Source organism: Gymnodraco acuticeps, unplaced genomic scaffold, assembly GCF_902827175.1.
Source record: "Gymnodraco acuticeps unplaced genomic scaffold, fGymAcu1.1, whole genome shotgun sequence".
NCBI lineage: Eukaryota > Metazoa > Chordata > Actinopteri > Perciformes > Bathydraconidae > Gymnodraco > Gymnodraco acuticeps.
The window spans coordinates 41,301-185,479 of NW_022990268.1; the positions used below are offsets into that span (position 1 = coordinate 41,301).

General features: G+C 40.4%; 7 protein-coding genes across 8 annotated transcripts; 4 read left to right on the top strand and 3 right to left on the bottom strand.

Moving 5' to 3' along the window:
- Positions 1 to 25,784: 25,784 nt before the first annotated feature.
- LOC117549134 (tripartite motif-containing protein 16-like) lies at positions 25,785 to 28,431 on the bottom strand. The gene has a single exon (XM_034220761.1). It carries the CDS (start codon positions 28,380 to 28,382, stop codon positions 26,745 to 26,747), a length of 1,638 nt encoding a protein of 545 aa, XP_034076652.1. The 5' UTR covers positions 28,383 to 28,431; the 3' UTR covers positions 25,785 to 26,744.
- A 1,920-nt stretch (positions 28,432 to 30,351) lies between these two features.
- atp8b1 (ATPase phospholipid transporting 8B1) lies at positions 30,352 to 66,797 on the bottom strand. Its single transcript, XM_034220755.1, has 30 exons — positions 66,510 to 66,797; positions 54,569 to 54,742; positions 53,249 to 53,346; positions 51,256 to 51,369; positions 51,070 to 51,168; positions 50,707 to 50,768; positions 50,163 to 50,235; positions 49,590 to 49,660; positions 47,187 to 47,269; positions 46,202 to 46,360; positions 45,978 to 46,066; positions 45,546 to 45,736; positions 44,937 to 45,021; positions 44,151 to 44,274; positions 43,343 to 43,386; positions 42,642 to 42,798; positions 40,172 to 40,360; positions 39,107 to 39,219; positions 38,844 to 39,008; positions 38,407 to 38,518; positions 38,201 to 38,276; positions 37,793 to 37,925; positions 37,229 to 37,357; positions 36,104 to 36,260; positions 34,581 to 34,804; positions 33,994 to 34,077; positions 33,652 to 33,897; positions 33,331 to 33,469; positions 33,019 to 33,149; positions 30,352 to 31,943 (listed from the first exon to the last, which is right to left on the bottom strand). Exons 2-30 carry the CDS (start codon positions 54,723 to 54,725, stop codon positions 31,713 to 31,715), a joined length of 3,735 nt encoding a protein of 1,244 aa, XP_034076646.1. The 5' UTR covers positions 54,726 to 54,742; positions 66,510 to 66,797; the 3' UTR covers positions 30,352 to 31,712.
- Positions 66,798 to 71,133: 4,336 nt separating this feature from the next.
- Positions 71,134 to 78,379, top strand: txnl1 (thioredoxin-like 1). The gene is made up of 8 exons (XM_034220752.1): positions 71,134 to 71,429; positions 72,650 to 72,746; positions 74,195 to 74,368; positions 75,285 to 75,407; positions 75,535 to 75,604; positions 75,771 to 75,943; positions 77,948 to 78,052; positions 78,146 to 78,379. The coding sequence occupies exons 1-8, from the start codon at positions 71,332 to 71,334 to the stop codon at positions 78,173 to 78,175; spliced, it is 870 nt and encodes a 289-aa protein (XP_034076643.1). The 5' UTR covers positions 71,134 to 71,331; the 3' UTR covers positions 78,176 to 78,379.
- A 3,319-nt stretch (positions 78,380 to 81,698) lies between these two features.
- LOC117549131 (C-C chemokine receptor type 8-like) lies at positions 81,699 to 87,015 on the bottom strand. Its single transcript, XM_034220756.1, has 2 exons — positions 86,965 to 87,015; positions 81,699 to 83,707 (listed from the first exon to the last, which is right to left on the bottom strand). The coding sequence occupies exon 2, from the start codon at positions 83,691 to 83,693 to the stop codon at positions 82,617 to 82,619; it is 1,077 nt and encodes a 358-aa protein (XP_034076647.1). The 5' UTR covers positions 83,694 to 83,707; positions 86,965 to 87,015; the 3' UTR covers positions 81,699 to 82,616.
- Positions 87,016 to 91,012: 3,997 nt separating this feature from the next.
- Positions 91,013 to 92,170, top strand: LOC117549133 (tripartite motif-containing protein 16-like). The gene is made up of 2 exons (XM_034220760.1): positions 91,013 to 91,115; positions 91,284 to 92,170. The coding sequence occupies exons 1-2, from the start codon at positions 91,013 to 91,015 to the stop codon at positions 92,168 to 92,170; spliced, it is 990 nt and encodes a 329-aa protein (XP_034076651.1).
- Positions 92,171 to 101,656: 9,486 nt separating this feature from the next.
- On the top strand, positions 101,657 to 118,046 carry nars1 (asparaginyl-tRNA synthetase 1). Of its 2 annotated transcripts, none has more exons than XM_034220759.1 (15): positions 101,657 to 101,998; positions 104,329 to 104,411; positions 104,854 to 104,919; positions 105,859 to 105,951; positions 106,043 to 106,132; positions 106,973 to 107,051; positions 108,146 to 108,216; positions 108,517 to 108,603; positions 109,821 to 110,042; positions 111,200 to 111,399; positions 112,059 to 112,194; positions 112,453 to 112,566; positions 113,263 to 113,394; positions 116,639 to 116,770; positions 117,163 to 118,046. In XM_034220759.1, the coding sequence occupies exons 1-15, from the start codon at positions 101,977 to 101,979 to the stop codon at positions 117,292 to 117,294; spliced, it is 1,659 nt and encodes a 552-aa protein (XP_034076650.1). In that variant the 5' UTR covers positions 101,657 to 101,976; the 3' UTR covers positions 117,295 to 118,046. The 2 variants fall into 2 exon arrangements, with proteins under 2 accessions (XP_034076650.1, XP_034076648.1); XM_034220757.1 differs by having other exon boundaries at positions 101,658 to 102,019.
- Positions 118,047 to 120,773: 2,727 nt separating this feature from the next.
- fech (ferrochelatase) lies at positions 120,774 to 136,947 on the top strand. The gene is made up of 11 exons (XM_034220754.1): positions 120,774 to 120,986; positions 122,520 to 122,604; positions 123,227 to 123,346; positions 124,017 to 124,165; positions 126,240 to 126,374; positions 128,106 to 128,212; positions 129,505 to 129,603; positions 129,866 to 129,973; positions 132,968 to 133,132; positions 134,563 to 134,622; positions 136,543 to 136,947. Exons 1-11 carry the CDS (start codon positions 120,947 to 120,949, stop codon positions 136,678 to 136,680), a joined length of 1,206 nt encoding a protein of 401 aa, XP_034076645.1. The 5' UTR covers positions 120,774 to 120,946; the 3' UTR covers positions 136,681 to 136,947.
- The last annotated feature ends 7,232 nt before the right edge of the window (positions 136,948 to 144,179 follow it).

The window sequence follows — 144,179 nt, forward strand, 5'->3', positions numbered from 1 at the left end:
AGTCGTATCATTAGCTAGAACTAGCTAGATCTGATCGATATGGACATACACGCGAGTATAACCGGACGCGAGAGAGAGAGAGATCAGAGAGCAGATCAGCTGCTGCTGCTGACGTAGACACGCAGCTCTGCATGATCACAGCTCCCCCGCTGTGACGGACCGGTGAGCCGAGCAAAAACACACACTTCAAGTTATACCTAACACTTAGCTAGTTTATCTACCTCTGGAACATGGTGAATACAGTCGCTGTTATATCTGTGTCTGTATTGATTGATTGATTGATTGATTGATTGATTGATTGATTGATTGATTGATTGATTGATACATATTTATTATTCCCGTGTGATTATCCAAAGTTACTGTACACTTTTGAATAATGTAGTATCTACTATATAATTAGTGTGTTTAATATAGAGTCGTTATGAACAAAGAAGACCATTGACCGGCACTTTTCTAATTTTGTCCGGAAGATTTCAACTTTAACGGACATGTTGACCGGCAAAACAAATTCTAACAGAAACTCTGGCGCTAGGGCCCCCTTCTTGCCGTCACCTGCAAAATATGACTCAAAGAGACAAATCGCGACTGCAAAGAGAAGCAAAAGAGCCGCAGAGATACTCAAAGACTGACTTTGAACAGGCAAAATGACTAAAAATGGCAACAAAAACACACAAAATTGTACAAAAAGACACCATGACTACAGAAAGACAAGAAAATGGCTACAATGAAACGGAAACGGACACAATGACCAAAAGAGAGGAAAAATGACTACAAAAAAAATATTGTAATTATTATTTTGTTACATAAAATATAACTTGATATATTTATGTCAATAGGTTTATATATTATTAAAGTCATTTTCTTTCACAAAACACCTAGCTAAGAAAATATGCTCTAATATGTAGGCTATTATTGTTTAAATTTGCCTTTGAATTTGTCTTATTTCAACGTAAAGCAGCTGTTAGTTTGTGCTGAAGAAAACTTCATAAATAAAGTTTGTTCTCCACTTTGAACTCTGAAAACTTATTTCAAAGGTTTGTTAGAAAATAAAATATGTAAGTGTTCTACCTATTCTTTAATGTATGCATTTGATCTGCTCCACATGTTAACGGTCAGCAGTTCAGCTCTGCCAATAGCTGAACACACACATCACGGCGTCACCCTGCTAAACCATCAGGGCACACAACCCATTGACCACTGACACACACACACACACACACACACACTGTCCAACATGATATCTTCCTGTGTGTGAGTGTATAGTCCACAGGTAGGGGTTGTGGTTGCCAGTATGTGTGTGTGTGTGTGTGTGTGTGTGTGTGTGTGTGTGTGTGTGTGTGTGTGTGTGTGTGTGTGTGTGTGTGTGTGTGTGTGTGTGTGTGTGTGTGTGTGTGTGTGTGTGTGTGTGTGTGTGTGGACATTAAAGGTCCCACTGGGAATTTAGGATCCAGCTGCTGATTTCAGAACAAATGACATCTGCTTCTCCACACACACCCACACACCACCACCACCAAGAGTATATAGAAACACACATGCACGTGCTAACTGGTGCTGTGACACACACACACACACACACACACACACACACACACACACACACACACACACACACACGTTGGAGCAGATGTAGTGTGGGCCTGAGACACATGCTCGCCCTCCTCCACTCAGGTGCTGAGAGAGCAGAGGATGTCACACAGAGAGGAAACGTATCCCCGAAATAAAAGATGTCTTTACTGACTGAACACTATTTATCAGCGACGTGCAGTCAGGGGAGGCAGGGGAGGCAGAGCCTCACCTGTCATACTCATAGACTGGCCATACTACAATGTAACGGAAAAACAACTAAAGAAAAACTAAATAGTAATAATAAAATGTCTCCACTGATCTGTGTTGTAAGTGTGATTTCTGTATGATTCCAATCGCTTTTTATAGTCAAAATCAGCAAATTTGCCGAGCTCCGCTACAAGCCTACAACTACATGGGAGCGATGAGGAGTGAGGCAGGGACGAGCTCTGCCTCTCGTAAGCCCACAGTAACTGGCTGGAGCGCGGGCACTAATTTAGCGCGGGCACTTATTTTGTGAGCGCGCTCAAGCCAGTTACTGTGTGGTAAGGTGAGGCACAGATGAGCTCTGCCTCACCTCAAAATGCGTCACCTCACAGAAACTGGCTGGAAAGCGGGCACTAAGCGCATGCCTGTTACCATCTCACTGTAGGTCACCAATGTAATGTTTGTAGATCCCTTTATTACATTTATCCTCGCCATCCATAGTCTCTAAATAACTTATTTCACGTATATATGATATTTAGGCTCGCCGTACAACGGCAATGAAAAAAGCACCAGGGGAGGCAGCCATAACCTCTGCCGCACTGAAGGGGGCGCACGTGAGCCCACAGGTCCTTGTTGCTACTGTTATTCTACGCAGAGACGGTATAGACGCGAACAACAAGCTAGACCAGTGGTTCTCAAACTTTTTCTGTCAGGCCCCCCCTTTGGAGAAAAAAAAAAAGTCGGGCCCCCCCAACACAAATAGTCAGGCTCAGTGGCGGCGCCAGAGACTTCTTTTGGGGGTGCTGTGGGGTAGCTTGACGTTTCATAGAGGGTGCTCAAACATTTAGGGTTTCCCATTAATGTACCGGGCGCTACAGAGGAATGTTCTACTACAACACTCTCCACACGCACATACACAGTGTTCCCGCAATTGTTACAACGAAGGCTCGATAATCAGCTCACGGCATATAGGTGTAAGCAGGGGTAAAGTGCTATTTTTATAGGTGGTGTGTGGACACATTGAGAGCAAAATGAAGAGATCTATGGATACCTCTCAACACCCAGATGAAACGGAACTGTAAACAGATTTACTTTTTCTTTATGGATATTTTACAAATCACCCTTTTAAACTTTATTCTTTTTTTAATGTCATATAGTATTTCATACCTGTTTTTCATTTATTCTCTTATTTTTGTATAACTATAATGATCATATAAATGTGTGCCTCGGAAATAATTGTTTACATTAATGGTGACCAAAACGTTTGAGATCCACTGAGAGAGTCCTTTAGCTCACTGAGTCTCTCAGTCTGACAGGAGAGGACTCTCCTCCACTTTGTTGTTGAAAAAACTCCTTATATCCGTTAGCGTAGCTCGCTAGCACCAGAAGCTAAGAACAACGATCTCCAGTACCGGTGCGCTCTCTCTCTCTCTCGCGCGCACACAAAATGGCTCGTTCCACACACACAGAGACCCAGACGTAATAGTACTGTACTGTATCATATTATTTTCGAATCAATAATTTTTCAAATTATGATTTTTTTTTTTTTTTAATCTTTTTTTTTTTTTATATAACCATTTTTCCTCCTGGTCTTTCGCGCCCCCCCTGGCATGCCTCTGCGCCCCCCAGGGGGGGCGCGCCCCACACTTTGAGAACCACTGAGCTAGACTTTTGAAACTAGAGGAAGTAAGGAGGACTTTTACAAAAAAGTAATAGAGATTGTTGTCCAGAAGGATAGCATGGACTTCATCCTCAAGTCAAGGTAAGACCACAATTGTAATGAACATGGGATCTTACTAAGAAAGAACAATCCAATATTTAGATTTTGGGTATCCTTTTGTTGAACGGTCTGTTTAAAATGAATCGAAACATCAGACCAAAAAAGCTTTTGAAAATAACAGAATATTTCGATTAAGGTCAGAATATAATATTTGTAAATCTGACTCTGAAAGAGTCAGTGCCTCACCAGCCATGAACCTCACCGCACGTCACTGCTATTTATGTTCTTTGAGAAGTTCTGATGAATTATGAGGACAAATGCAGGGAGGATAAATCATTTAAGTTAGATGATTTAACTACATATAGCCAAATATTAGGTATAACTTAGAGAGGAGAGTTACATTGTGTGTTGTACATTGTGACAGCTGATTTGAAGCCTTGTTACAGATAAACAAACGTAATGAAATTGATGGAATATTTTTACTAAAAAACGGCCAAACTCAAAAGGACGGTTAAAATAAATTACACATGAATTTGTTTCTGTGGCTGTAAAACACAACTAGGCCCAAAACTCAACCAACAACAGATACACTTTGAAAATATGTATTGCTAATATTAACTTGAGCAACCAAATGGTTTCCGTGTTCTCAAGTAATTAAGGATTTTGGATCTTCAGACAGAAATAACTTCAAACATCCCTTTTAAACAAAAGGTTATCTAAATGTGATTATTAGGTGTTTTAGGAATATTATAGGGTTGCTATTGTCTGAATGTTCTCCCAGAATTCCTGCACCATGCATTATCGTTGTGTCTAGTGTTACGGTGAGTGAAGCAGGCAGGACCCAAATGCAGAAAAAACTGAAAATACCTTTATTTCAAGGATATGGCACACGGACAATCAGAACACTCCCCGGTGAACACAGTCACAGACAAACGACGAACCAACACTGAACACAGGAAGAGACAAGACTAAATACAGGGAGGGGTAATCACAAGACGAGAAACAGCCGGGCAGGGGAGGAGAAACACAAGGGCCAAAGGTGAACACAATCAGACAACTAGACACACCAGGGAAACTAACGACAGGAGGAAAAACACAGGGAGAAGGACCAGACAATAACCCAGAGGAAAACAGCAAAAACACCCAAAACAAGACATAGAAAACGTGACATAACACAATAATTGTAACAGAACCCCCCCCTCAAGGGACGGATTCCAGACGTCCCTAAAATACCAAAACAGTCCAATAAACGTAAAAAAAAAAACAATGTCCAGCAGGGTGGGTGGAGGGGGACCGGAGGAGGGACACAAAACTAGGGCCACCAGGGTGGGTGGAGGGGGTCAGGAGGACGGGACTGAGCTGACCACCCAGGGGCACAGCAGAGGACCAGGAAGGGATCTCGGGCGGACGGCCCGGGGGCAAGGCAGAAGCCGAGAAGGGGGACTCAGGCGGACGGTCCGGGGGCAAAACAGAGTCCAAGGTGGGGGTTATGGAGGGGCGAAGGCCACCGCGAGCGAACTCAGGGGGCCGAGTATGAGGGCGAGGACAGCGGCAGGAAGAGTCAGGGGGCCGGGCCCGAGGGCGAGGACCATGGCAGGAAGAGTCAGGGGGCCGGGCTTGAGGGCGAAGACCGCGGCTCTCAGGGGGCCGGGCTCGAGGGCAAAGACCACGGCTCTCAGGGGGCCGGGCTCGAGGGCGAAGACCAGACAGCTCCGGAGGCCGGGCAGGACCCGGTGTCGGCCGAACAGGAACCGGAGCCGGCGGGACAGGTGATGGCGGGGTCTCCAACGGAACAGGACAAGGGGTTGGCAGGACCCCCGGCAGAAGAGTTGTCAGCGGGACCCCCAGCAGGACTGGACATGGAGCTGGCATGACCCCCAGCGGAACCTCCAACGGGACAGGACACAGGGTTGGCAGGAACCCCGGCAGGAGAGTAGTCGGCGGGGCCTCCAACGGCACAGGACATAGGATTAGCAGGACCCCCGGCAGGAGAGTAGACGGCGGGACCTCCAACGGGACAGGACAAAGGGTTGGCAGGAGAGTAGACGGCAGGACCTCCAACGGGACAGGACATAGGGTTGTCAGGACCCCCGGCAGGAGAGTAGTCGGCGGGGCCTCCAACGAGACAGGACAAGGAGCTGGCAGGACCCCCGGCAGGAGAGTAGACAGCGGGACCTCCAACGGGACAGGACAAAGGGTTGGCAGGACCCCCGGCAGGAGAGTAGTCGGCGGGACCTCCAACGGGACTGGACATAGGATTGGCAGGACCCCCGGCAGGAGAGTAGTCGGCGGGACCCCCAACGGGACAGAACATGGAGTTGGCAGGACCCCCAGCGGAACCTCCAACGGCACTTCAGTAGGGACTTGAATTGGGACTTGAGTTGGGACTTAAGTTGGGACTGGAGAGGGGACTCGAGAGGGGACTCGAGAGGGGACTCGAGAGGGAACTCGAGAGGTGACTCGCGAGGGAACTCGAGAGGTGACTCGCGAGGGAACTCGAGAGGTGACTCGAGAGGGAACTAGAGAGGTGACTCGAGATGGGACTTGAGATGGGACTAGAGATGGGACTTGAGAAAGGACTTGAGAAAGGAATAGAGAAGTGACCTGAGGAGGGACTAGGGAAGGGACTAGAGAAGGGACTAGAGGGGTTACTCGAGAAGAGACTAGAGAGGGGACCAGAGAAGGGACTTGAGATGGGACTATGGCAGCTGGGGCAAGAGCTGGGTCTGGAAACATGGCTGAATGGGCCGGCTCTGGAGCCGGCATTAAAGCCAGAATCATGGCTGTAAGGTCCGGTTCTGAAGCCGGAAACATGGCTGTAAGGTCCGGTTCTGGAGCCGGAAACATGGCTGTAAGGTCCGGTTCTGGAGCCGGAAACATGGCTGTAAGGTCCGGTTCTGGAGCCGGAAACATGGCTGTAAGTTCTGGAGCCGGAAACATGGCTGTATGGGCCGGCTCTGGAGCCGAATCCATGGCTGCCGGGACCGGTTCTGGAGCAAGGACCATGGCTGCTGGGGCCAGAACTGGGTCTGTAACCATGGCTGCTGGGGGCTGAACTGGTTCTGGAACCATGGCCTTTTGGGCTCGTGCTGCTAACCTGGCCTTGCGACTCCTCTTAGGAGCCGTTTGGAGGCTCCGTGGACCTCCAAAAGCCAGACGAGTACCAGCGAATGGCTCCTGGACTGTAGCAAACACTGGGTGAGAAGCAGGGGCTGACGCCAGACGGACCACACCGATGCGTGTGGTATCAAAAAGGGAATCTGGAGACCTGGGTCTATCAGGATCGGGAAAACAAACCGTGAGGTAATCCAAAAGCCAGGCCGGTAAGAATTTAACCAAATCTTGATTCCTCAGCGTAAGATGGACTGCATCTGCCAGAGCAGCATCTCGCTGCTGAACCCTGACCGCTCCTATCCATCGATGAGCACAGTCAGACAAAGAAAAGGTATAATCCACTAGTTCCTGCTCAAACGGATCTGCTGGGTCCATCCTGGTTGGTTGGTTCTGTTACGGTGAGTGAAGCAGGCAGGATCCAAATGCAGAAAAAACTGAAAACACCTTTATTTCAAGGATATGGCACACGGAAAATCAGAACACTCCCCGGTGAACACAGTCACAGCCTAACGACGAACCAACACTGAACACAGGAAGAGACAAGACTAAATACAGGGAGGGGTAATCACAAGACGAGAAACAGCCGGGCAGGGGAGGAGAAACACAAGGGCAACAGGTGAACACAATCAGACAACTAGACACACCAGGGAAACTAACGACGGGAGGAAAAACACAGGGAGAAGGACCAGACAATATACCCAGAGGAAAACATGACAGGGAGAACAGCAAAACACCCAAAACAAGACATACAAAACGTGACATAACACAATAATCGTAACATCTAGTTGCAGGAGCGGGTTATTTTATTTCTATATATCCTTTTTCTTAAATCTTCAGACAGGTACGATTGGTTTGAATGTGTTTTAATGTGTTTGTTTATTTTTATTTAAAGGACAGTGCACATTAATCCACATTGCTGTAAATGAGCCAGTATTAGCCAGCAGGCTAATTTTCAACTGTTGTCCTTGGCAAGATGTTAAATGACCACAACAAGACTAGAAAATAAAAACATAATTAAATAGAGTACAGCAGACAACAGCAGTACACCAATAAATAGGAACAGCAGTACACCAATAGAGAGGAACAAACACACATGCAAACTGATGAAATATAATCATACCTTGATACAGTTAAAAGTGTTCAAATGTTTGATTGTTTAAAAGCCAGTTCTTATGATTGTGGTTAAATGTATGATAGGAGGTGTTATTCCTTATCTGTATTGGTGTTGTGTTCCAGAGTGTTGATGCCCTCACAGAGAAACAGTGTTTACCAAAGGAACTGGACCTAAGAGGGGCTACACAGTCCCCTCTTAGGGCAGACCTTGTGGTTCTGCTGTTTGAATGGTTCTGCTGTATAAAAGTGCAGAGTGGGGGGGGGTGCCTTGCCGTTTAGAATTTTAAAAATGAGACATGCATCAGTGTGTTTTAAAATATTTCCCCAGCTGAGCAGGTTATGTTTGTCCAGGATTTTGCAATGGTGGTATAGCTTTGGTTTTCTGTCCAACACTTTGAGAGCTTGTTTGTGAAGTGATAGCATAGGCCTTAATGTTGTGCTATTCGCCTGGGTCCAGCTGGTCATACAGTATGTTAGGTGGGGAAGGATCATGGCAGTCATATAGAGTTTTGCTACAGGTGTTGTCAAACAGTTCCTTATATATCTAAAGTTTGCTAGATTGTATTTAGTTATTTGCGTTACCTTTCTCACTTGTTTTTTGAAGGATAAAGTAGTGTCAAGGATAATGCCTAGATATTTGAAATGTGTAACCATTTGAATGACCCATAGACACATAGACCTTGGGTTCAGTGTGATACAGTGTTGGTCTTGCTAAAAAACATACAGACTGTCTTCTTAACATTCAGATATAGCTGTGAGTCAGTAAGCCATTGATTTACATGAACCATTGCATCATTTAATTTGGCCGCAGCTTGGGCCTTGGTTTTTGCATGGACATAAATGACAGAATGTTTTCATTCATCCATGTGAATTTGGTCTGCATTATGAAGCTGCGTATTCTGTATATTCATGTTTCATTCATGGTAAATTCTTGCATATCCTGTTTATTTTTCCATTTATCTGTGATTTTCTGTGTGTGAAAGAATGTGTGTGTGTGTGTGTGTGTGTGTGTGTGTGTGTGTGTGTGTGTGTGTGTGTGTGTGTGTGTGTGTGTGTGTGTGTGTGTGTGTGTGTGTGTGTGTGTGGTGTGTGTGTGTGTGTGTGTGTGTGAGGCGGGGGTCAGTGGATCAGAGTGGCAGGTGCAGGGATCGCGGCAAACCCCCCGGGCCGACTGCGGGGCTCGAACGCTCGCTGCGGCGATTAATCACCCGGCAAAATGCTTCTGACGTGCGGAAGAGGGAACGAGAGGAGCTTCATGTCTCTGCACCCTTCACTGATCGTGTGTGTGTGTGTGTGTGTGTGTGTGTGTGTGTGTGTGTGTGTGTGTGTGTGTGTGTGTGTGTGTGTGTGTGTGTGTGTGTGTGTGTGTGTGTGTGTGTGACACAGCACTGAATATCTGAGATGGGAATGATTATGGTCTTCATGAAAACAGCTAAGTAGATTGTCCAAAAATCCAGTTTCACACAACTTCTCTCATCGTAATTTCGTACGCGTTATTTGGACACAGGGTCTAAGGTGATTACAATACTTCCTACGAAGGAGAATTATGTGTGAACTATATTTCTTGGCAACCGATCAAATCGTTTTTGAGACATTCCCATCTAAACCCAATATGTCAACCCACTGTTTGCGCTAAAGGAAAGGTCACAGGATTACCAGGTCTGTAGCAAATGTCTGTAAATCCATCCAATGCTTCAGTCGAAGAGGACTTCTCAATGGACTTGGCGATCCAAAAGGTCACAAAGTAATGTTGTATTTGGCAACCAGACACTTTTAATACCCCAGACATTAGGATTCTCTCCAGAGAACGATGGAGAGGAAACAAATGAAGGAATGCAGAGAAAACACGCTGCTAACTGAATCTGTATTTGTATCATTCTGTCAGCCTGATGAGTTTATACAGAAATATTACTGTTGATGAGAACCATCAGTCTTTGCATATTATTTGTCCTTTATTAGGTTACAGCAATATCCCCCCTCTCTCCCTGTCTCTCTTCTGTCAAAAGCATCCAATGAGCCCAAAAACATCCACAGAGAAAACAATATATAAGAAGATGTATCCAAACATGGCAACATAAACAGATTAGACAAATGAGCCTAGACTGCAAAATATACAAAATATATTCTATTGACAGCAAAAATCTAAAAAATGATTTAGCCATTACAGATCCTTATAACCGGGTCCAGCCTGTGAATATCAGTCGAAGTTGGTTGTTTTCCTTCCTTTGAAAAGTAGTTAGCTTGAATTGGTTTACAGATTTAAAGTTTGAAAGCAGCACAATGATTAGCTTTTGGAGTTTGTGGAAAAATGTACCTAAAAAGCACACAATAGAGTGCCGCAGTGACGCATCCGGTTCCTTCGACAAAAACGCAATGCAATTTCTCCATAGGATTTTGGAATATAGCTGGAAATAAGGTCTGTGGTTGAGACACGTTGAAGAGACGGATCACGTTTTGTTCAGCCGGATAATATCCACATGTCTACCCTACTTTTATAATTTTGAAATCATAAATCTAGTCGCCAGAAGCTAAATGCTAACGTTATGCTATAAAGGAACTACAGCAGGGTCGCTGCTTCAACGTCACGCCAACTTAAGATCCATATTCAAACTACAGATTCTAAATGGCAAGGCAAGGCAAGTTTATTTATATAGCACTTTTCAACACAAGGCAATTCAAAGTGCTTTACAACAAATGAAAGACATTAAGAAAATGGCATTTCAAATCAGTCATTAAAAAGAAAAGATAATAAAAGAAACATTAAAAGAAAAAATACATGGATAAAAGTTACAGTGCAGGTTAAGATGTGAATAGTTCAATTAAAAGCAGCGACAAAAAAAAAAAAAAAAAAGTACAAGTTGAAGCGTTTGTTTGAACAGCTTGCAGGAGGCAGGGACTCGCTTTCAAGCAGAACAGGGCAAACTAACTTAGAGGAGTGTTACGTGTTCGGTGTAATGACGGCCTGGACAACTTCTGTAGTCCTATTCAGCCACTTGGTAACAACCATCGTTTTTCAGACACGTCAACTCTTCAGAAATCACTGCTGATGTATTTAATGTCGTAGAACAAAACGTGATCCGTCTCTTCAATGTGTTTCAACCACAGACCTTATTTCCAGCTGTTTTCCAAAACCCTATGGAGAGATCCCATTGCTTTTTGTCGAAGGAACCGGAAGTGCTAAAATGCTAACTGACTTCCGGGTTTTAGGACGCGTCACTGTGGCACTCTATTAGGGGATTTAAAGCAGCTGAGCTTCATTGATATTGCTGCGTGTTGCTTTAAGTTGTGGTTTTATAAAACAATATTCAGGGATATACTGCATATGAGTACAACATAAGGAAAGATATTAACGCTTTTAAAACGTGAAACTAACATATGAAACACATGCGCATTTGTAAATGTTGATATTGGGCATTACTAAAGAAATGTGACTGACTGATTGACCAAGTCCTGAAACACATTGTTAGAGACCTGTCAATCATAAGAGCCACCCTTAATTGATCTGCTATTTGACTCTGAATAGAGCATGATTTACTAAATTAATGTAAAGCTCTAAAGAATGAGTTTTGAAGCCATAGCGATTGAGACCATAAACTCATCAGCAAAATGTTTACTGTGGTTATGAATCAAGGAAAACGTAGAGACTTGTCTTCATAGACTTCTGCTTCTTCTAGTAATCTGTGGATATTCACGATATATATGTAAACCACTTTTGCCATTGACCTTATTTTTCACAGAGGTTGCCGCTTGATAGTGTCAGAAAGAGAGATGTCAAGCAAAAAAACACTTGTATTGTATTGTTTGGTATTTGAGTCGTAGTCTATGGTCGTAGTAAAGACAGTAAGAAAGAGGGATTGTCTGCTGGAGGGATAAGGGAGAGGAAGAATAGTTTTGTTTGGGTCTCAGCTGGCAGAGTACAATGTGTGTGTGTGTCTGTGTGTGCGTGTGTGTGTCTGTGTGTGTGTGTGTGTGTGTGTGTGTGTGTGTGTGTGTGTGTGTGTGTGTGTGTGTGTGTGTGTGTGTGTGTGTGTGTGTGTGTGTGTGTGTGTGTGTGTGTGTGTGTGTGTATGTGTGTGTGTGTGTGTGTGTGTGTGTGTGTGTGTGTGTGAGATAGAGAACAATACACACACCTATATCAGTACTAAGTGAAACTGCCCTCCGGTTAGCATTTACATAACGATCCTCTATAGGTTTGATTTATCGCTTCAAATTCGCATTTCCACAGTTTTTTGGTTGTTGGTTTTTTTCTTTAATCCCCGAGGAGTAGCAGTTTACTTATCCGCTGTCCTTAATAGAGGGAGCAAGGCACCAACACAGCCCGGGTGAGAGTTCGATTCCCTGTGGGACCACACATTCTGAAAATGAGCGTTAACTGTCCAGCTAAATGGGACAAAATATTATAAATGTTTAATAATACATTTATAGGGACCCTCAGGGGATGAAGGGTGCAGAGGGAGTTGGAAACTTATGAAGAATTAGGTTAAAGAAGAAAGCATTTAAATAAAAAGTCTTCAGAGCATCGTTGATAGCATATCCTGTGTACAATACTGAAAGCATTAATGTTGTATATGTAGAATATAATGTATCAATAACATGTGTTGATGCATACAGTGCAAGTACAAATGGTCTTAATATAAAAACATCTGGAAGGAAAAGTCATTGGTATATATTTTTGATTTTCATACACCGCTGCTCAAGAATTTGAATATAAGAAAAACATTTGAATGATTTCAAAATCAGAGCAACTGCTTCATGCTGTAAATCCATATGGGCACAGTCCTCATGTGAAGCTAATGGCAGATGAAAGGAAGCAGTTGGAGATACCTGCATCCCAATTCCATTTGACATACTAATACTATAGATTATGTACACACCAATCATCAAATATTCTTAAGAAGTTGTCATTCAAAAGACTTATGGTGGAATTATGTACATCAACATCACACTCAAAAATAAAATGTAGAGTAAAGGAATGAGTCATAAAAGCCGGAAATGAGTTACGCTTCTATGTTAAAAGCGACGGTAGCCAACCAATTCACGTCATCTCGCCGAACGATGTTGTTGCTTCCCAAAAAAAGGTAGCACAACTTTATTTCCCAGGCATTCTGCTCGGTTCCAACCTCAGGACTTTGTTATTTTTCAGTGCCATACATAACGGTTATTTGGAACAAGCTCTTAAAAGTATACACTATGGTTAACATTTGGTGAGGTCATGGGAAAGATGATGATTTGGGGTTTCTTAGTTAAGGTCAGCGAAACAGGAAGCGAACTTGTGTAAGGCTGTTTGGGGACTGTTGGACAGTTTGTGTAAGTGCAGTTGGTAGCAACAGGTCTAATTTGATTTTTTTTAAAGTAGCACCCTGGTCCAGAAAACACAAATGTGTCTATAAAACCACCAAAATATCCCACACAGACTTTTATTTTGAAAGTCTGAGTAAAAGAGCATAGTAATACAGCAAGTCTGGTGCCGGTTAGACAATTAGATTCAGCCTAAAGTCATAATTGATCATGGCAATGACTTGACTGAAAGACATGACGGACTACATGCTGGTCCCCGACCACCCATCTTCCAGGCATGATGTCATCGGGAAGGCGGCGCTATGAACAGACTTGTCTCAGATCATTTTTACTTTGAGGCTGATCAATTAAACAACATTCACTTTCTTCATTCCCTTACTCATTCATGTGACATCTACTAACTCATTCACTCTCATTTGTTCATCCATTCATTCATTACCTTTCTCTCTCATTGCATTTATTCATGTTAATGTTGTTTTTCTTTAATATGCATGTTGGGTGCATTCGGTGTGGTTTACTTCAATCAAACATTTTAATTAAACGCCTTTGATCAGCAGTTTAATGAATTCATCTGCACGTTCGTACGCTCGTCGATTCCATACTCTCCCAGTCATTGCCATTTAAATCTTTCAGCCGTGATCTGTGCAGGTGTCTGACATAACTCTCAAACTCACCTCAAAGAGAATATCACACACACACACACACACACACACACACACACACACACACACGAACAATGTCAATCTATGATACGATGGAGTCCAATCCAATCACGCTAATTTGAGACGAACTAAAAATAAGAAAATAACTTGTGGCGCCAATCGAATTATGATTAATCACAAGTTTAAAATACAAAAATGAACTTGATGTAATGTGTCTTTCTGTATGGTGTATAAAGAAATTCATGAAAAACTATATTAAAAAAATCTGGTATAAAAATTGGTAAGAGAAATCTGAGGTATTTATTTTACTTTATTATTACATTTTAGCAAGGTTTTGATGATTTCTGAAATATTAGCATAAAATCCAGCCATTTTCCGACACTTAACTTAGGCATTGGAGAGCCGCTAGGATCACCCTATGTATAATAATAATAATAATAAATATCATACTGCAAGCACTATCTTCCTACCATGGGTGTTTCTCAATGTCGAGGACGCTTCCTTGGTAGGACATGTCTTTCGAGTCAGGTCCATCAGAGGCTAGGCAAGAATCCGAGGCTAGGCAAGAATCCTTCCTGGCATTCGGAGTGTAGAATTCCAAGGATCCTGGACATTGGAACAGTCCTTCGGCGGTATTCGATGACGTAGCATCCTTGAAATTGTGGCTCTGGAGCAGCCTTCCTCGACATTGAGAAACACCCCGTGTCTACTATCTCCTACTCCTGTGACACTTTAAGAAACTGGAACATGGTTATTTAAATGCCCTTTCTCAGTTCTGGGGGGGGGGGTGCTAGTGAAATTGTCCGACTGGCCCACTTCGGTATTCCCAATGGCCAGTTCGCCCCTGCCTGTATGGATAAGGTGCCGAATCACACGGTAGTAATTTTTACTTGAAGAGGCCGTATTTTGCTTTTTGGAATCAAATAGGTTTTAGTGCATGTAAATGGTCTGCAAAGGCTCAAATCCCAAAGTTCCCTCCAGCTGCTGCCTTCAGGGAACAATTCATTCAAAAAGGACAAACAATGATTTAAACGACCAATCAGTGCGATGCAGCTTGAGAAAATCACTTTTAATCTATGTTAAGATTTTCTACAAACTGCTTGATTGCTTAAATTACACCTTAGATGTTTACCTTTTATCACATTTTTAAATATCTGTGTTTTTACGGGACTCAATAAGTGTGTTTTCCATTAGCAGGAGCAGGCCTTTCTAGGTTTCTGCACTTCTCCCTCTGTGTGTTTCTATAGTAACCTTGGCTAAAGTCCAAACAGCCGGTAGGGCTCTCTGAAGGGCACTACACAGACAAGATGAAAGATTTCACCAGGCGACTGCAGCTTCCAGGGAACAGATCAATGGGATTTTTTAAAAGAGGACATGCTTCTACTGAGCAGAGGAGTGACAGCCAATATCGGGGAGACAGTGGCGCGTCCAACATTTTGATGTGAACTAGTAATAAAGCCTATGTTTTTTAGCCATATTTACCGTCGAGACTTTAGAAGACTACGAATGGAAGTGCTCAGAGTCACGGTGACACCACACATTGGTCTTGGACTACGGTTTTGAAGCCTCAACATTGGTGTTTTGGCCGTCGTAAGTCTTGGTTTATTGTAACCGGAAGTTACACCATAAGATGAGGGTGTTGGGTGTTAATATTACTTTTGTCGGTAACGGAGAAGCGCTACTTTTATAATTCAGTAATCACACTACAGTTGCTAACATTGCCCCGACACGCGTTACTTCGTTACTTACTCAAATCAGTCATAATCACACTGACAGACTAGAGGGGTTTCCGCCGCAGGTTTATATGTACGTAATCTGCGCGACTTGCGCGTCCACATCTCCACGTGCAGTGCTGCATAAACATGGCTGAGTCAGCGATAACTCTCGAGGGGTGGAGGTATGCCCATTATTTTTGAGTTCGTCCGAAGAATAGACAGGAATGTGACGGTGAGGTGCAAACTGTGTCCAGGCCAGAAGCTGTTATCCACTGCTGTAAACACCACGTGGTCAAACCTCAACAAACACCTGCAAAGAACACATGCTAAGGTGAAGCTAACGCACACGCTATTTGTTTGTTTGTTGTTCTTCTTCTCTGTCTTCCGGTTGTTGCCTGTTTTGAATGACGAATACACACTACCGCCGCCTGCTGGTAAGGAGAGTTATTGCCACTCACGCATGCGCAGTTCGTACGTGCTCGGCGAGTAAAGTAACGAGTAAAGTAACGAGTAAAGGGTTACTAACGAGTTACTTTATGTAGAGAGTAACGAAGTAGTGTCATATATTACTTTTTTTTAAGTAATATGTAATATATTTTAAAAAATGATTAACGACCCCATCTCTGAAGATGAAGCTAGGAACATCATCTAGTTCAGGGGTTCCCAACCTTTTTTCCCAAGAGCCCCCCCCCCACACACACACACTAGGGGGGGAGGGGCGCAACAGCGGTAATTAAAGTTTCAAAGTCTCAAAAATGCTACAACTACTGTCACAAACTGGATGAATGTGAAGTATTTTTTTAAAGGAGGATGAAGGCGTAATTAAGGAGCACTATTGGAGTGACTTTGATGGTTATTGGACTCAGGATTAATTCATTTGGATTCCCGCTGAATGAAGAAATTAAAGGACGGCGCGGAAGTGGAAACAATTCACAAAGGGATTAAACTGTTTAAAACACATGCTCAAAGTAAGCCGGATTTTGCCGATGTGTTTATGTGGATTCAAAAGTCGTAAATAATCTACAAAATGGAGGAGACCGATCTGATCGGAGCAACTGTGACAAATAATCCAACTGAAACCGGCATGGACAATGACTATGTTTTAAAAATGCGCTTATCCAGAAAAGCCTGATTTGGACACTTTACGGGCAGAAGAAACATTTATATTTATATTAAAGAAAGATCATGTATTGCGTTACAATTATATGTACAAAAATAAATAAATTTAAAAAATATTGATATTTGGCCTCAAATCATCTGAGGCCTGGCGCCCCCCCTGCGATCTTTGGCGCCCCCCCAAGGGGGGCGCGCCCCCCAGGTTGGGAACCACTGGTCTAGTTTGTCTATTTACTGGAATGATATAAGCTTTACTATGGTGTTTTTTTAATAGAGTTCTATACAACCAGACTTCTTTTTGCAACCACTTCATTTTGCCCCTGCAAGTGGTGCATGTAATGCCTCAATGCAAAGAAAGAAAGTAGCTCTGTACAAAGAAGTCACAGCACAGGACTGATTTTTTTGGCACAACCCTAAACTAAACCACATTAATAAATTGGGGAAATCATTCCAACTTCAGTTTCCCAATTACTCAGTTGAAGGTTTTGAGAGGAACCAGTAAAAAATGAATTATTATGGATGATGTAAATGTTTGAGAACAGGGGCACGATTACATTTACTACAATAGGACTCAAAAATAAAAGTTTGTGACATGCAGCTCATTTTATTTTAGTGATGCGTAAATCTCTACTTGATAGCTCCTTAGCTTATATCGGTCAAAACAGGATACAAACTTCACCTCTACCAAATAATGTCTGCAAATCATTGGTCATCTGAAAAAAGTGAACACTTAGAACAGTTGCCAAAAAAAACGACTCCATCCAATCTCCATCAGTGGTGAGCACTGTTTACACAGCTTTGTATTGCTCAATGTGTGGGTCAAAAAAGCAAAAAAAGACCCATTGGAATGAATTCATGTTGCAACAAAATGTCACCATGAACAGGTCCTATGCTTTGTTCAATCTACAAGCAACACTTTGACGGGTTGGCCTCAACTTTGTTCAGCTCACTAACCGACTATACACGAACAAGAAGTCCAGGTAAACTCAAAAAGTGTCACAGTCTGCTTTCTCACTCACCTATTTTCTGCATTAACCTTCCTTAGTCACCTGGTAGTCACACCCTGTCTCTCTCTCACTCTGTTACACCCATCAGCTCCATTAGTATTTAGGCCCACTTCACTTTCACCTCAGTGCCAGATCGTACTTTGCAGCATGCCAGTCTTTCCCGCATTACCCTCCAGATTGCTCTCCCGGTTTCGACCATGCCTGTCCCTGACCAGCCTGCCTCGCCTGCTCCCTGACCCGGTCTGTACCTGCGACTCCCGTCTTGCTTTCTCCTGGAACCCTCGCCTGTCCCCGACCAGCCCTTTGCCTACTATCTGCCGTTTTGTCTCCTACCAGCCTTTAATAAAGCTGGTTACAGACTATTCCTGGATTCCCGTGTGTTGCATTTTGGTTCTCAGCTCGTTTGTGACAAAAAGGTTTCAAATGGTAAGTCACAACAAAATATGCTTGCTTTCATGCTAATTCTTTTTATATTCCCAAAGGAGCAGAACCTCGTAGCGACTGCTCAGGGTTTGGGATGTCAGAACGGAGAACAAATAACCCTAACCCATTTTCACATGTAGCCATTGGAACTCTAAGAAACCTAAATTAAAGAACTTCACAAAAGTCAAAAGTCGGGGTATTACGCGCTCTCTTTTCAACCCGTTCCCGTGGCACTGGGTCTGGCTGCTGATACCGGTGAAGGAGTTTAATGCTGTGAGCATCAGTGTTTCTGTTTGTTCCCTGAAAGATTCATAAGCGCCACATCCACATGAATCATTCACTACAGAAATGATTGTCGTAAACATGAAGTGCCATCTCTGCCACTGTGCGCTGAAAAATTCATGCTTTTTAAGGCATAAATTATGACATGGCGCCTTCTCTCTCTCTCTGCTGGGGGGGAGGCTGTGACTTCCTCCTCCTCCTCCTCCTCTTCTATCTTCCTCCTACTGACGAGCTTCACTGTCTCATGCACACACACACACACACACACACACACACACACACACACACACACACACACACACACACACACACACACACACACACACACACACAATAACAAACCAGAGTGAGACATGTTGAATTTAGAAAACCAAGTAGAAATAGTTTCTATAACAAGGTTTGTTGTAAGTAAAATAAGCAAACAAAATTATTTTCATTCAAAAATCTCTAGGAAAAAGGTCTGTTTTATATATTTTGTAATCAATGTATAGTATGTTAAGCATTCATCTGTTTGCATTTCACATATTTATTATTATTATGATTATAATAAACGATATCTTATTCCTGTAAATTCTATTTTACATGCATATAGTTTACTTCTTACACATTTACTTTGGTCACTTGCAACATTCTATTTCACTATTTTATTTCTATGCCTTTTCTTTTTGCACTATTTTTAGTGTTGTATTGTTTTATGTCTGATATATATTTATGTTGCATTGTTGAAGGAGGTCAGGTCTTACGTTTGTCGTTGCTACAACTAAACGGTAGCTACTGCGCACATGACAATTAAACCTTTGCATCTTGAATCTTTGAATGTACGTTGGTGTTTGATCTCTTTAAAATAGGACATACTAACCTATCTTCAGGAGAGTGCAACAGATTACAGTCTCTCTCACACACAAACACTGATAATGATGGTAAATGTCTTCTTGGTTTTAGTTCTTCGTTTTGAAGTGTGTGTGAGTGTGTGTTCCTCCCTCTATCTCTTTCCGGCTGTCCCTGCCAGCTCCTGATTTTTTCTGGGGAGTGTGTGGTCCTATCTGAGCGAGCACGTTCCCGTTGTGTGTGTTTCTCTCTCCCTCTCTCCGTATATTGGGCCCTAACCTCGAGGCGAGTCGATCCTCTTACAGTAATACCATTGCCTAATCTGAGAGGCGTATCAGAGGGAGCTCAGAGCGCTCAGCACTAATAGGTTCACACAAATGGGATCTAGTCAAAAACCTCCCAATCCTCCTGCCACTGTAAATATGGAGAGCATTATCTGAGTCCGCCCGCAGGCCTCCGATGTGGAACCGATGCAGATTTGACAGAGAGACTGAGAGATAGCGGCCAAAAAAAAAGTGATTTAACATGCTGTTAGCAGTGTTACACCAGTCAGTTATTGGCTGTTGGGAGGAATCCAATATCTTTTTTATTTTCTTTGAAAACCCCGATGGAGTCTGATGCCTTTCGTAGAGGACTGCTCTAAGGGACAGTAACCATTTAATACAGACAAATGTTTCTTCACTCCAAATTCCCTTAAAGGTTTTTTTTTTTTTTTTTTTTTCGGTTCGGAGCTGGAGCTTGAAAAGCACCGGATTTTCCTGTTCACACCGCAGTGGAGCAGCCTCTTAGCTCCGGAATCCGGTTCGCTTCAAGCACCAAAAAATTGTCCGGCTAGAGCAAAAGCACCGTATACGTCACGCTAACGTCGAGGCGGGGGCAGGGGCAGGGGCGGGATCAACTCCTGAACAACAACAAAAAGCCTGCGTTGTATCCAGTTTGTACACAACGATGGAGAAACTTAACAAGCAGCAGTGGTCCACTGAAGAGACCAGCTACCTATTGGGAATCTGGTCTTCCGAAGAGGTACAGAGGAAGCTGGAGCACAATCGGCCATTGTTGTTGTTGTCGGTGTGGCACGCAAACGCTTACGTCATGACGCAAACGATGACGCAATGACGCAGCACCAGTCGGACTCTGGGCGGTGTGATAAGAGCGGGAGCTGAACCGAAGAACCGGTTCTGAACCTGAAAAGCTCTAGCACAGAGCTTGAACCGGAGTTGTGTTGGTGTGAATGAGGTGTTAGAGCATTGGGGTGCTATGACCACGACATTTTCCGAAAAAAACTTTTTCTATTTTACGAGAGATTTCCATGTTTTTGTTCGTCACTCAAAATCAAGTAAGCCCACACAAAAACTAATTTAAAATGTGTGATATTGGGCTATATCAATAAACTTTGATTGATTGATTGATTGATTGATTGGAATATCATCTCAAATCAGAAGCTTTACAGTGAGTGTCACGGCTACCTTCATATAAGCCACTATTAGGGCTTTCACACCAACGCGATTCCCGTTCTAGCTCCGTGCTAGAGCTTTTCTGGTTCGGAACCGGTTTTTCTTTTCAGCCCCGTCTTGTTCACACTGCCCAGAGCCCGACCGGTGCCGCGTCATGACGTCACCATTTACGTCGCTGAGTTTCTCCCCAACGGCGTTACGGCGCTCACTACAACAACAACAATAATGGGGGACTGCGTCGGGTCAATGATCGTGTTGCTTTTAGCCAGATTCAATTAAATAACGACTTCTCCAAGCTTATACTTTTCTCCAGATTCCGGAGCTTAGAGGCGGCTCCGCTGCGGTGTGAACAGGAAAAAACGGTGCTTTTCAGGCTCTAGCTCCAAACCGGCCCTGGAACCGCGTTGGTGTGAAAGCCCCATATGGAGCCTTTTAAAGCAGACTTTAGAGTTTTACTCACGGTTGTGATGACCTGTCTGGCCTGTGAGGCTGGCTTGTGTGGTTTATTAAAATAACACAATATGATTTCCACACACATTTAAACAAGGAACATAGCAAACGTATATTGTATTATGTATAAGTCTTTTATATCTGTGTCTCTTTCTAGGCTGCTATGGGAATTCTACAGAGACTAATAAGTAGACATTTTCTCTGAACATAAACTGGCTCTAACAGTGAGTTTCAGCTGTTTAACTTTCAGACTCAAAATGAGTGATAAAGCTCAGTAACAGCAGGAAGTGTAAATAAGCAAAGTTGTGTATAAGCACAAAAGCAATGTTGTGTTCACGACTTGTTTCCGTTGGCCCCAAAGTGGCCAAAAAAATGAAAATACACAAAGATTTGTTTCCTAAACTTCAACTTTGATTGTTCCTTATTTATCTTTTATGTTTATTTGTAATAATATAAATAAGCACACGTTAGAATATGCAACAGCTTGTACATATTGAATGAATATCAATTAAGAGATGGTCATAAAGAGTCATGTCATTTGTCCAGCTCCGGCACAAAAACAAAACTTCTTATTCTGTCAAATTAATAAAAAAGGTATCTGTTATGGAAATGAGGTGAGCCCTTTCAAGTCATAGGCAGGTAGAGATTCATGGTATATGTGAAGAAATATTAGTGATGTTTCCGTGCCATTCTCTGTATCTGCAGCTGAGCGACACACAGGTTTTTCACTGGAGATGCAAACCAATCAGAGCAGAGCTGGAGAGACAGACAGTCCTGCAGCGACACCCAGAGGCTGCAGGTAGTACTGCATCATTAAAATACACAGTAGGACTACCACGTTGACGTAGCCACTGGCACTAAATGGTATATTACCAACTAAAACGGAGCCATAATTGATTTGTGTGGATATAAACCATTAAGAATAAATAAAACCAACAGTTGACCGATTACAAATATTAGACAAGTGATTTAAAACCCATAAAGAAGTATGAATACAATGTATTAAAATAATCACTAAGGGTATGGATACACTATGATAATACGATTAAACAGGGATGGAAAGAGTACTAGAAATAGTAATTATGTACTGAGGTAAAAGTGATGTTCCTATTGAGTTCCTACTATCAACACATTTACTGGATAAAAGTGAAAGAGGGTCCTTTAAAATGAACTCTGACTAAACATCACAACGTTACTTTTTTAAAAGGTAACTTAAAAAATGTATTTAGGCCACAATATACAGTGCATATAAATGTTGTTGGATATGCTTCTACTCAATGATATACTATTCATCTTCTATGGATGCTACTTGATGGACTGTTGGTGCAACAATTACATTATTAAGCTACACAAAACATAAATAACCCAGAATGTATTGTGGCCATGTATAAATAGGTATTATATAAACAATATAAACACAGCTGCTGCAACTACACACACACATTAAAGCAAAGGAGAGACCAGTGTTTCCCACAGATCTGAAATATACTTGGGGGGGGCGGAAGGGTGAGGTGACATGCAACAGCAACATTAACATTAACCTTTCTGTTGGTCGCTTGTTAGCAGACCCTTAACGCGATGGCAGAGCGAACAGGTACAGCCAGGGCCGGACCGAGACAATAAGTCAGGCCGGAAATTATACACCCAGCCAGGCCACTACCAGTTGTTTTTTGTGCCATTTTGCTGGATTTATTTGTCAATATTTACAGCATTGCTGCCCATAGTGATAGCCCTATAGTTCTAATCTACTAATAATAAACATATGGACAGGGGTTACTATTTAAATACAATTGTAAATGTATTTAGGAACCTATCCATATGATTTTAAGTGGGGGTGGACATCAAAGCCTCTAGGGGGGTCCGGGGGCACGAGATTTGTTTTTAAAAACAATTTGGAGTTAAATGCATCAATCTGGTGCACTTTGAGGGGGAAATAAGGAGACTAAATCTACAGAAACGCCCATATGAAACAGAACTGTATACGCATATGGTCAAAACAGGAAGTGGAACATAAACTAAACTAACATGAAACATGAACATGACAATCACAAACATGAGAAAACTAACATATTTGACGGGACACACCAAAAACGATGGTTGTTACCAAGTGGCTGAATAGGATTACAGAAGTTGTGGAGGACGTTTTACGTCATTACGCCGAACACGTAAACACTCCCGCTAAGTTGGTTTTCCCTGTTCTGCTTGAAAGCAAGTCCCTGCCTCCTGCAGACTGTTCAAACACACGCTTCAACTTGTTCAATTTAGAATCTGTATTTAAAAGTGGCCTGTGTTCGTTGTCCATAACATACGCCTGCCCATACCATAACGCCACCACCACCATGGGCCACTCGATTCACAACATTACCCTAACCCTACCCCTAAACCTCACACCAGATACTGACTGGTTTTCGGACCCCCCCAATAAAGCAAAACTGCACGTTTCAGAGTGGCCTTTTATTGTGGCCAGCCTAAGGCACACCTGTGCAATAATCATGCTGTCTAATCAGCATCTTGATATGCCACACCTGTGAGGTGGGATGGATTATCTCGGCAAAGGAGAAGTGCTCACTATCACAGATTTTTTCAGATTTGTGAACAATATTTGAGAGAAATGGTTATTTTGTGTATAAAGAAAATGTTTTAGATCTTTGAGTTCATCTCATGAAAAATGGGAGCAAAAACAAAAGTGTTGCGTTTATATTTTTGTTCAGTGTATATTATGATTCTATAAATCCTCTATTTAATAAAAAAATGTTATGGAAAATTCAGTTTAATTTTTCAATAGCTTCACGTTCATGTGACCGAATGTCTTCAAATCACTTTCTGGATTGAATATAGTCTGTACACAATAGACACACCTCTTTATATTGGATTCTAGTACTTCCTCTATTAGGCTATATGTTAATATTTTTCTGGAATATTCAGTTTATTTTTTCAATGGCTTCACGTTCATGTGACCTAATGTCACACTGAATGTTGTTTTAACAGCTTCTCTGTCATTAGACATAGAAGCCATTTTTGAAACCAGATCACATAGTTTGATCCAGTGGCGGTTCTAGGGGAGGGCCAGGGGGGGGCCAGTGCCCCCCTAACACTGACCCCCTGTGGCCCCCCTAACAATGAAAAGTTTTTTTTTAGTTTTTTTTTTTAAATGTATATTTTCTGGTACTCGGTTTGCCAAAAACCGCAGGATTTTGTTGCTGCAATGTGAGATTGTGCAGACACCCTTATGTAAAGTAGAGATGTAACTGTTCATTGCGTTTATTTTTATGTAAATATGGTGTTAGTGCAAACATTGCACTATAACTTAAGCTGAAGCTAACAGTAATAACTATAAGATCTATCTGAAATAAATAAGTGTACTGAAACAAATACCAATAACTGTATTGCATTGTTTTCTTATGCGCAATTACTTCATACTGTCTAGTTCTCTTTTTCGTCCTGCATTTATTGAGCCCCCCTCAGAAAATAACTGGCCCCCCAGTGGCCCCCCCAGTCAAATTGGTCTAGAACCGCCACTGGTTTGATCTAAAAACGGTGCGCTTCAAAAAAGGCAAGAAGAATAAAGCTTTAGACCTCTGGCAAGAAGCAGGAGGTAGAGATTTCATCACCAGGTCTTTCATTTCTCATGGTGTTACACCTGAGCGGTAATCCTCAGTTACACTTATGGTGTTTAAAGGTAATAACAAAGATCATTTTAAGTGGTAATCAGGGTCATCTGGGGTGAAGACCGACGCGGAGTCCGGACTGTTACTGAGGTGCTTCAAGCAGTTACTGTTCAAAAATAACTTTGATGAGCCCCAGAGCAGAGTCCTGCACCGGGTCGGGTTTCCTCGGATACCCGGCGGATAACCCGCAAAAGAGTTGTGTAACGGGCGAAACATACATGTAGGCCTCTATTGAAGCAATATGCTAATTTCCCCATCAAAATATTAATATAAACTTATTTAAAGTATTAAAATACAATAAAAATAGGTGTTTCCTATGCAGCCAGTGTAGTTATTTGACCTACATTTGAGTGATTAGGTCACATGACACGGAGGCGTGTGGTGCAGTGGGTTGTGGGTTGGTGTACAGGTTCAAACCCCACTGCAGTCAGCATGTCGTTGTGTCCCTGAAGACACTTCACCCCAAATTGCTCCTGTGGGGATTGCCCACAGTATTGAATATGTAAGTCACTTTAGATAAAAGCGTCTAACAAGTGATATGTAATAAAGTATTGACCTGAAAGTTATTGAAATCCTCTTGGCCTTATCGAACATAAGGTATAGTACTACACGCTACCAATCGCAGCTGTGGAGACATTGGTATAGTTGTCTCTTTGTAGGACACTGATTCAAATTATTCTTAAACTATGAATTCTTTTATGCTGTGTATGTAATTTATTATATGTAATGTCTTTTATCTGGACCCTGAGTCTGTAATAAAGTTTTCATTCATTGAAGAAAACAATTGTAGTTACGTGAACACTGTTGCTAGGCAACTGACAACAAAATGTGTTTTTTCTTTTATTTCATTGTTTAGGAATAGGGAAATATACAGTTTCCTTCATGTAAATCTTTTTTTTTTTCATTGTTAAAAAATTGATTTACGGTGCCTTCTCCTTCTTCCTGGTTTTAATGGCGGACCACAAACCAACACTGAAGCAGCACTTACTGTGTAACATCATGACTTCAAGACAACTTCTCATATGAATACAAATATTCACAGAAGAGGTGATCCTAGTTAAACATGTTTTTATTCAATCTAACAACAATCATGACTTCAAGACAACTTTCACACGTGACCTTTTGAGCAGAAATTTAAAAAAAACATTGGAGTTAAAGAGGTGGTTCCTGGCTCGACATGTTTATTTGTATTATTATACAAAAGTACAGCGTGAATCAGGGATGTGGGGGCTAATAATCTTAAATACAGTTGATCAAATAGGAAATAGTTTTTGTTTTAGGGAACTTGGGAAATGATATCAGTGTTAAAAAATACCCCACAATATTGATTGATACAGAAAGCATTTTATTATTGATTTAATGTTTGATTTAAACGTTGTGATACAAAGAGGATTTAGGTCTGCATTAGGCACGAGCAGAAGAACAGAAAGAGATGACAATATTACAGCAACAATAAATCCTCAATAAAATGAACATTCAACAGAAGGACTTTACAAATCAAAATAACACGTTACAGTTTCAATAATCAATCTATTAGGAAACTGGATTTATTCAGATCAGTTATTTATTACCAAAGATATCCCACAGTGCTGATCTTCTATTCACATATCAGGTCTCACACCACCTCTGACAACAACAGTTATTTACAGACAATAACAAAACACTTTCATAATATAATCCTAGTACATGAAGAACAAGAAATATCCCAAATCATGTTTTCATCATCCCTCGCCAAACTATCAGGGTTATTATTTGGTCTTTCAGACATTTATTTACTCTTTAAAATATGTGTTCATAATATTTTCAATATTTCCTTTTTTGCAATTGTTTGGTTAGTAATCTAACATTTGACCTTAGAGAATAATAAAGTTAATGTAAAATAAAAGGAAAAGGAAAACTCCCTTCTTGTGAGCAGTGAGACTCACCATGGCTGCAAAGATAACACACACTTAACTCTAAATAAAGTTGTCATGTGTGGGTGACCCGAGTCCTTAAGCAGCGACCGGGGTTCTGCTGCTGCATCCTTCCCTTCATCTTTTCTGGTGTTTTCCAGCTTTCATCAAACTAAAGACCCAGAATATAAATCTGAGAAAATGGAAAGTTGTCGTGTGGTGTTTCCTCGTTCTATGGGTTTGAGTCTTCTGTGTTTAAATCTTTACAGATTTCAACAGAGGCTCCATTAGTATGCAGACCAAACCCAGGACAGAGCGGCTCAGTGAATGTGGTGTGGACTCTGTGGAGGAGAGTCATGGTTCCAGAGACGCTGTAGAAGGAGAGAACGCCTGCACTGTGATCCAGGTACACTCCTATTCTGGAGGGCCAAGGACCTGAGAGTGATGTTCTGATTGTGTTATGTCTGAATTCATAACCGTCACCTAAACACTGCAAAGCCCAAGACTTGACACTGTTTCCAAATAAACTTTCATTTCCTTTTCTGCTAATACTCTTGTATGCAACTGCTACAAAAACACTACATTTTACCTCCACCTCCCAGTAACAACATCCAGTCAGACTCTCTCTACACAAAACCTGAGCCCAGTCAGTGAAACTGTCTGGGTGAGCATACCATTCATTTTTATTCAAGTAGAATTGTGCATGTAGCTCAGAATTAAACCAGATATGTTTGTGCTTTGTGTTCTGATCCAGTCTGATATCACACACATTTTTGAGGAATTCAGTCCTGTTCTTGGGCTCTGACTCTGGAGTCTCTGTTATTGACATCGTGGCCCGTTCCTCACTAACAATATCCTGTAGTTTATCTCTGACCTCTGACACAGCTGCAGTCACGTCCTCAGTGTACTTCAGGGAACGAGCCGTGATGCTGGAGGAGTCTGTAGCTTCACTCAGACGTGATAACCTGCTGTAACTCTGTAGGAACTGGGTGTGGTCCTCTGTGTGTGAAAGTCGGTCCAGCTCGGTGTCCTTCCTGCTGAGCTCAGCGATCTCCTCCTGCAGCGTCTCCTGAAGATTGTTGACGTGAGCCACTTCAGATTCCTGACGAGATCTGATCTGCTGCTTCACATCTGTGAAGATCTTCTCGCTGTCAATCACTGCTTTATCAGCAGAGAGATTGATGGCCTCCACCTCCTGCTGAAGCAGCTTCACATCTTTCTCTCTCTTCTGGATTCTCTGCTGGATGTTTTGACGACTCACCCCGAGCTCTTTCTGCTTCTTACTGATTTCTGCTGCAGCTGAAACTGTGTCGTGGCCTTTATGTTCATCCATGGAGCAGAGAAAGCAGATACACTGCTGATCGGTGCGGCAGAAAATCTTCATCTCCTCATTGTGACGAGTACAGATGATCTCCTGCATCTTGTTGGAGGGGTCGACCAGCTTGTGTTTTCCAAAGGCAGGGGATTCATAGTGAGGCTGGAGGTGCTGCTCACAGTAAGAGACCAGACACTGCAGACAGGACTTCAGAGCTTTCTGTTTTCTCCCAGTGCAGAAATCACATCCCACATCTCCAGGTCCAGCATAGCAGTGATCAGCTGGAGACGCTTTGACGTCTGTCTTCTTGTTCTTCACTTCCTCCACTAACTCTGCCAACACGGTGCTTTTCATCAGGACAGGCCTCGGTTCAAAGGTCTGTCTGCACTGAGGACAGCTGTACACATGTTTGTGATTCTCTTCATCCCAGTGGCTGTTAATACAGCTCAAACAGTAGCTGTGTCCACAGGGAATAGTCACCGGACCCTTCAGTAGATCCAGACAGATGGAACAGCAGAGTTTGTCCTTGTCCCGCTGACTTCCTTGCTGCGCCATTCTCCCTCAGAGACACGTTGTTTGAGAGCAGGAAGAAGAAGGAGGGTCTGGTAATGTTTGACTCGCTCCAGGAAGAGGCGGGATTTCAAGGTGTGTTCAGGCTCTGTTTCTAAATGCAGTGAATAATGTGAAACAAACAAGGTCGTGTTGTCAGCCCAGTCAGAAATGTAGTTTTCAGTCTGTTGTGAAGGAGACAGTGTTTATGTTCTTCATAATGACAATCCAAACACATCTGTTCCACTCACTCCTTTACTATCAACTGTTTACTATCTTGTCTCCGCTTCTTGGTGACCAACTTGCATGTCAAATATAACATTTAAAATAGGGATTTTATTTACTTGTTTTGGTATTATTCTATTGATGTCTCTTGTAATGGTAAAATCAATTTGTTAAATCATAAACATATTTTAAATAACAGTAATTTTGCACAGAAGGTGTGTCCCTCAACATGCGTTCAACCCTGTTACCCAAACCTTTTTAGATTGGCACAGTGCCATGGGTAGACCAAAACTAAGTTCTCTCTTTTTATTTTTACAATCTTTTCAGTCTTAAAAGAGTGTGGCACTCTGACCCTGTTACTGATATTATCAGAATAAAGTAGATATCCAAGTTTGTCCTTGACATCTAGCAATAATTCCTGAAGTTAAAGCTCTAATAGCATTGATTTCCAACCCTGTTACTATAATTAGAGTAACAGGGGTAATTCTTCATTGGAAAATATACATTTCATGCCTTGGCTGGGCAAATCACTTTTTTTGATGGTTTATCTGTTTTTCCTAAATACATCAAATAAAAGGTTCATTTTTCAAAAATGTTGGTGTCTAAATTGTCCTCCAATTCTGGAATGACCCTTAAATGTTCAGTTTCCCTTTATAATCTCCTTTAGTTCACTGGATCATCCTTTACTAAAGGAAAGGAGATAATGCTGTGCCACAACGCTTGTTCACAGAAACAACCGATCATGACGGACAAAGATCATACAGTGTTTTTTTATGCAGTTTACAACTTATGCCGGTGTATACAGGGTGTAATATGAACGAAGTGCTGAAAAAGAATCAAATCACCATTTCAAAGTGTTAACTGAGTTGTGGGGTTTCTTAAACTTGTTGTGTACATGTTTTAATGTTGATAAGCACAGTGATAGATGCGAAAGCCTATCAGTTATGCATTTATTGTATAAAGTTGTATTTATCTGAAATATTTTTCACAAAATCATCCTAATGGGATTCATTGAGTACAAGACTTGAGTACTTTCCCTACCTCTGGTTTTTACTATTTTAATTGTAATAGTATGCAGTGTATGGTGATCCAAAACATTTTTAGGAAAGGGTCAGCCTTCTATGGCCTACTGTACTCCCCTAGAGCTACTATTCATTCATCAAAATGAAGTTATTTTTTTCTCACTGATATTCTGAACAATCTGTGTTGTTGTATTTGCTGTAAAGTGTCTCTACTGTGGTCTATTTTTATTTTATGTACAGCACTTTGGCTCGACCAAAAATCATTTATAAAAGTGTTATATAAATAAAACTTGATTGTTACAAGTAATTTTGTGTAGCTCACATTCATTCTGATGTATCCATGTACGGTTTTTATTATCGTTTATGATTATTCATACGTTTGCATTTGTATTATTCACAGGCATTTATGTACCTTTTTCTTTTTTAATCAAGCTTCATGTTAACCGATTCAGCTTTTACTAGATTAGGAACAACTATAGAAAATAAATGCACAAACCATTTCTTTCTACCTTTCTCTAGTTTTGATAAAAATAAATAATGTAACTCACAATGAACTAAACTAAACTAGTAATAACTTTATTATAATACAAATCCTTTGCACCAGTCTGTAAAAACGTTGGTACTGCTGTTGAGTTAAGCACGTGGAATATGGAGATTGACTTTAATAAATCACCACATTGATACAAGAGGCGACACAATAAAATAAACACAGATAAAGAAAGAACTCCGATTGTTAAATGTGCACTTGGCTTTTATTTACAACCACATGATAAAATACCATCATATGAAAGACCAAACTGTTGCTGGTTCAGTCACCAGCTTCCATTCATTCAGAAATAAAAATACCTCCTACATATATCTGCACACAGTAACACTCGCATGAAGGGAAACGCTAACAGTCAGAGTAGGAATGTAGCAGTTTTGGCTTAGCACGGTTAAGCAAATATACTAAAACTGTTTATGGGATTGCAAAAAACTAAAATCTTCTTTGGGTTTGTTGTAACCAACCAGTGAGACACCAACATCCTCATCTTTTGACCACCTTATAAATGTGTGACTTGAGTTCAACGTAGTAGAGAACAAATAAATGAACAAACTACTGAGACATGTTAAAAGAAGAAAGCTAAATCTTGAAGTTATTCTGCAAAGACTGCCGTTTAAAGGAAGACACGTTGCAGTTTCCCCACAGAGTATGTTGAGGTAAAGTTGAGGTATAGAAAAAGATGAACAGGATTCCGGTCTGGAAGAGAAGTTTTAAGGCTGAAACTAAGTTGAATTTTCCTAAATTTAGTGACGAAAATATATGTATATAAGGGATATTTGATGCAGCAGGATAACAGATCACTATTTACAAGTACTTTTTAAATTAAGACACTTCATCACATCCAACCACCCTGCATAGTCTCACATGTACATCCCATCATTATTTATAATAAAACATTAAAAAAGGGATACCTTGACATGTTTAGCTGCAGCCCTTTCTTTATGAAGGACAACGGATGATAATAAAACCAAACTTAAAGATGTTGCGGTGTAATTTCAAGAAGCTAACGGACAAATTGACGGGAACATACATTTCGGATTTGAATAAAACCCTTACATATCAAGTGCTCCGCAGGGATCAGGCTAAAAACGTTAATATCAAAAAAGTATCATTAGATAAAGCTACGGCTCCACATCCAGTCAGAGTATTGGTGAGCAGACAAACCCACTATGATAAGGCTATTCATTTTAAAATCCTGAGTTAAACAACATTGTCAGTCACGCTAGATAAAGTTAAACGGCTGCAGTCTCTTTGGTGGCCTTCATTTGTCTTTCAACAAAGAGAGCCTGTGCACAGAGGAAGAACGAGAGGCAGTGGAGTCACACACTGGACACAAGACACATTCAGTAAAGCTTCATTTAACTTGATGGAGGACTTTTATTTTCTCCCTCTAAGAGACTTAAATAACCCAGAAGAAAAAACTGGCCCTTTAAAGTTGACCATATCAGCAGCGACTCAACAAATAAAAACGGAAGACAAACCAAGCGCTCCACAAACTCTTAAATATTTACAATCCACCTGGCTATAACTTTGACGTCTGTCGGCTCAGATGTTCTCCGCCTCTCTCTGAGGAACCTCCCTGATGCTCTCCTGGGGGTTGCGGCGGGTCGCAGGGCGTCGGATGCTCCGCCCGGACGAGATGAGGTCGGCGTAGCCCCGGGAGTGAGAGAAGGCGTAGGCCGAGCGGCGGGACCCGCGGCCACGCTGGAAGGCAGACGGCTTTTTCCTCTCCTCCTCTTGGAGCTCCATCTCGTACTTCTTCCTGTTTCTCTGGACCTAAGGGGTGATGGGAATAAGCAGTCAACATCGGACAAACTACAAGATTACCTCATTTTAACGTCCTTTTTTAAAAGAAGCCCAAGTGTAACACTACATTTACATTTTCCTGATAAATGGTTATTAAAGGTCCCTATTATACTGTTTTTCATCAATATATTACAGGTCTCAGATAGATACAAACATGTCTCTGAAGTGATTGGCTGAAACACCAAACAGATCATTGCAGCATTACCCATAATCCCCTCTGTTTCAAACCTGTTTCCAAAGTGCTGATTCTCTGTCTGTTACTTTAGATGAAAATAAGGAGCCCCTCCCCACGCCCCTCTGAGAGAGATTTGGTTAAAAAGAACTCAATGGTGCTCTAGGAGGAGATTCAGGTGATAAGGGGGGGGGTTACCTTGGTTGCTGATTGGCTAATGGTTACACAAGACAAAAAAAACATGACATCATAAAGTGGCCAAAATCTGATCAGCTCATTTTCAGACAGGTTTTTATAGAAATGGATCAGGACAAAAAGAGAGAGAATCTTTGTTCCTGAAACTTTCAGAATCTCTTTACACAGAGGGGACACATGTTGATGGAGAAGAGACATGAAGAAGAGAGGACACATGTTGATGTAGAAGAGACATGAAGAAGAGAGGACACATGTTGATGTAGAAGAGACATGAAGAAGAGGGGACACATGTTGATGTAGAAGAGACATGAAGAAGAGAGGACACATGTTGATGTAGAAGAGACATGAAGAAGAGGGGACACATGTTGATGAAGAAGAGACTTGAAGAAGAGGGGACACATGTTGATGTAGAAGAGACATGAAGAAGAGGGGACACATGTTGATGAAGAAGAGACTTGAAGAAGAGGGGACACATGTTGATGTAGAAGAGACATGAAGAAGAGGGGACACATGTTGATGTAGAATTGACATGAAGAAGAGGGGACACATGTTGATGTAGAAGAGACATGGAGAAGAGGGGACACATGTTGATGTAGAAGAGACATGAAGAAGTGGACTTTGCATAATAGGTGACCTTTAAGACAGGCCAAGCATCAGGTTGAGTCATGGAGGTCTCACCTTATCTCCTATCGAGGGCCAGATGGTTTTATGGAGGAACTGGATGCAGATAACGGGCAGCAGGCTGACGCCCACAGTCAGGATGATGGTTAACCACAGGTAGGGCTGCCGCAGAGCATTTGACGCCGCACCTACGAACACAAAATATACATATACACAGTTAGCTACTACTCTGCTAACATCCACTTCTTATACTTCTGCTCTTTTGTTAAATGTACTCTTTTGTTATTAGTTTGTGCTGCAGCAGTTTCAAAGTGTTTTGGAGTGACTATACTAAATATGTCACAGTGGGTGGTTTTGTTTGTGACTGACCAGTGAAGGTGAACGGTGCGGGGAAGATGACGTGGATCCCAGCACTGTGGATGTCGAACATGATGCCGAAGTAAATAGCTATACTGCCCAAAACGGCAAAGCAGTTAACAAAGGTCCAATAGGAAGTCTCCAAGGAGATCTGACACATGAGAGGGGAAGCAGAGGACAAAGGTGAGCAGGTCATTCATTTTAAATACACTCATTACATGCACATCTGCTTTACAGCATTTCTTCACAGAGTCATGAAGATAAGTTTGTGTTTAATACAATTAAAATCTTCCGAGTTTTTAACTTCAACGCATTAAACTGAACACGACTAACCTGCAGGTTGACGACAAAAATGAGCGAGGAGGCGGTGACGACGGCGAAGGACTGGTAGTCGGAGGGGGCTTCTCCGTCCTGCCCCATGGTCTGAAGGAAGGCTCCGTAGGGGATGAAGAAGATGATGAGCGAGACAAAGATACCGTGGAACAAGCTGAGGAAGAAGTTCTTGTAGTTGAACAACGATCCCAGCTGTCCGGGTAAATAGAGTTGTGGGAATTTCAGGCTAATTTTGTCGTTAACGTCCTGCAGCGAGAAAAGAAAGAAGCAGATTTAGCGAGTATTACATCTTTAAAATCAGCTTGTATCAATGACTTTTAACAAAAGAGAAGCCTGTTTTACCTGGTCAAGAAGTCCAACTAGTAGAACAGGTAAGCTGCTGTAACAGAGATTGTAGAGAGTGATGAACCAGTCTTCATAGGTGACCTGCAGAAAGGGAAACAAGGATCAGAATAATGTTATTATGACAACAAAAAAACTGCTATTGGATTTAAAGCTTGCAGCAGATATACAAAAAGAGACTTTATAAAATAATATAATCTGACAGAGTGACCATTTCAAAGAAAACAATATTGTATAATCTGGACAAAGCAAACATATTATGTAATAAAAAGTCTACTAAGTGTTAAATGGAGTCAGTGATCACAATTACACATAACTGCCATTTTTAGCATGTGTGTTTTGGCAGGATTATGGTATAACCAAGTCGGACGTAGCTGAGCGCGACGTTAGAGTTAAGACCTACTTTTTTACGCCCAGCTGGTGCACTCCACTGCAGGTTACCATTACATGTGCTGACCAAAGTTAATTAGAATTGTGTCAAAGTAAGTCCACTTATTCCCACCAGGATAATGCTTCAAAATTAAAATATGCTATTAAATTGCGACGTCAAATGCACTTGATAATGAAAATAACTCCGTGCTGCTGACCATTGCAGAGTATCCGTTGAAGAAGGAGTACCAGAAGTGAACCAGTGTGAAGGCGAAGTTCTTGAAGAAGAAGTAACGCAGGAACTTGCACATTCGGATGTAGGACCAGCGCCCGTGCACCAGCAGGAGGCGCTCCAGGTAACGGAACTGAGCGAAGGCGTAGTCGCTGGACATCACGGCCTGCATCCCCTCCTGACCGCTGATACCCACACCGATGTCTGCAGCTGGAGGGACAGAGGAGGGGGGGGGGAGGTTAGAGAAGAGGCACTGGAGTTTGGGATAGCTTGGATGTTTAAAATGGGTTTGGTAAGGCAAGGCAAGTTTATTTATATCGCTCCTTTCAACACAAGGCAATTCAGAGTTCTTTAAAAAAAATGAAAGAGATTAAGAAAATGGCATTTAAAATCAGTCATTAAAAAGCAAAGATAATACAATAAACATTAAAAGACAAATACATGAATACAAGTTACAGTGCAGTCTAAGATATGAATAGTTCAATTAAAAGCAGCGGCAAAAAGAAAAGTCTTCAGCCTGGATTTAAAAGTAGTCAGAGTTGCAGCGGACCTGCAGGTTTCTGGGAGTTTGTTCCAGATATTTGGAGCATAAGAACTGAACTAATAACTGGTACCATAATCAGTGTTACCTACGGTCAGCCCTTTAATGAAAACCACTGAAGCAGTCATCTATACCCTCTTTAAAGCTATCACACTAGCAGGTCTACCATTGCCTCGATCAGTTAGTTTGTTTTGTGTTAGAGAGTCTTCCAGGAAGTTAGCAATCGCAAGGCGGTGACAAAAGCCATGAGATTTTTCCACTAGATTTCGGAATATTGCGGATATAAGATCTGTGGCAAACATGTTTACGATACTTACAGGTTTCGTTCGGCAGGATAATCTCCACTTTATGTGTAAATGCAATCTCCAGGAGTAAAAAGCGCTATATATGCAAGAGGGGGTAGGACCAGAAAAGTTTTTTTTAAACTTCTTCTTGCCCCTGTTGAACATGACAGACTATTTGAGAATTATTTTATTTTTTTGTATTTTGTTATAATTATTAATTTGAGTGAGAAAAAAAGGAAAAAAGAGAATATATATATATATATTATTGTTGTATGTTTTTGTTTCTGACATGTTCAATAAATTGACTAATAATAATAAACAGATACATCAAAGTTGCATGACTTCACGTCACCACCGCTAAGCTAAGGGCATATGGACAGTTGTGCAACTTCTAGATTAAATAAGTGTTTTTAAAAAGTAGTCGGGGATTTGAAAAAAGTTACATAACGGCTTCAGTTGTCATTTCAAAAGGATAACAAGAGCAAGAACTAACTCACTAACTCACCTTTGATAAAGTGGTTGAAATATGTTATGCTATTGCTTGCCAACAGGAATACATTGCTTAGCTTCTAATCTGGCACTGCAGTACGTTTCTCTAAATTGATGGCATGCAGGCAACATATAACCCAACTTCACACAATCCTTTTCTTAATAAACCTGAGCAGAGTTCATTCGTGCCCTTACTCTTGATCATGTTGACGTCGTTGGCTCCGTCTCCGATGGACAGCGTCACGGCTTTCTTGTACTTCTTCACCAAACTCACCACGTTACCCTTCTGCTTGGGAGTGACGCGGCAGCAGATGACCGCCTCGCACTCACAGGCCATGTCCACAAAGTCGATCTGCGGAGACACGCCACCATATTCGTTATCATGTCAACCATGGATGATGCGCTGGTCTGTCTATACTTTTTTGTATTTTAAGAAAATATTCACAAAGCATACACAACCAAATAAACACATCTAGGTACATAGATTAACTACATAACAGATGACAAGTACGAAAATAAATAATAAAATAGTAATATTACAAATAAAATAATGGATACACTGTTAATACTAGTGTAAATATTAATTATATTGTTCTATACTTGACCAATTTTTCCTCAAAGATATGCATTTGGTTTTGAATTCTCATAGTTCCTCCATTACATTCATATCGACTGATTACCTTGCTTTTTCATTTAGTTTTTTCCTATACGAGGCATAGGATATTATTTCACCCCTTAGAACAACCTTTGCTACTTCCCATAAAATGAGGATTTCTGTCTCGTGTACACATACTTAATGTGGAGGAAACTTCTGTGTAGCAATGCAGTGGGAGTCACCGACTCATGAAGGAGACACGGGACGAGCAGGAGTTCTGATGTCAAACACTGAGATTTAATACAAGTATCGGCCGGAGAAATTCACATCACAAGTCACACAGTCAAAGGTTCTGACTGCACGGGTGGGTTGCCATGTCAAATCTGATCAGCCTCGCATCTTGGTAGACCTTTTAACTAGTTTACAGAGAGTCAAATCCACATATTGGGGATGGGCGTAAATATCTGCAGACACAGGAGTTGTCTCTAACATGTGTGGAGCTTAGAAAGCCAGCGTTCTCACAGTCGTAAAACCCCCCATGTGCCCACCAGGTCAGGCCATAAAACCTGCATTAACACATTCCTTACGGGAGATTAGAAGCAGGGATGGTCGTAAATGTCAACACACAGAATAGGTTAAATGTCTAGGAGTAAAGACAAAATTATTCCCCAACACTTGACCTGTATCTATACTTGAATCCATTCATCTATTGAGTTATACTGTACCTGTCTCATTTCCTTTTCCAAGTCATCCATTGGCTCTCCGTCAGTAGGGACGGTGGGAGGCGCTTTCCTTCCCAGACGCCGCAGACGCAGGCGACGGCGTTTCTTCTTCTTTTCGTACAGAATTTCGTTCTGAGAAATAAAAACAGAATTAATTATTTTTTTGTTATATATTATTCTACTCAATGTGAATGTTGTTGTATTCCAGTTTCCTGTGACTTTGATGTGAGTTATTTATTTTATTGTATTTATTATTTCATGTATTTGTATTATTTATTTTTTTCTGTGCCCATGACGTAATGGGGTAGGGGTGGGGATTGGGTATTTGTCTTTCCTTTAACAGACAAATTGTCCTGTACTTTATATCATGTGCTGAAATTGCCATGTCTGCAAAAAAATAAATAAAAAGATTTTGAAAAAATAAATAAAACTGAATCAAATCAGAACTGTCCATCATGCGGAGTGGTGGGATATTATGATGTAGGATAACATTTCACATATACACTTGTTAAATTCTATTAAAATGAATAGCTTCTTAAAACAGTGTTAATCTCGAGATGAACTCACCAGCCATCCTCCGGTGATGACGAGAGCGTTTTTCCCCGGCTGGGTGAAGAACGGTTCGGCGGGTTTCTTTTTCCCTCTACGGGAGGTTGGAAGCTCGTTCCTCCTGTTGTCTTGACGGACACTCAGCTTCTCACTGGAGACACGGAAACAACAGACAAACTGTTACACAAGTCAACAAGGCAGACTGACATCATACATTTTAAACTGAGACGGGATTCAGTAAAGAAATTAGGGAGAGAGAGGCGGGTTGATTTGACCAATTTCAAATAAGATGCTATACAGTGGTCATTTTGCCAGCAATTCTTTTTTTTAAATTATTTTAGACATCAAAAACAAATGACTTCTTCTGTTGTCTAACATAAATACTAGTCGACTATAAATTATTGCAGCATTGACATTTCTACTCACTTGATGTCTTCTCCGTAGTGGATCTGCATGTCGTCTGTCAGAAGGGAACAAGAATATCCAATATTCTCAGCCGTTTCTATGGAGAAAGATAAAACACATTAAACTAAGAGGAGAACTCATGGCATTTCAGTTGTAGCCGATTCATCTGAAGGACGTTCTGATCTGCATTAGGAGAGTTTGACTCATCTCTGTAGAGCTGATGGTACCTTTCTTATCTCCAGTCAGGACCCAGATCTTGATGTCGGCTTTGGCCAGTTTGGCGATGGTCTCTGGGACTCCATCCTGCAGTTTGTCCTCGATGGCTGTCGCACCAATTAGCTTGACAGAGGAACAAACACGGCTGGTTAGATATGGCTGAGAATAAGAGTTTTACTTTTACAGATAACTCAAAAAAACACTATTAGAAATGAATGGATTCCAAAAACCTTTATTGCAAAAAAAAAACATAATTATTTGGTACAGATTCTGAAAAATAAAAGGTTAGATAAAAAAAACACCATTATCGTTTTAATTATCCAATTATGTGAATAATATTGTAATCCAGGTCAAAAACGTCTTTGGGTTCAAGAAAAGCGCTATAGAAATAAAATGTATTATTATTATTAAAATGATATAGTTTTATGTATATTGGTTTTCCACTCACCATCAGGTTGCTCTCGATCTGCTCGTACACGATGTCCAGGGCGGCGTCTCTGTCCGACATGGAGACCTGCGCAGCTTTGTGTCTCCTGGACCAGGCTTCGTAATCTGCCGTGCTGATGTCTTTGTAAGACAAGCACAGCGTCCGCAGGGTGGCGTTGGCAAAGACCTGAAGCACAAACGACGCAATCAGAAATCAGGGCTTCTTCCACAGAAACAGCTTCATGGAGGAATGTAACAGTGCGAATGAGAATAAAGCAAACTCACATCCAGATCAGACTGGGTAGTTTCTTTGTGTTTGGACTGAGGGGAAAGTCGCTCGTAGATGACGGTGTCAGCTCCTTTGCAGTAGAGGCGGATACGACCATCAGGAAACTTCACTGAGAGAGAGGAGACAGAGGATCAGAGGTGGACAGAGTCAATGTTCGAGTCTTTAGCTTTGGATAGGAAGAGAGTGTCAAGTTATGATTTGGTTTGCTAGATTGACTCCTGCCTAAAACTGAAAATGGCTTGATTCACTCCAAAAGGACACACGGGACAACTCAAATTTGAATCTTTCCTCTTTATTTGAGTTATTATAGATTTATTTTTGCTTCATTTAGCTTCCTGTTGCATCATTTAGGTTGAAAACCTTTAACACAAACACACTTTCATTCACTTTAGGCAAATAAACATTTCAATGAAAAACATGCCATACTTAAACAAGCACTTTCATTTCTGCTCTATGGTTTTAAATGTAATCAAGTTACAATTAAACTTAACATTTAATCAAAAGTAAATTCATCTCAACAAAGCAAATTATATTCCAGCTTCTTATATTTTAGCTTAATACCTCAAGACTAGAAATAATAATTCATTTAATCAAACATGTCTTCAAACAGATAAATACATTTACAAATCTATTACTAGCAGCGTCTTTGGTCGAATCCTTGAGTCTCCTCTCCTCTGGTGCAGGAATTATGACATTCATCTCCCTAACTTGTCGTACATATTACAATTTGGTCAAAATGGTACCCAGCAGGTTTTCAGCAGCTGGCATGTCACTACTTATACTCCACCAGATGTTATGTTTTTCAGTTTTTGGGGGTTATAGAAAAATAAAAAACTGGCCCTAGTTTTTATGTAACTTGGTGGGAATGTTTAGCAACGGCCAAGATAGCACTTGGGTGAAAATAAAGTGTTTATATACTCAATGTTCACTTTCATTAACATTGGGAGATTTGGACTTTGGAGTGCACTTCTACTTATGTCTGCTATAATAGCTACTGTACTGAAACATAACCTAGAATAACATGTGTTTGTTTGTGAGGTAGCATGTGTGTGTGCACTTACAGATGATAGACATGCGCTTGCGGTCGGAGTTGAAGTCGAGCAGCGCCAACATCTCGTAGGTGGTCTCCCGATCCATCTCCCTGATGGTGATGGTGTCCTGCGTACGGGACAGAAACACGAAGCCAAAGTTCCTGGCTGCCGTCACCAGGGCGCCCTCATCGGGAGACGCCGCCTGGTACACCAGGTCGCCTGAGAGAGACATTCGAGATTCATGATTTATAGTCATGTGCACAATTTCTACAGTTGATGGTAGTGAAAATCTGTTACTAGTGAGGCAAACAAATATAATGCTAATTTTCAGGTTTATAAATGAGAAACTCGCTCTGAGGGAACTTTGGGATTAAAGCCATTGCATCAGAATCAGATTACCTGTATCAGTCCCACAGAGGGGAAATTGACATTGTTACAGCAGAAAAGAACCAAAGACATCTTAATGTTACTTATGCATGCATACAAAAAAGATTTAAAAAAAAGAAATTGTAATAAAAAAAGTTACACATTTAACAAAAATACACACCCTGCAACAGTTCTGAGCATTTAACAGCTAGGTATATATATATATATATATATATATATATATATATATATATATATATATATATATATATATATATATATATATATATATATATATATATATCGCACAGTTTCTACATGCACCATTTACATGCACTAAAACCTATAACCAGGGGTGCACATAACTTTGTTGCCCTGGTTCTCAAAGGAGCACCTGGAGATGTTGCTTGGTGCTCATCCATAAAATGAAATAAACCGTAACTTTTGAGGGGGTCTTGACTTTATTTGCCAGACACACGACACTGAAAACACATGCAGAGGTGAACACAGAACACACATGCAGAGGTGAACACAGAACACACATGCAGAGGTGAACACAAGACAACATTAGCACGACCAGTAATCCTACAAGCTGTCATCACTTCCCTCCTGACTGTTGTCCTCACTGTCTTCCTCTCTGTCAGACATGGTAGCTGATGATGTAGGCCTACTTCTTTCTCTCTGGTTGAGTCTGTGATTAGCTTCTTGCATCCACAAGTCAACAGCTGGGTTTGGGTCGAAAGTCTCTGTTGTCATCTTAGACAAGTGGATGTAATCAAATAAGTATGTGAACATAACCAATAACCTACCATAGCCAATAACAAATGAATGTAACTTATTTTATTTGTGTTGTTCATTCATATCTTATTTTACCTTAACATTTATTTATTTATGCATTTTTTTTTTATCTCTCCAGTTTTAAAGGATTTTTTGGTTACTGTCCTATAGTATACATTGGAATGATTTCAAACCTGTTTATCCCAATAATTATAAAGGAGTGCCTTGGAAATATCTGTTTACATAAATTGTGACCAAACCGATTGAACTTAGACTAAAGTGAACTATCTAAACACTCAGAGTCCTTACCTCACTGAGCTGTAGTTATCAGTCTGACTGGAGAGGACTCTCCCTCCACATCATTGTAGAAACATCTTCTTATATCCGGTAGAGCAGCTAGCACCAGATTCTAATAACAACAGCGCCGGTACCGGGCGGTGCGCCCTTCTCTCTCTCCCTCACACTTTGGCTGTGAGCTGCGGGCGCCAGATAAGCCAACATCCCCCATTTCCATCACTTACAGTGCCCATCTTACAGGGCAAATGAAATGTGTAACCGGGGTGAAAAGGGTGTTACATTTACTTAATTATGAATGTTGTTACATCAAGGCCGAAAATTAGGATGAGCGCCAACGGTCAAAAATGTTTTTTTCCCTCCCAGAACTGCCAGCGCAGCGCCTCCCCAGATCTGGCGCCCTAGGCGAACATCTAGCCAGTGCTACGGGCCGACCCTGAGTTCATATGCAACTCGCAAATATCTCTCTCTCTCCCTCCCTCTCTCAATGTTGGTGCGCAAATGCGCCTTTTTTCAAATTACCCGGTGCTCTTTTTTTGGCGCAGGTGCGCATGCGCACCTGCGCACCAGTTATGTGCAGCCCTGCCTATAACACACTACAGTAAAGGGGAAAAGCCCAAAAAGCATCATAGGGCCTCTTTAAGACAAAATAGTACACAATGGTGCAAGTAGAGTTGCAGGAATAAGGACTAAGTCAACTTTGCACAAGTAAAATAGAATAAGATGAAACGGAATGCAAAATGAAATTTGACTGGTTGTTGTAATAATATATAAATATGTAGATTGTAGATATATCTGCTTTAAACAAATGGAGGTGAAGACACTTTAGAGAACTCAGGAATAACAAACAATAAAACTGTCCCTGAGTCTCGTGGTTTGTGATTGGAGTAAATATATATCATCTGGAGGTGAAGACACAAACCCAGACATGAAGAGGGTGTCGGTTCAAATGCAATGCCTGCGCTTTACTTCGATTTTAATGGCACTATATGACTTCCTGTTAAGGGTGTGGTGTGGTTGATTGACAGGTGTTGCAGCCATCATGTTTACAGACTGGGCTTACCTTCTTTGTGCTCCACCATGACGGTGTGGCAAAGGGAGAGAAGTTTGAAGAACTCAGTCGCATCTTTATCTTTCCCGGATCGGACACAGGCCACCAGGGAGTTATCCATGAACTCAAACGTTCTGTCCGCCTCCCGGTTCCAGCCCCAGTCCACCGGCTGGCGGGAAAACAGGAAGATGTTGAGAAAACTACGGCAGAAATACTCAGACATTGTTCTGGTGATGTGGGTCGTTAAACTGATCTGGAGTTTCCATTCCGTTGTGTATAATAGCTTTAGTAAAGCAGTTAAGTCGTTAAAATAGGTACTGCTGTCATTGTTGTCATGAATTTTAGTATATAAAATCTATTTCTTCTACAAAAGAAACACATACTGCATCTTAAAATAACATTTTGTCACATGAATGAGTTGTGTTTAACTGTAAACAACTGTTTTTGTATACTGTAAACGTAGGAGATCAGGGCCGCAAAATGTCAGCTCTTTTAAGTCACTGACTTTATTTGTTGTTTCATTTATCTTTCTATTTATTCTTGTTTTATTATTTTCCATCTAGTGTACTCTGTGTTTTTATGCTTGCTGTTAAGTTCACTTGCTTCCGTGTGTATCTTTACTTGTGTTTGATGTGAAAGCACGTTGTATCTTTTGAAAGGGGCTATATAAATAAAGAAGATTATTATAATATATTGTATTCTTAATATCTCACTCTTCCACGGTCCAGCACCACTCCCTCAGCTGTGGTCGGGTCACCTGTAGAACAGAAAGCAAAACACATTAAATAAAACTGCAGATATGCAAAGCAGAGAACAGGAAATGATGACTATAAAGAACGACTAAAGTACAGGATAAAGAATATCGTCCATTCATGCGTTTTATGTTAATTTGTGGCCTCTGCAAATTCAGATCTGGTTATAGAAGTTTCTTTATTCCTGCCGCCCCCAACATACATCAGCTCTTCGTTCTGCAATTCAGTTGAAGCGATGTAATGGACTCTAACACTGTTGTGCAATAACCACTGCCTATAACTATACAAACTGTTGTGCAATAAAGCTTCTGCTACTGTATACGTTCACACACTTTTATAATGTTGCTACTTAATAGACTTTATTAACATGTGCTTACCTCTTTATATTTAATATGTCATTCTACTTATATTATCTGCACTGTCCCCATGCTGTAACAAAGTCAATGTACCCACTATGGGCAGATAAAGGATTTCTGATTCAGAGAGCAGAAAGAGATTTGCATTAGCTGTTTCTCAACCTACTGTTTGCTCTGCTCTTATCTACATCCAACGTCTTCTTGCAGCAGTTGCCTAAATCAATAAATGGAGGCTAATTATTCGTCTTCCTGATATCACAGTGTTGTCGAGAAGGAAATGCATGTATGTTATTTCAGTAATAGTAAAGGGGTTGTATTCCTTCAAGAAAGGCTGTGGTGAGAGTTTGAATATACATCGGGGTGAAAATGTGAACTTTATTGTTGTGTTTGTGTGAATTGAAGCAGGTCAGTACCGTAGCTGCGTCCGGCGATGGTGCACTTCTTGAACGCCATGATGTTCTGTGTGAGAGTTCCCGTCTTGTCGGAGAAGATGTAGCTGATCTGACCCAGCTGCTCGTTCAGGGTGGTGGTTCGAGCCTGCACGCAGGAAACAAAAGTTACGTTTGACCAAATAACTTCAAATCAAAGTCCTCTTACAAGCTTTACTGAACATGTCTAACTACATCTCATGCTTTTTAGCAGCGAATGCAGTTCAGAATCTTGGATGTTACATCAATATTGAACCTTGAAAACCGAAACCGTTGAAACCGTTAATCTGTGACAAATCATGTTCCCCGAATGGCATCTGGAAGACTCCAGTGCACCCACATAGAGTTGGAGTCTTTTAGCAATATGTGTCAATCACTGTATACCTGTTGTGTTTAAACTGCCAAAATGAACTGCCGCTAATCATCATTAAATTGGATTCTGATCATGTATTGGCTATTTTAGTTGTTGGTAACGATAATGTATTTTTGTGTATTGATGAGCTGAACAATAACAATGAGTTTGACCCAGACGCAGTCGTTCCAAAACCAAGTACCGCCCAAACCTTCTCATTCTACAGCCGTTTTGTTGTCAGTGTATAATAGTAATAATACAAATAAAAAATCTGCAGGATATGGTGCAATAGCCTGCGGGTGATCTGCAGCAAACCGAGAAGTTTAGAGCACGTCAGTAACACATCCATATTAATAAAGATTGGGTAAATTCAGAGTTAAGCCTTAAATAGAAATCATTCGACAGCAGCAGATATGTACCTTAGCTGGCGTGTCTTTCTCCGAGTAATACATCTGCAGGTCCCAGTTGATGAACTTACTCTGGCCGAGGCGAATCACCTCCACACTGAACACAAAACACACAGGAGAGAACACTTAGAAGTTGGATTTTGACACAGTTGTTCCTTCTAACATCAGGTAGAGAGGAGGAAACTAATATTATAAAGCCTCTCGGTTGCTAACTTATGAACTTGGTTAACAAGCTAGCTAGTGTGGCGACAGTTGCAGTTGGTGTATGTTTAAAGTCTACTGAATTGTGTCTTTTTTTATTTCATTTGCTTTAGAAAATGATATACAACTCAGCCTGGAGCCAGCTAGCCTAGCTTTGTAAGTGAAAGTAGTAGCAGATATTTTGGAGACAAAACAAGAAATACACTTTCTAGAATGAGGTAATCTATTGGATGTAAGAAATAAAACATTAAACCACATTTCCCAGAGAGTCGTGACAATGCCATTCCACCTACAGTAGATCTTATAGCAGTCAAATGATAAGTCTATAGAACTAGTGGTATATTCCCATTGAGTGTAGACATTATCTATGCAAAAGCCGATTGTACCAAGACCGAAATGTATGTGTGTGTTTTAACTGACCTGACGTATAGTGAGATGGGCACCATGGTGTTGAGGACGATGATGTAGCCCCAGAAGCTGAGGAAGCCTCGGTGGTTGGCGTCCTGGTTTTTACCGTCGTACAGATACCAGGCCTTGGAGCCGATCTCAGCGTACCAGAAGGCGTGACCGATGGCCAGCCCGGCCGCCACCAGGATCAGCAGCGCGAAGATCTACAGGAGACAACAAGCCGTTACACACCGGGCGACTGATGAAAAAAAGTCATCATATTAATATAAATATTTCATTCTAAAATGAAACCCAATTTCCCCCGTGGAGTAAGGGGCCTCGAATGTTTGCCTTTGCAGACCATTGACATGCATAAACCTAGATAACAGTTCAGGAAAGGGAAAACCCCCAAAAAGCAAAATAGAATAATAAAGTATTCCGAATCTTTTTTGTTTTTAAACTCACCGAGTAAACCATGTAGTTCATCAGCTCGTCAATCTTGGTCCTTTTGAATCTCGTCTTCCCGCTGTTCCTCATGATTTTGGTGTCGGCTCCTACAACGACAAGTACGGAAATGGTGAATACAAGCCATTGCTATTCGTCAGTTATCATTCAAAAATATTACAAATCTGTGTAGTTATAAAACAAAGGTCAGTAACAATTCTCTTTTCACATGTTTGGAGTCAAACCTGCGAAGATGACGAGGCCGTGAGACTCCTCTGTGTTTCGGATGGTGCAGCCTCGGAGCAGCATGTTGTCGAGGTCCAGAGGTAACCGCTCCCTCTCCCACGTCATCGTCCCGATGAACTTATCCAGGCGGTTGTTCGGCTCCTCGCACTCGATCAGAGCTGAAGGAGACACACAAAGACGAGAGGGTGGCTTTAACTCAACTCAAACTATTAAAATCAGAAGAGTTCATCTCCGGGCTGCATCAGGTTAGTAACTCATGACAGTACAGATATTTACTCTGGATAAATGGCATCAGCGTTAACCGTAAAGGATAGTTGGGATGTAAAGATGGGGTATGAGGATGTTCTACAGTAGATGGTGAAAAGCCACCAGACTCCACTGACAACCAGTTATTTTACCTGGGATTGCTGGACTACCACCGCCATGATTTGTCATTTATGTTTGCATTACTACATGTTCTGTGAGGTACAATTACAATTATTGTCACCTTAACTTCCCTTCAGCGGCTTAATCATATTTAATGTTTCTATTTGATGAATAACACAGTGGGGAAACAGTGTATATGTAAAAGTTAACAAAGAATGTATGGCAGACTACCTGTAAATAACATCTGTTATACCCTTATAACACATACTTGAAACTACATTTTTATTTTAAAAGAACCGAATATAACAAAACAAAATTCATGAAGACATGCAACATTGTAGAAGTATAGTAGGTTACCAATTAATGATTTTTTTTCAATCTTTCATAACATATACACATTGCATAAATAACATTCTCACGATTATTATTTATTAATTGGCGCTTGATGGAAATTGGTGCGTTTCAAAACGTTTTTCAATACTATGATACCTACTCTACTGAATACACCAAGAATTTTGTTTTTCAAATATACGTTTTTAATTATTTTGCATGCGACGCGTTGTTTTAAGTTATTAAACCGATTATATAAATAAACTGGGCTTGTAGTTATGAACTCACCATTGAAGTCGACCAGCTGCCGCTCGCTCTGCAGCCGCTCGTCCGTCTCTCGACGTCCCAGCTTAAACTTCAGGTTGGTCTCTCTGCAGGGGGGGGGGGGGGGGGGGGGGGGGGATATGAATTACACTCAACATTAAAGTTCATAAAACTTTAATTAGGATACAAAGGTTTAAGTGAAACGTATCTGCAAGTTTCCTAAGGACAACTTTATCCATCTTCATAACAAAAGTTGATAATACAAATAATTAAAATCATAATTCATTCTGTAAAGCAGGTTACACCCCACACAGAAAGCACTACGTAAATCCTTAAGGATCCTCAGAAGAAATCAATGAATGTTGTTAGTGATTTATAAGAAACGCCACTTAATTGTGACGTCTGTAGTCAACGCACTATAAAGGACTACAATTCCCACGGCGCCTGCGCTAACGCCACAGTGATGGGCAACCTGTTTGAGAGACGCCGTCGAGGAACAGTTTTTAACCGTACATGTACATACAAATCGTACAAGTACCCTTTAAGTTATGAAGTTATAAGCATTATTAAGAAAGAAAGAATACCTAAGTTGTTTATTATTTTATTTGAGTTTTGCTTATTTCTGTTGAATATTGTAAAGGCCTATTTTCTGTGTTGCATGTGCAAAAGTTTGTTATTTTATTTTGAGCTAACACATCGTAACATCGTCTAAACCATCGGAGGCCAAGCAACACTTCAAACTGTGAGTAATTTAAAGGAAAGAAACGAGTTAGAAATGTCTGTTTAAGACGTCTAGTGGCTTGGTGGAAAGACAAGGAAGGAAGCCATGACACAATTCTCTAACCTAAACTCCTATGTTTAGATTTATTTAATGTCTCTTTTATTTAGAATATACAACTTCATTTTTGCTCTGTCAATTTAAATTAATATATTATTTAAACATATTTTTAACTAGTTGTCGTTACTGTGAAAATCTTAAAATACATTCCTAATAATCTGTTTTATATCTTTGAATGAACATAAATACAATTTTACGATCATTTCACATAAATTGAGTTATTATTAGTTATGCAACTTGTAAAGGAATATTTTAGACTGATGCTTAGCTGACCTGAGAAACTTCACATGAGTGACTACTCTTTCTCTGTGTGGGTGAGGGGTTTGGGGCACTTAAGGAGGGGCAATATATGCAGTCTTTGTCCTTGGTGTCTGGTAATGATTAGGGGAAAGGGCGGGCTGTTTAGACCCCTCCTTTGAAAGATATATAGAGATGTTTCTGTCTTTTGTGTTTAGAGTTAATTTTGGCAGCTTGCATTAAACAGTGCGAGTTGCTTTGTTAATCCTCCGGCCGTTTTGTCTCTCAATAAATATCAGTGTATTGACTAAGGCGAATCCAGTTTCCCTCATTTCATGATTGGCTCAACATTGCTGCAAAGAAGTTTTTACTTCACACAACTAAACAAATAATAGTATTTATTTTTAGTTTAAATATTTCAATTAAAGGTAGGGTAGGTAAGAATGGAGAAACCAGCTCGAGTGCGCTAGAATTTGAAAGTACGCAGCCGAAAAAAATCTGCCTCTTTCTTCAGACTTCCTTACAGAGCCCCTCCTCCAACACACATGGACGCACACATGACCAATGAGGGCACGAGATAAGTCTGTGCACGAGTACGGCTTCCAGAGATACATTTTTGTATGTATTTATTGTCAAAGCATTTAATATATTCATTGCTATCGGGATGTTAAGAGCATTCCATGGGATATAACAAAAGTGCTTCTGAAGTGAATTACCTACCCCACCTCTAATGTTATGGTAAGTATTCCTCTAAATATACCGTGTAATGTTAGTTTGCAGTCCTTAAACTGAATAAACCTTATTTATGAAAGTGATTAAAATCATCATTTATATGGTGATGTACGTTACATGCCATACAAAACAGTGATACAAGTGTTAGTTTCAGGTAAGTAGACATTTACTTTAACATGGTTCCATTGTGCGGGCCTGTGTTTGACTAAAAGGCGTTTCTTCTCACTTAATCGCAGGATTTTGGCAGAGGTTGTTTAGCTCTTAGCAGAAGCTTTTTACATATTTGCTTTTCTTTTATCTGAGTAATTTGTTGACTAAACCCTTGAGAAAATGTCAGGTCACGCAAACAGCGCTGCTCCAGAAGTCACAATGTACACAATATATGATTCATTTGAATATGCAGTAGAAATAAATATCTTTAAATATCTAATGGGCAAAGTAGTAGTAGAGGAAGATTGGTCTATTATAGAGTATTCTAATTTATTCACTTTTTTAACATAATGTGTATAATCTGTATTTTATTCCTTGCGTATAATACCTTTCCGAATTTGGGATGAAGAAAGTGTATCTAATCTAAAAACATGAATTATATTTGGTCAACTTAGTAGGCGGAGTCTTACCCGTCGAGCTCAGCAGTTTCCACATAGCACAGACTGTTTGGGTTGGAGCTGGATAACAGCAAGATGTCCGCCTGAAGAGGCAAATAAACGTGAAAAAAGGGAATTAATCAAGAATTGTGAACCCTGAAATAAATAATAATAATCCTTATATTTATTATAGCGCTATATCAATGACTCAAAGCGCTTTACAAATACACATTACACATACAGATCATACATGTAATGGTAATCTACTGTGGACAATACCCACAGGAGCAAATTCGGGTGAAGTGTCTTGCCCAAGGACACAACGGCCTGACGCAGTGGGGCGGGAGCGGGTTTCGAACTGGAGTTCCCCAACGCCCCCTTAATCTGATGATCAAACGCACAGACCACTGCGCCACCCGTCCCCAAAATCCCAAAAGTCCCCCGAAATCTGCCTCTTGTGTTACTCTGCTTCAAGTCAAAATTAATATTCCATTGTAGCAACAACTTCATTCAAATGATCTTTCAGGCATTTTTTGAAGGCGTATTGTATATGTATTTATTAAATCACTCTCACACAGTCCAGGTAAAAAGACTCAATTATCTTACCGGAATAAAGTCGTTCTTCTTCATGCGAACCACATCTCCAACCTGCATGTTACTCCACTTTATCTCTTGAAACCTGAAGCAGAAACAGATCTCAGTTTTTATATTCGTTGTAGTCCTTTTTCATGATATAAAAAAAGACAAAGGAGATGTGCAGCAACCACACACATTAAACAGAAACAAACCTCAGATACAAAACATGTTCTTTGATATGCACCAGCTGTTAAAGTAGTTATATTTAAACAATGCTGTATATCGTTAGCCTCATGTCATTATTGCCTCAGTCGTATTTTAAGGTTTTCAGAAAAAGAAAAAAAAGAAATTCTTCAGCAAACACTTTTTATTTATACTGTAATAGTAAGCTATGACTTTGGCAGTTATGCTATGAGGCTAGCGATATGATGCTAATAATATTTCATAACTTAATTTTACTGTCAGTAAGGACTCGATGGAAATAAACTAGAATTACTCAAAATGTGTCAGTTTTTAAAAGATGGTGGACATATTGTTTTATGAATTAAGTCAAATGAAAAAGCTTTGTTCTGACCGGCCGTCCAGCAGGACTTCAGACTTCCTGTTGTTGATCTCCTTGTCCATCCTGTGGCGCGCCTGAGGGAATACAAAATTAAGAGGTCAGGGCAAAGCAGATTTTAGAATATTCTTACAAACATATGATCATTTGTAATCCTCTTGGTTTGCAATAACCATTAAAAAGAATATCCGTCTCAAAAGTTCTAGCATTGGCTCCACAAAGGATCATACTTGTGTACAACAGCTACATATCGAAACTGACAGCTATAAAATAAAATGTTTTCAAGTTATTGACTGCAAACCAGTATTCTTTCAAAGTTATTGGACAGAAGAAGACATTTCTAATTGTCTATCTGTCTTTCCAAAGGAGAAGCCTCACCAGATCGTCCGCCAGGTCTTTGATGGCGGTGATTGACAGCACCACCACCAGAGGAATCAGTGTGGTGTACCAGGGCAGAGTAGTGATATCTGGAATAATCTAAAGAAACAAACATTTGATGGTGTTTATTGTTCCTTGTTTTGTGGAGCATCAGAAGACCGAGGTTTCATCTCTTTTTAGACGTACCTGTAAGATGAGCAGCGCCAGGAAGTAGAGGTTGGCAACTCTCTTGAACTGCTCGTACAGGTTCAGAGGGAGGAAGGTGAGGACGTTGTACTTGTACGTCTTGATGGCGTTTCCCTGCAGAGAAGAAAACAACAAAATAATAATGAGAGCAAAGTGGGATAGGGTTTCGTCATGCGCTGGTAAACTGCCAAAAGTGTTATCGATTGTACACACGAAGAAAGGTTTAAAAACAATGTATTGTCCCGTGTTCCTGGAGGTTTGATTTCACAGAATAAGCTCAACTGTAAGGTCTGAAGGTTAGTCGTTGATCGAATTGAGCCCAAAAGGAGTGCTCTGTATCACACCAAAACGTATTTAAGGACCAGACATTGTCACAGGGGGGATTAGCATGTTGGAAAGGGTCAAAGACAAAATGTGGCCATACAATTGCGAACACCCTTTTGTCTTAAATATGTACCTCTCAATGCTAACATCTCCCTTCCTTCTAACTAGGTGCCTTGCCTAAACAAGGACAAAACAGACTCATTTGAAAGTAAGTCTAAAAGATTAATGACAAAGGGGGATTCCAACACAGCAGTCAGTGTCCTGGTTTGTTGGGATGTCAGTTATTAGATTTCATGAAACCTGACCAGTTACAGCCGGATTCTGCAGCAGGTCAAAAACACACATCTCTCTTGACCAGCTTTGTGTAAGATCAAGGACTCTTAGGTGTTGAGATGACTACTGTTGATTACAAATATGTTATCGCTCTCGTCCACCTCGTTTTGCTGCATCTATAAGTGAGGTACAGGTCTGCTGAGCCGGACGATCGGGTATCAGCTTCGACAAAAGCCGATGATACAACACGTTTTTTGTTTTCACTGGCTGCTAAAAAGAACAAGTCCTGGCAGCTGGTCTTGGCATTTGACCAAGCAGCTAGAGCAACATGACATTTATACTTGTTTTCTTCTGTGTACAGTCGAGTAACTGATCAAAATAGTGAAGTATGTCAATTGTGGATATGAAAGCCCTGGCTCTCATAGATAAAAACACATCGCCCAGCTGTCTTTCAATCACATACTTCATCAAGTACCATACAGGATAATAGAACTGCTCAAGCATGTTAAGCTCTTGACATATTTCAAGCATGACCTTTCAACAGCTTAGGGAACTCTGATGAACTCAGGAATGACTAACAGGAAAGATACATGACATGAGAAGGAAGCATAGTCAGTGAAACTATCAAATCACCACAGCAGGCTTCCTTGTTCAAATATTAACCTGGGACAAATGTTGTACAGTCATTGTCTTCAGGAATTATACTAAATATTGCACTACATCTGGCTCAAATCCCTCAAGTTGGGTCAGTTAACACATCCTGATGTCCATCTAGAGTTTGTTTGTTCAGTTAAAGACTTCTTCCTATGACCTTAAGATATATAACAAACGAAGGGTTAAATAGTGAAGAAATTGCTAAGAGATCGATAATTCAAATTACATGTTGGTACCCAGTTGTTTTTAATGCAAATCTTGAAACTCTGCATGTAGGAACTCAATCACATCGATAGACACGCTACTTACCTTAATCAAAGCTACAGTATCATCATGTAATAATGTATTTAAAAGTCAAGTTTGTGTATTTTTTAACTCTAGATGGCACATTAAAGTGTCAGGATCAGACTGTCTTAAAGAAGCTTCATATCTGCTCGCTCACTCTACATTTGTATCAGCATGACTCATGAATGCAGTGCCCTTCTCCACTTTCCTCAGACTTATACAACCTTGCATCACATGCAACAGATATCATGGGGGAAAAACAACAATGCCAGCCTTGAAGAAAGAAAATCAAAACATCACTGATGTCTAATTTGAAAAGTAGTCAGCATGATAAATGGCTAATGTGAAAACAGGGCGTGGCAGCCATTGTTGGCTCTAAACACTCCGCATTAGTTTCCAGCAGGACCAACAGGGAGAGGATAGATGGGTATGTGGTATGTAAACTGACGGCACTTACAGAGTATCTGCTCTTCTTTATACACAAGAAGACTTTTTTCTCAAACTCCGGCAAGTGGTGATAAGGTCGGTCGTTGGCTTTCACCTTCCATCCCATCTCTGGAAAAGAAAACAAATCAAAAAATTTAGTTGCAAAGGTTGATTTTAGGGAATGTACCTTCAAGGGGAATTGGAAAAGACAAGATGTATATGCTTAGAACTCTGGTATTAATAGCCCATACAATTATTACTATAAACTGGCTTAAACCCATGGATGTATAATAAGAACTGGATACAGCGTCGGAGGCGGGGTCTCGTTCTTTCCTATGAGAGCTGCTCATTGGCGCATGAGGACAAAATGGCCCAACTTTTGAGAGAGCGAAACATCACAGATTACCCCGTCATGCCTGGCTGTCAGAGCAGAAGTACCCGTATGTGCGCTCAGAGCATGTGCAGTTGAGTTGCCCCTTAAGCCCCGCCCCCGAGCTCCCACTCTCAGATGCGCGTTCATAATGCCGAGGAAAATAACTCGTAAAATGTGCTAATAACGTTATTCTAACTTGAGGACCGAATGTTTTTAATAAGGGCTATACAAACGTTGATACTGGGTAGTTTATTTAGTTTACAAAAATGATCCAACGATTTACAGACCACTCTTTCCCCAATGTAAGTCAATGGGAAAAAGTGTTTCCGGGCCCAACAACCCATACAGAAGTCTAGTACCACCGTTAACGATGGCCACAACGAATATATTCCTCAGAGTCCGGCACACTTCCTGGGGGCTTGCTTAAACCTCAGTCACCCCCCTACTTTGGACCAATGGACACAAAGACTTACGGTTGCAAATTGTATGGAAAATGTAACAGGGAAACTACAACTCAAAATGGAAGTGTATTTAGAAATGGTCACCTGTTGAAAGGTATTTGGCAAAGTGAATATATTGTAAACCTCTAATTGGATTTTTTATATTTATTGTGCTTTGTTGATAATTACTATTATAAATTGTACTTTCTGGTTAAATGTTTTGGTTGTGTATAACAGTATGATATTGTATATGTACCATGTTGTGTGGGACTCACTGTCAAGGAACTTGTTCTAATAAATGTTCAAAATAAAAAAAGTCAGTTGCCAAGTTTGCTTTTAAAAAAAAGAAATGATAGTGACAGCTATGCACCTGCCTCCAACTTGTATGCTAAGCTAGGCTAAAGCAATCTTGATCCACACAAAAGAATTACTGATATGAATCATATTATAGGTCTCTAAAAAAGATGGCTGACAAAATTGATTTCCCCAAACAAATGTAATTCATAATGTCATCCTAAGTATGCCTTTAGTGACTCACCGCTAGGTTTAGCTTCCACTTGGGGTGGAGTGATTCCTGGAGGAACATCTGGTTCCTCTTCAGAGCTGACTTCCAGTTCGTCATCCGTCTCATCGTCACTGTACGGCATGACCTCATCGTCAGGTGGGACCTGGGTATCTGGCCACCGCCGACTCATCTTTGCACCTCAGATGTCTGAGAGAAAAAAAAGTTTCAGTTGATTAATAATGACAGGCTTCATTAAAAGTTCTAAAGCATTCCCGTGACAAACGAGAGAAAGAAAGGATTGCATCCAACATGTTTTTCGACTTTTCAAAATTAACGATCACACCCACTTTAGCATTTTGGCTCAGGTTGGTTATGTTCTCTTGGTTGGCCTGAACTGAAATATCTCATTGGATCAAAGGACACACAATCTGATGCAGACATTTATGACGCATCCAAATGACTACGGACATCTCTCAACTGTCCCTCAAGAGTAAAATTGCCTTGCTATAAAATTTGGTGAAGACAATCAAAACCCACCCAGTATTTTTGATTGTCTTTTGATTGATTGAAGAGGGACAGCCTCAACAATGTAGTGCAAATCAGCATGAGGTTAAAATGCAGATACACTCGACTAAGTTGGAGACCATGGGGCAAACCATGAGCTTCTTAGCTAATGTAGATAGATGATAGCAGTCATTTACCCACATTGTGCCTGAGGGTATAACTACAGAGAAACACCAGCATGGTAGAAGACTCCTATTCTTGTTCAATATTTAAACTTGTCGAGACCACAAAGACAACATTTTCTTGGGATGAAAATCAGGGAGAAATTGGGTTGCGACCAGAGTGATACTATGACAGCTGGCTTTTTTGGCCCTGACGAGTTAACCTTTAAAAACACGTCATACAATCTAGTTCATTTGAAAAGGAAATACTGAGGTCATTAGGAGTTTGTGGTTTCACTTCAGTTTTGTTGAGCATTCAGTAAAACCTGTATTCTACTAATGCTGCTTTGTCAACAACAAGTCAGTGTATCAAGGTGCTTTATCTGTTCACTAACTAAGCGTATTGAGGCGGGAAAAAAATAACAGATTCATAATTCAAATACTTTTGATCCGTTAAACATTCAAACAAAAAACACTTTTCAAACATTACAAAAAAAGTATTTGTTAAAGTACAGGATTTATAGTTTTGTTCTTTACTGTGGTATAAAATAAGTATTGAGATTAGTTGAATTTCACTGGTATCGTTATCGAATACGACGTTTTCTGGTATCTACTCTCCATCCTGACACCACCCTAACAAAACCGCTCTGCATGGGAAAACCCTGCATCCGCCTTAAAGCTCCTGGTTAGGGCAGGTGCCAAGTTTGGATTGCCATCGGCTTAATGTTTAATGATGCGGAGGAGTCCATTAGCACAGCTGATGAGGTTCTTAAGTCCTGTTAAAAAACTAAATGCATCTTAACAGTGAACAAACAAAGGCAATGGCAGGACTCGGACTACTCAATTGTAATCGTTTAGAGGGGGTATATTGTAGTTCAGAGAAAATATGTTTACCCCCCCTGATCTGTCAATTTTCTTTTTCATTAATGCACATTTTTTTGCTTCTTTGGCATAAAATATATATTTTATAATGAAAGATGCCAGATTATTAGTTTAGTTTTTAGGTACAGGAGCATGAGAAGCACACGAGTGAAGGAAGCCAATTGAGCATATTGTTAGACCTTTTCTATAATCTATTTCATGATACCGTTTGTTTGGCAGTGTGTTGTGCTCTTATTTCTGCAGTTATCCTTGTTTTAATGCAACACATTTGTTTGACCGAACAGAAATGTCGGCAAACTCACCAAGTAGTATGTGGAACTCTCAATTAATGACAGCTATTGAGCAAAGCCAAACATGTTTTTCCAGGAACTCTGAAACAGGGGAAAAGTAAATAACGCACAAGACAGCTTCTACATATTACACAGTTTGGTTGTTCCTGGTGAGGTAGAGATGTCAGTATGATGGTAACCCAAATATCAGTTTCAATTATGTCTTAACACAAAGCAGCTGTAGAAATAATTAGTATCTAACCTATAAGCTATATTTATTGTATATTGAATTGTATGGAACAAGCTGTAATAATCTGCACTGAACACAAATTCCACCAGCTTGGCTGTGTTGTCATTACAGATTCTAATCTAATCTAAATAAAGGCAAGACACCCAATCTGACCAAGCATGTGATGCCACATTTCGAAACTAGACCATTCCACAATAGATTGACACAATTAGGTCAGTTCTCATAAGACGCTCAATTGCAATCATAGATGTCAATGTTTAAGAAACCTGTAGTCATGATTAAACACCATTTCACTACAGATTCAGCTAACTCTGCTCTAACCAAGCACTGTATTCTTCATTTCATATCAAATGTGAGCAGGACAAATACTGTCAGCCCTGTGGATACACACTGAAACAGTACCTTAACCTTATTTAAAGAAACAGTATTTATATTGAAAGAGCTTGGGCTGATCACACAAGTCTGCACATGAATACTGGCTGGGGGGGGGGGGGGGGGGAATCAAAGAATTTGTCAGAAACTACAAGAGGAGGAGGGAAAGCAGGGTATATGCAGGAATCCTGAAGTCACATGTAAAACCTTTCAAGACCTTTTTTAAGACCCTTTCCATACATTTTAAGACCTCATCGCCACTTGGAGTTTTAACCGGTTACCTTGGCGACACTTTACCTCACATTGACTATATACAGTATTGATTGTCCTTCCTCCTTATCTTCCAACCATTTTGACGCAAACTTTCATTTCCCCATAACGATGTTGTTTAACAACCGGCGTAAACGGACCTCCGCGCGCTATCAAGCAGTGAGCGTGCGATGTCCTGTTCAGATGACGTCAAATCCAACGGGATGCCATAAATAAACTACACAGAATCACACTACACACCTACGCCATGATTACATTCAGGCAGACTGTAGAATACAACCTCTTTGGACCATTTATATACTTATTGAAAACAAGCTACAAAATGTAAAACCTTGGAAAATGCCGTTTAATACTTTTTAATAGCCTTCATTTTCGCTAAATTGATTGATCAACTTTTAATACTTTTTAAGACTCCGCGGACACCCTGGAAAGTAAATAAGATCACAGCCCAACTCTCAACATGTAATTTATACAACTTTAGTTTTTAAGCTTGACAGTATAGTTGAGATGTTGAAAGCACAAAATTGTCCAACTTCAAAAAAGGACCACTAGTTGTCCTGACACGAGTCTAAAATCAGTTTGAATCAAGATGGCGTTAAGAACCCATAAGAAGATTCCATCTGTAGATAGATGTCTTTTTACCCCTTTAAGATCCAGTCAAACAACGTGCCACACCAAAGGAATACACAACCTTAAATACAGCCCTGCGTCACGGCTGCATTCATCAACACACGTCATTACGGATGGCGCTCATGCTACTCTAAATAAAGCGCTCCGTGATTGTGAAACAGGTGGAATAATCAGTCTTATATAATTCCACTGCCCCTGGCTTGAAGGGTAAAAATGTTGTCTCGAGGAATGCTTTAACCCTCCTGTTGTCTTCGGGTCAAATCTGACCGATTTACTACTTTCATCAATCATAACTTTTTTGTTTTACATTCAATTGCATCAAGGCTTTATGATATCCTTCACAGACAATTGAACATATACAATTGCTGATCATCACTTTCATTGGATTCTGGATGATTTAGTCAACTTTGTAACACCCATGGTGTTCCCGGTCAAAAATGACCGCCATAAAGAAAAGGAATTAGTAACCATCCGGATCAGATAAAACACACACACTAGATGTGTCCCCCCCCTGCACCCAATCCCCCATGTGAATCACACCTGGCACACACAGAACAATTTGACACATTTCCCGCTCTTATGTGCCCATCCCCCCACATGGATCAAACCTGGCACACGCAATACATGTTCAGTGTCTATTCTTTGTATATTCACTGCAGTGTTTCATGTATACCAGTAGTCTGATATAATATCTACATTTTGAAAGGGTGTTAAATGAAAAGTCATGTGAAATCTGATCTGTGTGGGAACAACAAACAAAGAGATGCTGAAAGGCTAGCCAGGTTTCCCAGTTATTCATTTCTATGGGAGAGAACATATGAACAAGACTTTAAACAAAGACCTTTTCAAATCGATATTTTAGTCAAATTCCAAACATAAAGAAATGTATTAATGGAGTGAAAGGAAAATATGTTGAATGCGTCATATCCAAGACAATGTGAGTTTATTGTATTAAATGCAATCATGGTTAGTTGTGCGTTTTCCCCTCTGTGTATTCAAACTTTTATTAAAAAAAAAGACATCTTTAACTTTCCATAGAAACACAGCACTTTCCCAAAAGGTGCTGCTTTCATATAGCTTTGATGTCATGGCGACCAGTTTGAAATCTATGTAGAGCCACCGCTATAGACAAACATTGAGAAGTAGAGAAAGAGGAGGGGGGGGGGGGGTAACAAAGGAAAGCATACCTGAGAGACGACAGTGAAACCTGAGAGGAGGGAGGAGGTGGAGGGGCTCTCGATCCGACCGCAGAGGTGAAGAGGAGGCGTAAAACACAACAAAGTGTAAGGAGAGACTTTGCTTCTGTGCTCGTGATCAAAGAGCTGAAACGCAGCGTGGATCATTCTGTGGTTCATCTCCAACACTGAACCTTTTGTCTCTGAACCCTTCAAATATTATTACATTTCTGTTCACAAATTGAACTTAATCTTTTCCTATGAAGGCGGTATGTTGTATGAGAATCGAATATACTCGTTTGTTGTTTTTATTTTAAAGGGGATCGGGGGTACAATGACTCTTAAGTGCATAGTGTTTGTGTGCTATAGATACCTGTATGTGCCATTACATTTAACAGGATGACTCTGCCTCTTTCAATGTTACTACTAAAAGCCAAGTAGTAAATGTGCGCATCAAAAGAGATGAGATTAAACATTACAAAAAAAAGGGATGGGAAAATGACAAACAATAAGAGCATAGCATATAAACAGCTACATCCACAATAAAATTATCACTTGATTTTTGACTTGATTAAAATGTTATTGAAGCTGCGAGTGACTTTTAAGTATCTGCTAAAAAACCTGAATGAATGTGAATTGATCGTGTATGCTGGTAAATTAAGGAAAAGGTATTTTACGTATCAGGATGAGTTACTGATGACAAGGAGGTCAGGGAATGTCGAGTAATTTGGTGTGTGTGTGTGTGTGTGTGACTGAGCACTGATGCTATCAGCTTAATTAATGCGGAGTCAGGTTTCTGCAGCACCTGGGGGGGGGAATCCCTTGGAGCTGTAACGTGCGGGAAAGAAAAAGGAGTTCTCGGCTGCCCTTAATACGGTGACTCAGCACATACAGCAGGAAAACATAAACATCCTTCTTGGTCTCTCTGAGAAGTTCACTTTATGGATAGTCCTTGAACATTGCAACTGCAAACAAGTGTAAAAGCACCAGTGTGAGGCTGTGCTCGATCTCATTACACCTCTGTGTTTGCAGAGCGGTGGTCCATGTAGGTAAAAAAAAAAACAGGCTCATAATATTAAACTCACACATTGGCTAAGTTAATGTTGCTTTGAATTTAGGCAGAATACCTAAAACTGCAATAGATTATATTACACATTAGAAAATGATTAAAATGTCTAAGCAAATCCGTAGACTCATTCGGACTGGAGTTGCATCATTAAAAAGTATATTAATGAGCTAGCAGAGAACATCTAAGGCAGGGGTTTCAAACTCAAATACACAGTGGGCCAACATTTAAAAAATGGATACTAGTCGAGGGCCGGACTGGTTCAATGTTTATTGCAAAACGTATTGAAATGAACTTATTGCACATATTAAACCTGGAACTAACAAAGCTTAAATGATTGCCTATAAAAACAACATTAAATAATCAGTTGCATTCATGTCTTATGGCTCTATCTGCAGCTTTTCCAGAGTCATTTCTTATGTTTACATTTTCCCACAGGCCAACAACAGCTTCAACAAAACTATTTCCCTAAAAAAAAAAAACATGCCCTGTTGTCGTGAGAGAGAAAGTGCAGAAGGAAACATCCATTGAACTCAGTGTGCTGCTCTGTGATGCTAGTTCAGATACTTGGCATATCATCTTGGGTGCAAGGTCATCAATGTTTGGGGTCAGGCTCTGAGCGGAGGAGACCCTCAGGATGGAGTGAAGGTGTGCGTGCAATATACCGGCGACCCAGATCTAATAGTAATTACAAATTATCCGAAATTACATTTACCACGGGTCGGATTTGGCCCCCGGGCCTCGAGTTTGACACATGTGATCTAAGGCAGTGGTTCTCAAACTTTTTTCAATAATGTACCCCCTTTGAAAAAAAAATTCAGCCAAGTACCCCCTGATCAGCGCAAAAATTATTTGTTAGAAATGCCTATATAAAGAGGTACAGTAGGCTACAGTGCTGCACCATCGGTGTCTGATTTATTAAAACAACAACCTTGTAACTGAGAAACACTTAACCAATTTTAACATCATGCAATAACACCAAGACAACATTAGTTGCATTGAACTGATCTTTTTAATAAGTTGTACTTACAATGTAGTGAGAAACATGGGCTTGTGCTTCACTGAGGATCTTTATCATTCTGACAGGGAGGCAAACTGCAGTTATTACACTTAGCGTTTTGAAATATGTGTAACTGTTCATATAAAACCCACACTGCTCAAACTTTGTTACTTTTCCTAAAATTGGTATTTACTTTTTTTTCCATTAAGATAAAATAAATCTCACGTACCCCCTGCAGTACTCCAACGTACCCCTAGGGGTCTGCGTACCCCCATTTGAGAACCACTGATCTAAGGGATGTAACTGGCATTTTCATTTTCAAGTAATTTTTGTTGGAATCACTTCATCTCTTAGAAATGATTGGAAATATCTGGCAAACCTTTAAAGTCATTGAGAACCTTGCTTGACTAATTTTTTAATCCACGATAGGCTTCAGAACTAGTTCTAAAGCCTATTGAGTCAACGAGCCAAAGCCTCTTCACAGTGTGTGTGTGTGTGTGTGTGTGTGTGTGTGTGTGTTGTAAGTGGAGTTTAATGCAGGTTAATGAGTATAATTGAGTCTTCAGTAGTTTACTCACAGCTGGAGTCCATACAATGAATCCTTGAATTGACAGGCAGTCCCTGAACAAGGAACTAATACAACCAGACTTACAGGGTCCACTCCTCTCTGAATGATGACGATGTTTTTCCAGATTAACAACTTTGCAGTGTCCGTATAAAGCCAGCAGAAATCGTGAGGATGTAGAAAGTGAATTCATGCCGTGCTCCATAAACGACTAAAAGGCACACCAACGTCATGCCCTTCGTTGCCAAATGGCATTTGACTTCTGTTTTACATACAGTGGTATGTACTTGCAGTACAAACGAGGGATAACAAATCTCTGCAGAGTCTCAGGCGACAAACGTTTCTGACAGAAGTAGTTGTATTAAAGTGCCTGCAGGCCTTTTTGTTGCCGTTTTATTACACCTAGTGGCGCTTTGGATCGATGTTTCGAGAACCGGATATCATGCTCTACTCACAAATAAATAGCATAGTGAAACCTCATTTCTAATGGGACCATACAAAACACCTTAATCTAGCCCAGTGGTTCTCAAAGTGGGGGGCCCAGAGGCATGCCAGGGGGGGCGCGAGAGACCAGGAGGAAAATGTCTTTTATTTATTTTTTAAATCATATTTTGAAAAATTATTGATTCGAAAATAATATGATGCAGTACAGTACTATTACGTCTGGGTCTCTGTGTTTCATTAAAGCTCGGCTCTGTGTGTGGAACGAGCCATTTTGTGTGCGCGAGAGAGAGAGAGAGAGAGCGCGCACCGGTACCGGAGATCGTTGTTGTTAGCTTCTGGTGCTAGCGAGCTACGCTAACGGATATAAGGAGTTTTTTCAACAACAAAGTGGAGGAGAGTCCTCTCCTGTCAGACTGAGAGACTCAGTGAGCTAAAGGACTCTGTGTTATCTCAGTGGGTCTCAAACGTTTTGGTCACCATTAATATAAACAATTATTTCCGAGGCACACGTTTATATGATCATTATAAAAAAATAAGAGAATAAATGAAAAACAGCTATGAAATACTATATGACAGTAAAACAAGAATAAAGTTTAAAAGGGTGATTTGTAAAATATCTATAAAGAAAAAGTAAATCTGTTTACAGTTCTGTTTCAAATGGATATTGAGAGAGGTATCCATAGATCTCTTCATTTTGCTCTCAAAGTGCACCAGATTGATGCTTTTAACTTCAATATTTAAAAATAAATCTTCCCGGGGGAGCTTGCCTCCGGACCCCCCTATGTGAGGTCCACACACCACCTATACAAATAGCACTTGACCCCTGCTTACACCTATATCCCGTGAGCTGATTGTCAAGCCTTCATTGTAATAGTTGCTGGAACACTGTGTATATGCGTGGGGATTGTTGCAGTAGAACATTCCTCTGTAGCGCCCGGTACATTAATGGGAAACCCTAAATGTTTGAGCACCCTCTATGAAACGTCAAGCTACCCCACAGCACCCCCAAAACAAATCTCTGGCGCTGCCACTGAGCCTGACTTGTGTTGGGGGGGCCCGACTTTTTTTTTTCTCCAAAGGGGGGGCCTGACAGAAAAAATTTGAGAACCACTGATCTAGCCAGAGATTCATTAGTTTGCCAAAGTATTTAAACAAACTTCCTAAATCCAGTATCCCCTGGAGTGAAACCAATTAGCATGTAGCTGCGTGACAGCTGGACCTGTGCATTAGGGCTGCTCGATTATGGCAAAAATCATAATCTCGATTATTTGGGTCAACAATTGATATCACGATTATTAAAAACGATTATCCATTTACTTTGAAAACATCAATTTATTGAAAAAAAAGGTGTAGTTTTTAACAGTTGATTACCCTGAACTTTAAGTATAATTCAATTGAAAAACCAATAATATATTATTTTTTTAAATAAATAATAATAAAAAACAATAAATCATCGTTTTATTTCGATGATGTTGTTTTCATAATCGTTGCAAGCCAAAATCGTAATTCCGATTAAAATACGATGAATTGAGCAGCCCTACTTTGCACGTTATCCTACTCTGAAACACTTAATGACTCAATATAGTAGAAAGAATACCAGTTTTTACCATCCCAATTAGGACAACAAATCAGCATGTGTCACATTAAAAACTGAAGACCGAAACAGATCAGGTACTTGATCTTTGTGCATGTAAGATGGGGGAGGCTGTGGCTCAGTGGATGGTGTGCTGGACTTCGAATCAGGGGATAGCAAGTTCAAGTCCCACTGCAGTCAGCATGTCGTTGTGTCCCTGGACAAGACACTTCACCCCAAATTGCTCCTGTGGAGATCGTCCACAGTACTGAATGTATTTAAGTCACGTTGGATAAAAGCGTCTAACAAATGACATGTCATGTAAGATAAGGGGAAGAAGTAAGACGCCTTCACCTCAGATCAACCCATTTGCCTCTAAAGTCACAATTCAAATGTTTCTTATTTCAGTTCCCGGTTTCCAGGTTGACTATTTGCATAAGGAGTCAAACATTTCCATATTCAAAGGACTTGCTGTGGCTGCAGAAGGAGCGCTTCCCTTCTTGTTTATGGAAAAACAATCTGGGCCGGGTGGAGACATCAGCCCAGCAGCGGTCACAGTGTTCAGACCATTTCCAACTAACACTACAAGGGTCTGTTTCACAACCTACACCTTGAAGTCTTATTGCCTTCAGTTGATGATATGATAAAGTAACGTACCGGCTGCTCCTAAAATATCTTTAATATGTATCTTTCTCAAATCAAGTTGTTAATGTACAAAGTTTGTTGTTTAACAGAAAACAGCTGCTGTCGTTAATGTTGAATCATGTCTAAAACAAACTCCAACATTACTACATCGATACTAATGGAGTGACGCAGGAATGAATGCTAAAATGGCTTTTTTACGCTTTAAGGGTCCCTCGCCTCGAAGTCAATGATTTGAGATCTTATTAGAGGCCTGCAATAAGGTTATGTGGTTATTGCAAGCTTACGAGATCTTCACAAGTTGTTTTAAGACACAAAATATGTCAGTAAATACCGTGATTGTCTTTTAAGCGTCTTAAAAAAGAGCGGTTGGTAACAAGTGACTGAATGAGACTTTTAAAGTGATCATGCCGAAACTTAGCCGCACTTAGCTTAGCGGTGCTGATGCGCAGCCATGCGACCTTGATGTAGTTTGTTCTTAGTCTAACATTACGTTTTTACTCTTGGCGATTTCTATAAAAGTAGTGTTATTATGTGATGATTATCCTGCTTAACGAAACATGGAAGTAACATAAACATGCGTTTGCCACAGATCTAATTTACAGAAATATTCAGGCATTTTATTATCAACGGAGATTTTGAAAGAATGCTTATAGATGTGTACGAAGATCTTGATATTATTCATAAGACCAATGATATGTGGGAATATGCCAACCTTGTGTTAGATAATGCATCAAAAGTGTTGTTTTTCTTCCCATCTAGAAGAAACAATGTTTTCCTCCCTCTCAAAACCAGGAGGCTTAAGGTAAAAGCGTCTAACAAGTGTCATGTCATAAAGTAAAGTAAATGCAAATGGACAAAACAGATTCCTAAAAGAATATATTTTCTTAGTCAAACAAATGAGCCAGGAGCAGAAACCATGGAGCTGGATAGTAGGCCTAAAGGGACACATTTTCAATAGTAGTGCCTACAATTTAATAGGTTTATACTTTTTTAATAAGGTGTATTTCCATTTAAAAAAGTTGTCACATGTGTAATGTTGTTAAGCAGGCATAGGACTAAAATAACTAAGTGAAAAGTGTCCAAATCGGCACATTTAAAAAAAAAAAAAAAATGTAATCAGGAAGTAACGAAGCTAAACCGAAATTCAATGACATTTTACGTGCATCAGGTCATACATTTTTTTAGATGAGGGTGATGAAGGAGGAGAACAAATTCCCACGATGCATGTAGCCTATACTTTATTAGGAATGTAAGGTAGGTAGACTAACAGGCTACAAGAATAAAAACGAATGCAGTCGGGTACAACGTGATAATGGTACGATGTAAAGGCTATAAATGAAAGGTTGCTGAATGATGGAGGAGATGTGTTTCTTTGCCTCAATCATCTATGGTGATGGAATTTTTGAAAACATATGTTCAAGGCAAGAAGGAGAATGAAATGAGCTTTTAGCCAGAGGTAGAAGAAGTATTTAGATCTTGTAGTTAGTTCAAAATAGAACCAAACAGTATGAATACTTGTTACAAGCAAAGGCCTGCATTCAAAATCTTACTTACGTTAAAGTACAAAAGTATTGGCATCAAATATACTTCTGAATAATATATAATATATGTTTTGATAATTGATAGTGAAGATTATATTTCGAATCATTAATCCTAATCTGTAAAGTAACTAAAGAAATGGAGTGGAGTAAAAACACACTATTTACTTGTAGTGGGGTGGAGGACGTACAAAGTATAGCACAACATGGAAATACTCAGTAAGTAAAGTACCTCAATTAGTATACTAAATAGTAATGGTAAAACTGACGGCGATAACGCTCGGTTATATTCAACTAGGCCATGAAGTAGGTTGTTAGGCTGTTTGATTGTAATGAAGGAGATGTGTTTCTAGTACTTTTTCTACCCTAAATTATCTATTTGTTTGGAAACTATTTTACTCAAGAAGTAGTAACGTTAGAAACACATTTTCGGCATTATAGAGACTGAAATTAGCATTAAGCCCTCAACAGTGAACATTATTAGGAACCAAATTAGTTCAGATAAGAAAGGGGGGTTGAGCCGCCCAGGTGAAACAGGCACCCTCCATCGGTGGTTTTCACACCATTAAACCCAAAACTTCAAAGCAAAATACAAGCCTTTACATGTATATGTTTAACTGTAACACTTACCCCGTGTCCCTTGGCAGTATATGAAGTTGTATCCTGTTCTCAGTCGGTGTCCGAGGCGTTTTATCACCGCACCATGTTTTCCTCTCCTTCCTGCTTGTACAGAGCTCCAGCGGCTGCTCCCCGCCCTTATTTTTACCTGGGTGCCTCACCTGCTCTGCCCGGCACAAAACCTGCCGGACCGGTTCGACAAGCCGAGCGTTAAAAGATCAATAAATAGCAGGTTAAAAAAAACAAGCGCGTAGCATTCAGGGAGGCTGCAGCTGCGGAAGTGGGCGCGCGGACTCTGAGGTGTTCTTGTCACGTGATGCGCAGGTAAAGGCGTGTAATTGAACCCTTAATTTCAACCAGGTGGTCACTTACAGGGACGCTTCCTGCTGCTGGTTGGGCGAGAAGGTGCCAACATGCCACCTGTGGGACAAAGAGTAAGTTTGTGTGGGACAATGTGGGACATTTTGCTGCGAGGTAGTTTAGATTTGAATTATGTTACATGTATTTACATGTATGATATGTAATGTAAGCGACTTGAGCACTTGTAAAAGCGCTACAATAAATGCAATGAATTATAATTATGCACCAATATCCCAATGCAAATTCATAACGTGATGTTACTCCACTACCTTAATTAAACAGCTTAAAATACTTTTAACAAAATTAATCTAAAAAAAATGTAACTTGGAAATGTAATTTTGTGACTCTTTAAGTCACAAAATTGTCAAAATTATTCAAATATTTTGCAAAAAGTCAATCAGAACTAAGTTTGTATACAACAGTAAACGTGTGTTTTTTGTGCAAATTGCCCAACATATGCATAAGCATCCGGCAGTTTCTATGGGTAGCCTACATGTAATAGGCCTACATCAATACTGTGCAATACCCACAGGAGCAATTTAGGGTGACACCACTGCATGTTGACTGCAGTTCTGTATAGCATATATATATATATATATATATATATATATATATATATCACGGGGGAGTATTAGATTACATGTAATGAGATTAAATAATCAGAATAAAAAAGTGTGGTATCTGTATTCCCAGTTACATAAAAAAGAGGTACCAGATTACTGTGTTTTTTAAATGGGGATAACTGGTAGGATTGCAACGCTACAATTCATTTTAAAATGGAAATGCACATGTTGAGATCCACATGGGAACACACACTGAGAATAGGAATAACTTTTAAACAAAATATATTGGTTTCTTCTTTTCTATAGGGTCACATTGTTCTGTAAAACGTAAGTGAAAAACATCTTATTGATATTTCTTTGTCTTGAATCTTTAATAATTTATATTGAGGTAATCAGGTTCATTGAATTATTTAATACTAAGATAAGGTTACTGATTACATTTTGTAACAGGTAAATATTGTCATGAAACATATTTTTAAAGTAACCCTCCCAACTCTGGGTGCATAGATAAACAGAGTAAGAGAAAACAATTGGAAAAATAAGAGCAAATATTTTTGAAACGGTTGTTAAAACTTCTATAAAATAAAAAGTCAACAAATACACATATAATACAAAACTACAACAACAAAAATACAACATTTGACAAATTACAGAATTAAAAGCAGAAGAGTTTTGCAGTTTCGGAAGATGAAGCGGAAATGTAAAATAATGATATATACAGGATTTATATTGGGTTTGAGGAAGGTCACAAAAAGTGTGTTTATGTAATGCAGAAGTTCACTTATCAAAGTGGTTGGGACAATTTTCCAGATGTAACATCAGCATAGCAGAAGACAACAGATGTCCCCCCCCCCCTGGTTGTTGAACCTCGAGCACCTGCATGAAGAACCAATTAAAAGACCTCTGGACCACCAATGTGTTTTTAAGATGAGAAACACCCAACTATAGGTTTTGCTGTGATGTGATTTGGAGTGAATTTGTACCTTTAAGCTGAACGCAGGTGGCGAAAAACAAATCTCCAGGTTCACTTTGAAATCTATAAAGAGAGACTTGGCCTTTATAATTTGGAATTGAAAACACACGACAGTCTTTCTTCTCTGACATCATTACCAAAAACAAAAACAACGCACGTGCCTTGTTTGCTACCGTCGACGGACTAACTAACCCCCCAGTGTCAGTAGCCTCTGAATTTCTATCCACCAGGGCATGCAATGATTTTGCCTCCTTTTTCACTGACACAATTCAGAAAATCAGACAAGCAGTCAGTGCCTCTGCATCAGGAACAGCAAATGTGTTGTCTCTGTGTCCACCTAATAACAATTCAAGCACCATGACACAATTCCATCAGAATAATGATAAAAACCTAGAGGACATTATACAACTTCTGAAATCCTCCTCTTGCTGCCTTGATATTATTCCAACAGGATTTTTCAAAGATGTTTTTCCTTGCATGGCCTCAGATCTACTTCATATAGTAAACAAATCTCTTCACTCAGGTATTTTTCCACAGGCCCTGAAAACTGCAGTCATTAACCGCTCTTAAAAAAGAATAATCTAGATGCTTCAGTAATGAACAATTACAGGCCCATATCAAACCTCCCATTTCTAGGTAAAATCATTGAAAAAGTTGTTTTTCAACAGTTGAGTAATTTCTTGCATTTAAATAGCTGTTTTGATGTGTTCCAGTCAGGCTTTCGTCCAAACCACAGCACTGAGACTGCTCTTGTAAAGGTATTTAATGACATCCACTTAAACACAGACAGTGGCAGAACTTCAGTGTTAGTATTATTAGATCTCAGTGCTGCGTTTGACACTGTTGACCACAGCATATTACTAGACCGACTGGAGAACTGGGTGGGACTTTCGGAAACAGTTCTGAATTGGTTTGAATCCTACTTAAAGGACAGAAACAACTTTGTTTCTATAGGTAAATACACATCTGAGTTGACAAATATGACATGTGGGGTACCTCAAGGCTCCATCTTGGGGCCTCTTCTCTTTAACATCTACATGCTACCACTGGCTCAGATAATGAAGAACAACAAAATAAGTTACCATAGCTATGCAGATGACACACACATTTACGTAATAATTTCACCAGGAGACTATGCTCCAATTCAAACACTGAGTAAGTGCATTGAACAAATCAATGACTGGATGTGTCAGAACTTTCTCCAATTAAACAAAGATAAAACTGAGGTAATGGTTTTTGGAGCCAAGGCAGAACGTATAAAAGTTAGCGCTGAGCTTCAGTCTGTAATGTTCAAAACAACAGATAAAGCCAGAAATCTAGGTGTAGTCATGGACTCTGACCTGAGTTTCAACAGTCACATTAAAACTGTTACTAAATCAGCCTACTATCACCTAAAGAATATATCTAGGATTAAAAGACTAATGTCACAGCAGGATTTGGAAAAACTTGTCCATGCTTTTATCTTCAGTAGACTCGACTACTGCAATGGTGTCTTCACAGGTCTCACTAAAAAATCTATTAGAAAGCTGCAGCTGATTCAGAACGCTGCTGCTCGAGTCCTCACTAACACTAAGAAAGTAGATCACATCACTCCTGTTCTGAAGTCTTTACACTGGCTTCCTGTGTGTCAAAGAATAGATTTCAAAATACTGCTGCTGGTTTATAAAGCACTGAATGGTTTAGGCCCAAAATACATTTCTGACCTCCTGCTAAATTATGAACCATCCAGATCTCTCAGGTCTTCAGGGACTGGTCAGCTTTCTGTCCCCAGAGTCAGAACTAAACATGGAGAAGCAGTATTCAGTTATTATGCTCCAAATATCTGGAACAAACTCCCAGAAACCTGCAGGTCCGCTGCAACCCTGACTACTTTTAAATCCAGGCTGAAGACTTTTCTTTTTGTCGCTGCTTTTAATTGAACTATCATATCTTAGACTGCACTGCAACTTTTTTCCATGTATTTTTTCTTTTAATGTTTATTTTATTAGCTTTTCTTTTTAATGATGCCATTTTCTTAATGTCTTTCATTTTTTGTAAAGCACTTTGAATTGCCTTGTGTTGAAAAGTGCTATATAAATAAACTTGCCTTGCCTTTATACACAACGAGCATGCATGTATGGAGGACAGAACATACCATGAGTAAAAATTAAAAAGTACGGGAATAGAAAAATACAAGAATAAATAAATGTGGACATAAATACAGGAATAAATAAATAAATGAATGTATGAATACCAAAAATAAAGTTGAGAATGAAACCGAACACACATTATATCTGTTATGTATGTGTACATTATTTAAATTTCTTTGTCTGTACGTGTTTCACACAATGTTGTTTTGCTCGGTATCCTTGTATTCTGTGGATACGACAACATTATGAACAAATGTTCTTTCAATTGCTCAACAAGTGCACGTGTCTTTCACAATATATTTGAGTTGCTATAATATTTAATTTCACTTCCTCTGACCAGTCCCCCTTTTACTTGGAAGTTTTTGTAGAGTTGCAGTGCGAGGAAAAACACAGTGACTCTTCTCTGTTCAATAAATATTTAAAAAGCTTACAGCACCGGGAATTTCCTGCGTATTCATGTTCTGTATAAAAACTGTAAAGCCCCGTGAGAAAAAGTACAATTTGTGATTTAGGGTTATACCGTGCTGATCCACAATCCATTCCAGCAGGTGGCGGTAAATACACCTAAAAGCTGTTTTCCAACCGCCATTCAAAAAATAGAAGAAGAAGAAGAACCCCACCTTTCCGGTTGTGTATTGGCCAATCAGGAGTCCACATCCTGAAACAGCTCACTGCCGTGTGGCTCCGAAAACAGCTAGCTAGCTAACTTACTGACAGAAAGCTAAAAACAAAACACTTTTTATTAATAACCACGTTTTCTGCTTTGAACATCACCCGCACCCACTAACAACACAGCTGCAAACTCTACAATGGTGGGTGTCAAAGTGATCGGTAGCGACCCTGACTTCCAGCCGGAGCTAGCGGCCGCCGGCTCCAGGCTCGCCGTGGTGAAGTTCACAATGGCTGGGTAAGCTAAACACACCAGACCGAGGCCCAGCGGCTAGCTAGGCTTAGCATATAGTCTCTCCTTTCAACTTAAGACTGGAAAACATTCATAGCTTCGTCGTTTAAGTGTTTTATGGAGCTGACACTCCCTGGGTAGCTACGTTATCTGATAGGTGGAAGTTGGTTTCATTACAAGAAAAGCAAGGTTAGCATGCTATTGTTAGCATGCTAACTAGCTATATTGCTTACAATGACATGGCAGTATTACAGTAACTTGGATGGTGAAGGGTTGAGCAATGTTTACAGTTGTTTTATTCATTATTTGACCATCTCATTTTCATGTAGTTTGTTGTCTAATTTGCTCTTTTTACTGCACATATAGTGTACAGTTTTATTATGAATTGGTACTTCTATTATTGTGCTGCTGTGTGTGTTGTATCTTTGTAACTCAGGCATAAACATTTCCTTTGGGACAAATAAAGTCTTATCTTAATGTTAAGAAAAAACTGTGACATTACGTCTAATTTAAAAGTGAATAGAAACTAAACAGAAAAGGTCACATTTCTCTGCTTACATATTAGGAATTGAGAAGTGTGTTCTGTGTATACTGTAAATACCGTGTGGAAAAGTGAGAACAACAGAGCAATCACAAGACGTATTTCTAAGCTCTGAAACAAAGGGATGGGTGTTTATCAAAATAGTTCCTGTAGGTAGAATCAAGTGTCAGTAGCAACACCTTATGGGTCTTCAGCTGCTGTATGAATGAATGAATATGTAGGTCCTGTTTTCATTTACTATTAATGATCTAAAATGGAAATGCCACCGAACACACTTTCTTGGGAACTTTCTGCTATTTGCAGATGTATATTGTGTTGGTCAGCTGATAATGTCATTGCTTTTTTGTTTATGTTCTGTTGTGATGTATAAAGCTACCATCAGACAAAATATTATAGTCCCATGTCTTAAAACATGCCTTCAAAATCCAGAATTAGTTATAACCAGTTATTTGTATTGTAATCACTCAATTCTGTGTGTACCTAAGTATCTTAGACTGTAGCTAAATAAAGGTCTAATTTGTTATTCAATTCTTATTTGAGTGACTTATTAACCAGTGATTCAACAGAGACCTTCATAATTCATTAATTATCATTTATAACTTGAGAGAAAAAGCTCGAACCAGCCACATTTTTCCCCACAGCTTATTGATTGTCGATTCACTGACTCTGTCCTCCGCCTCCTCAGGTGTCGGCCCTGTGTCAGAATAGCTCCAGCTTTCAACATGTTAAGTAACAAGCACCCACACGTCGTCTTCCTCGAAGTAGATGTTCATGTCTGTCAGGTAAGTCTGATCTGTGCATCCCCCACATGGTTTTCATCCAACAGGGTCCCGTCAGCCCCTTTGCAGTAACTCTTTACAATCATACTCAGCTTTAGCCCTACCTATTCTTAGATCAAATAAAACCGTTAACATTTGATTGAAGCTAGATGCTGCCTTCTTCCGATCAAACGCTGTTTTCATTGTATTCTACAGAGAGCATCTGGGGATCACGTAGGATACTCTGGCCGGTTTTGGCCCACCCGGGATGGATGTTGCTGAAATCCCTTATTAGGACTTAGGAGGCTGTAAAACATTCAAGCCTGAATATAACCACAGAGTGCTGACTCCCTGTTCAGGCTATATTTAAGACACTTCACTTTGTGCTTAGTGGGAATTGTTTTCGCTGCACGTTAGGACCGAAGAGATTTAAACTTATTGGACTTTTTTCTCGTCAAAGTTTGGTAAATGCTGACAAATGGAATCACTGATACTGAACGAACATCAACATGTTATTATACGGGAAAGTTGTCTCTGAAAGGTGTTTTTATTGACCTATCAGGGACATATATGTCATGCTGGTACTTATTTAATCGTTTCTTTAGCAGGGACAATGCACAGTAATGAACACTTCAATCAAATGTGTCAAGCGTAACAGTGCCAGATTTAGCTTTGAGCTCATTTCCATCCGCAGTCCCTCACATACAACATTTAAGAAGATTACATTTTACAAACATGGCAAAAACAAATACATTATATGCAAAAGAGCAAGAGCAGCATACACAAGTATTTATGACATGGTGATACAATATAGCAGCAACGACATATAAAGTGCAAGAGGAGATACCCCTGTGTTAAAGTGCATTTAGCGGTGATTGCCCGTCTGTTTGTTTCTCAACCATTCTTTGAGTTGACCTTTGAAGCTTTTGAGAGTGGGACAATCCCGTATCTCAGTTGGAAGGCTGTTCCACAACGAGCTGCCTTTAATGGAGAGGACATTTTGTCCACAAGTGGTCCGTCTACGGTGGACTTCAGTCTCCTCTGGTTTCTGACCTAGTGCAGCGTCCAGTGTGTTTTCTGTGGATGAATTCCCCTAGAGGGGGCGGGGGGGGGGGCAGTCCATGTAAACATTTATAAGTACCTATCGTGTGTCAACAGTTAGGCTCACTAGTGCACCACTCTCCTGTAGTCTGAACTTAGAAGAGTTTTTAAACGTGTGTTCGGTATTTTATCTTCTCTTGTCATGTGGGATTCAGTCATATAGACTACAGTGTGCCGTTCAGGATGATAAAATAACATATCAGCCAGTGTCAAAGCAACAGGAAGTGATGTTCATGCTCAACAGCAACCTAAAATGGACACTAGTCACCAATGGGATGCCGGTGAACCATGGGGGGAAAAAGAGCTGCACGCCAGGAGATCCAGCTCGCTGTATTTTTTACATTTTATTAAACCTTTTTTCTTTCTCTCAGGCAACAGCGGCAGCGAACAACATCTCAGCCACACCGACATTCTTGTTCTTCAGGAACCGGGTCCGGGTGGATCAGTACCAGGGGGCAGACTCCGCGGGTCTGGAGGAGAAGATCAAACAGCACACGGAGAACGACCCCGGAAACAGCGAGGACTCCGACATTCCAAAGGGATACGTAAGTCTTCACGATTCCTCCTGAAGGCTTTTGGTTGTGTCGGTGCAGGAATCCATATGACCATTCATAAGCAGCCAATCAACATTTCCTAAACCCCCCACTCGTAAAAAAAAAAGACATTATTTTGTATCAATCCAGGTACGAACTGCTTCAGCCCAGAGTCAGAAACAAAACAAGTCAACACACAATATTCGTAAAATTGGAAACAGTAGAAGGCAATAATATGTATGTGCAGTATTTGTGTGAACTGGATTCATTTTGAATCAGTCGGTTGCACTGAAATAACTAAATATCACGTTTGAATAAAGGCAGATCGACCCAGAGTCACATCTTCCCTTCAATTCTGAGTCAGAAATCCCAAATCAGGGAAATGTGAATCGTAACAGAAAAGAGGATAGTTCAAATTAAAGGCAAATAAAATAAGTAGACCATCATATTTTAAAAACAAGCACACGTTAACAAAATAAAGATCAATAAGGACATATCAAAGGTATTAAAGTACGTAGCAGCATTATAAAAGTGAATGAAATTGTAAAAGTATGTATAATAATATATCTAAAAGCGCTTTGAATTGCCTTGTGTTGAAAGGTGCTCTATAAATAAACGTGCCTTACCTCGCCTTATTACCATAGTAACGTCCTTAAACAAACCATTGGCATTTACCCGGAGCAATATATTATCTGTGACTACTATTTTCTTGGTGCTGTTGTGTCTCGCTCGAAAACAGCACGATGAGACTTAAGCATCAACTCCATGCCTAAATGAAACCATGTATTGTGATTTACGGGTTATCTGTTAGGCCAAGTCAAATGTAAATTATAATGAACTATAAACAATGTTTCAACAGATTTTCCCGGTTAAAAAAATAACCGTAAACCCAGAAGCGTATTCAGTCCTTTCTCCTTTGTTTTATCAGATGGACCTCATGCCTTTTGTCAACAAAACTGGCTGCGAGTGCCTCAACGAGAGCGACGACTGTGGCTTCGATAACTGCTTAATCAAAGACTCCTCCTACATGGAGTCTGACTGTGATGAACAGGTACGAGCTTCACACTTTCAGAAGGCTTTAAAAATATTCTCCATCCTTCAAAATCCATGGGAACCCCCACGTCTGGGTTTCATGGTATTTTGTCTTATGTCTTTTTTTGTCCTTTCCTCTTGCCTAGTTGCTGATAACTATCGCCTTCAACCAGCCTGTGAAGCTCTTCTCTATGAAGCTAGTCTCCTCAGACTTTGGTGAGTTTGTTATTCACGTTTTCCACTTGTATTCTTAAACTCTATTCATTTTCATCTGGGGATATTGCAATAATAAAAAAAAAAGTTCCCTGCTAAATTACATCCTCTCCTTCCTCCCTTTCTATCCCTCCTTCCACCTTTTCCTCTCACTCCCTCCCCCCTTCAGCCCAAGCCCCTAAGGTGGTGAAGGTGTTCATTAACCTCCCTCGGTCCATGAGTTTCGACGACGCCGAGCGGAGTGAAGCCACTCAGGCTCTGGAGCTGTCGGAGGAAGACTACAAAGAGGACGGTTTGATTCCTCTGCGCTACGTCAAGTTTCAGAACGTACAGAGTGTGACGGTAAGGACGAGAGGATTACCAACATTACTGAAACATTTCCGTGTTTAATAATCATAATAATACTAGTGGTGCACGATAATTATCGGTCCGATATTAGGAATTATGACGCCATCCCGATAAACCCGATAACAGTATTAATAGCCCCGATAATATACAATATATTTTTTTGGGTAAAAACAATACTGCGGTGTGGGTGGATTGGGATGAGGGGCGCTTGTTTTTCACTCGGCTCCTCCCGTTTTGCCAGTACTGTGGTATTGGTGGTTTAGGAAGAGGGGAGTTTTTCACAAATCCAGCGCTCCCTAACTCATGCCTGGCTGTGACGTAAATGGTGTGCGGCCGTGAAGCGAGGACAGTAAACAAACATGTCGCCGGTGGTATGGGACTATTTCAAAGTTTCAGAGTTAGATAGTTCGCTTGCTATTTGTATTAACAAATGCAGAAGTTCCACGAGGAGGGAAAAAGGCAACGAGCTATAATACTTCTGATTAGTCACCTGAAACATCGCCATCGCTACGATGGTGTGTTAAAAGCGTACGAAGACGCCTGCGCTGCTAAACTAGCGGCCAATCCAAAGCCAGCTGCAAAGGCACCGGGGCTTTTACCTATCGACGAGGCTTTTGAAAAAGGCAAGAAGTTTATTTGGGAAAATAAATATGGTCACTTTGAAGAGTCAAAACTGTTCTTGGCTTTGTTTTGTTCATAGTAGTAATGCTCATGTCATTTGCTCACTACTAGTCTTTTTTTTTACCACCAGGTGTGCAAAAACTACAGGTACATTTAATATATATAAACACAGACACTCGTCACCGAGGTCACAATATCAATCGATCCAGCAGAGCAATAGCCTATAGGCAAAACACAGAAGATCAACAAAAGATATGACATAAGATGAACGTACCAAGCTGAAGTAGATCATCAACTTCATTCATTTTCTTTCCGCTTTACTGATTTTAATCGCTCTACGCTGCTCTCTCTCGTCTTCTCTTCACAACTACACTTTTCATGGCACACGTACTTACAGCCAATCAGCTCTGAATTATGAGATGACGTTTAGTGGGTATGCCAGCCCTTTGCCCCACTGGTGATTATTTTGTTGTCACACACATTGAATAGGAAAATACTCTGAACATGTGCAGTGTAGAGCACCCATTCACTTTGACAGCAGAGAGGGGGGCTTGCCCCACTTCGCTCAACACGCACACTGTGGACACTAATTGGAAGGACGCAGACTGAAACAGCAATGACTAATCAGACGACTAAACATGATCTTAAAATATATTTTAACATATATATTTTGGAATTATTATTTGCATTACTTTCTGCTGACTCTAGGTGGGGCTGTGGCTCACCGACAGTGTGGGACACACTTTCAGTATCAAATAACCGTTACATTTATGATATAAGAAATTGCTTTGATCATTACTACAGACTTATATCAACAACTTAATAATAAAAAAGCACGCACACCAAGTGCATGTTTGAGCATTTTGGGATGATTGGAAGTTTAATAGGTGGGATAGAAATGCCCTCCAGTTTTGGAATGACCCATATAAAGGATTTGAATGAGTAAGTGCTTGCTAACACAATGATAGTAAATGGGTCATAGTATGGTGAATAATGAAAAATGTCACATTTTCAACTCCAGAATAAGACTAGTATTCATCTGTTATCTGTTAGGCCTAGTCAAATGTAAATTATAATTACAATCTTTCAACAGATGTTCATGGTTAAAAAGGACAATGATAGTAAATGGGTAATAATTCATAGTATGGTGAATAATGGAAAAATGTCACATGTATGTCCGGCGTTCGAGACACAACTTCAACGCTAGTGCTTCTGCCACACACTTCTGTTCTCCCCATGAAATGTTGTTGCTCCGTCTTGAGGCTGGGAGCTCGTGCCGCTTCAATTGAGAGACAAAAAACGGGTTCGCAACCTGAACCACTCCAGAAGTAAAGGGTGGGTTTACTGATGGTGTTGTCTTTTTTCCCCCGTTATCAGATGTTCGTCAAATCAAACCAAGGAGACGAGGAGACGACAAAAATCAACTATCTGACCTTCATTGGCACTCCAGTACAGGCCACCAACATGAGCGATTTTAAGAGGGTACATTAGCCATAACTACATTTGTTTTTGTTCAGGTGTGTTCATGAGTGCGTTGTAATCGCTGACGATCCTTTTATTTTCGTTTCTAACTAGGTTGTGGGAAAGAAAGGAGAGAGTCACTGAGAAGATGAAATAAGGGGAGGAAGAGGAGGCTGCAGATACATCCAAGGACTTTCCCTCTGCCAAAGTTGACACACACACACACAGCATCCAGCTCACCTCCTCTGATTTAAATTCTCCGTATGTGGAGACTGGTTCTATAAATGATTTGTATTGTAATTCTGATGAAAGTCACTGTAAATAAAACACAATCCTTTTTCAAAGGCATGTGCGTTGTGTCTGCTTTCTGTGGGGGGGGGGGGTAAAAGCTAGTATTGTCAGATAGACGGTAGCATTTTGTGTAAAATAATGTATAGAATAGTATCATTAACAGATTGGTGAATTAATGTTTCCATAAACCAGGAGATGAGTTAGCGTTGTGCCACTTCCTGTCCCCTGTCTTGAAGTAAAACGTGTTTTTGTTTAGAAGCCTGAAATAAGGACAGACGTGCAATAGATGCCGTGTGTAAATTGAAAATATAATACATTTACAACATAGGTAGTCCAAATGTTGGAAATGCATGTGTCTATAATAAGAAGATGAATCCACGAGGATATCCATCCAGGACTCATGATCCAGGACCACAGCCACGACTCAAGATCCAGGACTCATGATCCAGGACCACAGCCACGACTCAAGATCCAGGGCTCATGATCCAGGACCACAGCCACGACTCAGGATCCCGGCGTATATAGACACCAAAAAGAAATTTGGGGAAGCTGGGTTATTCGGAACATGAGAGTACACAGGTATAGACAGAGAGAAGGAAGAAGTTCGATGTCCCCCGACAAACTAAGCCTATATCAGCAAAACTAGGGACTGAATCTAATCAGCCCTAACTATAAGCTTTATCAAAAAGGAAGGTCTTAAGCGCACTCTTAAAAACCGAACACAAACTGGAAGCTGATTCCACAAATGTGGAGCTTGATAAGAAAAGGCTCTGGCTCCCATTGTTCTTTTAGAGACTCTAGGAACAACCAACGACCCTGCATTCTTGGAACGCAATGCCCTAGTAGGACAGTAGGGTATAATGAGTTATTTAAGGTAAGATGTATAGGCACATGTTTTAATGTAATCTGAATGGATGCCATGGCCTAATTCTTTCTCTTTGATACATCGTCAGTTTCTATCACTCAGACCCGTTACTGTTTCCCTGCTAACGTTCACTCTTAGCTGCGTTCTGTTGGTTTCTTCACTGGTTTGAGACAAGCGCCCTTATTGGAATCACCTCCCTTCGTAGCCAGACTTCACCACAGTAGAGGCGAGTTTCTGTCTTTAGGTTTAAACAGCTTCACAGTCAGGTGTATCCAGGATGGTCTCTCCGCCACTCTAACTGCAGTCGGTGTAGACAGGAGTGCTTGGTAGGGACCCTCCCACTTGGGCGAGTGCCAGCTCTTCCTCTTTATCGCTCTGGTGAACACCCACTCTCCTGGTTTCACTGTCTGTGTGGAGTCAGGTACTTCCTGTGCAGAGGGGATAAGAACATTTGTGATCTCTTTTCTTCTCAACATTTTTGCCATATATTCTGATGTGTTTTCACTCATAGCCTACTTTCGTCCACTCTTACAAATGGTTTTAACTCAGGCAGATAATATGGTCTTCCTAACATTTCAAAAGGTGACAGCCCTCTAGCACTGGGTAGGATGTGCATGCTTAGCATCACTGGTGCTAAGGATCTCATCCATGTTTTCCCTGTCTCGGCCATCATCTTCTTTAGTTTAGCTTTTACTATACCATTATTTCTTTCTATCAACCCTGCTGACTGTGGATGATAAGAACAATGTCGTTTTAACTGTATTCCAAATACGGCTGTCAAATCCTGAATTACTTTATTTACAAAGTGTGTGCCATTATCGCTATAGATCTTTTCTGGAATTCCAAAACGTGGGATTATGTGATTTGTCAGTGCTTTAGCCTCAATGCATCTGGATTTCTAGTTGGAAAACTTCAATCCATTTATACCCCAACTTATTTATTGTGGGTTAGGGTTAGGTTTATTGTGACCTCATGACAGCTGCTGCTTGAAAGTAATTCAGAAAGTAAGCTTATGTTAGATTTTACCTTAGGAGTCAATGCTATTTGTAAAATGTAATGCTACTTTCAAGGCAAGGACAAACTTAGATATTTAACTAAAGAAAGATCATTTTATCTTCGTCTGATCATATGAGTAACAGGGTTGCGTTGTTTACACTCGTTCAAGACAGTAAAGATAAGAAAAATATGAAAAATAAAAGAGAGGACTTTACTGTGGTCTACCACAGCAGGCTTGATAATGTAATTTCTTCTGTGTCATGTGACTTACAGTTTTCACTTCCTCTGCCAGGCTTAATACGTTTCCACATGTTTTGGGACACACATGCAGTGTAAAACGACTGTTATTTACAATACGCTTTTTGATTTAACAAAAAGACGTATACTAGTGTAGAACAACATAATAGCAAAAATAAATCAAATGTTTGAGCATTTTGGGCATGGATGATAGGAAGTTTAATAGTCGTGGCTGAACCTGTCTCTGCGGTCCTGCCTTGGGTCTCATCATGCTGCTTCCCTGATGGCTTCCACAGGATTGTAGCTGACATCCTCGTGGATTCATCTTCTTATTACAGACACATGCATTTCCTAACATTCGGTCTATATGCTGTCAAATGTATTATCTCTTCGATTTACACACGGCATCTATTGCACGTCTGTCCGTCCTGGGAGAGGGATCCCTCCTCTGTTGCTCTCCCTGAGGTTTCTCCCATGTTCCCCTTAAACTGTGGGTTTTCTCCGGAAGTGTTTCCTTGTACGATGTGAGGGTCTAAGGACAGAGGGTCTAAGGACAGAGGGTGTCGTATTGTCATACTGATATTCTGTACACACTGTGAAGACCACTGAAACAAATGTAACATTTGTGATATTGGGCTATATAAATAAACATTGATTGATTGATTGATAGTGTTGAAAGAAGTTTTAAAAATGAAACAGTATATTTTTTAATAACAAGCTTAAAATAACAAGTGTGTAAAACATAAAGATGTCATAGTCAATATATGCAATAGCAATAGCAATAGATGTATAACATGGAAATCCTTATATGGGTTCTTTAAAGGCCTATGTAGCAAAGCATTTCCTCGTTCGAGGAAATTAACATTCTATTCTGTGAGAGTGAACCTTTAACCACAAAGCAACAAAGAAAAACACCTCTGACCCACATCCTGAGCACATGATGAGCAAGAACATGCAACAGAAGAGTATAAAAGAAGACAAGAAAACGGAGGACAAGAGTTCTTCTTGAAAAAGACTGAACCACCTGGCCAACGCTAATTAGTAGTACGGCAAACTCGAACACTGGTTCGATATAATATATATCCGAGCAAAACGTATATAGCATTAATATAATAATCTATTATTTTGTGTGGTGTGATATAACTTGTAACACTTTTAATAAAACTACCTGTTCACACTTGTGAAAGGAAACTAAAGATCCGCATAGGCCTCTGATTATTACTGAACAAGTGACAAATCAGCGGAAATGTAACCCGTCCCCACAAAGTTTGAGTCCTGAGTCCAGTTTGATTCCAGTGTCCTGTCTCCTTGGTTGAGGGTCAATCCCTGACTGAACACTGCAGTCTCCCAGAGATAACAGCTGGCAAGTAGCACCTGGTCAACTCTGTTGCAGAAAATAGTAAGTCACATTGGAGGTCGCCATGATCGTTTGATCTGAAATACGGCAGCAGTGCTTTACGGGTATTACATCTCAAAGGTTTCAGAAGTGTGTTCATTAACAGGTCTGTGACAATCTAAAGGATAAACTAACAGGAAAGTATAAATAAGAGTTGATCAATGGAGGTAGTATGGAAAGAAGGGAGTTTATCGGTACCTCGTGGTGGTGAGGATACACCTGTTATGCCCGGACAGAATAAAAACCCTATTAATCAACAATAGGTGGGACAGAAAATGCCATCCAATTTTTTAATGACCCATATCAAAATTATACAATTTGAATGAATATGTAGTTGCTAACACAATGATAGTAAATGGGACATAATTCATAGTGTGGTGAATAATGAAAAATGTCACATGTTTGCCTGGCGTTTCTCTCCATGAACTGTTGTTGCTCCGTCTTGAGGCTCTTGGCTTTTGGTGCCGGCTGTGCAGATTGTTTGGTAGTAGAACCAGTTTTTGGGGGCTGAGAGCCAGTGCCGCTTCAATTGAAAGACGAAAATCATTCATGAAACCACTTCAGTAGTAAAGGGTGGGTTTACTGATGGTGTTTGTCTTTTTTTCCCTCATTATCAGATGTTCGTCAAATCAAACCAAGGAGATGACAAAAATCAACTCTCTGACATTCATTGGTAATAAACCTGTTTCTGAAGTCTAAATAATGTTTCCTATAATTTCCCCAACTTTGCATAGATGGTAACTAAGCCACCTGAATACACACACTGATTACAACATTCATTCTTAATAGTGTGTGTGTGTCTAGTACTCGTGGGCGGAGTGTGTCCTCTGAGAGGTGCTCCTGGTGCTCTGGCTGCTGGTGCTCATGTGTCTCTTCAGACAGGGAATCTTTTTAGCCATCAGCCTTCTGAAGTGGCTCTGGAACTTCTTTCCCACAAATGTGTAAAGCACAGGACTAATGCAACAATACAGATAGGCTATGTTCCGGGTCACATACAGTGCATAGTCCAAGCTTTCCGAGTCGGAACATAAGCCTTCCTCCTTGCTGGTGACCTGAAGAGCTCGAAGGAGGATGACGATGTTGTAGGGTGTCCAGCAGGCGAAGAAGGTGAAGATAATGACAAATATGACCTTGATAGCACGACATTTCTCCTTCATGCGGGTAGACAAAATGCGGATAGTGATGCTAATGTAGCAGTACATCACCACGGTGAGAGGGAGGAGGAAGAAGAGCAGGAATTGTTGATAGTAAGTGACCAGCCGCCAGCGCTCGATGGTGCTCTCGGAGTATCCCAACTCTTCACATGTCAGCCCATTGAATACACTCTTTCCCACATTTTGGAAAACCAGCTCTTTCACACTAGCTACAATACTGATGCACCAAACTGCCACTGACGCAGTAATGGCATATGCCTTCTTCCTGCTCTTGGCGGCTGCCACTGCATGCACTACTGCAAGGTATCGGTCAAATGTCATGAGTGTGAGGAATAGGATTGAGCTGTAAAAGCCGATGAAGTACGCACTGCTTACCATCTTACACAGAGCCACACCAAAGATCCACTCAGACAGATGGTATGTCGCCCAGAAGGGGAGGCTGGAGGCAAATAGAAGGTTGGAGAGGACCAAATTCAGAAGGAAGATGTTTGTCACTGTGTTGAGCTTCTCAAACTTGTAGATGATAAAGAGAACAAGCCCGTTGCCAAGGTAACTCAGGAGGAAGATGGTGTAGTAGAACACTGGGATGAGTCTTGCACCGAACTGGTTGACAGCCTGCTTTGAACAGAGCTCGACAGTTTCACTAAACACATAGCTGGGATCAGTTGAGCTATTGGCTTCATACATTTCCTTAAACGCCAAATAGTCGTCATCGTCGCTCATGGCTGGGTTTTGACCTGTGAGACATTAGGGAACCATGTTAGTCACTTTTCTGCAAGTTGAAGAAATTGCTAACAAGTCAATTGGTCTGATAAGTGGTCACATGGTCTGGCTGCCTGTTTTTAAGAATAGTTTTTATTATTTGGACACTTGGTCCTCACTGTTTTGTGTGGTAATTCCACAAAGCGACCTTTGCTAATCTAGGAAAATAAATTAGGCTAGAAGCTTGATGAGCACTAATGTCAGTTGGCAAACCTGCAGCTTGTTCACTTCATTCGACCTCTATTACATAATTTATTTTTAAACGTAGAACTCCACTGTTGTATTTCACAAAGCCAGATGAAGCAGTGAACTAAGTTGAGAGGGTGTATTTAAGGGTCTTGACGCAAGATGTTACCAAACCGAATTTAAGATCTATATCTAATACGATTTTGTTTGTTTGTAGCCTTTATTTAACCAGGTGAAAATCCCATTGAGATCAACAATCTCTTTTTCAAGGGAGACCTGCAGCAACATCCCCACACTTGAAGCCTTCAAAAGGGCCCTCAAGTCCCATCTGTTTGCCAAGGCTTTCGGCCCCTAAATCGATCTGTTGTTCTGTTTGTCTGTCTTTTGTTTTGTTATGTTTGTCTTTGCACTATTACTTGTGAAGCGACCTTGGGTCCCCTGAAAGGCGCTATAGAAATCGAAGCTATTATTATTATTATTATTATTGGTTACACATAAAAACAACAGAAAACAAAAAGGACACCATACAACATAATTACAGGGGTATAAATTAGCAACCTATTCACAATGACAGGTATCTAATAACATTTCATCTATCCGAGCTTTAAAATGATGCAAGGGAACCAAAATGCTCAGTTTCAATTTGTTTTGCATAGTGTTCCAATAGAGGAGCAGCACGAATAAAAGCTTTAGTGCCTAAAACAGTCCTAGCACTTGGCACATGTAATAAAAACACATCCTGGGATCTCAGGCAATAGCTACTTGCGACTCTCTGTGATATCAGTGAGCAGATGTAAGTTGGTAGTTTATCCAACATGGCTTTGTAGATAAACATGTACCAATGACAGAGCCTCCATACAGTGAAGGCAAACCTGCCCTGGCATACAGGGTACAGTGATGAGTACTTTACAGTTAGTAACAAATGTCAGCGCACTGTGATAGGCGGCATCTAACTTGATCAGGTAATGGGTAGGTGCATTCATATAGATCAAATCACCATAGTCAGCACAGGTAAAAAGGTCACAGAGACTTTTCCTGGCCTCAAGCGAGAAACAGGACTTGTTTCTGAAAAAGAAACCTAGTCTAACCCTCAGCTTTCTAAGCAGATTGTTGACCTGAAGTTTAAAAGAGAGGCAATCATCAAGCCAGATACCAAGGTATTTATAACAGGCAAGCACTTCAAGTACTTTTCCGTGCATAGTAACAATATCCAAAGTTGTCTCCGGTGTCTTTTTAGCTTCTGAAAATAACATTACCTTGGTTTTATCAACATTTAAAAGAAGCTTTATTTCAGCGAGCTGAATCTGAATAATATTAAAAACAGCCTGTAATTTAACAACAGCCTCTTTAATGGAGGGACCTGCACAATACATCACGGTATCATCCGCATAAAAATGTAAAGTTGCTTCATCCACATTTTGACCTAAGCTTTTGATATAGATGGAGAATAAAAGTGGACCTAAAACAGAACCTTGAGGAACACCATTAGTAATGTTTAACCACTCAGAAGACAGCCCATCAAAGTGAACACATTGGGACCTTTCAGAGAGGTAGTTCACAAACCAACCCACTGTATGGCTGGACATGCCTATACTGGCTAGCCTCTGCTTTAAGATATGATGATCGACGGTATCAAACGCTTTGGACAGGTCAATAAATAGAGCTGCACAACTCTGCTTATTATCTAAGATATTAGCAATATCATTCACCACTTTCATTGTCGCAGTGATGGTGCTGTGTTGTTTTCTGAATCCTGACTGATGTTTAGACAGGATGTCATTTTTACATAAGAACACCTTTACCTGCTCACTCACTAGGCGTTCAAGAACCTTGGCCAGAACTGATCATTTAGAGATGGGCCTTTACTTATTTAATAAAGTAGCCTCCCCACCTTTTAGTAGAGGAAGGACATAAGCTGACTTCCATATTTTTGGAATTGTGTTTGTGCTGAGGGAGAGGTTAAAAAGAGAAGTAAGAGGTGGTGCAATCAAATCTGCAGCTATCTTTAAAAAGAAAGGTTGTACGTTGTCCGGACCAGCCGGTTTCTTAGGATCTAACTTGGTTAAGGCTTCATGAACGGCTTCAATAGTAAAAGGAGAAAAACTGAAAGGGTTTTCCACATGTTTCAGAGTCACAGACTGTGGTGTTCACAGTAGCAGAGTTAGAAACAGAATCAAACAGAGAGCCACAGGACACATTCAGGAAACGGCCGGGCTTTCACTCTCCTCTCTGCAGTTCTGCAATTTGGAGCTGATGTTAAGATCTTCTTTATGTGGTGTAGTACTCAGAAAGCTCTTTTTTAAATGTCCTGTACAAATGTTTGACATTTGATCAATTTATAATATTTATCACAAGGATAATTGATGTTGACAGATGATGACCATGTTTGTTTCTGTTGCTATAAGTGAGCCAGTGGCTTGCTTTTACTGCTACTGTGTAAATGTCTAAGTGGATGTCTGGTTGGCTTCACAGTAACTTACTTTGCACATGTTTTTTTTTAAACAAATGCATCGATTCTGCAGTGTATCTAGGAGCAGCTCATTTCCTGACTGATGACTGGTTACATCCTCTTCAGTGCTTTTCATTGGATGGATCAAATAGTTTTTAGCAATATTGCTGTTATTAATGTTGATGGTTTATCAATGAATAAATACTCATCAGGTTTTCTCGTTGTAAGCAATTCAATATATATTTGACTTGTTAAAATGAAGAGATTATGTGTTTTCCCAGTATCTATCGAGTGTATTGAGTTAATGATTGTCCTGATGTTGTCCTTTTAACTCAACTGTGTTTAAAAACTATAACTATTATTGATTATATTATGAATTTTCTTCTCACCATGCATTTGATATATGTATCATGTAAATACCATCATTATGCCAGTTTCAAACCAGAATCAACCAAAAATAAATAAGCATTCATACATTTCATAGCATAAGAAATTCAAAAATCAAGCAAACAACAACGGACTGTGGGTGTCACTGTAATATATGTATTGCTCTTATATTTATATATATATATCTTATATATAAAAGAGTGAACTCACCAGTGCAGCGCTGTGGCGATGCAGAGAGCGGGCGGGGGGAGTAGACTTCAGTGTGTGCTGCAGAAGACTGATCTCAGAGCTGGGTGACAGAGTGTCTCCTGAAGGGGCAGTCCTACATCTGACTCATGCTGTCCTGTTCCTTTTTCACAGCTTTTACACCATTTTCAATCAAATTGACATTTTTCTCCAGGCAGAGAAAACCCAGATTGAAGATTTAGGATCGACTTGAGATGAATCTCCAAAATGTATGACCTGTTGAGTAAGAAGGCTTATTTATACTTTACCACCAGTGATGGGGTCGTTACTCAAAGAAAGTAATATATTACTTTACTTCGTTACTCTCTACATAAATCCAATCCAATCCATTTCATTTATATAGCACATATTAAAAACAGAGGGTTTACCGAAGTGCTTCACAGCAAACATAACATTATAATAAAATATAATATTACAAGAATACATAAAAGGCACATAAAGGCTATGGACTATAAAAGCACAAAAATCGATAAAGCTCAATATAACTCAAACTGACTCGAAAGCGAGGGAAAAGAGGTGGGTCTTCAGACGGGACTTAAAAGCTTGAAGGATGGGCGACAATTTGACATGGGGGGCAGGTCGTTGCAGAGCCTGGGGGCTACCGCTGAGAAGGCTCGGTCTCCACTGGTCTTTTCTTTGTTTTAGGGACTACTAGCAGCAGCTGATCAGCCGACCTCAAAGCCCATGTAGGAGGTCGGAGATGTACAGAGGGGCCCGCCCATTGAGTGATTTAAAAACAAACAAATCTTAAAATGAACTCAACATTAAAACATGTAAAACAAAAGTTTAATAAACCTCACACAACTCAGTTAACACTTTGAAATGGTGATTTTATTTGATCATTTTACAGCACTTAGTTCATATTACACCCTGTATACACCGGCATAAGTTGTAAACTGCATAAAAAACACCATGTGATCTTTGTCAGTCATTATCGGTTGTTTCTGTGAACAAGCATTGTGGCACAGCATTATCTCCTTTCTTTCTTTCTTTCTTTCTTTCAGTCTTTATTTCGAACAGATTAAAAAATAACAAATGTGATAAACAGAATACCGTATTGTTATAATACAGTATTTATCCACATTCATGGTAATATTTGTATATTCAACAAAAAAAACAAAAAAAAAAGTCTTCATATTAATAATAAATCATGTGTGTCCGAAAGTGAGCAGGAGGAAGCAAATGCTTATTAATCCCCACCCCTTACTTGATCAATGATTGTCCTTTAAATCATTATGCAAGTTATTCCTACTTAGATTTACTTTTATACATATACAATAATTTCTCACTTCAATCACCTTTCTTCATTCTCATATTTTTCCAAAAAAGTGTTTCTGTACATCCTTTTAAACTGAATTATGCTTGTGCTTTGTTTTAACTCCTGCTCCAAACCATTCCATAAAATCACCCCACAGATTGTTAAACTCATACTTCTCAGAGTTGTTCTGACCTTGAGTTGTTTCAAATGTAGATTTCCTCTCAAATGATACCCACCCTCTCTGTCTATGAACAATGTTTTTAATTTCCTAGGAAGTAGATTATGTCTGGCTCTGTACATGATTTGTGCCGTTTTAAATTTAACCAGATCAATGAACTTCAATATGTGTGACTTCAAAAATAATACATTAGTGTGTTCAAGATATCCAACATTATTGATAACTCTTATAGCCCTTTTTTGTAATGTGCATAACGGCTGTAGGTTGGTTTGTACGTGTTTCCCCAAATCTCCACACGGTAAATCAGATATGGCTATATTAGTGTGTTATATAGAGTATACAATGAGTTGTAGTCCAGAATGTATCTGGCTTTTCCCAATATTCGATAGTTTTAGCCAGTTTTGCTTTTACATGAGTGATATGAGGTTTCCAGCTGATTCTGTGCTCTAAAACCACACCAAGGAACTTCATTTCATATACTCTTTCTATGTGTATGTTATCTAGTATTAATTGTATCTGTGGATTTGTTTTATGTTTTCCAAATAACATAATCTTTGTTTTGCTTATATTTAAAGGTGGGGTAGGTAAGTTTCAGAAACTGGCTCGAGTGCACTAAAATTTGAAAGTAAACAGCCGAAAAGAATCCGCCCCTTCCTTCAGACTTCCTTAGAGCACCTCCTCCAACACACATGAACGCGCACATGACGTCAGCAGACTGGTGAAAGTGGCCGCCTGTTGCTGGAGAGTCATTGAAGTACTGCTGCAATGCACGCCCAATGACGGCACGCCCAATGAGGGCACGAGATACATTTGTGCGTGCACGAGATGGAAGGCTGACAGACAGGGCGGTGCCGGCTAAACGGATTAGGCTTGTTTGAGACGCGTTGCGGCTCGCCTCGAAAGTAGACGAGAATAGCCGATCGCAGCCGGGGGAGGTCTCAAAAAGCTCGCCTGAAGTCGGACAGCTCGGAGTCCATGCTCGGAGTCGGCTTCGTCTTCTTCTTCTTCTCTCGGTTTTTTGGCGGATTGCAAACAACTTTAAGGTGCATACAGCCACCTCCGGAGTCGGCTTGACTCGGTTTGCATTTATAAAGAATGCACACATGTGTTTAAATCGTTAATGTCAGATATGTACTAAGTAAATACATTTGTTCCTGCTCCAGATTAGATTCAACTTATTGTTATTGCACATATTACAGGTACTGAGACAACGAAATGCAGTTTAGCTTCTAACCAGGTGCAACAAGCAGTAAAGTGAAAAGTAATGTACACAATCTACAGAATAAAATATAGAATGAATTGAATGATGAATAAACAGTGAGGGCTATGAATACACTAGATATACACAGCAGCCTGAGAGCAGTATGAACAGTGTGTATGAATATGCTAAGATATATAAAGTATGAAAACGGTAAGCAGTACAAGTATAGTATAAAATATATAGATATTCATTTCATGATGATAAATATTGTGGAACAATGATGAAAAATGGGAATGGATGTGGTGACGTAAAACTGACACAAAACAACAACAACATTTTGCCAGCCGATTGGAGAGTTTCATCACCAGCACGTGGTAAAAACCACCAATGAGCGCTCAGCTCGAGATACCAGCGAGCCGTTTCCCATCAAGCATTTCGCTTCCGCAGCCCGTGGAGAGCAACTGCGCCAACTCGCCGCGCCTCGCTCTCAGGCTGCGGGCGTCTTTGTCCCGCGAAATTTCAAAGTCTCATGTGGGCGGGCCTCCAGAGCAAGTCGGACAAAATGACTAACCATCATGCAACGCACTAGCAAGACGTTGATCGCAACTGCGCAGGTCTGCGCAGGTCTTGCTTGTCTCAAACAAGCCTATTGGTTGTACTTTTTAAAGCGCTACGGCTTCCACAGATTATATTTTTGTATCGATTTTTTGTCAAAGCACTTAAGCTATACATTGCTATCGGGATGTTAAGAGCATTCTATGGAATATAACACAAAGTGTATCTCGAGCCGGTTTCTGAAACTTACCTTCCCCACCTTTAATGATAATTTGTTTGTGTCAAACCAATGTTTTACTTTAATCATTTCTGCTGTTATCACTTCCATTAGCTCTTTCAAATGTCACCGGAACAAAAAATATTAGTGTCATCGGCAAATAAAATAAATTTCAATATATTGAAAGGATGATCCAGTGTTTCCTATAAACTAAAGGAGATTATAAAGGGAAGCTGAACCTCATTTCCTATCAACTAGACTTAAACAGCTCTTATCATGGCTGACTCTTGGGTACTTCTGAAAATACAGAAAAAAGGTGGGCCATGAGAAGATTTTCTGAATTTGACAAACCGCGTATTTGGTTAGAATTGCTGAGTAACACACTTAAGAATAATTGTTCCTGGAGGATTATAAACATTTCAAACTAACAGCACAGGCAGTATATGTTCTACATTGTTCACAGTTGATAGTAAAGGAGTGAGTGGAACAGATGTGTTTGGATTGTCATTATGAAGAACATAAACACTGTCTCCTTCACAACAGACTGAAAACTACATTTCTGACTGGGCTGACAACACGACCTTGTTTGTTTCACATTATTCAATGCATTTAGAAACAGAGCCTGAACACACCTTGAAATCCCGCCTCTTCCTGGAGCGAATCAAACATTACCAGCCCCTCCTTCTTCTTCCTGCTATCAAACAAGGTCAGTCCTCTGAGTGCCGTGTCTCTGAGAGGGAGAATAGCGCAGAAACTAATTCAACCGCACCAGGGAAAACTCTGCTGTTCCATCTGTCGCAAGGATCCGGTGACTATTCCCTGTGGACACAGCTACTGTTTGAGCTGTATTAAAAACTACTGGGTGAATGTGAAGCTGCTTCAGAAGGAGGTGGAGGCCATCAATCTCTGCTGATCAACAATCTTCAGGAGAAGCTGCAGGAGGAGATCGCTGAGCTCAGCAGGAAGGACACCGAGCTGGACCGACTTTCACACACAGAGGACCACACCCAGTTTCTACAGAGTTACAGCAGGTTATCACGTCTGAGTGAAGCTACAGACTCCTCCAGCATCACGGCTCGTTCCCTGAAGTACACTGAGGACGTGACTGCAGCTGTGTCAGAGGTCAGAGATAAACTACAGGATATTGTTAGTGAGGAACGGGCCACGATGTCAATAACAGAGACTCCACAGACAGAGCCCAAGAACAGGACTGAATTCCTCAAAAATGCGTGTGATATCAGACTGGATCAGAACACAAGGAACAAACATATCAGCTCTCAGTCTTACATTGCAGGATTCAGCTTGAATACCGATGAATGGTGTGGTCACCCAGACAGTTTCACTGACTGGGCTCAGGTTTTGTGTAGAGAGAGTCTGACTGGATGTTGTTACTGGGAGGTGGAGGTAAAAGTGAGTGTTTTGGTTGCTGTTGCATACAAGAGTATTAGCAGAAAAGGAGATGAAAGTTTTTTTGGAGACAATGAAAAGTCTTGGGCTTTGGAGTGTTCCAATGACGGTTATGAATTCAGACATAACACAATCAGAACATCACTCTCAGGTCCTAAGCCCTCCAGAATAGGAGTGTACCTGGATCACAGTGCAGGCGTTCTCTCCTTCTACAGCGTCTCTGGAACCATGACTCTCCTCCACAGAGTCCACACCACATTCACTGAGCCGCTCTGTCCTGGGTTTGGTCTGCATACTAATGGAGCCTCTGTTAAAATCTGTAAAGATTTAAACACAGAAGACTCAAACCCATAGAACGTGGAAACACAACTTTCCATTTTCTCAGATTTATATTCTGGGTCTTTAGTTTGATGAAAGCTGGAAAACACCAGAAAAGATGAAGGGAAGGATGCAGCAGCAGAACCCCAGTGGCTGCTATATTCATTTTATTATTCTCTAAGGTCAAATGTTAGATTACTAACCAAACAATTGCAAAAAAATAAATATTGAAAATATTATGAAAACATATTTTAAAGAGTAAATAAATGTCTGAAAGACCAAATAATAACCCTGATAGTTTGGCGAGGGATGATGAAAACATATGATTTGGGATATTTCTTGTTCTTCATGTACTAAAATGTTATTATGAAAGTGTTTTGTTATTGTCTGTAAATAACTGTTGTTGTCAGAGGTGGTGTGAGACCTGATATGTGAATAGAAGATCAGCACTGTGGGATATCTTTGGTAATAAATAACTGATCTGAATAAATCCAGTTTCCTAATAGATTGATATGCATAACAGATAGGCCTTCACATCTACCACTGTGCATATCAACATTAAAACATGTACACAACAAGTTTAAGAAACCCCACACAACTCAGTTAACACTTTGAAATGGTGATTTGATTTGATCATTTTACAGCACTTCGTTCATATTACTGTATACACCGGAATAAGTTGTAAACTGCATACAAAACCCCAATATATACTTTGTTTGTCCGTCATGATCGGTTGTTTCTGTGAACAAGCATTGTGGCACAGCATTATCTCCTTTTCTTTCGTAAAGGATGATCCAGTGTTTCCTATAAACTAAAGGAGATTATAAAGGGAAACTGAACCTCATATCCTATCAACTAGAGGATTCAAACAGCTCTTATCATGGCTGCCACTTAGGTACTTCTGAAAATACAGAAAAAAAGGTGGGCCATGAGAAGATATTCGCTAAATTTGACAAATGGCGTATTGAGTTAGAATTGCTGATTAACACACGTAAGAATAATAGTTTCTGGAGGATTATAAACATTTCAAACTAACAGCACAGGCAGTATATGTTCTACATTGTTCACAGTTGATAGTAAAGGAGTGAGTGGAACAGATGTGTTTGGATTGTCATTATGAAGAACATAAACACTGTCTCCTTCACAACAGACTGAAAACTAGAGAATGCAATTCCTGAAGAAATTGCTAGTGGGAATGCTTTATGCTGAAAAGCTGACGCTAAACTGCTATGCTGAAATGTAATGTGTAAGAAGAAAGTGAAGAATTTAGATTGAAATGATACATGAACACAGGGGGCTTGAATGTGTGATGTGAGAAGAAAAGAAAGTAAAAAGGCTTGGAAAAGCAGCAGAATATTTGAGCTGCAAACTTTTGAACTAATTTGATGGTGAATGATCTGTCGCCATGCCAACGGCATTTGATTACATCCCATACTACGCTTAGATGCGTTGATGGCTGCATCGTTACCAAACCTGTGAAGTTTTGGGCTGTTTGGAGCATTTTCACTGAAGTTATGAGAAAACCATGTTTCATGGCGAGCATTGTGTTACCATGGCAACGACATTTGAAGAAATCTCAAAACGGTCCCGTAGATGTCTTCACGGCTGGACTGTTAGACATATGGTGAGATGTCAGATTTGACGTAGAGCTGTTGAGGCATGGAGAGAGGTGATATACAGGTGAAGATTGTGGGACGACCGGGACCGTGTCCATTGGAGCTACAGCAACATCGTGTTTTATGGCGAGGGATGCGTTTCCATGGCAACAGCCTATGGTGAGATCTCAGATTTGGCGTAAAGCTGTTGAGGCATGGACCGGTGATATACAAGCGAAGTTTGGGGGACGATCGGACCGTGTCCATTGGAGTTACAGCGACATTGTGTTTTATGGCGAGGGATGCGTTTCCATGGAAACGGCATATGATGACACCCCATAATTGAAGTAGAGCTGTTGAGGGCAGGACCATTAACCACTATCTGAAGTCTGCTGCTCTGAGCATGTCAGTTGGAGTTATGACATCATCGTGTTCCATGACACAGGTGTTTATATTTGAGCTAACGAGGTGTCCAGAGATCAAAGGTTTCCATGGTGATCAAATAAATGTGGCAAAGGCTCAAATTTGTTGAACAACACATTTGTAACAGGTTTGTTATTTGACCAAAAAATATGAAGAGTTGGAAGATTGAAAATGGGATTATTATTAGGATTATTTGTAGGTCATTGAAAAGTAGAATCATTTCGAAAGATGTGAACATTGAAGTTTCTATTTTAGAAAAGCTGACACTGTAGTGCATCGCTGGTTTTAAAAGTGATTTATAATAGTCATGTTTAAATATGTGCAATACTTAAAACGTTTATAAAGATCCTCTGAGTGTGTGTCATTAGTTAGCTGATAAAATGTTAGGGATAAATACCTTGACATATTGACTACAAGAGCTTGAATCAACCAAGCAACCTTGTATTTGAAAGATTAACTCACATAGCAACAGTTGCACGTGGTATATAAGTGGTGTGGCTGAGTACTTTAAAGGGTTCATGAATAGAGGGGACTTGAATGTGAAATAAGAACAAGAAAATAAAAGTCTAAATGCATGAAAAAGCAGCAGAATATTTGAACTGAAAACTTTAGAACTAAAAGCATACGTCACCAATAATGTCTAAAATATGTGGAACATGTTGAAGTCAGTATGAAGTCTCCATCAGACGGGAAAGCATAGAGACAGTCTGTTAAACCACGTCCATTGACCACGTCATTAGTCTGCTGCTCTAATTATGTCAATTGGAGTTATGACATCATCGTGTTCCATGACACAGGTGTTTATATTTGAGCTAACGACGTGTCCAGAGATCAAAGGTTTCCATGGTGATCAGTGAGAGGAGAGCATTTTCATTGTTCTGAATGAGCGATAAAACTGTTACATGTGAACGTTTTGTTGAAGAACCGTAACAGATATCGGTGAAATTTCAAAGCGTGAAGCATGTCAAGGAACTTGAGCATCTGAAGTGTACTTTTTGTGTACTTTCGGGTTAATAATGTGGCCTTTTTGGCAGATTAACTAAAGGGGTGCGGCTGCTGTGGTGGGGAAAGGTGAGGCTGAACATACAATGGGATTTAATGGAGACATGTTGAACGTTGTTGTCACTTCATGCCCTCAAGCAGGGGCAGTTCTAGGGGGGGCCAGTGCCCCTAACACTGACCTCTGACCCCCTGTGGCCCCCTTAACAACATACATTTTAATGTATATTTTCTGGTACTCGGTTTGCAAAAAACCGCAGGATTTTGTTGCTGTAATGTGAGATTGTGCAGACACCCTTATGTAAAGTAGAGATGTAACTGTTCATTGCCTTTATTTTTATATAAATATGGTGTTAGTGCAAACATTGCACTATAACTTCAGCTGAAGCTAACAGTAATAACTATAAGATCTATCTGAAATAAATAAGTGTACTGAAACAAATACCAATAACTGTATTGCATTGTTTTCTTATGCGCAATTACTTCATACTGTCTAGTTCTCTTTTTCGTCCTGCATTTATTGTGCCCCCCTCAGAAAATAACTGGCCCCCCAGTGGCCCCTCCAGTTAAATTGGTCTAGAACCGCCACTGCCCTCAAGAGGCATTTTGTTTAATTATTTTGCTTAATTTTCTTTTATCTTTCAAGCTTCGATATGTTTTCCTACGTTTGTCATGAAAAATTATGTCTCAGGGATGTATCACACACTCTAAAATCTGAAGAAGGCCTCTTTGCCAAGGTCTGAACAATATCTCTAAAAGTAAGAATCAGATTAGCAGTTAGCAGTTGAAGTTGCATGAAGATTGTTGAAGTCTGAAGAGTTAAAAGCATCAATCTGGTGCACTTTGAGAGCAAAATTAAGAGATCTATGGATACATCTCTCAACACCCATATGAAACAGAACTGTAAGCAGATTTTTCTTTATGGATATTTTACAAATCACTCCCCTTTTATTCTCTCTGGCTGTCCATCTCATTATGTTCACATAGAAACTATCTGTCAATAGGAATATCATTCAGAAGAATTATAATTTCATGCAAAAATCTGTCACAAAAAGAGATTGCACATTTAAATTCAGGTGTTGTTATGGCAACGTCAGTGGCCAAACAGCCACATTTATTTACTGCTGCAAATACGTTCAAACATGCTATAGACACGTAAAGCAGTGGCAACTATGCCACCATTTCAGCTGACTTTTTCTCAGAAATACTGTCACATAACATCCATATATTTCAGTGCTAGGTTGATGCTTAGCTAAGCTAACTATGAAACACTTTAACTGACAGGACTCAGGATCAACTGTGTACTGTAAGGTAGCTTCTAGCTAGAGAGCTTTCTTTGAAATCACCAGGTAACGCTAAAAAACATAACATTTAGATGACAAAGTGTTTATTTAATATATCTGGCTATCTATAGCTACTTGCTAACGGTTTAGCTTACCCCCGCGATTCAAAGTAATGTCAAATTAGCTGTAATTTATGCTTTGCTTACATGTTCGCATAACTTTTAGTTTACTGACATTGACATAACTTGTTTGCCTGGCTCAAGTGGTGGCTCTGGGGTTGTTTTGTGAGCCACCACTTGAGAATTGTCGTCTTTTTTAAGAATTTTTTTCTTATGTCCATCTTCAAAAACTCTGAGTTCGACTGATAGTTCATTTTAAACATTGTCACAGCTCACATGATAGGTACCTGTCAGCGAATAAGACAGATGTATCTTGCCTCTGTTGCATTCACTGAACACGGGAAATTACAATCCTGCCGTCCTCTCATGATAAGGTTCAGCCAGTTAAAGCACGGTTAATGTATTATATGATTGACTCAATATTATTGAGTCAATAATTTAATACATGACTTTGAGAGTAGGCAATCTAGGCATATTAACAAAATTAATTAAACATACTTATCACGGCGACGGTGTACTGAGAAAAATATTTTTAAAAATTGCATTTTTTGCGAGGGGGCCCTTAGTGGCTGCGGGGCCCTAGGCGGCCGCTTATGTCGCTTATGGCACATTTCCACTGCAGCGGGGTAGCCCCGTTTAAGCGTCCCTAAGCGTCCTCGCTCAGGCCTCGGGCTGCCTCGCTGGCCGTCCGAGGCCGTGGCGCATTTCCATTACAGTTTAGGACCTGGGGTAGCAACGCAGTGTAGGCGGGGCATCTGTGCAAAGACATCCTGGAACACTTTCACATTTCGAGTTGTTCCGTTGAGCTCCCGCTGGATTTTATCATCCCCAATGAGATGTAGGAACGTCAAAAAATGCTGAGTATAAAAATGCTGCAAGCTTGCTTCTAGATATATATGCGACGCTAGGGATGATCTCGCGCGCAATCTTGTGACGATTCTCTCTGACCAATCAGCAGTCGAGAGTGTTGACGTCACTAGTTCAGCCCTCGCCCTGGGTTGCATTCCAGTCCATTTAGCTTAGGAACCTTCCTGACGGAGTGAAATGACCCGGAAGTACGTCACTGGCAGCCATGATAAGTGCCGTTCCAATTCTCCAAATGAAAGGAAAGGAGGTTTCAAACTTCCGTTATAACCTCCTTTAGCTTAGGAACCACTGGACCTCCCTAACCGAAAGGAGAGGAGAAAATGCTGCCCCACAATGCATTGCAGCCGCAGCATTTGCCATCACAACAGTCGGCCGTTCACGGAAACAACCGATTATGACCGAGAAATGATATCATGAAAGTTACGGTGCTTATTAAGCATTTTAAAACGTATGTGGTAAGTTGCCAAAGTACTTTTTTCTGAACGTTCATCAGTATTATAATCAAAAAGAGAAATATGAACGTTAGTTTTTACTGAAATTATCAAATAAATTCAACATCTCACAGTCTTTACTGAGCTGTGTGGGGTTTGTTCAACTTTTAAAAGATGTTTGAATGGTGATACACACAGTGATAGATGTTAAGGACTAACGTTTATAATAAATACATTTGTATTGATTTTAAGATATTTTCATACAATCATACGTATTGGGATCATTTGTATTAATGTGGACCGGAGGGAGAGGGTGACGAGCAGAAGTTTCACTTTCCTTTTTTATTTCAATTCCAACTTTGGTCATGAAGAATATGTTTCTCTGTTGTCCACGTTCATAAAGCATAAAGCAACAGCATCAGAGCACAGAGTCTCTAGATGAGTTTACAGGAGTCCCTCGTTCTTATTGAACATCCATGTTGGAGTCCGCTGTATAGAAAACTGTAGTTTCCATAGTTTCCCCACAGCAGCAGACGCACATTCATGACGTCCGCTGGCGCATCATAAACACGTCGGATAGTGAAAGTCCATTCGGATTCTCTAAAGTACCGCGGTCTCTTCTCCTAAATCCTTTTGAATTCTCCTATCCACTATCCCTTAACCCCGTGACGTTTCACTCAGAGGTCAAGGAATAGGAGATAGGGTTAGAATTTAGGAGCTGATATTTGGATTATCGGAACGCAACCCTGGCCTGATAGAACCACGATTTTATGGGGCCGGAAAAAGAGGGAAAAAGTACCCGCTAGTGTGTCGGGCCGGCTCTGATTGAATGAATACATGTTTAACCAGGATCACCTCTTCTGTGAATGTTTTTTAAAATAATTCCTGCTTAAAAAGTCATATGAGAAGTTGTCTTAAAGTCATGAGGTTACACAGTAAGTGCTGCTCCAGTGTTGGTTTGTGGTCCGCCATTAAAACTGAAAGAGGAAATCAATTTACATTTGGGATATTTTTTTAACAATGACATCCTTTTTTTTACCTTAAAACTTCACTGACCACAAAACTACTTCATATTATTTCATAAACTGTATTATACATGATTAACTCCAACCAGTGGCGGTGCTAGGGGGTGGATACTTGGGCTCAAGCCCCGGATGTTTTCTGAAAAGCCCCGGATGTTTCACTTAATTTTTTTTTAAAAAGTGCAGTACCGGAGTCCACCAGAGAGGCAGCCGCTGCGGGACAGTAGCCTGCGTACTGCGTAGCCTTCCCTGCCCTGAAGAAGAAGTGATCCTTCCTAGTGCCTGACGAGTTTTACGCTAATATCCTATAAAGTTATGGATATTAGGAAGTTATTTTCATCTAAGCAGGCGCCACAAGCTGCAGCAGCAGCAGTATCAGCAGCTGACAACAATGTCATCACCAGCAGTGAAGAAATTGATGATGTTTCAGGTTTGTGAATCTAATGGTGATATCTGCGCTCTGGCTGACTGAGTAAGAAGTAAAAAAGAGTGATGTAACGTTAATGTTATAGCTAGTAAACATTGAGTAACCACACTAAGTATACCCTTATATGTTAGTATGTATACAGAACATGACTAAAAATTATCCTAAGATGTAACGTTAACCCTTCATACCTCAGTCTACTTTTAAGACACTAAAATAAAGTATTCAAATTTTTATTTTGTTTTCGCGCGTGGAATTATACCGCCTCTCGTTTCAGTACACATAACAACGGAACCATAGCAACGGAACTGACAGGCAACCCTCTGAATCCGATTGGCTGTGACTGCATCCACTCAGTGTCCGATTCAGAAACGTGACTCTTACACTCTTTACATCACAAACAAAGATGGTGGATGAGAATAGATCTATAAAACGATAAGCAAAGCGTCAGAATCAAGGTGAGACTATCCGCATCCTTTAAAACTCTACGCACATTCGTTTCACCGAAATAAGGAAACGACTGTATTTGAGTGAGTTAAGGCATTAGTTTGCTTCATTAAAGGGTGTTAATGAATAAGTGTTCTCCAGTGCCTTTTGTCCACTTTAAGGTATTATTTATTATTAAGGTAGGGTTAATGTTGCACTCAAAGTGCACCAGATTGATGCTTTTAACTTCAGTATTTAAAAAAAAATCTTCCCGGGGGACCATGTCCCCGGACCCCCCTAGGGGAGGCGACGACCCCCCTAAAGGATGTTCGGTCCACCCCCCACTTGTAAAAAATAGCACTAAAATAGCACCCCTAACCCCCAACAACTCCTGGGCTAAGCCCCGGATCTCCTACAATCCTAAATCCGCCACTGACTCCAACGCCCCCGTCGTGTCTCTAGGAGTCCTGTCCTCAGTGCATTCAGTCAGCTTGATAATCGGCGTTCAGGCAGGGAGCGCGTACGCGAGCCTCGAGGAGAGGAGGACAGCAGTGGAGAGAGAAGAAAATATTGTATTTTTTATTATTGTAGCCTAGTTATAAGTGCACTGCCTTGCGGCCTGTAGCACCATCCTTGATGGAGCATATGTGTGGGCTGGACCTGTATTTTACAGGAAAGGAGTGAGCAGAGGGTAGAGTTGTCGATTCTTGTTCAGTTTTCTGTGACAATCTTCCTCACCCTCTCAGACTTTGAGTTGCGCGCGCTGCTAAAGAGACGCGCTACCATGGAAACCAAACAATGGTGTAGCTGTATTACAGTCCGAGTGGAAACTGTCCTGAGTAAATCTGATTTCGCCAGAAATTGGGAGAAATATGACTCCGGTAGGAAACCGGGAGAGGGCAATGAAATCGGGATTCTCCCGCGAAAATCGGGAGGGTTGGCAAGTATGCACACGCTCCGAAGCCTCGGCCAGTAACCATCTCTTTCATAAGAGTTTTAATAAATGTTTGACTTATAAATTATAGGTCTACGGAAGAGGATTAGGGCCACATACAATTTTTTTTTGTGAGGATTTGAAAAAAAAAACTTTTTTTTTTGTTCTGAGAAAAAAGTCAGAATTCTGACTTTAATCTCAGAATTCAGATTTTAATCTCAGAATTCTGACTTTTTTCTCAGAACAAAAAAAAACATTTTATTTGGGAGAAAAAAGTCAGAAATACCGGTAACTGTAGAACCAGCTTCACTGCGATTTACACATTGCAGATGGTTGTAAAATGACTTATTATGGTTTCCTCTTGGACCCCTCTGGCGCGCAGAAATTCACTCACGTCCTCCATTGTTGCCTACTGCAATGTGTAAATCGCAGTGAAGCTGGTTCTACAGTTACCGGTATTTCTGAGAAAAAAGTCAGAATTCTGAGATTAAAGTCAGAATTCTGACTTTTTTCTCAGAACAAAAAATAATAATATTTTTTTCAAATCCTCACAAAAAAATGTTTTATGTGGCCCTAATCCTCTTCCGTATAGGTCATATGGCAAGTTGTCGTAAAGTCATGGTGTTACACAGTAAGTGCTGCGTCAGTGCTGGTTTGTTGTCCGCCATTAAAACCGAAGAAGGAGGCACGGTAAATCAATTTAAAATAAAGGGTATTTTTTAACAAGGACATCCTTTTTTTCCAAATGCCTTAAAACTTCACTGACCACAAAACTACTTCATATTATTTCATAAACTGTATTATACATGATTAAGTCAGTAACCATCTCTTTCATAAGAGTTTTAGGGTAATACATTTTTGACTAATAGGTCCTATGAGAAGTTGTCTTAAAGTCATAATGTTTCACAGTAAGTACAGTAAGTGGCAGTATGCTTCTTCATCGTTGGTTTTGTAGTCCGCCGTTGAAACCGAGGAAGAAGAAGAAGGTCGATCAGTCGATTGCCGATTGCATCGAGCTGCGGCTGTACCTTTATATATAGTCTATGGGCTGTACTGATGTAAAGTTGCATTTCAGCAGCAGAGGAGCAGACCCGACGAAAAAAAGTATAAAAGTATTGATCCTATTCGCTCTAGTATCAATATTTTGAAACGTAACGTAATATCAGAAGTATCGACATTTTGGGATCGATCCGCCCACCCCTAATGCGGATGTACAGTTGCATCAGCAAAGGAGCAGACCAGACGCACGATAGCTTCTGTGCTCTCATTTCCATTTTTTGAACACACAATTATTTATCTGTCGTTGGACTAAGGCAGACATGGCGACGGAGATAACGAAAGGTGTGGAACAAGTTTCAGTGGGTAAGAATAAAAATAGCTTGTCACATAGCTAGCTCCCAAAGACAGTGCAATAGGGCCTGGCTCATTGCATCAGTTGCAGTGATGCTAGCCGTTAGCATTCAAGCTAACGCTGATTCCTGAACATACGTCTCTGGTTTTAATATACATTTATATGGTGTAATTACTACACAGTAATTGAGCTTATGTGCGGGTTTCATATTAACTTGCAGGTGAAAATTGAGCCACACAGAGGCTACTTTGGGATAATATTTAGCCATGACCAGGGCCGTATCCAGGATTTCCTAAATACCGAGGTCCAAACATGCTAGGGGGGTTCAGGGGATACCCCCCGAGATTTTTGGGATTTTCATGATCTAGTTAGGTGCTTTTTAAGTCCGGGGGGGGGGGTCACACATTGGATAATATATTGATTTCAAACCATGTCAGTGGGCTGACAATGTCAGCATCAATTATTTTTAAAGTGTAATACATTAGAATCAGTTGATTGTTACTATTAATGATCTGGACATGCAGAAGAGGCTAAAATGATCACAACACATTGTCAACATTCATTTTCCATGTCTCTCTCCTTTCCATAACCTGCCCCCTCTCTTCCATCTTCTTTAGTCTCTGTCTTCTTCCTGTTCTTTACTCTCTCTGTCCTCTACTCTTTCTCAATCTCTCCCTCGTTGTTCACTTTTTGCTCCTCCTCACTTGTCGCTCCTGCCAGTGAATTAAAAGCAATTCAGCAGTTTAGTTCATTTCACTTGTTTGTTTGCATTATTTTTTTATTTAAATCAGTTTTGTTTGATTCTCAAAAGAGAACAAAGATGTAAGCAAATTGTGTTTTATACAATTGTATGTTATTATGACATTATAACTGCAATAGATGTATGTTGTTAAAATTATGCCTATTGTAAATGAAGACTATTGTTATAGATACATAGATAGATAAATAGATGGGCTTATTAAGCCTACATTATTTCGTGTGACTCCAGTTCCTCCCTGACTTACATCACTTTCTCTCTCTCTCTCTCTCTCTCTCTCTCTCTCTCTCTCTCTCTCTCTCTCTCTCTCTCTCTCTCTCTCTCGCTCTCTTTCTCTTTCTCTCTCTCTCTCTTTCTCTCTGCCTGTCCTGTCTCTCTCTTACCAAAGCTGAGCATCGACTGACGTAGTCTTTTCATTATATCTGAGTCAGTGTAACAAGAAAACAATACAATGTTATATCTTCAATGTTTTACTCAAATTGAAATGAAAGAAAAGCATTACAACGTTTGTTAAAAGCTAATCCTTCTGACATTGGATGAATGTAATTAACTGTAGCTCTCTAGCTGGTTTATTCACGCAATTTAAACCAAAGTATAGCCTATAGCTGCAATATAAGTTAGTGTGCATGTTGTCGGACGTCCACTGACTAACGTAGAGCGTTCACACGGGATCTGCTGCTCATATGATGTCCTCATGAACAGAAACACAAGTAGCCCGCTGGACTCAGATCTCTAGATACCTCATCACTCCTCCGCTGCTCCGATACAGGGCTGCGGAGGTTTGTTGATACATGTCGTCTTCTTCTGTTTTCTTTAATCGAGGCTACGTAGTTATGCAGCGCCCCCATGGTCAGTAAATGGAAGTACTACAAAGAACCCCGTTTAGTGCAATTATTTCACAAGTTTTGTTATATACACAGCTCGGAAAATATTACCGAGGTCCGGACCTCGGTGACCTCAATGGTAGCCATGGCCATGACAGCTGTCAGTTTGCCGGGCAGCTAAAGGCTACGTCAGGCATTCAACGTTACCTGGGGTCCCTTTCCCTCCTTTGTTGTGTCTTTTAGTCAACAGGCATGTAGAAAGTCAGCATGATCCTGTTCTCCACTACATATTACGTTAATTCTATCATATTTTATTCGTTAGTAATGGTTTCAGTTTCGTCTTTAGTATAGCACCATATGCAAGGTGAGTGGTGTAAAGTAACTAAGTACATTTACTCAAGTACCGCACCTAAGTTCAATTGTGAGATACTTATACTTTATTTGAGTACTCCAGAATAATATATATGATATGTTTTATAATCAAGGCTGCACATAACTGGTGCACATGCCACCCCCCCCCCCCCCCCCAGATCTGTAAAGTAACTAAAGGTGTTAAATACATGTAGTGGAGTAGAAGTACAAAGTAGCACAACATTGAATTACTCAAGTAAAGTACCTTAAAAGTTACAGTACTTGAGTAAATGTACTTAGTTACTTTACACCACTGGTTATGAGATCTGTACCCTCTTTGCTTTGGAGGAGTGGGGATCAAAGCACTGACTCTCTTTCTGCTTCACAGGAGAGCTGTATGTGTCGGACAAATGTGGCAGCGACCAGGATGGGGACGGCACGGAGGCGAAACCATTCAAAACTCCTCTCGGGGTAAAATGATATCTGTTATGTCATTTAATTGTTTTATAATATTGTACAATTGTAGGGAAATGTTTCATGTCACAGGATGTATTGTTAGTTGTAGCCAAATAATGTAAACCAAGCAATTTCTGCTGTGTATTTTGCACATTTCTGCCCACCACATACACACATACACAGAATGTATTTTTCGTAGTAATTTGTCATATTTTTGTCCTAACTTAGTTTTTTTAATTTGTATTTCTTGAAAACATTTATTGTTAAAGAAGTTCTATAATTGCTGCTTTTTTAAAACTTACTTTCCCTGATATGTTTAGGACATTATACACCAAATCAAATTCCTTATGTGTGAAACCAACGTGGCAATAAAACTGATTCTGATATATTAGATAACTAATTGATATTTGCTCAAGTGGTTCATTATCTCATTGTGTTTATTGATAAATCCTCACAGGCTCTGATGTCCGCGGGGAAGGTGCCGTTCCCGACCGTCTACGTAGAATCACAGAAGGAGGGAGAGGTTTGTTGAAGAGAAAAAATACTTTATCAAAGCTACGTACAACAGAAATGTTACAGTGTGGTTTGAGATTGTTAAAAAAAACAATCTGTTTGCTACAGTTTCCTACACTGTTTTGCCAACTACAGTGTTTTAATACACCACTGTACATGGTATACATTTTGGTACAGTGTGCACATTTTTACTTTAAATTTCACCTATCATGCTATCTTTAGGCAATAGCATAGGTCTCAGATATATGAAAAACATGTCTAGGAAGTGTTTTGCTCAAAATACCAAACTGATCACCCATTCTAGCCATGCCTCATATCCTCTATTTCACTTCCTGTTTCAAAAGTGCTGATTTGGGGATAAAGCTTTAAAAAATGGTTACAAAATAAAAAAGGAGGGGTCTGAGCTCATGCGGGACCCGGCAGCTACTGTCTAAACTAAATGCTGCCGTGATGAAACGCCATATCATGGATTATCAAGGATTCTCTCTGAAACAGTTTGGAGCTCAAAGGCTTTCTCTCTTGCCGGTTATACCACAAGGTGAGTTCCTTTCTACTTCCTGCTTCTTCACACACATGCTCTCCAGTACAGGTTAGCTCTGAGGGTTAGCGATGCTAATGTAAACACCGACCATATTACGTCCAAAACAGTCGGGCATTGTTTCTGATAGCAACGTTTCTGATTGGGCCACATTTCAGATATTACGTCATATCGGACGCAAATCTGGATCAGCTCCATTGTTCCCCGTTTTTAGAGATTTGGGTACGGAGGAAAAGAGAGAGGGTTTTATTTCCTGACGCTGCGTGAGTTCCCCGACACACCGGGGACACATGTTGATGTATAAAAGACATCACAAAGTGCATTTTGCATGATAGGTCCCCTTTAACTTCTTATGGTTATTCTTTTTTATTTACAAGCCCCTTTGTATTTCTCCTTTTTCCTCTTCCTCAGCGTTGGGCTGTGATCTCTAAGACGCAAATGAAGAACGCCAAGAAGGCCTTTGAACGCGAGCAGATCAAGTCTGATGGCAAAGAAAAGAAGGAGGTGTGTTCTCTTGATATCCGCTCCTACAACAGCCCTAAACTGTAATTCTTGTACACGATGAAGAAGTGTGTCTCCATGTCTGTTGTTGCAGGCGGAGGACACTGAGAGGAGAGAGAAGAACTTGGACGAAGCCAAGAAGATCACCTTTGAGAAGGACCCCAGCCTGCCTGAGCCTGAAACGGTACGCCATATTCTTTCTACTGCAATATATATGCTCTGTCTCAATCTGGACACTTCCCTTAGTACACTGCTTTGTCATGCTCTCTGAACACTAAGGTAGTTTTGACCATGTAGAGCAGGGGTATCAAAACTTTTTTCACCGAGGGCTGGGCCGCTCAATAGAGGTATACTGCCTCATAAGTTAAGTTAGCAAAATCAATATAATGTGGGTAAATTATTCTTGATACTTGAAAATGCTTTAAGAAACAAACTGCCTACATCCCAGCTCTCCATAGGGTTTCATTTCTTTTGTTAGCAGCTCATTCCTTAAAACAGAAGCTTCAGATTGCTTATAATAAGAGGATATATGAAGGGGAGATTTCAAGGTTATGTAGATAAGTCATTGGGCTTTTTTCAACGTTAGAAAATGTTTTCAACTTTAAAAGCTGTGCTAACTAACACATGAATACTGTGTGATATATTTGTATGTAAATATTTAAAAAGTACAATATAAGACAAGCACAAGTTTAATTTATGGGCCATATTTTATTATACCTTTTGAATTTGCTGAGGGCCGATTTCAAAATGGCTCGCAGGCCGCATTTGGCCCCCGGGCCGTAGTTTGGACACCCATGATGTAGTGTCTCAAATCGCACATGGCTGCTGTGTCCTCACCATTGTTAGCTAGCTAGCTAATAACAATCGTTTTGAATACCAAATCCTTTACAGACTGCTCAATTAACCCTACACAATTAACCGTGGCTCCTTTACCACACCAGTATTCTTGTCTGTACCAAAGAAGTACCCTACCCCAAATGCAGCTGTGCCCTAGTGTGCTTATGACCTTAAGTGTGTTTTTCAGGTTAAAATCCATCATCTAGAGGCCAAGAGAGGTCAGAGGGTCAAAGTGTTTGGATGGGTGCATCGCCTCAGGAGACAGGGTGAGGAGATGACAGATTTACATTATTACATTACATTGCATTTAGCTGACGCTTTTATCCAAAGCGACTTACAATAAGTACATTCGACCAACAAGATACAAACTTGAAGAAAACAGAATCATATAAGTACATCAGGTTTCATAGAGCCAAAACATTTCAAGTGCTACTCAACTGGCTTTAGATAAGCCAGTCCTTTATTAGTATATAAGTGCTCTGTTAATAATTCTATCGCTCTGCATTGTTCATAAAAACTAGGGCTGTCAAACGATTAACATTTTTAATCAGATTAATCACAGCTTAAAAATTAATTAATCATGATTAATCACCATTCGAACTATGTCCAAAATATGCCATTTCTTTATGTATATTGTTGTGGGAATGGAATGATAAATGAAAGAAGGCGGATATATTCATTTAAAATACAGTATGTATGTTTATTATAACATTGTTCTGCGTGTCAAAATGAAAGACAGCCCACACACCTATCAATCGTCAAACCGTGGGGTCTTATTTCGATGTAGGCCTATATAGAGATGCACTACCACGTCAGGACTTCCTGCAACAACACCACGCCGTTATCTTGATTCTGATTGGCCAGAAGACATTATCAAAGATGTTCTATTGAGAAGACGATCACTACGTGACAAAAGTTTTCAAAACCGTTTCTAGTCTTCTGTATTTCCAGACAAGTGGCTGAAATCAATCTTACTAACGGCTGTCTGTGCAATTTACTCGAGTTGGCGGACTTTATTTTGCTTCCTTTAACATCATTTTTCATGGTGGGGCTAAGCCATTTCTTGGTATGGCTGTAGCCTACCCCAGCCATACCCCAGCGCTGCCACTGGTGGGATGAATGGGGCGGGCCATTCTGCACATGCGGTAAATGCGTTAAATATTTTTAACGCAAAAATTAATTACCGCCGTTAACGCGATAATTTTGACAGCATTAATAAAAACATCTAAAAAATGAAACATCTCCAGGTTTTTTTGGCATATTCTTTTTAGTTTCTGCCTTCCAGTTGAAAAGGCAACACTTGAATTAAGGATATCTTAGTTTTGAACTTGATTGTTTTGTGTTTTTTGTTCTCTTACAGGAAAGAACCTGATGTTTATCGTGCTGAGAGACGGGACTGGTTTCCTCCAGTGTGTCCTTTCTAATAAACTGGTACAACTTAATAACTTTGCTTTTTACACTCTTATAAACAACTTTAAGAATTTATATTAAATCATAAACTGCTGTACTTTTCCCTTTTGTTGTAATATAATAATTTAAGCTCACATAAACAGATAAAAAGACAGATTGTATTTTGGAGAGCTTACTTTGGTCACCAGAGTAAACACTTCAATCCCAAGTGATCGATAGAAGATACGTGTTTTATTGCTTGTGATGATGCTATAAATACATGCTGTGTTCCTCCCTCTGAGGCCACCTCACACTGACTTGTTTCCACCTCCCTGTCCTCAGTGTCAGTGCTTCAACGGCCTGGTGTTGTCCACAGAGAGCACCGTCGGTCTGTACGGCACCGTCACTGCAGTGCCCGAGGGGAAACAGGTAAACACACACACACACCCTGCTGCACGACACACACCCTGCTGCACAACACACACAACCTGCAGTACGTGTTTATGCACAAAAGGAAACAGGGTGCATAGGGAATGAGGTTATGCAGGAAGTCAGACATGTTATATCAACTATATTAACCTGGTAATAATTATAACTAGGGCTGCACACTAAATTGAACAATTCTATTCAAATTGCAATGCAGTCAAATGCAATATTTGAATTGTAGAAAGCTTCACATACTGTATTGTCAAGCTGCTGATATTCCGGACTACAAATAGTTTTCTACAGACTTTACAAAACATATTTGTTTGGTACAGATCCTACATAAATACTCCATAATCATTTTTATGTATTTTATAATGATGATAAGAATTATGTTCCTCCAAGATTGGTAATCATATCACAGTTTGCAATCAATATAATCGTACATTTTCTGAATCCTGCAGCCCTGTATATTAACATACAACCAACATCTAAGATGATATCTGGTCTCGTATCACAAAGTCAATATCAACTCTTTATATATCCAAGCTCCAACAGAGAGAATAGACACATAATTACTTGTTTAATTTAAAGAAAAAGAACAGATTCATGGATATTCAAAACTACAACTGAAGGGATAGAAGTGCTTCTCCTAAGATCTTAAAGGTCCCCTATTACCGATTTCCTTCAATATATTACAGGTCTCAGATATATCCAGAACATGTCTCTGATTGGCTGAAACACCAAACAGATCATTGCAGCATTACCCATAATCCCCTCTGTTTTTAGCCCCAAATCAAAATGTTTTGGCCACCATGGCAAATGCTGGTAGGGCTGCTCATGTCATCTCTTAAAGATGTTTAGCTAGAAACTAGGGCTGCTCGATTATGGCAAAAATCCTAATCTCGATTATTTGGGTCAATAATTGATATCACGATTATTAAAAACGATTATCCATTTACTTTGAAAACATCAATTTAGTGGAGAAAAAATGTTTGAACAGTTGATTACCCTGAACTTTAAGTATCACTCAACTGAAAAACCAATAATAAAAAAAAAATCGTTATATTTCAATTACGTTGTTTTCGTAATTGTTGCAAGCCTTAATCGTAGTTGCGATTTAAAATACGATTAATTGAGCAGCCCTACTTTAAAGTTTGTTTTGTTAAAAAAAGAAAATGAATGAGGAGGGTCGTCAGTGAGTTTTTGTTTTCCTCTTCCAGGCGCCCGGGGGCCACGAGCTGCACTGTGACTTCTGGGAGCTGATTGGCTTAGCTCCGCCGGGCGGGGCCGACAACCTCCTGAACGAGGAGTCGGACGTGGAGGTGCAGCTGAACAACCGACACATGCTGATCAGAGGAGAGAACGTCTCCAAGGTGCTGCGAGTGCGCTCCACCGTCACGCAGTGCTTCAGAGATCACCTCTTCAGCAAAGGATACTGCGAGGTGAAGAGCCCCCTCTAACCCCCCACCCCCGATGAGAGGGGAGAAGGAATCAGTAAAGAAAGAGTGAAAGGGGTGTTTCGTCAGCGTTAAGTTAAATGAAGCAAATACAGAGAAACCACTGGCTATGTGGGTGGAGACAAAAGCAATCGATAACAGGATCTTAGATTGACTATCCAGTAGATTCAATACTCTACTGACAGACAGACAGACAGACAGACAGACAGACAGACAGACAGACAGACAGACAGACAGACACACAGACACACAGACACACAGACAGACAGACAGACAGACAGACAGACAGAGAGACAGACAGACAGTACTTTATTGATCCTAATTTGGGAAATGTTTGCTTTGCAGCAGCATAAAAAACAAGGCAATTAATAAGAGAATTTAAGACACTAGAAATAAATAATCCAAAAATATTTCTGAAGTAGAAATAAAATAGCTTTAAAAAGTAACAAATATACATGTGGAAATACAAATGTCCTGTAGCAGGATATTGTATATACATTCATTGTGCAAGAAATTGATTATTGAATATAAATGAAGAACAAGAACACGTCTTAGCATTTTAACAATTTTAAACTACTAACACTAACCTAACACTATGATTTTAGTCAATCCTTGAATGTATAATATAAAACACACGCCTTTTTACCTTGAGTAGTTCAAGGTTTGATACATAGTACTTCTACCCCACTACAGTTCAGAGGTAAATGGTGTAATTTGACTACATGTATTTAATACCTTTAGTTACTTGAAATGATGTGAAATCTAATCAAGTGTTAAATCAGACTTTAGTTCCACCTGGAGTAAATCCACCAGCTACCCTGCAGTATACAAAGTCCTTCAAACTAGCTGCACCTTTACCAGCTTTGAGAACACTTTCATGATCAATCATTATAAAACATATCATATATATTATTCTGAAATGGACCAATCTGCACAATGACTACTTTTACTGTCGCTACTTTCACTATATTTTGATGAGAATACTTTTCTACTTTTACTTGAGGAACATTTTGAATGCAGGACTTTTACTGGAACAAAGTATTCCTACACTCTGGTACTTCAGATCTGAATACTCCTTCCACCTCTGCCCTACGCACCCGCTCTGTTTATGTAATCCTTTGTTGTTGTTGTCCTGTGTGTAGATCACTCCTCCGACCCTGGTGCAGACGCAGGTGGAGGGCGGCTCCACGCTCTTTAACCTGAACTACTTTGGCGAGCAGGCGTACCTGACGCAGTCCTCTCAGCTCTACCTGGAGACCTGCATCCCCGCCCTGGGGGACACCTTCTCCATCTCCCAGTCCTACCGGGCGGAGCAGTCCCGCACCCGCAGACACCTGGCCGAGTGAGCAACTCACACACGCGCACGCACGCACGCATGCACGTAGGAACTGCAAAATGAAGAGGGGAAAATGTTGATAATTACCCATGGAGACTGTTTTGTATGCCCTAAGGCAGGGGTTTCAAACTCAATTGCATTCCCGGCCACATTAGAATTATTGTTGCACTCAAAAGGGCCGGTTGTAACTTTAAGACAATAAAAAAATATACATATATAAATGTATGATATATATATATATATATATATATATATATATATATATATATATAATGTATTATATTACATTATTGCTTCTGCATTGGATTATTATCGGATAGGGTAATAACTTGATACATAACTACTTCTGAAAGCAGAAGTCTAGGGCAAATCATTGCAATTCTCTTCAGTGCGCATGTCACAAAACGAAATGCATTGTGGGATATGTAGTTTATGGGCAACATGTTTTTGTAAAGCGGCATGTAACCGTATAATAAACGGATTATATTCTTTGCAAGCTCTTGCTGGCCACATACAATGAGGTTGCGTGCCGGATTTGGTCCCTGTTCTAAGAGATCTTACTAAACAATTTTATTTTGTTATTGGGCTTTATAAGTAACAGTTGATGAAACTAAGCCTGTCGTCCTCCCGCTTTCTGATTTAAATAAATACCTTTGTTTGTTCAGGTACACTCACATCGAGGCCGAGTGTCCCTTCATCTCTTTTGAAGACCTGCTGAACAGACTGGAGGACCTGGTGTGTGACGTGGTGGACCGAGTGCTGAAGTCCCCCGCCGCTCAGCTGCTCTACGACATCAACCCCGTACGCCGCCTTTTTCTCAATATCTGGGAGTGTGTTCAATCACAGCTTGCATTTGAATTGATATTCAATTAGTGCTGAAACAAGTTGATGAAACACATGTATAAAAGTTTGACGACAGGCTTTACTTGAAAGCTTTATTTGAAAAAAATGACACTGATATCTCAACTTACGCTCCATTTTCATCACAATGGTCTTAATAAGCACATCGAAGTTCTTTGATATTAATGTAGTAAATATAGTAATTTGTTTCCCCCCCAGAACTTCAAACCACCCAAGAGGCCGTTCAAGAGGATGGCTTACACTGAAGCCATCGAGTGGCTCCGAGAGCACGACATCAAGAAGGAAGACGGCTCCTTCTACGAGTTTGGAGAGGTGACCGCTGAACACACACACACACACACACACACACCACACACACACACACACACACACACACACACACACACACACACACAGAAACAGACACACACTTTAGAATATCTGAGGAGAAACCAAAGTAGCTGCAGGAGAGCGTTTTCATGTCGGACACTGATGGGTTTGTGAATCATGGCGGAAGTAATCGGATGATGAGCAAACACCAAGATCAAGTCACATTATTAGCACCGCCATTCTCTTGATATCAAAGTCAACTTTATTGTCAATCTTTCAGTTTGTGTGTACAGACAGAGAGATCGAAATACCGTTTCCCACAATCCCCGAATACAACAACAAAGATATATAAAAATATGTATATACCTACATGTTATGAGTCTACACAATCAAAAGACACATTTATACATAAGCACACATTAAGACCTAAATAAAACACAACGATCCATATATACAAAATAACAGTCACTTCAATATCTTTGAGAATGTACATTAGTGCAAGACTGTTCATAGCAGCGTAAAGAAAAGTGTCTGGTGCTTGAATGTGTGTGTGTGGGGTGTTATAGTCCAGTGGGAGGAGAGGGGGGAGAGGGATCAGCCTCCTGACAGCCTGGTGGAAAATACCGTTTTTTAGTCGGGTGGTGCTCGACCTCAGGCTGAGGAACCTCCTCCTGATGTTTGTGTGTGTCCCTCTCTCAGGACATCCCCGAGGCTCCGGAGAGGTTGATGACGGACGCCCTGAACGAGACCATCCTCCTCTGCCGCTTCCCCGCTGAGATCAAATCCTTCTACATGCAGCGCTGCGCCGACGACAGGCGCCTCACCGAGTCGGTACGGACCGGGGGGGTTCAACTTTGGGATGGGGGGGGTGGAGAGTGGCATTCATCTGTGAACATTCATAAACACACCTCCGCCCCTCAAAGACCACTACTATTTAAAATATTAATGGCTATGTGACTTGCTTCCTTTGGTTACTAAAACCCTTTATGAACACACAGTTAGAAATACACTACATGTATACAGTTTTGTACATTTAACGTCTTTAGACTGTAAGTGTAAATATGCATATTGACATTTAATTGTATCTCGTTGCACTGTCATTGCTACGACCTCCGCTTTTACCACAATTTATTTATTTGTGTCTATTTTTTGACTGCAGTGAGAGTTGCCAAAGAAATGTCATTGTACTTTGTATGATGACAATAAAGATCTATTCTATTCAATCCAATACAGCTGGGTATTATAGTGTAGGGCTTGAAACGTTGTGATATTGTTTACATTGGCAGTTTTCCTGTTTGTGTTTCGAAGACGATATTTTATTAAGTTAATAAAGATAGACTAGATCAGGGGTGGGGAACCTTTTTCCTCTCAAGGGCCATTTACATTTTTACAACATCCTCCGAGCGCCGTACAAATGATGGACCTCTGCTTAAAAAATACTAAAATCACAGCCCATTCATTTGGCCTTTCTTTCATGCTGTGCAAAGAAAAAGCAACCTCTTAATCCAGACATCTTACCATGACTCGCGTATGCATTAGGGGCGTAACGGTTCACAAACATTTCGGTTCGGTACGTAACTCGGTTTTTAGGTCACGGTTCGGTTCGGTACGTTTTCGGTACAACAGAAAAATTATCAAAAAACATCTTTTTTGTTTTTTTTAAATTATTATTAAACTGTGAATAATGTATTCACTCAAATAAATACAAAATATAATATAAACATTAAGGTGCAGCATTTCGATGAACTGAAATAATCTGTACTGTACTAGTACCTAAGCAGCCAGCTTGACATTAGGACTTGCTTGTCATTGTATTTTCATGTTGTTTAAAGAAAGATGAACTTGTCCACATTGCTTGCCGAAAGGGCAGATCTGCTGGCACTAACAATGTCTCCTGCTGTGGAAAAAAACCCTCTCTAGGGACAGAGGTAGCAGATACAGCCAGGTAGCGCTTTGCTAACATGGCAACATAAGGATATTTGGCGTTTGTAATAGCTTTGGCTCGGTCTGAACTCTTTGCGAGTGGTGGAGGCTTAAATGCTAGCGGGAGTTGGGTTTGCACTTCAGTCTTTTGGTACCGGTGATATTCACGTTCGGGTGATGCCATTTCAAGAGTGTGCACGTTTGATGTATTGCCAGCCGCGTAACCAATGTTAGTTGAACAATGCCGACAAACAGCTTTGGTTCGGTCCACCTGTCTTTGTCCGTCATCCTTGTTCGTAACTGCGAAACCAAAATGTTCCCAAACCGGAGACTTCAATGATGCTGGAGGATTTTCGAGCTCAACTTTATCTGCGTTCGCCATTTCGACAGTTTCTCAAATTACTGACTACATTTGAACGCATCCCTGTGACCAGCTCTCATAGTATGCCTCTCGTCCAATGAAATTACTTGCTCGCTTTATGACGCGTTGAACCCAATGTGAGCAAATTACTCTGAATGCTGCGACGCAGCACCTGAGATTACTTCCAAGAAGTTGTTCACGTTCTCAGTTTTTTACGTTTAACGTTATATTCGTTCGGTACACACGTGTACCGAACGAATGATTCGGTACGGGTACGTATGCCGTTACACCCCTAGTATGCATGCACGTGCACGGTTGTGGCATGACCACCAAAACAGTAAGATATGGACACAAGATGTGTGCAAATGTATTTAGTTTCCTATCCATGTGAACATGATTTAAGTGGGGGGGGGGGGGACCACCCTCCTCTAGGGGGGTCCGGAGGGCATGCTCCCCCGGGAACATTTTTTCTTAAATGTTGAAGTTAAAAGCATCAATCTGGTGCACTTTGAGAGCAACATTAGGAGATCTATGGAAACATCTCTCAACACCCAGATGAAACAGAACTGGAAGCAGATTTAATTTTTCTTTATGGATATTTTACAAATCACTCTCCCTTCAAACTGTATTCTTGTTTATTAATAACAACTTTTTTTACTCTCATATAGTATTTTATACCTGTTTACTTTATTCTCTTATTTGTTTTATAACTATAATGATCATATAAAGATGTGCCTTTACCTCACTGGTTGTAGAAAAAGCTTCTTATATTCGTTAGCATAGCTAGCTAACCAGATGCTAATAACAACAAAGTTATTGACTGTATGATCAGTATGACAGATGAACAGATCGCCACTGGGCTTTCAACTAAAGACACAGCCACGCAGAAACTGCAGCATGTGTACGGCTCCTTATGGGTACTGCAATTTCTGGAGTGCCGGAGCCGCGTTCTGGTGCTCTCCATCAGAACTGCCCCCTGTCAGACGAGACATATACCACGTGATGACACGTTAGGCTCGTGTTGTGTTCAAGGACCCTGACCGGAGGCCGGAGGTTCCCCGCCCCTGGACTAGATACAGATTAGAATACACAGATATTATTAGCATCATACTATTTAAAGGATTAGATTGAAGTGGTGGTGGATATTTTCTTCAAATGTTGTGATCCAAAAACTCCACATTTATTTCAAAACACTGGATGTAAATCTTTTTGAAATTCACAAGATGTTGTAATTTAACAAAATATTCTGCTTCAGTTAATATTTGTTGACATAAAGCTCTATTAAAAAAACTCAGTAAGAGCTTTAAAACCTTCAGTACAGTCTTATTGCAGAGAGTTTCTGTTTAAAGTAAATAAATGTATGAATGGAGCACAGACACTGACGCTCTACATCTAAGACAGATTTTGGATCGAGGCCCTGAAGTGTCGTTCTCTCTGATGACGTGTGTGTGTGTGTGTGTGTGTGTGTGTGTGTGTGTGTGTGTGTGTGTGTGTGTGTGTGTGTGTGTGTGTGTGTGTGTGTGTGTGTGTGTGTGTGTGTGTGTGTGTGTGTGTGTGTGTGTGAGTGTGTGTGTGTGTGTGGTGTGTGTGTGTGTGTGTGTGTGTGGTGTGTGTGTGTGTGTGTGTGTGTGTGGTGTGTGTGTGTGTGTGTGTGTGTGTGTTGTGTGTGGTGTGTGTGTGTGTGGTGTGTGTGTGTGTGTGTGTGTGTGTGTGTGTGTGTGTGTGTGTGTGTGGGTGTGTGTGTGTGTGTGTGTGTGTGTGTGTGTGTGTGTGTGTGTGTGTGTGTTGCAGGTCGATGTGTTGATGCCGAATGTTGGCGAGATCGTCGGAGGCTCGATGCGTATCTGGGACAGTGAGGAGCTGCTGGAGGGGTACAAGAGGGAGGGAATCGACCCCACCCCCTACTACTGGTACACTGACCAGGTAACAGAAACCACCGCTGCTTTATTGTCTGTTGCACATTCGGAAGCAGCTTGGGTAAATGTTGGTGATATTTTATGGGTGATGCATCACTACGGGGTATTTTGGGCTTTTTTAACAATTTTGACTGTTAATGCATTATGGGATAACGGAAGGCAAGGGTGTGTGTGTGTGTCTATGAAGCTCAGCTCCTTTTAACAAGTCTGATAAAGTGTGTGTCTAAAATGCAGACAAAAAAATCCCTATTGAAACCCGTTAAAACAGCACGTCTGATTCCATAAAGCGTATCGTGGACAAAGCCTCTCTTGAATTGCCCTGAGGGCGCGTTCGCCTTACTGTGTGTTACCTGTCTTGTTACTAACGTGTGTTAACCGGCTGCTGTGTGTGTGTTTCAGAGGAAGTACGGAACATGTCCTCACGGCGGCTACGGCCTGGGTCTGGAGCGTTTCCTCACCTGGCTGCTGAACAGACATCACATCAGAGACGTCTGCCTGTACCCACGCTTCATCCAGCGCTGCAGGCCCTGAACGCACACACACACACACACACACACACACACACACACACACACACACACACACACACACACACACACTCTCTTGGCATGGGAAACATTAAATGTGTTGCTACGGTATCAAATCCAATCATACTGTTTTGTCCCTATTCTGTTTTTCTATCGAACTACGTCCAGTTGGAGATGCCGCCTGCTTTGCTCCGCCTCAAACCTCACAGCTTTTTCCGATTTGTTCTGACGTGAAACCTGAGAGAATTTCTTCCTCTGATCATGTTCGAATTGGTGGATCATTAACAAGAATAAGCACTTAAGTTTCCTGCGATTGTGTGGAAGTGCTGTTAAAAAATGTCTCAATCGAGTTTTCTTTAAATGCAATGCGCTTCTGTGGAAAAACATGTTGAATGTCAGGAATTGTTGAAGACCTTGAGATGTTCAGAAATAAATGACCTCGGAGAAGTTCTTCAGTGGCTGAAATATGTTGGTGTTTTCTGTGTGTTAGTTGTGGTGTAAAAACAGTGAAGGTACTAGGTACACACTCACACTCACACTCACACACACATCATTGACCAACGCTTAAGCAACGAATCAACAGCGCTGCTTTTGTGCGCTTTTCATGTATTTGGGAACGTTAAAAAAGAACGTTCAGAGCAGCCTTTCCATTTCAGGATTGATGGTTTATAAATGTGAGAGAAACGGTCTGCTCTCGTGTTTGTGTTTCTGCCTCCTTAGTTAAAACACTCAACTCAATAAACTGCACTGAATACATGTGATTCAGGCTTTTCTTTAGGTTAGGTTGTTAAACATCTGTGTTTGTAGATATATTTGTAACTCTTGTTCTCGTTTTCTAATGTTGACTAAAACACCACATTGTAGCTGAATATTTGATCTAACTATCAGATTCAAATTCGATGCTTTCTCTGTTCATCTAAAGACAACCAAGTTCATCTATATGTCACATTTTCTTATGTAATGGAGGCAATAGGTTTTATTCCAAGTATAGTGTGTATTATATTAAAGGTGGGGTATGTAATTTATTTCAGATACACTTTTTGTTATATTCCATGGAATGCTCTTAACATCCCGATAACAAAAATTCATCCGTGGAAGCCGTGGCGCTGTAAAAAGCACGACCTGAGCCGGCCCGGATAAGTAACTGGATGGCCTACCTGCCTGTCAGCCTTCCATCTCGTGCACTTCTTATGCAATTTATCTCTGCCCTCATTGGTCATGTGCGCGTTCGTGTGTGTTGGAGGAGGGGCTCTGTAAGGAAGTGGCAGATTTTTTCCGGTTGTGTATTTTCAAATTCTAGCGCACTCGAGCTGGTTTCTCCAAAATTACCTACCCCACCTTTACATATAGCCCAAAAATGTATCTTTAAAAATCAACATGACAGACTTCAGTCGTTTTTCATATAAAAAACACGTTTTATAAAGACATCTGAAAAATGAGTATAATATAGGGAATTACAGTAATGAAGTAAAAAAGTATGTTTTAGAATAATCAGTCATTTTTGTTTATATTTGAATACCTACAAAATATCCATAAAGCGCTGGTTGAAGTAAACGTTCCTTTCATTTACTGTAAAATCACTATAATGTCACATAACACTATTATTTATGGAATGTAAATTAATGTAGCATTAAAAAATGAAGAACACTTATGCAAACCTTTATGGATAAGTGAAGGTGTTATGCTTGGTCAGTGAAGGACAAAGGTGTGCTTTGTGTTTATTGAAAGACTCTTCCTGGTTCCTCCTTGGTTTTCTGTTTCATTCTCACGAACTGGTTTTGAAAGGAAGGAAGGAGTTGTTGAAAAAACACTAGAGCAGTTTCAAAAACACAGTCACAGTACTCCCAACATATTTAGCATTCACTTTAAAGATGCGTAAAGTTTCATTCTTAAAAATGATTTTAGAACACACACACACACACACACACACACACACACACACACCCCCCCCCCACACACACACACACACACACACACACACACACACGCACACACACGGATGACGTTGGGTTGATAAAGACAACGTAGATGTGACGTCATGCAAAAATTACGGCTCTGCGCCAAAACAACCAGAGTGAGATAGCTCCAGACCGGAAATGGCGAACATACATCCAACATAAAAGTATGGAATTATTCACACTCGGGGGGAAATGCTGCCGCTCGTGTCCTACTTAAAAAAAGAGAAATAACAATGACACTTAATACAATTGTTGTTTTGATTGAACTAGTAAGCAGACTGCAATGCAATATTAAAATAGGTCCCTGTTATTTAAAGTCAAGTTCTACCAAAATCACTTCACACACCTCCTAACACTTCCACTGCTGGTATACATTAATAACATCTGTTTAAGATATAAAGGATTTCCCTCCAGGATTTTTTTTTATTTTAGTTGCTGTAAGCTTTTAAAATATGTATTGACAGAGAAGAGTCACTGTGTGTCTCCTTGCACTGTGTACAACTGGATACAACGCTTCCAAATAAAAGGGGGACTGGTCAGAGGAAGTGAAACTAAATATGGTATCAACTCAAAGATGTTGTTAAAGACACGTGCACTTGTTGAAACTTTCAGAGCAATTGAAAGTAGAGGTCTAATCATTGGTTTTTCATGCAGGTGCTCGGGTTCAACATCCAGGGGGGAGACATCTGTTGTCTTCTGCTATGCTGATGTTGAAGTTCCCTATTATACTGTTTTTCATCAATATATTACAGGTCTCAGATATATACAGAACATGTCTCTGAAGTGTTTGGCTCCAAACACCAAACAGATTATTGCATCATCCCATAATCCCCTCTGTTTCAGCCCTGTTTCCAAAGTGCTGATTCTCTGTCTGTTACTTCAGATGAAAATAAGGAGCCCCTCCCCACGCCCCTCTGAGAGAGATTTGGTTAAAAAGAACACAATGGTGCTCTAGGAGGACATTCAGGTGATAATAATACTAATACAGCTTTATTTATATAGCACTTTTCATACAACACATGCAGCTCAAAGTGCTTTACAAAATGACACATCACAAGTTAAAAATATACACTAAGAAATTCCCCTCAGATTATTTGTTAAGAATTTTAAAAGGTAAAATACATTTTGCGGCAAAATACAACATTTTATCAGGTTCATAGACACAAGGAGGTAAAATGTATGATAACAAACATAAAATAATGGTTTCTCTCTGACAGATAAGACACAAGACAACTGAATCGATGCAACAATACATAAAACCCCATAAAACAAAGTGAACATATAAGAGGAATAAAAAGACACATATGATAGTAATAAAAATACCATAATTACAATAAACTTGTAAATAAAGTATAATGTAATAAATACAAATAATGACAAGAAGTGAATAGGTGAATAACGCGTCCATCATGTGCGATTGCAAACGATTACAATATTCTCCAAACTGCTGCATCATGCCACTTGTGTCACTAGTAGTTTTACATTGAAATTTTAAACCGGAAGTGTTAAAGCTATCGTTGCCAATTTTGACAGGGGAGGGACTCAGTGCAGCCAGCCGGTAGTAGCTGAAGCAATCTGTCCTTACACCGGGCTGCGAGTTACTCAGTGTGGGGAAATACTCGTGGACTATTACTAAGTATCCGGCCTTCATAACAGTGGGGACAAGGACGTTTACTGGCATTGACAACGGAAACTATCATGATGGCAGTCTTTGGCAGCGCGGGTCGTTTAATACAATGTGAGTGTGACTGTGAGCTAAGTTAGCCTGGTTAAATATGTGCATTGATATCTTCAAGTGTCATAATTTCGCTTTTGTATTGTCACAAAGTGAACTGTGCTACTGTGTTTCTTTCATGCTGTACTAATTCAGTTTCGAGTGATGATTGTTTGATTAAACATAGTGTAAACTCAACAACACGCTGACATTGGCTTCGTTTCGTAAAGTTAGCAAAGATGTGGAAGTACAACTTCCGGTCAGAACTTTCACAATAAAACTATTGCTGTGAATTTAAAGCGCAATTCTTTGTTTTATTGACATTTATCAAGTCAGCATCCACGTGGTTCCACTTTAACTGAACTAAAGTGGTATAGCCTTTTCATGTTTGCCATTTTTTAAATTCTAAATCCTAGTATTTGCTGGAGGGTCTCCGCTAATGTGCTTTTATTTTGCAAACAAAATGCGCTGTTTCTGGAACTAGACTAACGCCCGTTAGTTTGACGATACCCAACTGTACTGTAGGTTACAGTTAAACGTTAATGTTGCATACTGGACTTATCCCTTTCTGCATTTATTTTCCACCAGAGGATCAGTAAAAAGTGTTAATTGTCCAAGTTTTAACGGCGAATAAGGAATAACTTAACATTTAAACGTAGTTACACAATTCCAGCATTGTGAACTTGCATAATGACAGCCTGCCTCTGGTGGCGCCTCGTGGTACTGCAGCTCAGGGTTATGAAAGTAAAGCGGATTTATGTGTTAGACTTTAAAATTAGACATTCATACAGTGCATTTACACAAATCAGAATATATTGCATCTTCTGCAGCTTGTTGTCTCTGTCCCCCCCCCCTCACAAACTGGTTCTGATATCAGCGTACTATTTATAAAGGTTTGTTTAGCTTCACTTAAGGTCATTTAAGGATAATGGACCCACTATTTTACTTATCATACTTATGTAACCTTGTCAGACATTTTTGTAACTAACATAACTTTGTGAACATTTAGTTGGAGATCCCAACATTTCCAAAGAAGCCAAATGTATTGTACTTTTATCGGTATAATTTAATTCACATGACATCTACTGTAGATTATTTTCATTTGATGTAATGGTGCAGCCGGGCTCCTCTCATGACTAATACCCGGTCCCAAATACAGATTACTCAATCATTGATGAATGAATAGTTTGAGTGTATTCACACATTTCTTAAAGTTTTCTAAATTAAACTATTGATGGAGGAAGTAGAAAAAACAACCACTGAATGCTTGAGAAAAAAAACATATGTCTCTTTTAGTTAAATTCAAGAGGTGAAAAACAAATCCGATGTGCTTAAACAAATATGTGGTATTAGGAAATGATGTATATCCACATGCGTATTTATAATAAATAATAACTATGAATTTGTTGCAATAAGAAAAAACGAACAACCGGTTTGGTTTTACACTAAACATTTCAGAGGGGTAACATTTTGAATGCATTAAGTGTATGAAAGCGAATGTGCTTTCTCCGTATATTTACAACAGATTCATAGATAACCTGTTTTCTTCTTCTGTAGTTGCCAGGAGCAGCGTCAGTCTGAGTGTCAGGAGACGCTCCACTGCTGCTGCTTTTGCCCAGACTCCAGACATACAGGACAACAGGTGACACACACACGCACACGCACACACACACACACAGGACAACCCTCAGCCATCTGGGATCTGAAGTGCTTACATCGTTGAGCGGCTGACGGACTGTCTATAGTTGTCGGTTAATCTCCATATTTAAACAATACGTTATTAGTCTAGTTGCCAGCTTCTATAGTGAACCTGAAAATATACCCCAATGTTTTATGTGAAAAATGTACAGTACGGGTCCCCAGCACATACAGTAGAAACTGCCGGATGCTAACTTGCATATGTTGGGCAATTAGCATACGTTTTGTTAATTAGCACTAATTACCATTATAGCCTATGGGGACAATAGTTTAAAAATGGCTTGGACCTTGTCTTTTGACTTTAATAATCAGAACAAATAGGGAGGCGTGTGGCGCAGTGGGCTAGTGCGTTGGTGTTCTGATCAGGGGAGCACAGGTTCAAACCCCACTGCAGTCATCATGTCGTTGTGTCCCTGAGACACTTCACCCCAAATTGCTCCTGTGTGGATTGCCCACAGTATTGAGTATGTAAGTCGCTTTGGATAAAAGCGTCTAACATGTAATGTAATAACAAATCAACATGTGTTTGGTATTAATTATTAATAATGAATCTGTTGTGCCTGCAGGAAACCTAAGACTGGCATCTTGATGCTGAACATGGGAGGACCGGAGAAACTATCAGACGTTCATGACTTCCTGCGGCGGCTCTTCATGGACACAGACCTGATTCAGCTGCCTGTACAGAAGTATGCACCATGGACACACAAATACAAACACACACATTTTATTGATGGAAGATGTTTTTTTTAGCGGTAATCTTGTAGAATATATTCAGTTGGAAGATTCATGAATAAGATAAGATGAGAAGTACTTTATTGATTCCAAGTTGGGACATGTTTGTGTTGCAGCAGCATAAAAAGACATGGCGTTGTTCAATAAAATTAAAAGACAAGAAATAAACATTTAAAAATGTCAACATCTCAATAGCAATGAAATAGCAAAAGAAGAAAATATACATGTTGAATTAAAAATGTACAGTGACTAAATATAAAGCAGGATATTATATATACATAAGTATGTGAGTTATGGAATATTACATATTAGGATATGAAATGTACAGTGTGATTTGGAGTCCAGTTGTCCAGGAAGCTATATATATATATATATATATATATATATATATAGACTTTTTGCACTACTTTTAATTTTGTATTTTTGTATTTTATTTTATATGTTTCATTGTTGGAAGAGCTCAGGTCAGAAGAATTTCATTGCCATTTCTACTCTGTAGCTTTGTGCATATGACGATAAAACCTTTGAGTCTTTTGATAGTTCTCTGCCAGCCAGTGGTGATTTGTTATATAGGAATACATTGTTTTGTGTATTGTTCTAAAAAACCTGCCGTTTGCTCTACAGACAGCTCGGCCCGCTCATCGCTAGGCGACGGACTCCAAAGATCCAGGAGCAGTACAGTAAGATCGGGGGGGGCTCGCCCATCAAACACTGGACCTCCATGCAGGGGGAGGGCATGGTGAAGCTGCTGGACGAGATGAGCCCTGACACGGGTGAGACACTTCTTCCCCCCCGTCATCAAACAGCCACGTGACACTACATTACACTCATAAATCATTATACGTATCCTGATAATGACACGATCTGTGATCCTACTGAATTTTATTTGGACCATTTACTCTACGATACTACTATATAACTTCATCAACTAACGTTAAGAAGCTAACAACCTTGATCCATGCCGTGTAGCTGGCTAACCTTAGCTTGGGTAACAGTTAGCTAGTTTGCCGTCCCTGCTTTGCATCGCTCTTGGCTAGAAAATGCTATACTTATATTAAAATTAACTTCACATCATTTAGATTTTCCTGCATAATTGTCACATAAAGCACCTTTTTTTTTTTTACATGAGTCCTTGCTCAGATTACTGACTAATCATCAGGGAGGACCTATCATCAGAAATGAATTCCTTTTCAATTGTCACACACACACACACACACACACACACACACACACACACACAGGTCAACCCTCAGCCATCTGGGATCTGAAGTACACACAAACTACAGTAGGTATCTGCATTTAAAGAATCCTACCTTTCAAATAAATTGCATTTACTTTGCTACTCAGCTTACAGCTACTTATGGGACGTTCACCAGCTGAAAAAGTACTTCCATATCAGAACTATTAGTAACTATAAGTACTTGTTACTCTTGGGGTTAAAGCATTCTTGATTTCCATTTGACACACACAGCAATGCAGTCTTGTGTCTTTGATGGTGCCTTGCTAATCAGGATCGATTAAATTCAAATAAGAACGGAGGATTTTAACAAGGCCTCGTTTAATAGTCACACCTGTGCACAGCACCACACACAGTGACATCTCTCCCTCCTATCGAAAGAAGAAAGCGACCTGGCAGCTTTTAGCCTCAGTTCAGACTCTTTACTTGGGACCTTTCTGGGACTTGAACCGGAGACCCTTCAGTTCCCAATCCTACTGACTGAGCTGCTTCTGTCTGTAAGGGGCTTTAAGATGTCGTAATATAACAGAGCTGTTGTGTGTCTTGCTGGTTGGCAGCAGACTGTGTGTGAAGTGAAGATAGTGACACAGTGAGGAGTGTCTTGTCACGCCTGCACACACCTCGCTGATAACAACACAACACTCGCTCTGAAAAGTGGCCAAACCCTGTGACATCACTAACCTCATCAGAGTAGAACAACCCATTTATTTTTTATATAATAACTAAGTCTGTGTAATAACGAAACAAACAAGTAGCGGTCTTGATATATGTCCTTGTTGATGTTAAACATGGAGCTGCTGTGATGCAAGTAAAATGTCAGACTTGATCTGACCATCAAAGTAATATCGTATGTATTTAATGGATTAGTCACACAATTCCCTTAAAGTGGACCTATCATGCAAAATGCACTTTGTGATGTCTTTTATACATAAATATGTGTGTGTCAGGGAACTCACGCAGCGTCAGAAAATAAAACCGTCTCTCTTTTCCTCCGTACCCAAATCTTTTAAAACGGGTGTACAACGAGCGGATACAGATTGGCTGCCGATCTGACGTCAAATCGGCGGTGGACCCACAGAAAGTTGCTATCAGAAACAATGCCTGACGTGTTTTGGACATCTTTGTTTACATTAGCAAGCCTCGCTAACACTCAGAGCTAACCTGTACTGTAGAGCACATGTGTTTAAAAAGCAGGAAATAAAAAAAGGAACTCACCTTGTGATAAACCCGCAAGAGAAAAAGCATTTGAGCTCCATACTGTTTCAGAAAGAATCCTTGACGTGGTTTAGAACAGGATGGCGTTTTATCACAACAGAATTTAACTTTATCTCCGGTAGAATTCTGATCAGGCAATAGCTCCGCCTCCTCTTATTTATTTATTTCAAGCTAAGGACCCAAAATCTGCGTTTCTCTAACAGGGCTGCAAAAGAGCGGTTTGAGCAGTATGAGGCATGGCTACAATGGGTGATCTGTTTGGTATTTTTAAAAAATACATGTTTTATATATAGCATGACAGGTCCACTTTAATATGCAAATGCCAGATGAATGTGTTTCAACCTTGTGTTTTTCCCTAGCCAGTGACCGCAGTAATGAGTGTGTTCTCTCTTCAGCTCCTCACAAGTTCTACATCGGTTTTCGGTACGTTCACCCGCTGACGGAGGAAGCCATCGAGGAGATGGAGAAGGACGGAGTGGAGAGAGCGGTGGCCTTCACGCAGTATCCTCAGTACAGCTGCTCCACCACAGGTAGGCTCACACAGCGGAGAAACAGATGTAACGTAAAGCCTCCCGACAACAGCTGCTCCTCTGTGAGCTGTAGAGAACGCCTTTCTAAAGATCACATTGATGCAGAAAAGATGACATTTGTTGAGACTTTTTTGAGTGTGCCCACACCCTAACTGCCATCCACCCTGTGACCCTCTGATAAACACATACTCTCTCACACATACACACACACACATACACACATACATACACACATACATACATACATACATACATACATACATACATACACACACACACACTCACACACGTGTAGGTGGCTAGGGATGTCGCCATCTTGGTGACATGTCTAACTCCTGAATAATCAAAGAAATGGGTGTACTTATCAGGGTATCCGCTAGGATTTTTTCTCGCCGGTCAAATGTCCGGGCAGAATTAATTTTATCGGACAAATTTGAAACTTACCGGTCATATTTCAATAATAGTTGTGTAGCAGAGTTTCCGTTAGCAGGTAATTACCGGACTATGACAGGATATGCTTCAGTTTAAAACACAGTTAATGGGCTCATTTTTATATTGCTTCAGTTTATAATCGTAACGGATGGAAAAATTTAGATTCATTTTCCAATAAATTATTCCACAAACAACAAACAACATAATTATTACATTCAAACAAACTACTTGTAGTAGATAACGTACATTATTCAAAAGTTTACATTAACTTTGAATAATAACACGGGAGAAACGGATGCTCTCTTTTCCCCTCTCCCTCCCTCTCTCTCTGACAGCCCGTCAGTTTCTCATGCAGCTCCTAAAGCTCGCTAAACAGAGGCGGGGCTTCAGGTGATTATGCAGAGCTGCGTGTCTCGGTCTGACTCAGCAGCTGATCTGATCTCTCTCTCGGGTCCGGTTACACTTCACTCGCGTTTATGTCCATATCGATCAGATCCAGCTCTCCTGATCGGCCTTTATAGAGAGCACCGATCAAACTATTAAGAGTGAATATCGGCCGATAATGACCGGCGGCCGATCTATCGGAGCCTCCCTAATTATTACCAGACATTTTGACCGGCAGGTTTTGAATTTACCGGTTTTTAATAAATGTTACCAGCTAAAAACCGGTAATTACCGGCTAACGGAAACCCTGGTACTTATGTATTGAAGCAGACATCATGCAATTAACGACCTAAGACCTGTCACTCAAAGTGGCCACGCCCCTAAAATGCTGACTTTAAGCCTTAATATATAAAGCACGTTAGTTATATAAGAATGTACCAATGTGTACATAACGTTTTTAGGCACTCGCATACAGGCTTTACTGCTCATCCCCAGACACATGCACACACACATCTGTACAAAGACAGCGCAGATAAAAGGCAAAATAAAATAACACATAGTACTCGTAAAAAAGAAATTACCTAAAATTAAACAACACATCTCAAAAGTACACATCCACAGAAAGGGATATGTAGCAGCATTATCAACGTAAGCAAACGTATAAAAGAAGTCAGTACCAACATTATTAAATTGTATGTATCTGTATCTCTCTCTGATATGTTTTATCTTTTGAACAGAAACACTGACTCGGATGATGCTTTCCCCTTTTTTTTAATCATATGTTTAATTTCCCCTCTTCGTGCCTTCAAGCAAGGCACTTTATGTCCAACCTTACAGTGGAGCGGCTGAGCGGCTGACAGAGGACGGAACATGTTGTGTAATGACTCAAATATGAATGTGTTTCTGTTTTAACAGGCAGCAGTCTGAACGCCATCTACCGTTACTACAGCAACAGAGTAGACAGTCCAAAGATGCGCTGGAGCGTCATCGACCGTTGGCCCACACACCCTCTGCTGGTGGAGGTGAGACACACACACACACACACACACACACACACACACACACACAGGAAATGAACTAATCCGTGTATCTACCGTCCATTTGTTTTTCTTTATTAAACGGCGAAACTCACGCAAGTGATTTCAAAACAAAAGCACTCGTTTGGTTGGAACGGTGATAATATTACAGGGGGGGAAACATGGGAACGATTAATCGAATATTCGAATATACATTTGCTTTCAAAATCCCATCCCTAGAAACAAGGTGAATTTAATTTTTTTTAAACAACACACGAGAAGTACTTCATTGTATTGTGGTAGTAGGTGTAAGACTACTGAGTCCAGCAGTATCATTAAGAACTAATGGTAACATTGTATTTTTATCACTCATCAAAGATAGCAGAAAACGTGCATTATGTACTATGGAGGGGACTCTGAGGATTACTCACAAAGTACACCGTAAAAGTACTTCATTTTATTTCTGGTAGCAGTCAAACTAGTACCGAGTCCAACAGTATCAGTTTTATTAACAAATATTTGTATCGATCATCAAATATAGCAGGACAAAAAATGAAGAGCAGCTGATATGAAAAAAACAAAGTGGAGAGACGGCTGAGTTGACCGCAGTGCAGAATCGCTGTATAGTTTAAATCTCTTAACAATGTCCTCCATTTTAGACATAGGCTTATTATATTTACAGCCTTAATAACATTCATTTTCCGGGCTCAATGTGTGTCGTTGTGATCGCTAAATTCACCTTGTTTCCCCTTGTTTGTAATATTATCACCGTTCCGAGCAAACGAGTGCTTTTGTTTTGAAATCACTTCCGTGAGTTTCGCCCCGCCCCTCGCTCCAATGACCATTAGACCATTTAGTAAAGCGAAAAGGCCTCTCAGACGCTCTTCCGTTTAATAAAGAAATACAAATGGACGGTCGATACACGGATTCGAAAGTGGCCTAACTGTTTTTGTTTCTGCATTCTTTTCTTTTTTTAAAGACGGAAATATCTGCAAAAAATGCCTAAAATATTTAGTGTATTTAATCAGGAACTGGACTGACATCTTATTTACAAGTGAGACCTGAGTACAGAGAAAGAAAAAAGTAACATTAAATACAAAATATTAATGTTAATGCGAGATATAAATAAACATACATAACAAAACAATGACACATAATAAATACATGCTTTCTGAAATATCCTTAGTATCGTTATAAAAAGGCAGTAAAATAATGAGTAAACCTGAAAAACAGTCAGCCATTATCATTCAAGAATTGTTTTCGTTCTTTATTTCTGAACCCTTGTTCTTTGTGTGTAGTGTTTTGCAGAACACGTCAAAAACGAGCTGCTGAAGTTTCCAGAGGACAAGAGAGACGACGTCGTCATTCTGTTCTCCGCACACTCGCTTCCTATGGCTGTAAGTATTCCTGCAACATCAAAGCAGTAGATTCATTATCAGTCAAATATATATCACAACTAGATATCTTTCCAAATGATTCGTCCTTCTCCAAACAACTACTCTCTGCCATTACAGCATTAGTGACCCTGCTGTTAATACTTTCACTACCACATAATACTCCTGCTGCTGCTACTTGGTTACCTTCTGTTACTCTTACTCGTCATCCTACTGTACTATAACGACTATTAGTAATACTGCTTCCCCTTTGTACTGTGTGCAGGTGGTAAACCGAGGCGACCCGTACCCTCAGGAGGTGGGGGCCACAGTTCAGAGAGTCATGGAGAGACTGGGGCACTGTAACCCTTACAGACTGGTGTGGCAGTCCAGGGTGAGTACACGTTCAAATGACCCTCAACAGTCTTCCAGTAACGGGGAGTATTAAGGATCTGCAATCAAGGAGCAGTACGACTTGAAACCCTCCCCTTCTCATTCTCCTCTGTTGTTTATATGCACCTTATACCATTTTAATGAACTGTAGGCGATACAGAAGGATGTATAGTCACTGAAATGTACAGTAACATAGTGTGGGGCAATCCAGCACATTTTATAACAGATAAACAAACACAAAATTATATGTTTTGGAGACCAAGCAACCTTTTATTTTGCCAGTAGAACTGTGCATCAGCTGATGGTTAGAAGTGTTTTAACTTTATAAAGTGTCTGTCTAACATAAGCAACCCATTCTGAATATAACTTAGTAAATCTTTTCATTTGTAGGCGAAGAGAACAATTATTTTTTTCCATTATTTAATGTCATTAACTATATCTACCCATTCTCCTATTGTAGAGGAGTCAGACAGCAGCCAGTGCTTAGTGACGTACCAGCCGTTATCAGAACTCAGGGACGCGGGAAGGGGGGGTGCTGAGGGGGCTGCAGCACCCCCATCTGTTGGCGGAGAGTTGTCACTGCAACGTCAAAAAGTTCACTAAACAAATCAATACAAAAGATTTATTTTTAGTTACTATTTGAGTTAGCATTTTAGTGTAAGCAGTCTATAAAAAGCGTCACTATATAAGAGAAAGTGATAATGGGGTGTGCTTCTTCTGTCGCTCTGCTATAGAGAAGAAGCTCGTCAGTGCAGACGAGATCAGGGATGGGAGTTTTGTGAAAGCAGGGTTTAACAACTGGCGAAAGGCAGGGGAAACATTTAGGGAGCATGAGAAGTCCCATCAACACACAGGCCGTCAACAAACTGGCAGCATTAAAACGAACTCCGATGAATGCGCTGCTCTCACAAGCTGTTGCTAAAGACAACATGACTGCATTTAATATGACCTTATTATACAGGGCCGCCCCTGTAAGCGCCACTAGCACCCCCCCCCCGGACCCCAACTCTGACTGACTTCCCGCGTCCCAGTCAGAACTCCAACTAAATATTATTAATAAATTATGAAACTACATTTTTCCTGAGGTGCAGAATTGTAATGGTATTTTCATTCTGAATATGCTTATTGCTACGCTGTCCAAAATATAAGCCAGTGATTAATGACACTGTCATTTTCAAGCTTTTATTCAGCAAGGCCTCATTCTGAGTCTCCAACTTCACCTAAAATCTTTAAAAATACATTTCCAGGTATGAAGGAGAGGTTGAATTTTAATAGAGGGTATTCATGTTAACCCTAATATTCACAAATGCAGGCTGTACAGTTTTTTTCTGTGCAGTTTAATGCTGATATCACAGAATCATTATTCCCTTTGAACGCCACCAGGTGGAGCCACATGTCTGTCTAATGCTGAAGCTACTTTAGAGCAATGAGAGCTCAAAAGTCCCACATCATGAATAGTTCTTGAAGCCAATCATCTGTTCACAATATAAGAGGACTGGGAGGCGTCGCTGGCTTCCTGTTTAGCATGAAGAAAATCACACAATGTGTTTTACTACACAATAACATAACACAGGACACACATCCCGTTTTAAGACATATTATGCTTGTTTTAAAAAGAGACCATACCAGAGATTTTCTTTTGTGGTATGTTATAGTGTGACTTGTAGCAGTGGCTCAGTCGGTAGGGGCTTGGACTGTGAGCCGTCGGGTCGCCGGTTCAAGTCCCCGAACAGACATAAATATGGACTGTGGACTGCTACTTGGAGAGGTCCCAGTTCACTTCCTGCCCTGCCGTGGTGCCCTTGAGCAAGGCACCGGACACCCCCCTTCCCCCCTCACTCCCGTTGCTCCCCGGGCGCTGTGCAATAGCTGCCCACTGCTCCTAGTGCTAGACTCCTGGTACTAGGATGGGTTAAAAGTTAAAAGCAGAGTACACATTTCACTGTGTGCTGGGTGCTCTGCATGTGAGACCATTAAAGAGGGGTTTCACACAAGAGCTTGATTTCAGCAGACTTGAGTTCAGGTAGAATAAAGCTTTTCCCAGGAAGTTTCCTCACTGAAAGAAATGACCCAACAGTTCCCAAATGGCAGCCATGATAAGAGCAGGTGGAATTCTCTAAATGCTAAGGAAAGGTGATCCAATGCTTCCCTTTCCGTATGTCATTTAGCAAAGGGTACACTGGACCGTCCTTTACCAGAGGAAAGGACATCATGCTGACCCACAATGCTTTGCTTTTATAAAGATACGCCAGTCACAATAACAAACGAACAGGATAAGGAATAAAGATCGTCATGTATGCTATCAAACTAATTGGGAGTGTGAGTGGGCAGGAGGTTAGGAGTGAGGAAACATCCCAATTTGAACTGGAACTGGTTCGACTGGTTGCCTTTATTTCTGTTTCTAATTCAACCTTGTTAACAAAGTTGTATTTTTCAATGTTTATGTAGCTGACATCTACATACAAACGCACAGGATAACATATCGAAGCTGCACTTTTAGAAGTCCATGTTTCGAACATTGTACTTTCCACTGTGGACCAACATCGATAACATCCGCAGTCCCATATTTGCATATCGTAGTGTGACTGCAGTGGGATTCTCCGAGCACCGCAGTTTGCTTTAATGAATTCCCTTCACAAATGTTCTTGATCTCATGACGTTTTCTATCAAGGTCAAGTAAAAAAGGGTTAGGAAAATACATAGGATGTCATTTATTTGGCCATTTCAACCACAACCTAAAAGAGTGAAGTCCTACTAGTGCCCCCTAGTGTTCATTACAGACACAATATCAAAGTGTGTATCCTTGGAGCCTCAGTGAAGTTAGCAGTGGAGGAAATCTAATGAGGTCGTTAACTCGACAATGGACCGTCCTCTCGGGTCTATAACCGTTTGTTCTGTTTTAAAGGGTGGCAGAACTGTTGTAATGTGCAAGGCGATACATCTCCACCTTTTTGTGGGATAAAACGGTTGTCCTGTCTGGTGTTGGGTCTTCCAGGTGGGGCCCATGCAGTGGCTCGGCCCCCAGACGGACGATGTGATTAAAGGCCTGTGTGAGCGAGGGAAGAAGAACATCCTGCTGGTGCCCATCGCCTTCACCTCGGACCACATCGAGACCCTGCACGAGCTGGACATCGAGTATGGACAGGTGCTGGGGCAGGAGGTAAGGGAGTTGGATTTTTTTGTTGGATCAAAAGGAGGATGTTGATTCAAGATTCAAAGCTTTTACTGTCATAGCTGCAGTGTAGATATGACCATGAACATCTGAGGTCACAGGCTCCTCCAACAGTGCAACACAATAACACAGATAAATGTGCAAGTAAATACAATAGAATAGAATAGAAATAGTGCAGAATAGTTGCAAACAGAGGAATGTTATGGATGTTCATTCAAAAGTTCAGGTGTGAGCAGCAGATAATAGGGATGTAACGATATATCGAATATCGCGATAAATAAATGTCTCGATACCGTCGTGAAACTGACAAAATCTACCGCGATTTAACCAGATGGTCCCATCATCAAGGGAGACCTGTCCAACATGGCAGCAAGTAGGTTACAACATGAACATAAAACAACGGAACACAAAAGGACATCGTATTTACAGGGCTACATGTACACACCTAGAGACATTGACAAGTACCAACAGTATATCTCGCCCTGTCAATAAGCCTCACCTTCTTGGCCAAAACGGTATTGTTTTTGAAGTGGAGAGACAATGAAGTTTGACCCACTGCTGTCACCCATGGCCAAAGCATATCTCTCTGTCCCAGCAACATCAGTACCAAGCAAGAGAGTTGTTTCCACAGCAGGGGATTTTGTAAACGCCCAAACATCCCAGCTTCTACCTGGAAATGTGGACATGCTCATATTCCTAAAAGATAACCTTGATGACGCCGAGTGAGTGAGTTAGAGTTGAGTTACTTGAAAAACTAAAGTGGAACTTGATTTATTTTATTGCAGGGTCTGATTATTATATTTTTGACACTTTAAAATACTACTATCTACTAAAATGCTGAACGACTCAGATTTATTATTTAATAAAGACATTTATAAAAAAATTAATTAAAAAAAAGTCAAAATTCTTTCTTTATTTTTCAATATCGCGATATTATCGTACCGTGAGTTTTTGGTATCGTTACATCCCTAGCAGATAATTTATTTAATGGTTTATCTTTGTGTGGAGTTTAAATTGGCAAAAGTGTGTGTGTGTCAGCAGCAGTGTGTCTGTGTAAAGGCACCAGTGAGGGGGCCACCAATCAATGTGACTGGTGCCACACACACACACACACACACACGCAACTCCAAAATGTCCCTATTTCTATGTCCTCACTGTCCCAAACTCCCAAAACATTTTTCGTGTCCAAAAATCTCTTTACTTACTAAATATGTCCCCACTCTCCAAAGTCAAGACGAGTTTCACCAAAATCAAACTTGTTGTTAACTCTAAACTCTTTTTGAAACACTTCTAAATTTGTAATGAACATTCCTTTCCCCATAGATTTACACCCAACCTGTTTTAAAACATTTGAACTGTGCTGCATATTTTTTGGTAATTAAAAAAACCTGTGTGATCTCCTTTCTTTGTGTCTTCAGTGTGGGGTGGAGAACATCAGGAGAGCAGAGTCGTTGAATGGAAACCCTCTGTTTATGCAGGTAGGTTTCACACACACACACACACACACATACTCTCTAACTTTATAACAGCAGCTGATAATAGAGACTGACAGGAAGTAGGGACATATCAAACGCACACATATTACACATTTTATCTGCCCTTTAAAATCAATCAGTTTTAAGTGTTGATGTAGGAGAATGCATTTATATCTTTAACCAACAAACGTCAGTTTAAGGAGAGTAACATATGGAGAGGGACGTTTAAAAGTAAGTTCAGAAAATGGGACAAGCAAATAATGATATAGGATGTAAGAAGGAAGGGATACAAAAGGATGTAAGACTGTTTGAAGGCAAGCAGGGCTCTAATAATAGAAACGGAAACGGCAGCAGAAGGTTCTGTGCAGTAAGTGAACTCCAGGCTGGAGGTGGTCAATAAATGGATTCCTACTTCCTTCTTTCCTTCCTTTCCTCCTCTCCTTCACCTCCTTTCTTACTTCCATCCTTCCTTTCCCGTCCCACCTCCCTGCTTCCTCAACCCGGCAACCTTTCTCACAACTGTGTGTGTGTGTGTGTGTGTGTGTGTGTGTGTGTGTGTGTGTGTGTGTGTGTGTGTGTGTGTGTGTGTGTGTGTGTGTGTGTGTGTGTGTGTGTGTGTGTGTGTGTGTGTGTGTGTGTGTGTGTGTGTGTGTGTGTGTGTGTGTGTGTGTGTGTGTGTGTGTGTAGGGTTTATTAAAGGAAAGGGGCAGATCAATGGGAACCTTTAGAGCTGACTACAGTAGAACTGAACCGCCCGGCTGGCTGGCTGGTCAAACCCGCCGCGCTCAGAGACCCCTCGCCAACTCTCTGAGTGTGTGTGTAAATCAATATCCAGAGGATGATTAGTTGGTAGTTATTGGATGGTTTCCTTGGTGTGGTTTTAGTTTCTCAGTGAGCTGTATCAGTCTGCAGCCGTCTGCAGCAGCTGCTAGGAAGAAAAATACGTTCAACAAAACTGTCAGGGGTTTTAAGATTGCTATGGTGTACAGCTAGATACTTACACTCCTCATTGGACATTCTTACCTATTAAAATGAAATATCTCAGATTATACATTTGCCTCTTCTCCTATCTGAATAATAAAATAACACATGTTTAAAAAAATTCAAAACTTCAAGTATATTTTGAGGTTTTGACATCTAGTGCTCACGTTCAAATACCTCTCTCTTTTAAATGTTAAAAGTGAGAGGAAGTTGGACTAGTGTGTGTGTGTGTGTGTGTGTGTGTGTGTGTGTGTGTGGGTGTGTGTGTGTGTGTGGTGTGTGTGTGTGTGTGTGTGTGTGTGTGTGTGTGTGGTCGGTCGGTCGGTCGGTCGGTCGGTCGGTCTGAGAGAAGACATAATAAAATACAGCTGGTACCGATGCGGAAAATACGTTTTCAAACCCTAATATTCAGAATTGATGTGTACCAAAAAACACTTGACCATATGCACAAATGATGTAACAAGTTACCTGCTTGCATGTGCATGAGACAAACAAAAGCCAGACCAGCCGATCAAAGCTCCTTCATACTCTAACAAAGTAAAACATGTGGGTGATATTTACTGCAGATCTACATTGGTGAAAAATCTGCAAAGTAGAAGCAACAGGAATTAACAACTGAATAAAAACGTTGTTGAGTGGTGCTGTAAAAACTGGAAAGTGATCGATCAATTTCATTAAAGCCTCAAAGCATGGTGGAAATAGCTAGCTTATTAGCAAGCTGCTAACTGAGTCAAATTGAACATAAAAGGTGGCATTGAAGCAACGAGCGCTCGCCATCACAAGGCTTTCTTCATTTGAAAGTGGGCGTGGTTTCCATCATCCAGGCTTTTAGTCAAAGGTATCAAATAATCCTTGTTCTGAAAACACCAGCAGGTTTTTAAAGGGGGGTGCTTCTCTTCTTCTCTCTGTCCGTGTCTCATCACTGAATGTCTTCCTGTCCAGGCTCTGGCTGACCTGGTCAACTCCCACCTGAAGTCCAACATGTCCTGCTCCCGTCAGCTGACCCTCCGCTGCCCCATGTGCACCAACCCCACCTGTGGAGAGACCAAGGCCTTCTTCGCCAACCAGACGCTCTCATAGATAAACACACACACACACACACACACACACACACACACACACTGGTGCCCATCCAGCAGCAATCTACCTGTAAAGAAACTGAGGACTTATTAAATAACAGAAAACTCACACACACCGTCTAACCAGCTAAAGTGTCCGTAAATAATTGTAGAAAATAACATAAAGAAATGGACGTTGAGACGTTTGGAGTTAAACCACTGGAAGTACCTTACCTTAAGGGAGAAGTATGTAATAAATATATATATATATATAATAAATGACAAACAATACCATCTGATTTTCAAATGTGTGAATAGCATCAATAAAACACAAAATGCTAAAAACTAATATCTGCCCTTAACACTCACCTCAGAGTAAGAATCTGACCCGGTGCACCGCGCATTAAATCAAACATCCCTTTAAGGATTTGCATTAATGGTAAATCTGACACTCTGCATAACCTGCTTGCATTTATTTCATCAAAGTTACCCAAAAAAGCACTCTTTCTTTTTTGTTTTTCACATTTTGTTTTATTGCAGCTCACTTGGTAACATTCCTCTCGCTAAGCCCCTGCACAACCCCATTAGAGACCCTGTTTCTCTTCACTCTGGTTCTGAATGAATAACAGTAGGCCACGAAGACATCCCCACTCCCAGTGCTGCTTAAAACACTGCTGCCTGTTTAATATTTAAGTAAAACAATATTATTGAACTTCCTGAATTGATCCTGCATCCATTCTCTGTGGTGCTGTGTATGCCGACTGCAGCTGAAGTCAGGTTTAACAGCAGTGTGGGTCTCTCAGGGTGTTATGAAATAACTATGGAGTCTTGTGAGAGGGTTTACAAGCTATGACATGTTGCTATTATACACATTTCTTAAAGTGTTTATTTTTATACGCTTTTTGCCTGCTGAAATATTGACCGCTTCTAGCCTTCCCTAATGACACATTTAAAAACAAACCTGAGGAGTTCACTTGCCTACATGTGCAGCACACAAACGCATCATTTTAAAATCTGTGTTGTCTTGCAGTGAAAATAGGATGATCATATTGGGTGGGTGCCGGTTCCTAAACCTCAGAAATGCACAAATGAACTGCAGCTAGAATTATGAATAGAAATGAAATGCATCAGGCGTTAAAAGTGCTATTGATGATGTGGAAGGAAGTGCTACTGGTTTTGAAGTACATATAAATGGATCATTGTTCGTAGGCCGTGACGTTAACAGGAAGTTCACAGGCAGTCTCAGAGAAGTTGCCGATGGAAACGCACATGGCTTGAGTTTTAAATGCTGATTTCCAAAACATATGTAAGTGAAGGATGTGTATTAAAATGTCTGGAAGATGAAATAGACCCTGAGCTAAATATGTGCAAATACTACTGGCAATATTGATTTAATGCTTTGATTCTTCAGTATCAAATAATATTGTCTATAAGCCGTACAGTTTCATTTTCAGATATTAGGTCAGAAAGTGAAGAAGTAATTGTTGATGCATTGCAGAAAAAGCGTTAAAACTACAAATTGAATTGTCCTTGAACAGCACGTTTAGTTTAAAACAATATCATGTTGAGGAGCAGCACGGATACAGTAAGGGTTTACAGTTCATTTTTCAATTGAGTTTGGATAAGATATGCCTAATCTCAATGTAGAGAGCTCCAACAATGTCTTCAAAGGTTTGATCCCATCTGTTGTCACATTCAGGCTAAGCTAAGGCAACCTAACAACGTTTAAAAAACGTTAGTACTCCTTACCTCGACCATCATAATGTGCCTTTTACACTGGCTACAAGACATACTGGACTGGTGCTTTATGTACATGTTTACGTCTGAAAGTCGAACTTAGATGCTCCTGCTGTGATCTTGCTCAGGATGTTTTTCCCCTTGTGGAAAACTATAGAAGAAGATCCTTTACGCAATTTCCAAACTGTTGTAAATGAATTCTGACCTGTGCAAGTCAAGCGGGAAAAGCAAGCTAATTAATGAGGACGGGCTAGCTAGCCAAGTGTTAGCAAACAGAAAACATCCTTTCTGCAAAGTCTTCATCCCGAGGAGTTCTGCGTGAATACATATTAGAGGACGGTAGATTGATTTAAATGTTACATGCTGTTCACTCTGCATACAACAACAACAACAACAACAACAACAACAACAACAACAACACTCCCTTGCTAGCTTGTTAACTTCCGCACATTACTCCTTTAGCTCACCAGTTTGTGTAACTGCAGTCCCAGGATAAATGTTGATTTACATATTTTAAATTGACAGGAGCTCCTTCCAGCACCCTAAATGCCCAACCTTATATTTAACTGTGAATATGTTGTTTGTTTGTTGATACCATTGGTTGTCATTTCTGTGCAAAGCTGCTAGCTCATCCAAACGACAATGAGCTAACTAAGCTAATCTCGCTGTTTTAGGATACCATCAAGTCAAGACAAAAATAACATTTGTCTTTGATATCTTCAGTCTGAAGCGGATTTGTTCAGTAATGGTTTTCAGGTCAAAGCAGGATTATATACTATTGTCTGTGATGAGTGGGTTTTTCCTCAACCAACATGTTTTCCCATTTATTATTTTGTTATCCAATGCCTATTTATTTTGACAATTCAGAGTTTTGCTATGTGTTTTTCTGTGTTTGCGTTGTACATAATACATAACAAAGACGTTTGCGTTGTTGCACCTCTGAGCAGTGGTTCTCAACTGGTCAGGCCTCGGGACCATAGACTGTATATATAAAGCTCGGGACCCACTTTTTACTTGGTCAATACATCGCGACCCAACATTTTGAAGCACTCAAATCTATTCAACAATACAAATCGTGCTGTAATATATACGCTTTTCAGCATACAACATTTATTCAAGTCAAGTACAGTGCATATATCCCTTCACAGAACTAAAGTATGCTTTTAAAAAAGGTTTAATGAGATGATGGAATCAAAGCTGAACTATATAAAAAGGCACACATGCTGAAAACCCAACCACGACATATTAATAATATTGTATGCCATTGTTTGTTTTTCACTTTGTTCTGACATCTTGCTGCGAGAAGAGAAAAGAGGAGATAGTCTGTGTGACTTACTTTAAATGTATTTTAAATATATTTATTTACAGGAATAAATTTAAATTAAAAAAAAAAGCTTGGAGCTGGGCGTGTCTGAAGCTTGGGGATTTTATTCGAGCAACGCGACCAACAACCAATCACATGAATCTCCCGCCCCCGACATACAAAGCAAAAAACCCCGGGAATTTTATGCGAGCAATAGATATATATATAAACTCCCCAAACAGGCGAAAACCTACCAGTTTCACCCACTGTCTCTGCCACCTCCCTCCATGCCTGGTTCCTTCGGTTTGTATCCCGGTAGGTGAAGAGGGTCTGGTCATACAAAACCGGGTGATTTGCTACGGCGATAATTAGTTTCTCCTCCATCTTTTTTTGAAATATAGAAATGAACGGCGGGATATCTCTCCCAGCTTAGACGCGGTTTGATTGGCTACGGCTTGAGCTGTCAGATTTTCAGAAACGGGATTTGATTGGCTAGCGCTGGCTACTCCGGCGTCAGAAGTTGAACATTGTTCAACTTCTGACGCCGGAGACGGACCGCTATGCTACCCACCCACAATTCAGTTCGGTGAAAAGCGAGGCAACGTGACGTCACCCCATCCAAAGTGAATGGGCAGACGCGTTGGAAACCGTTTTTGAAGCTGTCGAAGCATGCACAGCGTTAGAAAATCGGGCCTTCAAAATAGAAGTTTGACTTTTTCTCCCAAAAAAAAAAAGAGAAATTCCAAAAAAAAAAAATCTATTTTTTTTTCTTCACTCACACATCCGCGACCCACTCGAAACGGGTCCACGACCCACTTTTGGGTCGCAACCCACCAGTTGAGAACCACTGCTCTAGAGCACTGGTGGAGCACTGGTGGTCCGTGAGCGCCCCCTAGTGGTCCGTGAGTATATTGGTAACATTTCACATTTTTAATTAATTAAAATTTTCCGCACTCTCGCGGGAATATCTCCACAATGGAGCGAGCTTAAGTTTCACTTTCGATTGCATGATATAACCCAGATAAACACCTTCATCACACATGTTGCCACTTGTTTGTACAATTTTCAGGCGATTTGTAAACAACGATGTGTTTTTGGATATTTGTGGAGTTAGGTGGTCCGCGAGTGTTTTTTTATTGGTTAAGTGGTCCTTGGTATGAAAAAGTTTGAGAAACACTGCTCTAGAGTACCTCTTAGGGAAATAATTGTTGTTTCTTTGATCGCACAAATCATTGTCTCTGCTGTTTGAAATGTTGTTGTTTTTTATGCAAGAGGTATCATATTAGCAGTGTGATGACGCATAACAAGTCTTCCTTCAAAATAAATACAATTTTAAAAAAGCAATTTGTGTAAGATCTTTTTGTGTGTTTCTTTATGCAAAGCGTGTTTGGTCTTCATCGGAAATATACACTGATTCGATCCCTTTTGCCAGTTCACTATTCCCCAGACCCACCCATTCATTTGTGTCCTCTGTGGAGCACATTGGATTTTGGTCCATTACTTTGAGGTTATACATGCCACAGCATTACGTCCAATTGTACTCCACAGAGGACATCCTGGGCTTTTCAAACATATGACATATGTGGGGGTGTGGCTTTGAAAAATATAATTTCATTGTATTTCAAAATGGCATCAACACAAGCACTATTTATAGAAAGAGAAATGGTAATATTGTAATTACCAGTGTTGTGAGTTCAATATGTTTAATTAATTATAGTAAGGGAACATCTTAGGAGTTAGTGTAGTGAGTTTTCAGAGCAGTGTAATACTTATTTGACCTAAAACTAAATCACGAAGACATGGGGATTTGCTAACTTTTTATTTCCCCCATTTGACACAAATGGAGGTTTCTGTAGGGTTCATGGCAGACGGATGCAGTGGGAAAACATACATCAAGTGCCTCAAGTGTCAGATGTATCTCTGCATTTCAAAAAAGGATGGAGTGCTACAAATGAGGGCTCAGTATTTGTTGCATTGAGTTGTTGTGTTCTAATGTTGTCTAAATGTACCTGTATCTTAATGTCCTCTACAAAGGACACACAATAAAGTTGTTGTTAGTCATTATGTTTATACCACCCTAAAGACATGTGTGATACAAAAAAAAAGGACATTTGAAACCTTTTTCTTTCTGGGTCTCAGGAGGAGCACATTTGGCACATTTTATTAAGCTAATAATCTAGCCAAAATACAATTGTGGCTGCGAAGAATAAATCATCTTTTAACCAGTAGGTTGTTGGTTCGATCCCAGCTCATGCAGTCAACATGTCGATGTATCCTCCTTGGGCAAGAGTGTGTGTGTGTGTGTGTGTGTGTGTGTGTGTGTGTGTGTGTGTGTGTGTGTGTGTGGCCTAGAATAGCATTACTATACTTGTGGGGACCTAAATCTGTTTACACAGTCACTTATGGGGACACATTGGAGGTCCCCATGAGGGGAATCATTCATTTTAGGGTGAAGACTTGGTTAGGGTTAGGCATGTTATGGTTATGGTTAAGGTTAGGATAAGTCTCCAGGAAATGCATGTAAGTCAATGTAATGTCCCCTGAAGTGATGTATACATGGTATGTGTGTGTGTTAGCTTCCCTAGAGCAAGTGGTACTGCTCTGTATGAATGTGTGAATGACTGGTAGAATGTAAAGCGCTTTGAGGGGTCGAAAAGACCTGATAAAGCGCTTTATAAGTAGAGTCCATTTACTAATACGGACAGGCATACCCCAGGCCCAGTTAGTCAAAGAGTTGCAGAGTTGGCAACAGTTTGCGCAGGTAAAGTATAGACATGGAGGTCCGCCTATATCAGTCTTGCATCAGCGATAGATAGCAGAGTAAAGAGAATATTAACAATATTAACACATTTGATCTTTCAGGACCAACATTTTTGTTATTGAAACGAATTAAAACCACAGTCATTGACCCCATGGCCCTTAAAGTTTAGTTGACCATCCCCATTCATTTACTGTAACAAAAACAGTAAATGGAGCACCTTTAGCTAACATGGCTAATGTCCAGCTGTTGTCCGGGATGATAATAGATACCCTAAAAGAACAATACATCACAAGCATTTAATAAAACCATGCATTCAGTCTTTAAATCGAGCCCCGTAATCAAAAGTGGAATTTGTATTATTTTCCACAAATGTTTGGTATATTTATCACGTTTATCACATGCTATTCTCCTGTTCTCCACTAGAGGTGTTACTGCCTCTCAGTGAGACATAAAGAATGTATCCCTCACCCGTTTTCTCCTCCTTTCATCCCTTCATCCCCCCCCCTCTTCCTTTGACTCACCCCTCCTCTTTTCTCCCCAATCACCCTCATCTCCCTTTCCTCCTCCTTATCTTTCCCCATCGTATTTCCTCCCCCTTTCTCCCCCCCGTTTTCCTCTTTTTCCAATCTTCTCCTCATCTTCCAGCTCCCCCCCCCCCCCCCCTCCCTTCCCTCCACACCTTCCCATTCAGTCCAATTTGGTTCTCTCCCCCCTCCCCCCACCATCTTTTTTTCCCAGCAGTCCCCTGCGGTGTTGCAATCACCTCTGCTGCTGTTGATTAAGCTGAGAGAGATTGGCTGTCCACGACCCAATAACCCCTGAGGGCGTCTCCTCCTCTCTCTCCCACCTCCTCCCCTTTCTCCCCCAGCTGCAATCTCTCCTTTCATTTTGTATTCTCCTTTCCTCCTTCTCCTTCTTTACCCCTTGTCCAGCAGCCTTGGCCTTTTCTCTTGTCTTCTTGTTTTTCTCCTCTCTCTTCATCTCATGTGTTCTTCTTTCCCCAAGATATTCCATCATCTCCTCTCTCACCCCCCCCCCCCCCGGAGTCTTTTCCTCCATCCTCTCATTCTTGCATCTCCCCACCTCATTGCTTTCTACCTCCCTTCTTCCCTCACACTTCCTCTCCACTCCTTTGTCCTCACGTCTTTGAGCTCTTCTCCTAACCTCTACATTTTCTGTCAGGCAAAATCATTTCAAAACAAACTTGCTTTATCTGAGTTTTCATCCATATTGTTCATGACTTCTGCCCAGTTACACTGAGGCTGACCAGACCACCCAACACCAAACCCCCATAACAGTCTACATCGATCAGGTTTAGTGGATTTTTCCTGTGATGTAAAAACATTAGATTGAAACAGATTCAGAGAGTTTGACTCAAATTCTTTGAGACGGATAAATCAGTCAAAGTGAGAGCTACGGATACAAATGGGCTAACTTCCAAAGACTTCTTGATATTTAAACTGTTCTTGACTGAATGCAATCATTCTAAAACTCTGAATTGGGACTGTATTTCACCTGCCATGGTTTGTTTACACCAGGGGTGTCAAACTCAATTTAATCGCGGGACACATCAGCATTATGGTTGCACTCAAAGGGCCGGTTGTAACTTTAAGACTATATAAAAATACATATATAAATATTTAATATATATAAACGTATGTATTATATTACATTATTGCCTCTGCATTGGATTATTATGGGGTGGGCTAATAACTTCATA

What these genes read in the sequence shown, in the direction of transcription:
- fech (XM_034220754.1), top strand. Translation starts at nt 120,947, where the DNA reads ATGATGGCAGTCTTTGGCAGCGCGGGTCGTTTAATACAAT. An exon ending in CGAGATGAGCCCTGACACGG is followed by an intron (nt 124,166 to 126,239) that starts GTGAGACACTTC and finishes TTCTCTCTTCAG; the next exon opens with CTCCTCACAAGTTCTACATC. An exon ending in GTACAGCTGCTCCACCACAG is followed by an intron (nt 126,375 to 128,105) that starts GTAGGCTCACAC and finishes CTGTTTTAACAG; the next exon opens with GCAGCAGTCTGAACGCCATC.
- txnl1 (XM_034220752.1), top strand. Translation starts at nt 71,332, where the DNA reads ATGGTGGGTGTCAAAGTGATCGGTAGCGACCCTGACTTCCAGCCGGAG. An exon ending in AGAACGTACAGAGTGTGACG is followed by an intron (nt 75,944 to 77,947) that starts GTAAGGACGAGA and finishes CCCCGTTATCAG; the next exon opens with ATGTTCGTCAAATCAAACCA. An exon ending in ACATGAGCGATTTTAAGAGG is followed by an intron (nt 78,053 to 78,145) that starts GTACATTAGCCA and finishes GTTTCTAACTAG; the next exon opens with GTTGTGGGAAAGAAAGGAGA.
- LOC117549133 (XM_034220760.1), top strand. Translation starts at nt 91,013, where the DNA reads ATGCATTTAGAAACAGAGCCTGAACACACCTTGAAATCCCGCCTCTTC. An exon ending in TCTTCCTGCTATCAAACAAG is followed by an intron (nt 91,116 to 91,283) that starts GTCAGTCCTCTG and finishes GTGAATGTGAAG; the next exon opens with CTGCTTCAGAAGGAGGTGGA.
- LOC117549131 (XM_034220756.1), bottom strand. Translation starts at nt 83,693, where the DNA reads ATGAGCGACGATGACGACTATTTGGCGTTTAAGGAAATGTATGAAGCC.
- atp8b1 (XM_034220755.1), bottom strand. Translation starts at nt 54,725, where the DNA reads ATGAGTCGGCGGTGGCCAGATACCCAGGTCCCACCTGACGATGAGGTC. An exon ending in GAAACTGCTGAGCTCGACGG is followed by an intron (nt 47,270 to 49,589) that starts GTAAGACTCCGC and finishes CCCCCCCTGCAG; the next exon opens with AGAGACCAACCTGAAGTTTA. An exon ending in CATCGCCGGACGCAGCTACG is followed by an intron (nt 43,387 to 44,150) that starts GTACTGACCTGC and finishes TCTGTTCTACAG; the next exon opens with GTGACCCGACCACAGCTGAG.
- nars1 (XM_034220757.1), top strand. Translation starts at nt 101,977, where the DNA reads ATGGCGACGGAGATAACGAAAGGTGTGGAACAAGTTTCAGTGG. An exon ending in TGTGGAACAAGTTTCAGTGG is followed by an intron (nt 102,020 to 104,328) that starts GTAAGAATAAAA and finishes TCTGCTTCACAG; the next exon opens with GAGAGCTGTATGTGTCGGAC. An exon ending in TCAGCAAAGGATACTGCGAG is followed by an intron (nt 110,043 to 111,199) that starts GTGAAGAGCCCC and finishes TCCTGTGTGTAG; the next exon opens with ATCACTCCTCCGACCCTGGT.
- LOC117549134 (XM_034220761.1), bottom strand. Translation starts at nt 28,382, where the DNA reads ATGGCGCAGCAAGGAAGTCAGCGGGACAAGGACAAACTCTGCTGTTCC.